Source organism: Mytilus californianus, unplaced genomic scaffold, assembly GCF_021869535.1.
Source record: "Mytilus californianus isolate M0D057914Y unplaced genomic scaffold, xbMytCali1.0.p SCAF_1, whole genome shotgun sequence".
In the NCBI taxonomy this organism is placed as follows: domain Eukaryota; kingdom Metazoa; phylum Mollusca; class Bivalvia; order Mytilida; family Mytilidae; genus Mytilus; species Mytilus californianus.
Window position 1 is genome coordinate 25717246 of NW_026262581.1, and position 144179 is coordinate 25861424.

Genomic DNA, 144179 nt, shown 5'->3' on the forward strand with positions numbered 1-144179 from the left:
TTGTTTTTTCTCTCAAAAGCAGAAGTGGGTCAGTTGTTTTCTATAACAATTAATCGCGGTGGTTTAGCACTGTTGATAGGTATAAAGATGAAATTAACTCGAAATCGATGATAGTGACTTTTGTTCATTCGATGGATGAAATTTTGGAAATTGTTCGTTATAAAAGTTGATACATATGATGTATAAGTCAACATACCATGACGGTGTTTACAGTTCTTATTGCAATTGGAAATACAGAACCTTCTCAAAGATTAAAAGAAAACCATGTTGCCCTATTCTATAGTTTGAAGTTTAGATATATCAAGATGTCCTGTCATTCTATAACCTAAATTTCAGTTAGGGCTTACATGTTTTATATCCCAGTGAGCTAGGGATAAGGAATACTACCAAATCAAGAATGACTGCTTCTTATCTTGACCTTTTCTATAATATTGACAACTTCAAACAAACATCTGACAACCGTCACATGATTTTAGATGGCCAATGTCAATGTCCCAATGGTATCAATAGTAGTATACCCTCTGCTCTATCGTATGGCTTTTAATTATCTAGATAACTACCCTACGCTCATGCATGTTGGCACAATACCGACTTCATGAACAGAGTTGTGCTCAACACACAAAAGTCCTTAAAAAAGCGACGGTAGATACCAAATGAATACTCACACTTAATAGTTGAAGATGACTTCACAACGCCATGGCGAAAATCGAAGAACGACGTAAAGACAAATAAATTCTACAAAACACTAAATAGAAAATTAAAGACTGATCAATACATGTTCGAATCTAACTAAAAATCAGAGGTTATCTCATTTGTCCCCCAACTATTAGCAGATCCTGCTCCATATGTTGCACCTGTGTGTTTCGCGCGTGTAATTACGAATTCTGATATATGTGCACAGTTATGAGAAAGAATTGTTATTGATATTTTTCCCTGGTTTCCCCTGTTTTATCTTCATACACAAGTACGCAGGATTGACATTTTCAAGTGATTAATTTAATCTTTTCTGCCCAGCAATACATATATACGCAGAATTTGGCATTTTCAATTGAGGTTAACACCTGGTAGAGACACGCATTGAGGTTGGTACATGAGGTGTTTATTCACATGGAAGTATTGTAAACAAATTGGTCGCCAAAAATTTAACCTGCTGTTCTCACCATTTTGTTTTCTTTAATTTATTTTTTAACGAATGAATATCATGTTATTCGAATTTATAAAGGTTTGCTAATCAAAAAGAAACATTATGAAATCGAAACTATTTGTATCACCATGGAAGATCATTATCTATGGTATTTTAATCGCATTTCAAATGTAAACGGGAACAATTACAAGGAAAATATTAATTTTAACAATGGATTGAAAGGTCCCATCAATTTTGAACACCTTTTTTCATATTTCATAGCATATTCGTTAATAGAGGTACATCGTCCACGTATGTATGTATATAGTGTTAATTATGCTATCTATTTAGTAATAACATACAGTATTTTTACCAATTTTCTTGCAACCTCTCAAGATTTAGGTAATTTTTTTTATGTATATGTATTTATCATGTTTATAAAAAGAGGTTAGATATTGAAAATGTGTTATTCGTTCGAGTTTTCACAGATATAGTCGTACCACAATTATGATGAAGAACTACTGAGATTTTATACTAATCGACTCTACATAGATTTAAAATAACGCTGATTGATACGATATGTTCGTGTCTCAACTCATTTGCGACATGATCTGGTGGTCTTAGTTCTTTAGATACCAGAATGGTCGTCTGACTTGTAAATTTATGTATTATGACCTATTCCTGATTGTGAATGTTGTCTGAGTGTGGCGGGTAACGCATACATAACAGAGACGCTTACTATATTAATCACGGACTCGCTTTGAGTTAATGCGATTCTCTCATTTTATATGTTTACTTTGAACTATATCTTTTAAATAGATTTTGGAGAATTAAATATCGGTTATCTACTGTTTCATCTAAATACTAACAAAAAATGAAGAATATTCCATTTGAACTCAGTAAAACTTAAGTGTCTTGGTACTACCTTATGCCTTCGGTATGACTGTTTCTTTGTAAATTAGCAACAACAAAAACATGACCCGTGCGAGTTAGAAAGGACGCTGAACACTTTTCAAATACTAAAATAAAAATATTAAATAATTTCTACATATATTATTTAGCCTCTTTAATTTTTTCTTACAGTGACGTCATGCTTTGGACTTCTTTAATGATTATTGGGTTGGTTATGTCGACCTTCTGCCTCCATCTTGAAGTATCTGGAGTCAGTAAATCAAAGAGGAATACTAGATGTAGCACTCATAAAAAGTACCGAGTTGACTGCTCGGGAAGGAATTTATCTCATATTCCGACGTTTCCTAAATCAACAAAAACACTCATCTTAGCGCAAAATAAGATAGAATATATACAAGAAGGAATCTTCTCTAGTCACAATGATCTTGAAGACTTGGATTTTTCATATAACATTCTTGCTAAACTGATGCCTAATTCTTTTAAAGGACTGAACAACTTATTGCGCTTGAATTTACAATACAACCAACTCGGGAAAGACAATCAAGAACTGCCAAAAGTATGCTTTAAACACCTTAAAAATCTACGACACCTGAACTTAAGGAATAATTCATTTACTATATTCCCAGACATATCTTTGGTTCACAGTCTTGAAATTTTAAATGCAACTTTTACAAACGGGATGACGTTCGGTCAGCAGTTAAAAGGACTACGATTTCTGACCGATTTGGATTTATCGTCTTCATCATGCCAGCTTAAAAAAATTGATAATAACACTTTCCAAGGAATCAAAACGTTACGTTATTTAGATGTGTCAAACAACAGCTTGTACAGCATATGGAAAGGGACATTCGCACATATGCAACATCTTCATTTTTTGGACATATCTTATAACACGCGGCTGGGATTTCGAGGACTAGGAAATGTAACCAATGATTTATCAAACACATCAATTGAAATTTTCAAATTTCAAAAGTTAGTTCCGACATTTTCCATGAATCAGATTTTGAGGATGGAGGATTTTGCACCCCTTAGGCATACCAAACTAAGAGAAATATATGTTGACAGCAATCGCATTCAATTAATACAAACAGGGGCAATAAGTCTGTTGCCAAAAACAATACAAAAAATTTCGATTGGTGACAATCAGCTTTCATACGGACTATATATGTTCGAGTTTCGACAGTTATCAGCAACGATTATCAATGTTTCAAATACAGGTATGTCTCACCCACCAGGTGATGAAGATTTCTGCATGTCTGATATGAAAGAAACGGATGTTGAACGAACTCTATATGAGTATAAAAATGTTGTAGGCGCACAACAGGTTTCAACATGGTCTAGGAAAATAAGGATATATAACGCTGGTTTAAAAATAAACTACTTTAGCACAATTAATCTACCTGAAAATCTAACTGTTTTGTATTACACGGCTAGTTCAACGAAGTTTGAGATTCCAAAGCTTAGATTCAGTTATAATGTACTGGAAAAGGTAGATTTTTCCTTCAACGTTTTCTATTCTTTGAAAGGTCCAATACTCGGTTTGTATAATTTACAAGAGTTTAATTTGTCAAACAATTTCTGTTCGAACATCTCTAACGTATTTTTTACAGGAACTCCAAATATCAAGAGTCTTCTGCTCCAGAATAATTTGTTAGGATTTGTTTTGCCAAATGATGAAAAAGGAGAGATTTTCAAACATTTGGAAAAACTAGAAATCATTGACTTGTCAGACAACAGAATACCAAAATTGCCATATTTGATTTTTGAGTCTATTCAATCTATAAAAGAAATACATTTAAAAAGAAATGTGCTAGAAAACATGCAATTTAAAATTGACCATATGAGAAAACTAACTCTGTTGGATATCTCAAACAATATGATACGATTTTTGGATGATGATGCAACAGCCAATCTTGAGACAGTTGCAAAATACAGTACAAATCTAACAGTAGACTTAAGCGAGAATCCAATTCAATGTGTATGTAGCAACATTAACTTTATAAGGTGGATGGCAGCAACAGAGATTCGTTTTAAAGGGTTAACATCTTATTCCTGTCAGCTGTCAAATCTTACTAAAATTTCTCTGGCACATCCGAAAGACCTTGAACAAATACTCGAAAAAGAATGTTCTTCGTATCTTAGTTTGATATTAGGTATTTGTTTGGCGTTGGTTCTTTCCGTTTTAACGGTAACCACTGGCATTGTATATAGATATCGATGGAAGCTTAGATATCTTTACTTCATGGCAAAATTAAAATATAAAAAAACTCCGAGCATATTCAAAAACGATCTTTCTTACGATTTTGATGTATTTGTTTCATATGCTGACGAAGACCAGTTGTTTGTACATAACAAATTTATTACACATGTTGAAAGAGATGGAGAGTTTCGGGTTTGCGCTCATAAACGCGATTTTCTTGTTGGAAAAGACATCGCTGCCAACATTACTGATGCCATACACAGGAGTCGTAAGACAGTTTGCATCATCAGTCACAATTTCCTAAACTCGTACTGGTGCATGTTTGAATTTAACATGGCGCGAATGGAGAGTATTTACTCACGAAATGGAGAAAACATTGTATATTTAATCTTTCTTGAACAAATTCCAACCAAGACTCTTCCTCTGATTTTATTGGAACTCGTACAATCAAAATCGTACATAGAGTTTCCGAATGACGAATATGGCGATACAGTGTTTTGGGAGAATTTGAAACAGGAATTGTCAACTTGAATATTTCTCAAAAAGAAAAATTGTTGGAAATAGTTTTTTCAGTGTTTCTTTAAATTTAATTTGAATTGGGGCTGTTTTGAAAATTTGCTCAAAAGTGCATTGAAGCACTATTGGCACCGTACATAAAACATTAAATAAAACATCGTTCTGAATTCGAATTTCACAATTAAATTAATTTTATGAAAGGAAATTTTATTTTTCAAAGTCAAATTGAATATGCGTGTCGCAATTGTTTTAGTCAAATAAGGAAATTGAATGAGAAATCAATTTGAAGATTAACCTTGTTCTATACAAAATGTTTAACAGGTCACTTGTGCATTTTTTTTTCCAACTGATTTACATAAGCTTCTATCGTTGACGCATGTCTGTATTGTTCAAAACAAAATGAAAGTTAAACCCAACAATTTTACGCAGATAAGGAAATTAAATGCTAAATAGCTTTGAAAATTAACATGTTCTTGTATGAAACTTTCATGAGATCAAGTGTTTACATATATATTATGTCTTTTGTATTTTTATGGCTTCCTGTTCATTGTTCAAAACAAAAGAAAGATAAAAAATCTGTGTATATAGCGAAATTAAATTCTATAAACGTTTTGTTGCACGAAACTTTCATTAGATAGCGTTTAAATATGTTCCTGTACTTTTATGTCAGTTTGTATGTTTTACGGCTTTCTGTATATTGTAAATTGTATATTGTTCAAAACAAGATGAAAGTTTAACCCAACAATTATATGTAGATAAGGAAATTGAATGCTAAATAAATTTGAAAATGAACCTGGTTCTATACGAAATATTCAACAGGTCATTTGTGTAAAGTGTATACATATTGTGTAATTTCTAAGGCTTGTTGTATATCGTTAATAACAAAATAAAAGTTAAACAAACTTTTCTATGTAAATATTAGATTATTTCAAACTGAACAAAAAGACGCTACCTAAACGGGTCATTTACAATTGTCCTATGCTTTGACTCGCATTGTATTTTTTTGTTGACTGACATTGTGTGCATCGATTTTAGACTTCGTAGTCAGCTTCCATTTTATATAATGTGTCTTTACTTTGAAAGATTCTTGACTAATGCCATGAATTGTATGGAAACCAAGTACATAGAGGCGGAAGATACGAAGGGGGCACAAAAAACTCATAATTCGAAGAGAAACTGGCGCCATCGCACAAAAAAAGAAAAGATTAACAAGTCGTCAAAACACAACATAGAAAAGTAAAGATTGAGCAACACGAACCCCATCAAAAATGGTGGCGTACTTTGGAAGTGTAAAAGGATCCTGCTCCACATTGTTATGATATTGTAATTATTATGTTTATTAAGCTTGTCCTAATTTGTTTTGTTTGGTCTTATAGTTGTTTACAAATATTGTTATAACTGTGAAGTTTAGAAATCACTGGAACAATCATAGATACTGGTGGAATGATTAGAACGTTCTATTTGACTTACATAATGATTCCAGAATGATCATAATCTATGATGTGTAATGTTAACTTCTACCGTATTCTAGAAGTTTCCGTTCTACAATTTTCTAGGAGTTTCCCTTCTACAGTGCTCTAGAGGTTTCCGTAACAGCTATATATACAGAAACTGAAATGGGAGAGATTAGACATTATCATTCTCAGAAGTTCTCTGGAGTTGTTACATTGACATTTTTATTTACGTACATCATACTAGATTGTGACTTATTGGACATAATATTCTGTTTGGATTCCCGTAACAGTGAAGAGATGAATTCCGGATAAAGAAAAGACAAAGGACCGGACATATATTTTAACAGTAAATTTGACATTTCAATTTATATAATATTTCTTGTAAAATTAAATAATAAATCTTGTTAAATTTTATTATTGATTTGTGTATTTTGTTGGCTAATTTTTGCTAGCATACATTACTGTCCAATTATTTCATGTGTAAAAGAGGGGCGAAAGATACCAGAGGGGTATTCAAACTCATAAATCGAAAATAAACTGACAACGCCATGGCTAAAAAAGAAAAAAGACAAACAGACACACAACAGCACACAAAACAACAATATAGAAAACTAAAGACTAAGCAACATGAACCCCTGGGGTGGTCTCAGGTTCTCCAGAAGGGTAAGCAGATCCTGTAAGTTGGTCGCACAATATAATTATGTATAATACAGCTCTCCTTGCGTACGGGTGTCCGCTTTGTTGTGTAGGATGAAACACTACACCGCGCGCGACGTCCTATTAGCTGTTCTGATACACAGCCACGCATCATTTTGAACAAGAATGATAATCATACAAATGGAACGTTAAGTGCTAAAAGACCGGTTCAACCCTGTAACTTCATACAAAAGTGCCTGTAACGAGTATCGCGCCTAGTGTTCCTGTTGGGGCAGTTCATACGAACAAATTTAGAATGGGTGTAACTTGTTATTTCCTGATCTACTGGCAAGCATTTAACTTGGTCCAATGATGCATGTAGGGTTATTTAGAAGTATCTAAAAAAAAAATTACCTCTCTAGCATATATTTTTATCTTTTCGTTAGTTTTACGTAAGAACTTAGAAATCTGGTACTACGCGACTAAGATCATACATTGACATACTTTTTGAAAAAACACAAAATAATGATATTCTGCGATTCAATTTACGCCTCTATGTCCTACATTAAATTTTTAATGAAAATAATTACGTAAGAACTTAGAAAATACAATAAATGACTTACGATTTTATTTTTTATTTCTTGACGTCAGGATAGATCTTGGTTAGTAGCAAACAATTGGGTACTCTGCTGCATTTTGTGCTTAATTTATGCTATGTTCTTAGTTTAACTCTCTTGTATTTATTAACCTATTATCATGTCGTTTGGTAATACAGGTTTATATGTTTATAGGATGTTTAAAAGAGTTCTGAAAAAAAGAAGTCAATATGACTACATATTTAGTTGATCTACACACTATTAATTACATAGTGTGCTAGTGACTTAATACGGTATATATGGGGTCAGTAAATTCCATATGGGGTGAGAGCGACCCCGACACTATGTAACGAATTTATCTTACCGACTATCTTAACGTGTGATATTTAGACTTAGTCTATTGACCTATCAAAATGAGCAATTCTTCAATACCGTTAGCATTAAGAAACTACTTCCATTGATCATACAAAAACAGATACCAACAATAACAACTTGTCATATATAGCTTTAAATGTGTTTTATGAATTTATTTCAATCTTCATCATCAATTTCTTTGTCTATTGAAACCATTAAGATTTTTTCTCAGTACTGTTTTGTTTCTATAAAGGGACGTAACACCACTACTAACCGTGTATTGAAAAAAGCCCCGCCTCCCTACTAACCTGATATGGAATATACACGGTCTCCACGCGGAAGCTTTTAACCAATCATATTCCTAGAAATGTATAGGAGGTTAGATAATAGTTATTACTTTTCGTATCTAAAAATCTGACCAAATTAAGAAAGGCACGGCTACGATTACCCGCAAAAAGCAACAATGAGAAATAATTATTGTTACTTCCGAGACTATAAATTGCCGAAGTGTATTTCCGGACAGGTACCCGATTTCATACGGAAATTGCAGGTGACAATAATATTATTTGTTATGGTTACCTGTAGATATAGTTACCCACGAAATATATTCAGGCAAGCACCGATAAAAAAGGGTTTGATTTGCGTGCAATCTGTGAAATAATACTAAACAATTAAATTATGATGTAAAAACATTAACATGAATAAGTTTCCAGATGTTTTAACCAATATGACGTTCACGGTTGCCATAAAGGTGGGATGGTGTGGGGTTCGATTATAACTCAATATTCCTAAGTATGGATTCGAATGAGCAAGACGTCCAATGTGTGGTAGGTGGATTTTATATCCTTTAAAGTTCTAATGATAAAGTCAACGGTTCTAAGATCATCTTGGAAAGATACACATTTTAGGCAGTTAAATAGAAGTTTTTTTTTAAATAGAGGCACTGTTCCAAACCGAAAACTAGAGGCACTAAAGAGCCTGTTTCGCTCACCTTGGTCTATGTGCATATCAAACAAAGGACACTCTCCAAAATTGTAGACGAGAATAGACTTCATGACAAAAATCTCTTTTTTTGTTGATCTTGTATTACTTATCTTTCAGTCTGTTTAGTTTCTCTCTATCTTCTTTAGTTTTTGCATAAAAAAACCCAAGAGGGTAAAAAAAAATCCTCATTTAAGGGCAATCACTCCTATGAAGAGTGACAGTCTTATAACTATATCGGCAAAATTTGACTTTTTAATAGATCTTGCCTTGCTGATCATTTTTTTTATTTAAAGTGTTTATTTATCTATCATAATTTAAATCGTATAAGGCATAACGGAGAAAAATATGTTTCTCTCTATTAAAATATCATAGTTTTCATGATAATAGGCAAAAATGAAAAAAAAATGATAAAATTTGTCATTAATGTGCAATAACTCCTATAAGAATTTGTCTAACAGTTTTGACAATAGGTAGAGCTCACTATTCTGAACAGTTTGCTCCTTTCAGATTTTCTATATTCATAACGGTTCAAATATAATAGACAAAACTTGCATTTTACCCCTATGTTCTATTTTTAGCCATGTCGGCCATGTTGGTTCGTAGGCAGGGTCATCGGACACATTTTTTAAACTAGATACACTAATGCTGATTGTGGCCAAGTTTGGTTAAATTTGTCTCTGTAGTTTCAGAAGAGAAGATTTTTGTAAAAGATTACTAAAAATTATCAAAAATTGTTAAAAATTGACTATAAAGGGCAGTAACTCCTTAAGGGGTCAATTGACCATTTTTGTCATGTTGACTTATTTGTATATCGTACTTTGCTGAACATTATTACTCTTTACAGTTTAACTCTTATCTATAATAATATTCAAGATAATAACCAAAATTTCCTTAAAATTACCAATTCAGGGGCAGCAACCCAACAACGGGTTGTCTGATTTGTCTGAAAATTTCAGGGCAGATAGATCTTGACCTGATGAACAATTTTACCCCGTCAGATTTGCTCTAAATGCCTTAGTTTCAGAGATATAAGCCAAAATCTACATTTAACCCCTATGTTCTATTTTTAGCCATGGCGGCCATCTTCATTGGCGGACGGGATCATCGGACACATTTTTAAACTAAATACCCCAATGATGATTGTGGCCAAGTCTGGTAAAATTTGGCCCAGTAGTTTCAGAGAAGATTTTTATAAAAGTTAACGACGACGGATGAAAGACGCCAAGTGATGAGAAAAGCTCACTTGGCCTTTTAGTCCAGGTGAGCTAAAAATAGATAGGAAATGAAGATATAACACATCTTAGTTATGCAAATATTCAACCAATGAACCATGACTGAGGGGGCGCGGCCAAATAATTTCTATAGAAATGAGATGTGCCTATGCTTATACTACTGCATACCAAATATCATTGAACTACCACTAGTGGTTCCCCATAAACTGACCTAATCACAAACTAATACACGAAACTAAGCAAAAGCTTCAAACACAATAGACCATGATTGAGGGGGCGAGGCTAAATTATCTCCATGAAAATGAGATGTGCCAATGCGTATAAAACTGCATACCAAATATCATTGATCTACCACTAGTGGTTCCCCATAGTCTGACCTAATCACAAACTAATACAAGTAAACCAAGCAAAAGTTTCAAAGTCAATAGACCATGATTGTGGGTGAGGGGCCAAATAATCTTACTGGATATGAGATGTGCCCATTGCTAAAACAAATTACATACCAAATATCATTGACCTATCAATAATGGTTCCTAATAAACTGACCTAATCACAAACTAATACATTGTTGACGCCGCTGCCAGAAACAGCATACCTGTTTCTCACTTTTTGACTCCGTCAAGACGAGACAATTAGGAGTTGTCTGATAATTGAAAGAAATAAGATCTCATCTTTCTAAGTATGTTTGTTGATTGCGCTCCAGATATCATTTTATTTTCTCTCCTGTTCTATTTGTAGCCATGGCCACCATGTTCAATAAATATAGACCTTATACTAGATACCTTAAGGGTCATAAAGAGTGCCTATGTGCCATTTTGTTTTTCTTTGTTGACACAATAGTTATTTTTTATAGTGATTAAGATTATAACACCATGCTGACTGCCTGCACCCAAATTTTTTACATTTTTACCTACTGTTTGTTTTGCTCACACATTGTTGTCAATATAATGGAATTCTATGCGACTGCCATACAAGTGAGAGGTTTAGCAAGTTATAAAACCCGGTTTAACCCACCATTTTCTACATAAGGAAATGTCTGTACCAAGTCAGGATTGTGACAGTTGTTTTCCATTCGTTTGATCTTTTGATTTTGCCATTTGAAAAGGGAATTTTCCATGGAGTTTGGTATTTTTGTTATTCAACTTTTTTCCAGCTCAAGTTTGGTTGAGATTAGTCAAGTTGTTCCTCAAAAGAGGTCAACAAAGACCGCCAATGGCTAAGAACCCCATGTGTCGGTAACATCTTACATGGGCCATAAGTCAAATGAGCTGAAAATGATACTAATGACAATTTCACTATCTTTCTTGCAGAAAAAATCGTTGGTAAAGATGACACTAAATGTAAGATATATACTTGGAAACAATGGGTTTTATATGAAATCATAACTATACAATTTCTTTTAAATTTAATTTATTTCAGTTTTTCAGATCATTACAAATAAACTAGGACAGTAACAATCAAAGTTTTAAGACAATGCATCAAAATCAAAATTACACCAAAAAGAAATTACAAAAATATGAAGAAGTAATTCATTTTTCCCTAAAATTAGCTATTTCTATATCTACAGAGCTTTCAGTTCTAACATCTAACAAAATCCCTATTAATGCCATAGTTCCGTAAGGTAAAGCATGAACATATAAATAAAAAAAATGTATTTAAATTGTAAAAATCTTCAACATTGAAAATATATGTAATCAATTTTCAAATCAATGATAATCAATTCAACCATATTCTAACCTAATTACACCCCAGTTATTGTCATGGTAGTTGGCTATTATTAATATTACCTTGGTTTTGAATTTACAGCTGTTATAGTTGAGTGTGTACTCATAACATTTAAGTATGCTTGTTTGATAGGTGAATTCTTTATTAGCTACCAAGTGTTTTAGCTAAAAAATGAAGGTTGTAGTTTAACAGTTACATGTTGGTTATGCAGGTTTTTCTTTCCTGTCCATCTTTTGTTACCTGTTCCATGATTCGATTAGCTAGTGATAATGAATTCAATCTTCCATAGGTAATATCGATTTGATGGTTCGCTTTACAAACATTCAAACTCAATCATTAACCTCTTTGTTATTCAAACATACTCAAATAAATTAGCTGTAAAAATTTGTAATCCTGAACTTCATTGTTCTTCATACATACTCAAATAAATCAGCTGTAAAACTGGTAATCTTGAATCTCATTGTTTTTCATATTGGGATGGGGTAGATATTAGGTTGCATGTAGTCAAATCTTAATGAAGCCAATAAATAACATTATCAATTTTAACAATCATAATAATATAAATATGAACAAAAGTTAACTTCATGTATATTAATAACAAACTAGCACTAAAAAAAATAAACCATTGAAGATATTTACGTTGTTGTTTAACTACCTTGATATCAATAAATTGTATAAACAGTAAATGAACTTCTTGATATATAAAGTAGCAAACAAAAATATCAAATATCTTATAATTACTAAGAGCTACCAAATAACATTTCCGGTCAGGTCTAGCCTCACTCTGAGGTTTACAAACATGTCCATCATTCAGGCATTACACAAATGCACAGTTATATTGTAGCCCTTATGACCTTAACTCCTGCTGTTGATCTCATTCCCAAATACTGCTTCTATAGACAATGGCTGATAATCTGGCAAAAAATTTTAAAACTTGAATGTAAAAATATCACCTACATCTTAATTTTCATTCAAAATTAGGGTCAAGTTGAATAAGTCCTTAAAATTTCCTAATATATGTATTTGTAACAGAACTGGCAGAAATAAATCAAATATTCAATAACTTTTTAAGGTTTTCGGTCTTGTTTTATTTCAAGAACCATTGATATGTGGTTTCTATCAAGTAATTTTCAAATGATCACATCCTTTTATAAGAAAGATATTCAGAAAAATGTTTACAAAAATCTACAGGTATCTTGCAAATTTCTGTAAAACTGAAAAATTAGAGCCATATTCAAAATCATTTAACAAATATTAAAAACACAAATTCCTGAATTACTTCAACTTGACCTATAAATATATCATGATAAATTTATACAGAAATCTCAAGGAAAAAATAGACTAAAACCTTGTTTAATGATAACTCATAAACAAAAAGCCCTGAAAACAAATCCACACACAATTGCTAAAAATTCTGCACACTAAAGATGGTGTTAGTATAACAGAGGTGTTGAGTCTCTTTTGTGTTACTTTGGAATGTACCACAGCTGACAACAGTCATGAAAGACATTGGTAAATATACATTTTAACACATACAATAATATATCTGTCTGCAGATTTTACACATGTCAGCAGGTCTTCAATATATGAACTTCTGATTTACACTGCTCAACACATGTGGTCTTTATCTTATTAAGAAATATCATAATGTCTTTGCACTTCTTTTAAAGTCTGGCAAGAGTTTTGTAAGATGGCCTTTCAGAGTTTTTTACCGCTATCATAGTTTCCTAAAACTCAAAGACATTGTTACATGTAAACAGATAGTGAGATTGTTTTCAATTTGGTTAGCACAGTTATTTCTAAACTCCATATATGTAATACATTCAACATGTCCAGTATTGTTAATGATATAAGTCCTATCAGCGCTTTGTCTTATAATTTAGCAGAAAGATTGGGATGAGATTTTATTCAACAGCAGGATCTAACCTCAGCAACCTGCAGTGTCTATACTACCACCACCTCTTTTTGTGACATCCAGTGTGGTAAAAGTCTGAAAATACAAGCATTGAGAAATTACACATGAAACAACTCTTTATGTTTATAGTAAAAATTCTTGCAGGTGGTCAGTTTGTCAAAAACTTTATCAAGAGCTACTTAAAAACTTGTTTTCGTGTGTTGAAAATGAAATGTCACCCTACCCGGACACATTATTTGGACTCTGGGATGACCAGTCTTTGCTCTTATTCCTAAATGTAGCATGCTTGGCGTAGAAGCAACAAATCCCAATTTTAAAGTCATTTTTTAGCCCAGCCAGGGATTGAACCCACAACTTCTTGCACTTTGGACAATCACTCTACCACAAGACGACCAAGGTGGTTTAAATAACTTGACTGTTAGTATAAACTAAACTATAGTTGTAACTCAAAAAATTGATCTCAGATATTTTAAGCTATTCTGTTTAGCCCATTTGATCCTCCATAACTTTTTAGCCATTTCACTACCAAATCTTTTGTTCTTATGTGGTATTACTTAACGAGGTTTTTGAGATACATTTGTAATGAACACTTATATTGTTATACAACATTTATATTCTTACCTCAGCACATGTTGGATGTATTCCAATGGTCCTATCAAAATCAGTTTTGGTGGCCCCTAATTTAATTGCAGTTCCAAAGCCTTGAGTAATTTCTCCAGCATTTGGGCCCACTACATGGAATCCTATCACTTTTTCCTGGAAAATCAATTAATCAGTGTACATAATGACCAAAAAGTTTTGATTGATGGCTGTTTATCATATATGCATCCAACAACAAATATAACATGCATATTCACTTCAAGTCAATAGTATATTAATGTTATATGATGATACCCTGCTTTGTACGTAACTGCCCACTAAAGCAGATTTTTATAGTGTTATCTCACAAGGTGTAAATAAGTCTGCAGGAAAACTTTTCACCGTTTGGACACATAATTTGCCAAAGAGCTGATTAGTTGAGGGTCTTGGTGGAGTAGTAGCATGAACCAATTCTAAATTCTTTGGCTTTACCCAGCATGGGATTTAACCCACACCCTGCCACAACCGAGGCAACATGCTACCATGAGTCCATTGAGATGGAACTTCTAGACAGGGCATTATGCCCCTCAACAACTGTACATGTATACATAAAAGTAAATGCAAAATAACTTCTAAAAATATATTTGGCTGGCAAAGGCAAGAAAATGTAATCTTAAGAACTGTTTGTGCTCATTTGAGACAATACAACAATCCAATCTGGAACCCCTGGTGTAATTGACGTGCCATTTATACAAAACATAAAAATATTACCTTTTCTGGGATTAGACAGATCAACTTTGCATAGCATACATCATTTTCTCTTTTTGCCACTGTCCATTCCAGAGGCCAAAAATTGGAGTGGTAAACCTGAAATTTAGCAAATAATTGTTCATTCAAATTCAGTTGGTTTTTTCTCTTAAATGATAACCAGTAATTTCACAGCAGCTACCTGCTGTTACTGATCAAATAATGTGGGATTGTCATTTAATTTTGGAGCTACAAAGTAGGAGATCTCCCTATTTCAAGCTCCACTAATGAGGGAAATTATGTGTAGAGACATTTTTTTTTTCCATTTAAAATCTTGTAATAAGATAAACCTCTGTACATGGTTATAATTACTTATAACAACATTCTTGAGATAGCATATTTTTTACTAAGCAATTAAGAATTGTTTTTGCAATAACAAATTCAATCGCAAAAAACTTAAATGAAGAAAGGGGTGAACATTGGGTGAGTTCTGTCAAAAAGGGTTAGCATAGGGTGATATTTGTCAAAGACAGTGATTTTGACCTCCCTTGCAGGTTGAAAGTGGGTATTGGTTAAGCTTAGATAAATAACATTCCCACTACATTGTATCTCATCAAGCTGATAGTGTACTAATCGAGAATCTGGTTACATTTAATTCATCTCAGATCTTAATTTCTATTTAGGGTCTAACTTTTTTGCTTCCATTTTATATTAGATTCTAAGTTTCACAGGTATAGCTGAATCCCAAGTTTAAGTTTCCAACAGAATACAAGTGTCTTTGGCTTGCAGCATAATTTTTTCCCAAAAAAGGTAATCAACTTCTGACAAAAATTTAATTTTTCCTTCAATACACGTAAGTTGCTTACCTTGGAAATAAATAGATCCACAGTAAGTGCAATTTTGTAATTAAAACATTTTGTGATTTTTGATAATTTCTTGAAATCCAAATGCCAGCAAATCCTTTGAAAACATCATAGGATTAAGGCTAGAAAAATGTTATTTAGTATCTCATGATCATGTCATTTCTTTATATTTTGAATGCAAGGTGGTGGTGATGGTGGTGTTCCACTATTTCAATACATTGCTTTGAAATGGCTTCAATGTCAAGTTTTTCCCAGATTTTTAAGCATGCCTACCTCTATTTTATCCTCTCCGAACTTCTGTACAGCATCCTCCTCTGAGTAACCACAGCAGCCATATTCTAGAGGGGTAAATACTGTGGTGCATACATTTATATAATCAGTCTACAATGACAAAACAATTTACTTTAAGGATGTTCGCTCCTCTTTTTTTTGAATTTTTGCCAGTTATTCGGAATCCTCTGGTTTTATCCATGTACTGCCATTAAAAAATTTCACCCGCTAACCCCTACTTTTCTTTTCATAATTTTATTACATATAGTTTAAAAAGCCATATTTGAAAATGCTATAAAATATTATTAATATTGTTATTTTTTCATAATTTTTTAAAGAAATAGGGTGCCAATGTTAAATGTATGAAAAGTCTAGAGAGAATTAGTTCCCGCTAAATTTTCAATGGCTTATATCTCGTAAACAAGCACACGGACCCTTCATTTTTTCTGCTTTTTTAGTTCCTTTATTTGTATACTATCAATTTATAACAGTCTTTTAAAAAACTTGTTATTTTGAAACAGAGTAGCGAACATCATTAAACCCAGTAGTTCAAATTAAATACTGAAATTTACATCATAAAATTTTATTCTTTGAAAAAAAAAAGAATCTTCCATTTTGTTTAACAGCCATGCTTATACAACAATGCCACAGAGATATCTCCATATATCCATTTCTTTTCTTTTTTTAAAGATAACCATTCTTAACTCCCTCGGATTTATAAAGATTCGCTTATCTCTTTTCCAGAAGATAATCAAAATGCCAACAAATGGCCAGTTAGTATTTCCAATGTAACCTACCAATAAAGTTTCATTATTATACAGTCGCCTTGCCAACAGGCGACCTGAATGTATAGCTACTGGTGTCAGTTCTGGTTTTCCTTCAAGTATATCTCCAATTGCATAAATATTTGAGATGTTTGTTTGGTCAGCATCATTTGATATCACAAATCCATTTCTGAAAAAATAATTGAGATATAAGAATCTGCAGGCTTTACAATGGAGTTTTGAATCCACAAGCCATATGTACCACTAAATAAATAAACTCTACAAGCCTACCACTTTTGAGAGTTGAACCGAAGACAATAATTTTAATTTGATTAATTTTTAATCTATTGAAAAAGGATAGAAGTCAACAATTCTTAATTATTTACTGTAAAAATCATCTATTATTAAAGTGCTAATTTTAGCACTGACACTAATTGTGTGATGAGGATGATTAAATGGCTATTTAATGTCCAGTGGCAACTATTACATGCCTTTTTCAGGATGTTAATGTGATATGAATATGAACCCTGCTTTGTACAAGAACCACACACTGTCAGATTTGTTTGGTGCTGGTTAAACAAGTTACAGTCCACAGGAAGACATGTCACCCTATCAGGACATATTTTTCTTACTCAAAGCCAACCGGTTTTTGTTCTTTAAACCGACTAAATGCTGAGTGAATCATTGAGAAGCAACACAAACCAATGTCAAGTTCGATCTGGTCCTACTGGAGATCAAACCTACAACCAACCCTACTAAAGGCCAGCACACTACCACAAGACCATGCAGGTAGATGAAATTTTATTTTGAATAAAAACATTCTGCAGCTTTGATAGTACTCTACTGTAAAAGTTTTTCTGTATAAAAATATTACATTTGCTAGCACTATATCTATGAACATTGCTATTTTTACAATTGTCCACATAAAATGGTTTTAAAATAAAGACAAATGTGCCTGAGGACATGAATGCCCCGGCTCAAGCTTACTTATAAAACATGAAAATACTTTTTGATAGCATTTGAGGTCACTGCTAGTTTTAAAGAATTCCATTGTTCTAGTTTTAGGTATTTTTGTGCTATGTGTTATTTTCATGTTTAAACTGTTTTGTTTTTATTTCTCGTGTAACAATTTTTCTGGTTTGCAATTTTCCAAGAAAAATTTGCAATTTCCAAGTTTTAAAGGGGCATAACTCTAGAACAGTAAGTGACTTTCTGCCCAAATTTGAACTCTGTCTGCGAGTTTTGGTTCTTAGCATTGTGTACGAGTTTCATAAAATTTACATAAGTCAAACTTAAAGAGTGCAAAAATGAAAAAAAAACTCCAATTTTCCCATTTATAAAGGGGCATAACTCTAGAATGGTAAGTGACTCCCTGGCCAAATTAGAACTTTGTCTGCAAGTTTTGGTTCTTGGCATTGTGTTTGAGTTTCATAAAATTTGCATGAGGAAAACTTGTTAAGAGTGTGAAAACGAAAAATGGGACGGACGGAACGACGGACAGTCAAGGGTAACACTTAATGCCCCCTTCGCCTAGCGTAGGGGGCATAAAAACCTGTCACAGTATCTAAACCTCATGTCAAAATGCAAGGTCTTAGAAAATTTCTATACAAAAAAAAATGCATATATACATTTAAATATAAACCTTACTTGTTCATCTGGACTCCTACTTTGTCTAATCCTATATTTTGTGTACAGGGATCTCTTCCAATGGCAAATATCACCTACAAATACAAAATTAATGAAATGAAAAAATAAATCTTTCGACTAAACTGGTAAAACTTGGACAGTCTAGATAAAGAACAACTTGAAGCAACAATACAAATATAGCCACTACATATTCTTTAGCCTGTGTGCTGTAACAATGACACATCAAACAAAACACAATACCATGAAATTCAACACACTTTAACTTACCAAAGTATTTTATGAGAACAAACTACAAATAGAGTGATGGTTGTATATATACTGTGTATTCATTATTTTAGTTAGTACCAATTTTTCATGGATTAAGGATAAATTCTATTTTCATGGATATTTGAATTTGTGGTTTTGCCAAAGACTGCATAAAAGCCGATTGAAGTTTTGCACTTAGTTGAACATTTAAATTTGTGGTTCACGTACATGACCTATATCAAGAAGCTCCAGGGAAATTGGTATTCCACAAATCATAATGAATCCCCAGTATGTTAATTTATTTACAACATGTATGGGTTTGGATTTCCATGGACTTTCTTTTACTTTTTTCAATATTACATATAACTTTGGAGTTCAAGTATTTATTGTTGCCTGGTTACGTTCTTTTATTTGTTGAAAGCTGAACTGTCTTCACAGTTTGCTCCAAAATCTTTTTACATTTTTCTAATGAGTCTAAACAAAGTTTGGCAAATACTTATTAGTCCAAATGAAATTTTTCTTGTCTGCGGCATGGGACTATAGTTGTTAACAGTGCAGATTGTCTTCAAAAGAAGCTACATTTGTGATATTTCAATACAAAATAAAACATCTGGCTAAACAAGATATCTGGTTACCCTGCCCAATATTGTGTATGATTTCAATAGACAATGTCAACCATCAATTCCCTTCAAATCAATAAGGGAAGCCATTTTAATTTTTTTAACGAAAATATTATGTAACAATTTCTATCTAAATTGAAAGTAGATTCTATAATGAAATGAATGTGTAAATAACATAAAGGGTAATAGAAATCAGTGTGAAAATACAATTCTCAAAGGAAAGTACCTGTACACAAGGGAAAATACCCATACACAAGGAAAAATATCTGTATACAAGGGGAAATACACATACACAAGGATGAATATCCATACAAAAGGGAAAATACCCATACGCAAGTGAAAAATACCTGTATATAAGGGGAAATACCCATGTACAAGGAGAAATACCTGAACAAAAAGGGAAATAACCATACACAAGGAGAAACATCCATACACAAATGCAAGTACAAGATATGACAATAATTCTATTTTACTTACAGTATTGAATTCATCAACATATTCAGTACCATCATTATATTTCCCATATACTTTGTACAATCCTGGTTTTCCATCTTGCCGATCTTGTAATTTTTCTATCTACAAGTAAAGAACAATAAATGATTTATTAAAATAATGACTAATTTTTAAAAATTTGAAATACTTTAAAAGGTAAAAAAAAAACCAATCAAACTAAGAATGGCCATTTTACCTTGCAATTATTTATCAGGATGGCAATCTCATTCATACTTCTACAAAAATATGAAATAGGTCTTAAATATTTCTGACAGCATGCATGGCAACCTGATACACTTTTAATAGAATGAAAGTAAACTAAATGATATTTTTTTATTACCTCCCTTTATATATAGATTTAGTGTGAATATCTCATGATAACAAATAAGAAAATTAACTGGAATAGTTTTGTTCATTTCAACATAATTTTAATTCAATTAAACTTGAAGATGTTCAAATGTTTTTGTTTTATTCATTGATCACTTTGGTAAATTGAACTTTTAACACAATAAATTGTAGTTCTTTTAACTTTTACTTCTACAATCAAACTCATATTTCATGTCAGATTAAGTGTGTTAAAAATTGCAAGCATTTTTCTTGTTTTTGTTCTACTTTAATTCAAAATCCTGCAAATTCAGTGAATAAAATTTAAATAATCTTTTTTTTCTATTTTTCAAAAAGGTAAATAATTTCTTTCATTTTCATTTGTAAAATGTACAATATAAAAGAAATTAAACCCACACATTTCCCAATAACTTTCTATAGTTGTTTTTTTTTTTTTTTGTGATTTATTAATTGATTTTAATTCGGGAATGTACTAAAGTAATATTGTACAAATTAAGTGTTGAAAATAATTGCTTTTTTATCTTTTAAAAGACAAAATGCACCTCATTAAAGTTCAAAATATGTCAGCTGCATTTTGCTTTATAACTAGATATCTACATGTATGTATAGTAATCAAGAATACTTGCATAGCTGTTCCAATGTTGTTTTAAGATATTTAGTTTTCATTTCCTTTTTTTAAAATTACTCCATAAACAATAAAATTTTTGCTAATTAATTAAACAAAGTGATTCATTTTCTGATCTTCCACTTACCTTTGTAGGAACACATGGTCGTACAAAGTCGATGCCATGTAACCCCATATAGTCGCCAATCTTATCGGCCATCTGCTGATCAAAACCTCTCAGAAGAATGGATCTAACCATCACCGTCACATCCATACCAATGGCCTTTAGGAAACCTCCACATTCCAATGAGACATAGGAGGCTCCTACCATCAATGTTTTACCAGGACAGTAAGGCAAGGAAAATAAATCATCACTGTAATAGATATATATTTTTTTACAGGTACCATTGTGACACAGACCCTTTCATGTGAAAATTCTAAGCATGCTCAAGAACTATTTCCTTCAAAAAGTAAGTTGCTATATTTTGCATGAAATTTAGGCTTCACAATTACTAAATATTTTTTTTTTACTTTCATATCAAAACTGAAAATAATTTTCTGATAACTAAAAAATTCGAGCTTTCATGTTCACACGTTAACCTACAGATTGCAATTGAAGTTAATTTCTATGAACATACATGTGACAGAGTTGTCAAGTCACAACTGGAGATTTGAAAATTTTCAGCTGGAGTTTGGGCCTCATACCTGGAGATTTTTTATCGACATCTTTATCAATGTTTTCAGTGTTCATTTTGATGATAATGCTACATATTTCTCCTTTTTTTACTATTAATGTATTCTCTCTGTTTTGTTACCGTGTGAAATATGTGTCACCACTAAGCTATTCTATTTGTTTGTGATTTTTCTTCACGTCTTTAGCATACTTAATGTGTTCCTCGGTTCAAATTTCAATAAAGGTTTATGTGGATATTGTCGGTGATTTAGAGACAGTTTAACTTACGCGTCAAACGTTAACGCTACTTTTAAAGCCGTTTTCATTTATCTATTGTTAACGTCACTATATCTTTTGTAAACGTTATTCTATTGTTATGTAATATGTTACTATATTGAGTTGTGATTACAAAGTCAAACAAATTAGACATTGTTTACTGCCTGTCCAGATATTGAGTTTACCCATCCGTCACAGATATTATCATAATACCATACTTCTAGCTACAGTTGTTTAAGCCAGATTTAGTTAGCATAAACAATCAATTAATTGTTACAGATAGTCCAGTGATTGGGAAGGTCGTGCGCCGTGTGCCAATTGCGCATTTTGACCAGAAATGGCGCATAGAGTGGCAAATGTCGGCGCCAGTGTGGCGCACGATATTTTTCGGTTCGTATCTAAACATTAATTAATTGTTACAGATAGTCAATACATTTATTAAGTCTATATTTAGAGATGTATAGATCTCTCAAATAATTTTCAAACTACTCATTTCTTACTTGTCCTAAGACAATTAAAATCATTAAATTACCATCCTTTTACAACTATTTGTTCAATTTGTATTTCATTTATATTCTTTTATCAATTTACGTTATTTAAAGGAGGGGATTTTAAAACATGAAAAAACAAGGGAAGTAACCAGAAATTTCTTTTAGTGTTTTTCGAATACACAAAGCTTTTATTACATAATATCAGTTAGCCTGAGATAAAGGACGTTAATTAATATTATGCTTGACACCCAAGCTGTCAAGTGAAGCAATATAATTATACAAGTTCTTTGATTTACAGGTAAAAATTACCTTCATCAGTGACACAAAAACATAATCAAGGTTGACACCGATGGTAATAAAAAATGGAGACTGACAAATTTTTTGGGGTTGAAATTTTGAAACAAATGGAAGATTTGAAGTATTAACGGGAGGGATAGCAGAGGGCCTAAAAATTGGGAGATTTTGACTCCCGCCGGAAGAATCATATGTCTGTACGAATAACCAAAACAAGATCAAGAGTTATCTCCTGCTACTGTGAATATGGCTGTGCATATCATTGGTGGCAGGAGTAGATAAACTTGATTATTTTGTCCACACTTTATGTTTTACCAATATCTTGTAGTGACCTTACCTTGTAATGCCATATTCCTTGGCTCCTGGAATATCTGGGTATCGTGGTCTTTCACCCATAGCCAAAATAAAATGCCTTGCTGTCTTTTCTATTTCTTTTCCTTTTTTGTTCACTGCCTACAATTAGATTTATATATGTAACATTTTCAATAAAGATGGACAGCACAAAAACTGCATCATGAAAACAAATTGACACACTTAAAAAAATAACTGAAAGACAGGAAACATAATACAACCAATTAAAGCTAAAACAGCTAAGGGAGTACAAAAGTCACTTTCCCATCTTAAGTTAACTTTTACATTGTTTCTTTAACAGCAATATCAAGTATTAATATTTTTCTGACAACATCAATTTCCCTTCATTCTTCATTAGTTCATTTTTTAAGTAAACCAAATTCCTAATTGCTGGCAATTGACGCCATTCATGAATATAAAATTAAATTCTTTCTATCTACATATTTTTTTTACCTTATGTTCAATTAACAGGATTATGGGAAGACCAAAATTACAGGTCTACTTCATATATAATAAATTCATTGTTGTGAAAATGACCTAAAGAGGACTATCAAATTGTTAGTTGGGTAGCGGTTTTACTGATTCTACATCCTTCAACCACTTAAAACCCCCTCTTTTATATATATATATATTTCTTAAACATAATAAATCAACCCAATAGAATTTTGCAAGACATACAAATGATTTCTAACAATAAAAACAGATATCACCTTTTATAGACTCAGAAAGATCGAGAGCTTGACATATTGTATTGGCACTTCAGGTTGATCTCTAAATGTCTTTTGGTTATATTTATCTTTGGGTTGCTTTCTCATTGACATATACCCCACATCTACTTTTATTCATATAACTTACCTTTATTTTGTGTTTATCAACAAATTGAGCATATGCATTGTGATAATCTACTTTCTTTTCCCGTAGCTGCACTCTGTATCCCCAATTTAGAGATCCTATATGGTCCTACAAAAAATAGAAAGTTCAAATATATTTATCTATATCAATAATGCTTATGTAATTACTAAGTATAAATTTACATACCTTTTATTATCTATTAAACATCATCATGTCCATATATTGGGCAGGGAAAGTTGGTTTGATTATCATTTTGTTTTGTGCAGTCATGAATGTAAGCTTAGGACTTAAATATCATTTCTTGTTTATAAACTTTAAAGGGAAATAAGCTAAGAGATATATAACAAGTAAAACTGCGAGCTACTACTCACTGATGATACCCCTGCCCAAATATGCATTTGTTGTTGTGATGAATCTGAAAACACATCACACGGTAAAGCTGACTTATATAAACCCTGAGACCAAATTTCAGAAATCCTTAAGATGTAGTTCCTGAGAAAGATGTGACGAAAAATATTCATGGGATGGATGGATGGACGGACGGACAGACAGAGGTAAAACAGTGGGGGTATAAAAAATTAAATGTTATTTTTTTTTGTTCAATCAATAATGAAAGTGAAATAGTGAAATAATAATTTGGGTTTAGCAGCCAGTTTGGTTCAATTTTGTTAAATTTATCTAAAAAACATCCCTGATGAATTGATTGATGCAAGTGAATAATTTGACCTCATTGAATCTGTATTCATGTGACCTGTAATTTAAACCTTGGCTGGAGATGAGTTACTCAAGTATTCAGCTATTAAAAGGAAAAGAATGTCAACATTGAAAGTGAAACAAAGGATGAACTATTTGGTTGACTGATTAGATCCACAAAATAATCATTCTTATACAGGTAAAAAACGATACCTTTAACCTTCAATAAGAAATCAAACAGACCAAGAAAAAAAGAGAACTTCAGAGTGGAGCAAGACAAAAATTTTTTAGACAAATTTATGATATAAAATCATAATAATCTTTGGAAAGATCAATTTTTTTTTACAATCCAAGAGGGGATACACCTACACCCCTTCTTTGATCAGCCACTGCATTATAAGAGTTCTTTCCATGTGTTCAAGGACAATATTGTAATTAAATTTTTTAAGTTTTTTTTTTACATTTAAATAAAACATCGAAACACAAAAATGAACTACAGGATATAGTTAGGATTGGATCATGGTAGAAATAAATGTGATTTCCCCAGTTTTGTAAGACCTATTTGGGCAAGAAAGGCTTAATTTGAAGAACAGAGGTACTTATAATAAGAAAAAAGAATTCTACATACCAAGTTTGAATGTCAAAATTTGTGGTCGTCATTTGTCAGTTTTACTTACTTATTAAAAAATAGTTTAAACTGTTCTTACCTGAATGGCGTTCTTCATTTTATCCCAACTATGCTTCACTGCAATTAAATAAATAGTTATTAAATTAACTTATTAGCATTGTCAAGGAAGAGCTCTAATAAGAAACATTATTTGCAATAGAAACTGCATAATTTATAGAGCCTTTCAAAACAAGTGAAACTGTGAGCTACTGCTCACTGATGATACCCCCGCCCAAATATTTCGGTAAACAGGAAGTTGTTGAGTGATGAATCTGAAAACCCATCACACGGTATAGCTGACTCATATAAACCCTGAAACCAAATTTCAAAAATACTTGTAAGTTATGTAGTTCCTGAGATAAATGTGACGAAAATTTTCAACTACTTGGATGTCATATGTAAAATGATGTAAGTGTTCGGTAAACAGGAAGTTGTTGAGTGATGAATCTGAAAACACATCACATGGTATAGCTGACTCATTTAAACCCTGAAACCAAATTTCAGAAATCCTTGTAATGTAGTTCCTGAGAAAAATGCGAAGAAAAATATTCATGGGACGGAAGGACGGACTGATGGATGGACAGACAGACAGAGGTAAAACAGTATACCCCGCAATTTTTTAAAGCAGGGGTATAATTATGGAAATTTTATAAAACAATGAATACTATGATCAAATCTGGTCCATCAAGTCTAGAAACATGAGGAATTTTTGTTGTTCTGTCACATTTCAGAATAGACCTTCAGAACCAAAATTTTGATTTCATGCATAATCATGATAATATTGACTGTTTACAGCACAACTAGCAAACAATCTATTCATTTCTTTTTCAATGATAGGACAAGAATATATGAGTTTGATTTTATATTCACTTTAATTCCTACCCATAATTTACAATACTATGCATGCTTTATTTTCCAAGGGGTTAAAACTCAGGCAAAAACAGATGCACTGTTTTATTTTTCTTCATTAACTTACCATTTTCTGGAATTTCCCAACCAAAATGTCTAGCATCTTCTAAACCATGACCTGCAAATGCAATTAAAATCTAAAAAGATGTGAATTTTGAAATTGTAAAAAAAAAGCAACTACCAAAAAACAATCAATCAATTCCTTTAAATCTGACCATACCTACCAAAACCTAGTTTTGACAATCTATTTGAATGCCCATAATACTAAGCTGTATTAACTTGAACCTAAAACGTTGGCAAACAATTATTTATTTAAATTTTGCTACAAGGTTCTAAGTCTAAGATAACTTAAGTCCTAAGTCAGGAACCTGATGTTCAGTGGTTGTCGTTTGTTGATGTGGTTCATAAGTGTTTCTCTTTTCTTATATAGATTAGACCGTTGGTTTTCCTGTTTGAATGGTTTTACACTAGTCATTTTTGGGGCTCTTATAGCTTGCTGTTTGGTGTGAGCCAAGGCTCCGTGTTGAAGGCCATACTTTGACCTATAATGGTTTACTTTTACAAATTGTGACTTGGATGGAGAGTTGCCTCATTGGCACTCATACCACATCTTCTTATATCTATTAACAATAGCATGTAAGTTTGCAATTTAAGCTTGTGGTGATTTTTCTGCTAACATGAAATGCTGTCAATTGGGAATGTAATGAATTTATTTTCAATGTATTAAAGCAAATCTTTGTCAACACCAATAATAAGAATTTATTAACCTGTCTTATTGGTAATGTTAATGTTACGATTATAACAATAAAATATTGTTAACACTAATGAGAATTTGATTGATGCAATTCCTTTTTATGTTACAGTAGCATAATACATGCAAACTTTAAATGGAAGTATTAATAATTGTGAACTTAATCCTGTCATAATTTCCTCTTTAATTTCCAACAGAATTTAAAGTATATAATTTGTTAACTTCATTTTTTAAATCATTTAAAAAAAAAAAACACTTCTAAACATGCAGAATGTAAGGGTATTGATTAAAAAAATATAGTGTTTTTTTAAAACAAATTTGTTGTCTTGATATGCAACATCACAATCAATTTCTTCAAAAATATCTTGAATAAAAGACTTTGGGTACTGTAAATTCAGAAATTATTTCGTGCATTTATTATTGTGATTTTGGGAGAATGGACAAAAATGTGAGTTTAATTATTGCGATTTCATAATTATTGCGATTTCAGGAAAATTTGCATACAGATATATGTATCAGATATCAAAATGAGAGTTCTTATTATTACGACACTCACACAGTCGCATTATTCGCATTAATAAAAACCTGGCAATAAATTATAATCTCTGAATTTACAGTATTGTAATGTTTACTTGAGTATACATATTGCTTACAGGTTCTGCCAAGCAGGACAAAATTCATATACACTTTTGTATACTAACAATGATTGCAATAAAGCGACCCTTTTTGAATAAAAAACGTTGGTTAGGGAATATACATATTTTTAAGGGTGGCCTGAAACAGTTACTGAATACAATATTCATTTACCTAATAAAGCAGCTTGGTGCATTAGTTTCTTTGGTATACAGCCAACATTCACACATGTCCCTCCTAAACCTGAAATAGAAACATAAATATTTACTGATTTCATTTTCTTTATTGACAAGGCATTACATGTACTATGTAACAGAGAAACAATTAACCATGGTTTCATAGTATCATGATATTTTCACTCATTTAAATTAATTTGATCATTTTTTTACCCAAATTTTTATTCCTTTTTTAATCTATATTTGGTTGGTATTGTATGGTGTTGTTTATTGTTGAAGGCTTTGTTGCCCTTGAGAAATCATTAAGCTATTTTTGTCATTGGGTTGCTGTCTCATTTTTGGTTTATCCCACATCTCCTTTAATACATACTACACTTCCATTAGACAACCAATCAAATTTGCATTTAAGATAGCAGTAACTTTTTCTAAGCTTGACAAAAATAATCAAATTCTGCTACTTCTGTCCATAATGAAGTTATTATCAATATCATCAAGGTGGCTAATTGCTGTCCTCATAATAAAGAGTCATCAAATAAAAACAAGAGTGTCTTACATACAAGTTGTCTATCCATTTTATGAACCAAGGTAGATGTGGGCTAAACATCAACAAGACGGCAATGCAAAGACACAATAAAGCCAGTAAAAACATATGAACAAAAATCATTTGAAAATAAAAGAAGAATGTGTCTGAGGACACGAATGCCCCTGCTCAAGCTTTGCAGTTTTAAAAAGTTAAAAAGGGGTATTACTCTAGAACAGTAAGTGACTCACTGACCAAATTCTGACTCTGTCTGTTAGTATTGGTTGTAAGCCATGTAAGCATTGTGTATGAGTTTCATAAAACTTGGATGAGGAAAACAAAGTTAGAGTAACAGACGGACGACAAACAGAACGATGGGCAAGAGTTACACTTAATGCCCTGTTACTTACAACGGACCATAAAATAGGATAGTTCTAGATATTTTCTTAAATATTATAACCTTACCCCATGTTGAACCTGGTGGAGACGGTTGTACAGAATCAATCACACTATATTATAACCTTACCCCATGTTGAACCTGGTGGAGACGGTTGTACAGAATCAATCACACTATATTATAACCTTACCCCATGTTGAACCTGGTGGAGATGGTTGAACAGAATCAATCACACTATATTATAACCTTACCCCATGTTGTGCCTGGTGGAGACGGTTGTACAGAATCAATCACACTATATTATAACCTTACCCCATGTTGTGCCTGGTGGAGACAATTGTACAAAATTAATCACACTATATTATAACCTTACCCCATGTTGTGCCTGGTGGAGACGGCTGTACAGAATCAATCACACTATATTATAACCTTACCTCATGTTGTGCCTGGTGGAGACGGTTGTACAGAATCAATCACACTATATTATAACCTTAACCCATGTTGTGCCTGGTGGAGACGGTTGTACAGAATCAATCACACTATATTATAACCTTAACCGGTGTTGAACCTGGTGGAGACGGTTGTACAGAATCAATCACACTATATTATAACCTTACCCCATGTTGAACCTGGTGGAGACGGTTGTACAGAATCAATCACACTATATTATAACCTTACCCCATGTTGTGCCTTGTGGAGACAGTTGTACAGAATCAATCACACTATATTATAACCTTACCCCATGTTGAACCTGGTGGAGACGGTTGTATAGAATCAATCACATTATATTATAACCTTACCCCATGTTGTGCCTGGTGGAGATGGTTGTACAGAATCAATCACACTATATTATAACCTTACCCCATGTTGTGCCTGGTGGAGACGGTTGTACAGAATCAATCACACTATATTATAACCTTACCCCATGTTGTGCCTGGTGGAGACGGTTGTACAGAATCAATCACACTATATTATAACCTTACCCCATGTTGAACCTGGTGGAGACGGTTGTATAGAATCAATCACACTATATCATAACCTTACCCCATGTTGAACCTGGTGGAGACGGTTGTACAGAATCAATCACACTATATTATAACCTTACCCCATATTGAACCTGGTGGAGACGGTTGTACAGAATCAATCACATTATATTATAACCTTACCCCATGTTGAACCTGTTGGAGACGGTTGTACAGAATCAATCACATTATATTATAACCTTACCCCATGTTGTGCCTGGTGGAGATGGTTGAACAAAATCAAACACAGCAACTTTTCTACCTAAACTAGCAGCTTCCTACAAGGATTAACATATATGTCTATATTTTATATTTTCTACCAAAAACTAGCCACTTTCAAATGTAAATAAAATGCTCCGCAGGGCGCAGCTTGATAGGACCGCAGAGGTTGAACCCTAAACAGTTGGGGCAAGTATGGACACAACATTCAAGCTTGATACAGCTCTGAATTTGGATTGTGATTAAATATTTGACACAGCATAGGTTTCTGACACAGAATGAATGTGGTCTAAGAACTTAAAAATTTTAAATTGGACATTCACCTATTATGGTCCAATATCCAAAATCTAAATACATGGTTAGATTCGGCATATCAAAGAACCCCAAGAATTCAATTTTTGATGAAATCAAACAAAGTTTAATTCTGGACCCTTTTGACCTCAATGTGGACAAAGTTGATAACAGGGCCCAAAAATCAAAAATTTAAATACATGGTTAGATTCAGCATATCAAAGAACCCCATATATTCAATTTTTGTTGAAATCAAACAAAGTTTAATTTTAGACCCGATTTGGACCAACTTGAAAACTGGGCCCATAATCAAAAATCTAAATACACGGTTAGATTCGGCATATCAAAGAACCCCAATAATTCAATTTATGATGAAATCAAACAAAGTTAAATTTGGACCCTTTGGACCTCAATGTGGACCAAAATCCAAAAACTTAATACATGGTTAGATTCAGCATATTAAAGAACCCCAAGAATTCAAGAATAAAACCCCATTGAAATTGGTCAAGAAATAAGCAATTTATACGAAGTATCTTCTTTTGCACAATACTGTGCAATTGAATATTTCTTGCTATTGCGCAATACTGTACAATTGACAATTTCTTGCTATTTCGCAATATTGTGCTATTGGATATTTCTTGCTATTGCGCAATACTGTGCAATTGAAGATTTCTTGCTATTGCGCAATACTGTGCAATTGAAGATTTCTTGCTATTGTGCAATACTGTACGATTGAAAATTTCTTGCTATTGCACAATACTTATTATATAATAATTTACACATCCTGTTTGGTGTGTAGCTCCTACCATATCATTATTATTTGCTTTTAAATATAAATCAGATATAACCAACTTAAATTGGAAAATTTTAAAAGAAAAAAAAATGAAAAAAAAGAAAAAAAAGGGAAAAAAAAAATCCCCCCCCCAATTTTTTTATCCCCCTTATCATTCATCACCCCCAAACTCAATCCCAGCCTTCCCTTTGTGGTATGGTGCCTTGCAGTACAATTTCAGAGAGATCCATACACTTGAACACAAGTTATTGTCTGGAAACTAGAAAAATGTGTTTTTTTACCCCTTTTTGGCCCCAAATTCCTAAACCTTTAGGGCAATTACCCCCAAACTCAAACCCAGCTTTCCCTTTGTGATATGGAACCTTGTAGTACAATTTCAGAAAGATCCATATACTTACACACAAGTTATTGTCCTGAAACTAGAAAAATGCTTGTTTTTTGCCCCTTTTTTGCCCCTAATTCCTAAAATATTGAGGCAATTACCCCCATCATCAATCCCAGCCTTCCCTTTGTGGTATGGTACCTTGCAGTACAATTTCAGAGAGATCCATACACTTGAACACAAGTTATTGTCTGGAAACTAGAAAAATGCTTATTTTTTGCCCCTTTTTGGCCCCCAATTCCTAAACGTTTCGGGCAATTACCCCCAAAATCAATTCCAGCTTTCCCTTTGTGATATGGAACCTTGTAGTACAATTTCAGAAATATCCAAACACTTACACACAAGTTATTGTCATGAAACTAGAAAAATGCTTGTTTTTGCCCCTTTTTTGGCCCCTAATTCCTAAAATTTTGAGGCAATTACCCCCAAAATCAATTCCAGCCTTCCCTTTGTGATATGGAACCTTGTGGTACAATGTCAGAGAGATCCATACACTTACACACAAGTTATCGCTGGAAGTTACAAAAATGCTTATTTTTGGCCCCTTTTTGGCCCCTAATTCCTTAACTGTTGATACCATAACCCCCAAAATCAATCCCAACCTTCCTTTTGTGGTATTGAACCTTATGGTAAAATTTCATAGAGATCCATTCACTTAAACTAAAGTTATAGTGCGAAAACTAATGTGTCTTCGGACGATGACGACGATGACAACGACGACAACGACGACGCCAACGTCATACCAATATACAACTGCAAAAATTTTTGTGGTCGTATAAAAAATAATTTAAGAAAAATTCAGCAATTTAATTCTTTATAGTGTAGTTGCTTCATTAACTAAAGAGCCTACACAGGATTAGCCTCTTTCAAACGTAAAAGGAATAATTCAAGCAAAATTCAGCAAATATAGTATGTCTGGTGTGGCTGCTTCATTAACTGAAGAGCCTTCACAGGACAAGGATGTTTCCCAAGTCTATATGATCTATAATTACAACTAATTAATCTGAAGAGCTACATATACAAGATATCCATATTCTTACTTCAATAACTCTATCTTGTTGGATGAAACATTTTCTGTCCAAGATTGCTCAAATTTCAAAAAGTGAATTAGCAAACTCCAAATCTATACTACTAAAGGAAGAGATCGATTTCATTGGGGTGCAACTCCTCTAAAACCATACAAAGTCGGAAATATTTGTGATATGAAGTATAAATGTAGTGTTTTGTACTTCCTAAATTTGTCTTTGAAGCAATCTTTTTTCCACAGAAAACGCCAATTTTTGAGAAAATATCCAAATTCAGAGACTGTTATTGATCCTTGTCTTATATGCTTTCGTGCATGCTCAGTCGACGTAGTGCCCACAAAATCTAAGTGAAAGTAAGAAGAAAGGATCGAAAATAGGACAGTTAGGCCTATAAGGATCCGGTATTGTATTGTAAGTGCATCATTTTGCTAAATTAAACGACATCCACCCTTTTTACTCAGGTTCAGAACTGTCCAAAAATGAAATGGGCGTTGAACATGTCAAAGTGATCCTCCCCCTCCCCCTTTTTATCTGTAAACACAGGCACCCTTGACACTCTTCGTTTCAACACTTGCCCAATTATACCGTGATTTCGCGGGCATCTTCTAGTATTTAAAAATTGATTGTTGGTGTAAAATGTCACTTTCAGCACACCAGTTTTTGTAGGTGATGAAGCAGGAGTAGGGAGAGATTAACCAACCTTCTGCAGGAAAACTGGCAATCTTAATTATTAAGATCATAGACAAACAAACTTTGACGCACGTTCACATGATATGGATAAAAAAGAGGTGAAGCATACCAAAGGGACATTCAAACTCATAAGTCGAAAAATAAACTGACAACGCCATGGCTAAAAAAGAAAAAAGACAAACAACAGTACACAAGACTGAGCAACACAAACCCTACCAAGAACTGGGGGTGATCTCAGGTGTTAGCAACTATAGTTAACATCACAGCTAAGAAATCTACTTCTATTTCTTTCTAAATTTTAATAGCTCTTCTGTTATTCCTATGATATGTTGTATATCAATTCCATAATAACAAAACATGACAGACTGATCACAAAAAGGCCAGTATTTTACTGCTTTTGTAAATTCCTGTTAAAAACCATGATGACTTTATGCATATTCAATTTAAGAATTTTTCTTCTTAAGTAATCTAAAAAAACTCATAAAAGGTAAAATTTATAAATAAAAAAAAAAAGTTCCAGCAAATTTTATTCCATCAACATGATAAATTAGCCAATTTTAAAAATCTTTCCTACACATTCAAAAAGTTCTATGAACTAACATTGATTTATCTCAGCAGAATCAAGTCTAATTATCTAGTTTTTTATTATTTCTCTCTTTCAAGGTAAAATTCACAGGTAAATTACAATTCAACAACGGAACTTTCATGTTTGAAAAAATCAATCATTGCCGCTATCAAACGAAGATGTTACAGTGTTTCAATAGCATTTAGTTTTAACGAGGAAAGTCCTAATATCTCCATAATATTGACAAGTCACGAATCCGTAACATGACTATACAAGAAAATTATAGTGATTAAATACTTAAGAAACGTAGTGTTCTAGTAACGGAACCTGAATTAGTAATTACATTCCTTATTAGAATAACCCTGTTTCATAACCAACAGTTCTTAAAAAATCAATTTCCTGTTAATGACACAAAAAACTTAAGAAATATAGTGTTATTCATCTAGAGCTGAAAAGGTTACATGTAATTAATTTTTGAGATTATATGGTGTTTTTGTATAACCAGTCAAGGGAAAAAAACAAATTGAAGTAATTCTATCAAGTTTTGTATAAACCAATAAAAACTAAAAGATAGACAAAATGTAGAAATATTAGATAGAAAATGAAAGGATATGGAGTAAATATATATACATCATGTACATGGGACAAAATCGCACACAATAATATTAGAGTCTATGTTTTCCAAAAGGGCACACCAAAAATCTATCATGTCTATCTGATCAAAAAAAGTTCACATGATAAAAAAAAATTCTGAAGTTTCAATGTTTAGCACTTAATAACATTTAGATTTTATAGAAATTTGTAAAATTGTTAAAACAATCTTTTAAATATACAATTATGACTCATTAATATCTCATTCCAGTAGGGCAAAATTCATTCTACTCTTAAACTGAACCTGCTGTAGGAGATTTTGTATAAATAAAATGCCCAATACACAGAAACAAATAATCAACTTTTATAGCTGACTATGCAATCTGGGTTTTACTCATTGTTGAAGGCTGTATGGTGACCTATAGTTGTTAATTTCTGTGTCATTTGGTCTCTTGTGGAGAGTTGTCTCATTGGCATTCATACCACATCTTCTTATTCCTTATATTTATACTTCAAGTAAAGACAGGTAAAACAATTACAGGTAGTATTATCTGACAGGAGGACAAGGAGAAAGTCTGGTAAATTATTTATTTCCCAGTAGAACGGGGAAAAAAATATGTCATTTTAACCACTTGTGACAGTCATTACTGTGAAAGTACTTTTATTCTTGGGTATAAATTTTCGTGGTTTGAGCAAAAGTTACATGTTCGTGGGTTCTTAAATTCATGGATTTTAGTTTTCAGAGAAAAAAATCGAGTGAAGAATTAGAAGCAATCGGAAATGAAGATTCCTGAAAAGAATCATATCTTGTTTTATAATGATTTTATATAAATCATTGCAAAATACGGTGTTTATTTTCACTGACTTGTTCGTCTATCATCATTTACAACACTCATCAAATTTCTAATAAAAATAATTGTGTTCGGAAATAAGCTGATTCGTCTATGCTTACAAATTATCTCAATTGAAAGAAATTGCAAAGTAAACATTTTAATTGTTGCACACGTTTACTCAGAAGTGATGACACTAAATAACCCGAGATTGAATGATCTGCAGATTAACGATCTTCAAATGTGTTGATTGGGACAGAAAACAGTTACATAAAAATGTTACAAATGTACTTTGAATTGTAGAATAATTCTTATGAAATATAAAAAAAGCCCAATATGATTTTTTTTTTTCGTATGAGAATTATAAAGAGATACGATGAACAAAACCATTTTTTCTTGAAAATTATAAGGGTAAAAGTTGTACAGTTTGGGTTTTTTAAAGATTAAATGGAAATAATCCTGTCTGTAGTTGTACACATACAGTAAATTCAGAAATTATTGCGTGCATGTATTATTGTGATTTTTGAAGAATGGACATAAATGCGAGATTAATTATTGCGATTTCAGGAAAAGCTGCATACAGATATATGCATCAGATTTCAGAATGCGAATTCTTAATATTGTGATACACACACAGTCGCATTATTCGCATTAATAAAAACCTCGCAATAATTTCTGAATTTACAGTAGTTCATTGTAGTTCAAAGTGAGTTTGCAGATATTCAATGTATAGCGATTATAGGCTCGTATCCATGCAGTCATCTTTCCATGTCTTGGTTTGCACAACAGTTGTTATATTTCGTTGGACACTTAAATTCGTAGATAAATCATTCCACGAAAAACACTAAAATTGGTACCCCATGAATAAAAGTATTTCCACAGTAAATCTAAATTTATATAATGCCATCACTTACATAAATAAATGGGGAATGTGTCCATTGGACACAGATGATGCCCCTGCTTGCATATAATGTTATAAAGGGCCATAATGCAAGAACTGTAAAAGTGACACTTCCCAAATTGGAACTTGATCTGAGTTTTGTGGTAATAAGCATTGTTTATAAGTTTCATAACATTTAGTTAACGTAAACTTAAATTAGAGAACAGAAACGAAAAATTCAGCAATTTTTCCATTTTTAAAAGGGCATAACTCTAGAACAGTAGAAGTGACGCCACCAAAATTCAATCTTTATCTGTGTTTTGTGGTAATTAGCATTGTGCATAAGTTTCATAACATTTGGTTGAGGCTAACTAAAGTAAGAGAACAGAAACAAATATTTCAGCAATTTTGAGATTTGTAAAGGGGCATAACTCTAGAACGGTAAGAGTGACGCCAACAAAATTCAAACTTGATCTGTGTATTGTGGTAATTAGCATTGTGCATAAGTTTCATAACATTTGGTTGAGGCAAACTAAAGTTAGAGAACACAAGAGTGCACACGCTGAAATGTCTCGCCTTCTTTACTAACCATTGATATTATGTTGATAGTCCTAAATATAAAGCTTTACTACAACTATCAACGTTACAATCATTCAATACACTAAATATAGTTGACCTATAGCTTATAGTTTCTAAGAAACAGACTTAACCAAGAAAACTAAACATTGACCAATGAACAATGAAAATGAGGTCAAAGTCAGAAGAACCATTCCAGGCAGTCATGTACACCTTACTATTAACTTATGCATTAAATATAGTTGACCTGTTGCTTATAGTATCTAAGAAACAAACTTAACCATGAAAACTTAACATTAACCAATGAACCAACAAAATGAGGTCAAGGTCAGATGATACCTGCCAGACAGACATATACAGCTTACAATCCTTCTATACAAAAAATATAGTTGACCTATTGCTTATAGTTTAAGAAAAACAGACCAAAACACAAAAACTTAACACTGAGCAATGAACTGTGAAAATGAGGTCAAGGTCAAATAAAGCCTGAGAGACTGACGTGTGCATCATAAAATATTTCCATACACCAAATATAGTTGACCTATTGCATATAGTATTAGAAAAAAAGACCAAAACTCCAAAACTTAACTTTGACCAATGAACCATGAAAATGAGGTCAAGGTCAGATGACACCTGCCAGTTGGACACGTTCACCTTACAATCATTCCATACACCAAATATAGTAGACCTATTGCAAACAGTATAAAAAAAAAAAAAACCAAAACACAAAACTTAAAGGGGCACTAGATGTCAAATTCGTGTTCACCGATTTGACTCAAATTCTCATATTTGATTTATAACAATGTAAAACATTTATCCAAGTTAAAAAAAGTCTAAAATAAACAATTTACAGGACATGGGCTCAATTATATGTAGCTTCGTTTCTTGTGTATTTTAGTCTAGACGCCATCTAATTAACTTTCGAGTTGACACCTCTGACGACCTCCAATGACCATATAAGCGATATAAACATAAATATAAATATAAATAGATATCCAAATCATGCAATTGGATTTTTCTATGTCTGTTTTATTTCATTTTAAAGATTAAAAATATATGTTAATCATCGCTTTTACCTGTATATGAATGATTTTTTGTGGATCGAATCAGTCAATCAAATGATTTACGCTTGTTTCACTTTCAATGTTTACATTCTTTTCCTTTAAATAACTTAACACGCACCTTTGTTTCACTTTCAATGTTTACATTCTTTTTCTTTAAATAACTTAACACGCACCTTTGTTTCACTTTCAATGTTTACATTCTTTTCCTTTAAATAACTTAACACGCACGATTCATGCTTTATCCATTTCTAGCTAAGGGGTTAAATTGAAGTTTACATATATACGGATTCAATGGGGTCAAATTATTCACTTGCAAGTGAAAAATTCATCATCAATGTTTCTTAGCTATTTTGACAAAATTGAAGCAGATTGGCTGAAAAAAGCGATGTATTATTTCTCTATTTCACTTTCATTAATGACTGAATAAAAAAAAATCATATTTTAGATTTTTTATATATCTGGTAGCTAGTGCCCCTTTAACTATAACCACTGAACCATGAAAATGAGGTCAAGGTCAAATGACACCTGCCAGTTAGACATGTACACCTTACAAACCTTCCATACACCAAATATACTAGACCTATTGATTATAGTATCTGAGATATGGACTTGACCACGAAAAACTTAACCTTGTTCACTGATCCATGAAATGAGGTCGAGTCAAGTGAAAACTGTCTGACGGGCATGAGGACCTTGCAAGGGATGCACATACCAAATATAGTTATCCTGTTACTCATAATAAGAGAGAAATTAACATTACAAAAAATCTTAACTTTTTTTTCAAGAAGTCACTGAACCATGAAAATGAGGTCAAGGACAATGGATATGTGACAGATGGAAACTTTGTAACACAAGGCATCTATTTGCAAAGTATGAAGCATCCAGGTCTTCCACCATCTAAAATATAAAGCTTTTAAGAAGTTTGTTAACACTGCTGTCGCCGTATCACTATCCCTATGTCGAGCTTTCTGTGACAAAAGTCACAGGCTCAACAAAAAACTAATATTTCAGCAATTTTTCCATTTGTAAACGGGCATAACTTTAGAACGGTGAAAGTGACACCACCAAAATTCAAATTTGATCTGTGTTTTGTTGCAATAAACATTGTGGATAAGTTTCATAACATTTGGTTGAAGCAAACTCAAGTTAGAGAACGGAATAAAGAAAAACAACCCTTTTTTCATTTGTAAAGGGGCATAAATCTAGAACAATAAAAGTGACACCACCAAAATTCAAACTTGATCTGTGTTTTGTGGTAATAAACATTACGTATAAGTTTCATAACATTTGGTTGAGGCAAACTTAAGTTAAAGAACAGAAACCAATTTTGGGATGTACGCACGAGGGACAGACGTTCATACAGACGTACAGACGGACAAGGGTAAAACTTAATGCCCCCTCCGCCACAGCGGGGGCATAAAATTTCTGAATTTACAGTAATCAGTAAATATGAATGATGTTTTTTCCATGTATGCCAATGAGACAGCAACCAGACAACACAAAACTTAAACTTACTTTGGATGCAGCAAGTCCGCCTGATCCTCCTCCGATTACAATCAGATCATAATCATAATTTTCTCCTTCATCGTTAATCATCGACAGGAGTCTATTTTCAGCTTGAGCTTTTAATGTGTCGTCACATCCACCTGTCAATAAAGAGCCATTGTTCACCGTGAAACACTTATATTTATGTTGCTTGTGAGTTTCCATAGTTTTTTTAGATCTAGTACTAACACTAACAGTTTTCTTCTGAATGCGTTTTTTATTTCGAAATGGCATATTTTCCTCAGTCAAAGAAGAGCATATCCCCATATAGGTGCCATGCAAATACTGCTTACAATTAAGTTATTTAATATGGCAATATTCCAGTGCTAAAATAATTCTTACATTGAATTTATTCAATATGACACTATTCCAGTGTTAAAATACTGTCTCATTATGTGCCACAATATTTTCCAATGATAACATTAAAATCTAGTTAGCATAAAATTCTTTTTAATAAGAATATCAGTCAATGACAAATCTGAAATTTTTTCTGGCTTATAATACAAATCTTATCTACAAAACCACGAAGATCCAAGTATGGATAATCATTTCCGTTCAAGTCATTTGAATGATAGCGTCTGATATTTGTAATCAGTAAAATAATTATAACATCCACGAAGCAGTTAAGATGCCTAGGTCATGTAACATATTGATTGCATTTTTTTCCAATATTTTAACAGAAATAAAGCAGCTTGTATATATCAATGTGTCAATAATCATGAAATTGAAGATCAACCAACAGGTATATGTATAGACAAAACTTTAAATCAGAGTACATGCACTAACTTGGCTTTATAAGTGATTCTTTGAATTCAGAAGTTAATACCTGCCCAAAATTCAAAATCAGTTAATCTTCATGGATTTTAAGCACACAGGATCTAATGTAATGTCTATCTAGTTTTATGCATGTTATATGAGTTTTTAATCAAATATGCTATGAGTATCTTTGTGCTCAAAGGCCATTTTAACTGTTTCAAATGACTGTTTTGAGATATTCAGTTCATATAATGGAGGATTTCAAGAGTCAGGTCAAAACTACTCACAAGGGAAATCCCTGTTATGCATAAATCATAAAGTTCTGAAGAATTTAAATCTATTCTGTAGGAAATCAGGTTATACTGGAAACACTTCTAACTGATCCACATTTTATTCAAGCTTTAACAAGAGCTATTAAAAAAACCTGTTTCATATGTGTTATCAACATTGCCCAGCTTAAAACAAGTTGCTATATATTTAATAAAATTTTATTTTTTTAAATATTTCTTGGTAGAATTTAAACTGAATTGACCAGTGACAAGAAATTATAGAGCGATAGAAAAATATTGCAGAAACATTTTTCTTATCTTTTGAGTTTTACTTTTATTCTTTCATAAAATATAAGTAAATTATTTTAAATAAGTCTTCTGTGTTGTTTTTATTATCTTTAAAAAAAAATTTAATCATTGTAAAGGTCAATAAGATTTCCATTTAACAATTTTTGTTAAGGATGTTCGCTCCTCTTGTTTTTAACTTTTTGTAAGGTATTCAGAATTCTCTAGTTTTATCCATGTAGTGCCAATAAAGTTTTGCCCTCTAACCTCTACTTTTCTTTTCATAATTTTAAAACGCATAGTTTAAAAAACCATATTTGAAAATCTTATAAAACCCTTGTTATTTTATCATGGGTTTTGAAAGAAAAAGGTGCTAATGTTAAATGTATAAAGAATCTAGAGAAAATCATTCCCCGCCTAATTTTCAATTGATTATATCTCAAACACAAGGACATGGACCTATAATTTTTTTCTGCTTTTTAAGTTCCAATTTTATATACTATTAATTTATAAAAGTCTTTTAAAAAGCTTGTTATTTTGAAACAGAGTAGCGAACATCCTTAAATGCTTTTCATCAGATTTTAAAGGTCCTGTATCTTGGCCTACACATTCCCTCTCCTCCTGGCTCGAGTTCGTTGAATATTAAACATGTCACCTTATCATCTTGTTAATTACTGCATATTTATTCCATCAAGGTCAATAATGTTTGCTCCTCTAATTGCACAAGATAATAAGGCCAAATATTCCAAGGATCTTATTAAAGGTCACTGGTATTTAGTAATTTAATGAACAGTTAATAATCAGTGAGAGTTCTATCAGTCATTAAAAGCAATTTGATGTTCAATCTAATGGCATGAAAGGTTGATGATTAACATGATTAAAGACCTATCTACGGGGAAAAAAAATTAATCAAGTAAAATCAGAATGAGGCTGATATAACCATATTAATCAGCATGATCAAAATTAAATGAAAAATGATCAATAGTATGTACTAACATTTTCTAAAGGTCAGTTTTGGAAGTAAATCCAAATTTTTTTTTGATAAGCCTATTCCTAAATCAAGTCTATGTGGATGCTAGAAATGATAAAAATCGATTTAAAAATTTCAAATGGTTAAATGTCAGAATTTTAATTAACAGGGTAAGATGGTCTATAATTTAGATTTATTTAAATAAAAAAAGTGGAAATGTAATTTGTACAAAATAGACATCAACTTTAAACCTGCACTAAAAACTAAAGGTTAGCAAAGTTTTCCTTAAATATCAAACTAAGAAGCAGGCAGTTTATAAAAGCTGTGTGCACATCGTTTGTAGTTAAAAAAAAAATACTGATCACTTTTCAAAATTGAAATTGAGATCCAAATCTGTAATAAGAATATCAAGAGTACAATCTATATTATGTAAAAACATTTGGTGAGATGTCAAGATTCTGGGATGAAAACATAAAGAACACCTATAAAAGCGCTTTTCCTTTGCTATGAGTCGTGCATGAAAAATAAAATGCTCCGCTGGGTCGCAGATAATGACGTAGAAGTTAACAATTATAGGTCACCTTACAAGCCTGTTTGACATAAAATTCATACTCTCTCTTCAGAAGTCTATTACAGTACTTCTGTCCACTGACCTCTATTAACCTCACTGAACACTGTGTATTTAATGAAATTATATATCTTAAAACTGCCTGTTTAACAGAAGATACATACTTTCCCTTAAGGTGGTACATAACACTACAGGGAGATAACTCTGTAAAAATCAGCTGAATGTTTTAATCACGTTCTATTGTTAAGGAAATATTAAGCTTCTCAATAATCAAGGTTAGTGTTTGTCAAACTGCTATATATCCAATGAAATTTTTCCGATAAAGTGTGTGGTTCAAGTTTTTTGAAATTTTTATATTTTTGTCAAAGGGTCAAATTAATATTTTGTCAAAATATTATGAAAATTAAATGAGCCAAATTAATTTTAGTCAAGGTGTTTGGTACTTACTACCTTAAGAAGTCTATAATGGTACTTCTATCCTCTGACCTTTATTTACCTGAACACTGTGTTTACAATTAATTATATATCTTACAATTGTTTCGGTTATTTAACACTTGGCAATCACTTCAAATTGGTTCAGCTGAACTTTAATCAATTGCACTTAGATGAGTGTATTGATTTATATCTTTAAGTGAAAACTAAAATATAATTCTGACGATTGGATATTCAATATTAAAGGCAAAGTTTCTTTTCATTTGGTATTGCAGCCCTATTGCATGTACAGCAGGGATTTCATTAAAAGCAGGCTACCTGTGAAATTTCACCACTTCTTTTTGGTTATAATATGCAGTCTTAACGCTGAAACACAGGACCTGACTAGTCCAGACAATAGGGATATAAAGATCTCCAGATTACATAAATTTTTAACTTAGCTCCCTCCCAGATGCAATGTGTAAGTCCTATTTTGCTGTTGCTAATCATAACAATACTTTCTGGTGGGGTTGGTTTTGCTCAGTCATTAGTTTTCTAGGTCATGTAAGTTGTGTTTTGTATACTGTTGTTTGTCTGTTTGTCTGTTGGTCTTTTCTTTTTTAACCATGGTGTTGTCAAGTTTATTAGTTCGACTTTCCCTTTGGTATCTTTCAGCAGAGTGAATTTATAAATTCTGTTATAAAATGAAAATGAATCAACATTTCAATACAGCGGTTTTTCTGTGTATTTTGGAAAAAGGACCCTGGGCAGTTTTGGGAATTTTTCACAGGATTTTCATTAAAATTGGGAACCTAACAAATATACCAGATGTGAGTTTTGATGTGTATAGTTCATTAGAAATTATCTCTTTTATGAAAACAGAGACATATACACATATCTCTGGTGAAAATAAAGTAAGAAACTACATGATTGCCATTTGTAATTTTATTTTCCTTTCCTTTCCTTATTCTTCTTTCTTTTTTATATATCTTTTGGTTTTCAATTCAAGAGTTTATATTTAATAGCTATATTTTGTCACCTGCAGCAAATTTTTAAAAAATTTATTACATGTATTTGATGGGCAAACCTGTAATTATCCTTATGCGCATCCAGAATCTACATTTCCAGTTTACAGTGGCCATTTGTTGAAGTTGCATTATGTCAGTCGGATATGTTTTTACTCGGTTTTACACATTACTTATTTGTGATTTGGCATAAAGCTAGCGGTTGAATAAAAAGAACATCCCTGTCATGAATAATATAGGTGAAAACATAATTTTAACGATTTTCAATCCGGCGGACTGATGTCTGTAAAACTCTTGTTTGGGAATTTTTCCTCCTGAAATTGGGAAAAATGTAAGGGTTTTGCCATTGGGACTGGGTCTGAATATCAGACCCTGTGAAATGCTTGAAAAATCCATGCATCATATAAAAATGATTAACAATATAATGAATATCAAGTAGTAGCACTTTTTTACACTCAAGGTAAATTTGTTTTTAGGCAGTTGATTTCTTAAAACTTAAGTTTTTACTTTTGTGTCTATTTATTTGTAGCCTCAATCAAATGCAAAACTATCTATTTGATACTATATATCTTCCAAATGTATAAGTTGCATTCTAATCAAGCAATGGAAGTTCAAGCTACCATCCTAAAAACATTTTTCCATTTTTTTTTAATTTTTAGTAGTGACCTTGACCATTGACCTATTGACCTTAAAATCTATAAGCTTCTTCTCCATTCCTATATAGCAGGGGTTCAAATTAACATTTGGTACTGGAAGGTCCAGGACCTTTGACGCTCCAAACTGAAAGGTCCACAACCTAAATTCCAGGTCCTACTTTTACTTGAAATATTTCCTAACATAGTAAGATACAAGTAACAAAAGTAATGTGCTGTTGGTGTTAGGTCAACTTGTTTCATTGTCAAAGTCACTGTTGTATAAAATATTTAATAACAATTGTAATTGTCTTGTATGTTATAAATTCAGAAAAATTTTTGTTTGTTATTGAAGAGGGTGTCACCATGGATGGGTGTGTTGTCTCAACTATTGGTAATTTATTACTAATTATACCATTTTATAAAACAGTTCAAATTCAAAGCTGTTTAAGCAGAGACGTATATACATGTGTATATATGTCTCTGGTTTAAGTGTATCATATCTAGTTGCACTATTATAATGCATTATTTCCTTGGTGAAAATAAGATAAGAAACTTCCAGATTTGTACTGGTCCTTTAAAGTTGAGAAGACATTAACTCTTGGAATTGTAGTAATACGTTTACACTATACAAAAATCTACATGTTATATCAATATTTATTAATGATAAAGAAAATTACTGTCACATTTTTTTGGATTTTGAGATGAAAATTTATGAACTAAAAGTAATTTTGAGTTTCTGTAAAAAAATATTTCCTACTTTTTCTTTCTTTTCAATATATCTTTTGGTTTTCAATTCTAGTGTTTATATTTTATCATCATAGATGTATTTTGTCAACTGCCTGGAATTATTATTTTTTCATTGAATTTGATCGGCAAGCCCGGAATTACCCTTATCCCCTCCGGAATCGGATCCGTTTTTTGTTATTTTCTTCATTTCCGGTTTATGACATCCAATGTTTTTTAATGTTGTTTTGTCAGGCAGATACGATTTAACTTGGATTTACACATTACTAGTTGGAAATTTTCGGTATAGAGCTAGCGGTTGAACAAAATGAACATCGCTGTTATGAATAATAATGATGAAAATAAATTTTGAGATTGTTTGGAAATTTTTGTTTAAAAAGGTCGGCAAAGTTTATTTTTATTTTCTTTCAAACCGAAGGTCTGTCGGGCGTAGCTTGTAACCAAAACGAGAGTCCGACTGCAAAAATGGAAGGTCGCGGACCTCGGACCACCGCTAATTTGAACCCCTGTATAGTTTCATTCTAATCAAGCAAAGGAAATTCAAGTTACTATAAGGAAAGTATTTCCCCCCAAAAAAATCTATAAAAGTAGCAGTGTCCTTGACCTTTGACCCCAACATAAATAGGCTTCCACCCTTACCATATATCTTCCAACTGTAGTGTATAAGTTTCATTCCAATCAAGTAAAGGATAATCAAGTTATCACCCAGAAACCAATTGTTTCGGACACATGGAGACATGAGAAGGTAACAACTGATTAAAAGTTGTTTGTTTATTGATTTTCAGACTAAAATACACTGCTTTTGATTACCTTGACTACTCAAATCCTGCTTTTCTAATATTATGATAATAAAAATTAGGAAAAAGGACAATTATAATAATCATGATAATTGATGAACAAAATATCATTAACCCTGGTTTGGTTGAGTTCTTTCAACAGAAGTGTTGTTCATTCCAGTCACCTAAAGGTGCACATTGTAGTTTTAATTCTTATAAGTTTAAATAGGTAAGACAGCTACAAATAAGACTTAGATTTGTGATTTTCAAAGGTAGCTCAATTAAAAGGTCATAAAATTCTTTCTTGGACAAGTAGAAAAATTTATCAAAGAGAAGGAGAGATAACTCATGTAAACTTCATTCCTATTTCAACAAGAGAGTTTGAGTCTGACTCGCACAAGTAGACTCCCTGCTGACTGATAAAGCCATTGAGATTACAAAGTGTAACAATTTGTGAATATCTGGTTTAAACAGTCAAAAATTGTTTCTAAAAATAATAAAATGCTCCGCAGGGCGCAGCTTGATACGACCGCAGAGGTCGAACCCTGAACAGTTGGGGCAAGTATGGACACAACATTCAAGCTTGATACAGCTCTGAATTTGGATTGTGATTAAATATTTGACACAGCATAGGTTTCTGACACAGAATGAATGTGGTCTAAGAACTTAAAAATTTTAAATTGGACATTCACCTATTATGGTCCAATATCCAAAATCTAAATACATGGTTAGATTCAGCATATCAAAGAACCCCAAGAATTCAATTTTTGATGAAATCAAACAAAGTTTAATTTTGGACCCTTTTGACCTCAATGTGGACAAAGTTGATAACGGGGCCCAAAAATCAAAAATCTAAATACATGGTTAGATTCAGCATATCAAAGAACCCCAAGAATTCAATTTTTGATGAAATCAAACAAAGTTTAATTTTGGACCCTTTTGACCTCAATGTAGACAAAGTTGATAACGGGGCCCAAAAATCAAAAATCTAAATACATGGTTAGATTCAGCATATCAAAGAACCCCATATATTCAATTTTTGTTGAAATCAAACAAAGTTTAATTTTGGACCAGATTTGGACCAACTTGAAAACTGGGCCCATAATCAAAAATCTAAATACATGTTTAGATTCAGCATATCAAAGAACCCTAAAAATTCAATTTTTGTTAAAATCAAACTAAGTTTAATTTTGGACTCTTTGGACCTTAATGTAGACCAATTTGAAAACGGGACCAAAAATTAAGAATCTAAATACACGGTTAGATTCGGCATATCAAAGAACCCCAATAATTCAATTTTTGATGAAATCAAACAAATTTAAATTTTAGACCCTTTGGACCTCAATGTGGACCAATTTAAAAACGGGGCCCAAAATCCAAAAACTTAATACACGGTTAGATTCAGCATATTAAAGAACCCCAAGAATTCAAGAATAAAACCCCATTGAAATTGATCAAGAAATAAGCAATTTATACGAAGTATCTTCTTTTGCACAATACTGTGCAATTGAATATTTCTTGCTGTTGCGCAATACTGTACAATTGACAATTTCTTGCTATTGCGCAATATTGTGCTATTTGGATATTTCTTGCTATTGCGCAATACTGTGCAATTGAAGATTTCTTGCTATTGCGCAATACTGTGCAATTGAAGATTTCTTGCTATTGAGCAATACTATGCAATTGAAAATTTCTTGCTATTGCACAATACTTATTATATAATAATTTACACATCCTGTTTGGTGTGTATCTCCTACCATATCATTATTATATGCTTTTAAATATAAATCAGAAATAACCAACTTAAAATGGAAAATTTTAAAAGAAAAAAAAAAAGGAAAAAAAGAAAAAAAAAGAAAAAAAAAAAAATCCCCCCCCCAAATTTTTTGAACCCCCTTATGTATGATTCATCACCCCCAAACTCAATCCCAGCCTTCCCTTTGTGGTATGGTACCTTGCAGTACAATTTCAGAGAGATCCATACACTTGAACACAAGTTATTGTCTGGAAACTAGAAAAATGCTTATTTTTGGCCCCTTTTTGGCCCCCAATTCCTAAACGTTTCGGGCAATTACCCCCAAACTCAATTCCAGCTTTCCCTTTGTGGTATGGAACCTTGTAGTACAATTTCAGAAATATCCAAACACTTACACACAAGTTATTGTCATGAAACTAGAAAAATGCTTGTTTTTGGCCCCTAATTCCTAAAATTTTGAGGCAATTACCCCCAAAATCAATTACAGCCATCTCTTTGTGATATGGAACCTTGTGGTACAATGTCAGAGAGATCCATACACTTACACACAAGTTATTGTCTGGAAGTTACAAAAATGCTTATTTTTGGCCCCTTTTTGGCCCCTTATTCCTTAACTGTTGGTACCATAACCCCCAAAATCAATCCCAACCTTCCTTTCGTGGTATTGAACCTTATGGTAAAATTTCATGGAGATCCATTCACTTAAACTAAAGTTAGAGTGCGAAAACCAATGTGTCTTCGGACGACGCCGGACGACGCCAGACGACGACGACGACGACGACGACGCCAACGTCATACCAATATACGACCAAAAAATTTTTAATTTTTGCGGTCGTATAAAAATCACAACACATGCATAGATATTTTATAATAGTAACATGGTTTGTTGTCAATACACTGAACGCAATTCATCAGAATAACAATACCGAATTCAGGCTTGTATATTCCACGGTTTTATTCTCCAAAATTGAAGCTGCCAGGCAGGGGTGTGGACTATAGGGTACGATAAGCAAGAAATAAGAGAAAAACTTGATACCGCAAGGTTTGCTTACGTTCCGCCATGTTTGTTATTGAAATTGTAGAGGGCGCCCTTATCATTTTCAAAACTTGTATTTTACATAATCCATATCAATGTGCAATTTTAATTCAAAATTCACAGTATTGAGTAATTCTAAAATCAATTTCAATACAAATTTCTTGTTTCTTTTCACAGCATTGCATAACTTAAACTGGAAACTGCTTGTATTTAAAGGAATAAAAAAAGTGTATAAGTTAGGCGGGAACCAGCTTATGCATAATGATGTGTAAACTACAAAACGAAAACGGTTATTCGTTCCATTTTGATGATTCGTACTGACACATGTGTTTTGTTTTAGCTCAAGATCATCCTTCACACATTAATATGATGGATATGTTTAACAGTATTTAACTTAAGGATGGAACTGTTTTAATTTCAAAGTCGTATTCTAGTAATATCTATAAAATAAGGATTTTCCACACACTCTCACCATTTACAAAAAACATTTTCAACTTCTACTTGGGTGTGAAACGGGGTTTTCCATGAAAATATCGCAAATGATCACATATGATTTGATATTACCGGAGTTTAAAGGAACGTTTTCGACCAGTTTCAAAAAGTTTTTTTTACCTGAATTTTCGTGGCGAGAAGGGGGTGCGGAATATGTACCCCTGCGAACTATACAAGACTGATTACGGTAAGAGTGTTCTTAATCTTGGACAAGTTATTTATCAGCACAAAACCTGTTCAATCAACTTCTATTGTGTGAATGGGATAAACTGACTTTTAAAATAGTAAGCTAGATATATGTTGCTATTTTCTACTGTACCTATCATGATGGCAATATTTATCAAATTGCAAAAATACCAAAATACCTTCACAGTATTCGAAGACCCATTGTTTCTAAATACCAAGATTCTGCCTCTGCGTTTATTACATTATACATACCTAGATGTTTGGAGTTAATGTATATATTTGGTACAGTTTTTTGCCCAGAAACTTCCTGCAATGCATTCTGTAATTCTGCTCCATTTGCTGAAATGAAGGCAATATCATACAATATACAAATAACAAAGTGGTGAAATAATGTGCCTAAACAGTCGTCTGGTTTATTGTTGTTCATCAGCAATCTAATTATAAGTAAAATACAGATCATGTGGACACACTTGACTTAACGAGGATCTGACATGAAAATCAGGTCATAGACACTTCTTCATTGTACATGTTGTATGACCATAAAAATAACAGACAAATGTCAGACAGACAAATTCCTTACAAGATATTCAGATAAATAATATTGCTATTCTGTCATGCATCTTAGCTACTGAGCAATGGATTAAATCTGAGATTATATTTTTTGCAGAGATGTTACCAGATCTAGAAAAATATATTTCTTATTTTTTATTTTATATTTATAATATAAAGACAATTAATTGTAAACTAGATATTCAAAAGACAGAAAAATATCTGTTTAAATTTTGTACTGTAAAACCTGTCAAAAGCAAACACTATCAGGGCTGAAGATTTTAATTCTTGGTGGCCTCAGGGAATCTTTGTTTGTTAAAGGTCATACTAATGTTTGTACAAAGTATTTTAAAAGTATACACAAATGTATATAGTACTTACAGATCTGATCCAGCTCTAATACTTTAAATTCTACATTGAGATTTTTAAATAGGTCTTTTACCTGTTCAAAAAAGAAATTAGAAATAAAATCATTTAATTTTTTGTAGAAAATGAAGAAACTTAGAAACTGCATCATGTTCATAGCGTCATGAGCATTGGCATATACAGTGAAACTTCTCAAAACTGACCGCCCGTCAGACCACGGAAAACGGCTGGTTTGCGGGGGTGGCCGGTTTGTTAAAAAAATTGAAATCATCAAGAGTTACTTCCCTTCAATATGTGTCTTTGAGTATATTTGAAAATGTATTTTTTTATTTCATGTATTTTAATCAAAATTTATGTTTTCCTCTGTGAATTTTAGTTTTGTATATTTTATGTATCATAAAATACATCTACAACTTCTATTTCATTTTATCTTATTTTATTTTTTATTTTGCAGGAATAATAAGTAAAATACACCATACATTCATGACATTAATGGCATTTCTTTTAATACTTGTGCAAAGTGATATACCATACATTCAGGATATTTCTTTAATAGTTTATCAAAATGTTCTACCAAACATTCAAAATTGTGCATCAAAATAGTAATTGTAACCCTGCAATAGCATGTGTAATTATCTCAACCTGTCATAACATAATTAGCTTGGGTATTGAAAAACTTCACAGAACCATAGTCAGTCGGCATGCAGGTGACCTGATTGACTGGATTATCTTCTATGTTTGCATAACAATTATATGTAGGGATCGGAGATTTCAGATGACAAGGCCAGTTTTACGAGGTTTAGTTTTATTGATTTCGATTAACCAAATACAAAAATACCGGCCGGTATCCAGTTTAAAGGGGTGGCTGGTATTATAAGGTTACATGATCATTTAATTGAACACAAATTGGCCGGGCCTTATGATCTGCACGGTATGAGGGGGAAAACTGGTATTCAGAGGGACCGGTATAGAGAAGTTTCACTGTATATCTAAAGTAACGTAACTGATTTCACTGTATGTTCTGCTAACATGGCTAAGAACCTTTTGCTTTCCAACTGACCGAAATAAAAAGGGGGAGGGTTGAGAACACATAAAAACTACTGTGGTTTATTTTTAACATGTTTATGTTAAACCATATCACATGTCTGCAGAGTCCAAAATCTAGTAATTTAAGTCATAAAAGTGATGGTTTTAACTAATATTTCAGTGTTTTTGTGCTGAAAATATTTGATTCACAATTTATCAATACTCCAGGCTAATCAAAGATTGACAAATGGTATAAATTGAAAACTTGAAAAAAAAATTCTGTAAAAAAATAATATTTCATAATTTCACGTAAATTTTTTAATTTTTATCCATTTATATCATGATTATGGATTATTGAAAGTTCTAGTCAAATTTAATCAGAATTGTCAATAATATGTTGATTTTTCTCTATTATAATCAAGACATCAATACACTAAAGCTACCAAATATGTGAGGCCATAATGAATTAGCGAACATTCTCAGCCCAGGCCTCTACATTATCATTTTTTCTAACTTGTCCCTTCGGACAAGTTGCAAGAAAATCAACTTGTCCGAACTCTTAATTCACTTGTCCGAATTCATAATTGAAAATCTTACATATTGATGATATGCACCAATAACACTTGATGAGCTTTAATTGTATTTAATAAAGGGAGCATTTTGTTATGTTATATGAATTTGTTTGTAAGTACAATTAAAGAATACCACATCAAAATTCATTTATATATTTCAGACTGAAAGATTATTTGCAATATTTACTCAATGTCACTATGATGTGTTGATCATTAAACCATTATCACTTCCCAAATCACTAGGTTCTACTATGGACCTATTCGTTCTGTAGTAGTGGTATGGGTTAAACCAAGGATGTAAATACACCTGGCCACCTTGTATATAATTAAACCTTTTTAATTTTTTGATGATGGCAAAACAAGCTTTTATAATTTTATTTTGATTTTTATATACATTGATAAATGATAATGAAGTACATAAAACATTTCACTGAGAAAATCTGTCTTTTTAGATTTTAGTTAATTTTTACATCTTTTTAAACTTATTATTTTTAACCATAGATCTTGTCAAATAAAAACTTTTTTTTTTAATGTATTGTTTTGCATCAAAGCAAAATCAAATGAAACATACTTTAATTTAAAAATTTTAAGTTAAGGTAAAACTCCATATGACATGTATGAAGGTGCTCCTAATTCCAGGAGGCTTATACTAAGAAGAAGCATTACCATTGGTGTCTTTCCCCCTTACTTATATTCCCTTGGTCATCCGCTACCAGCATGTTCAAAATTAAACTTCAATCAGAGACATATTATATGTCTCTGGTTCAATCAAAGAATATTTCTTTCATTTTGAATGATCAATAAAACAATCATTCAATTTTTTGGGAATGTATAAGTCAATAATAATTTTTTTGATCTTTTTTACATCTGACATCGATTTTTCACTTGTCCCATCGGACAAGTAGTATGATGAATCTACTTGCCCGACGCCTGTGTCCACTTGTCCCGGACAATCGGACAAACGGTAATGTCGAGCCCTGCATTCTGTGTCAGAAACCTATGCTGTGTCAAATATTTAATTACAATCCAAATTCAGTGCTGTATCAAGCGTGAATGTTGTGTCCATACTTGCCCCAACTGTTCAGGGTTTGACCTCTGCGGTCGTATCAAGCTGCGCCCCAGCAGAGCATTTTATTGGTTATTATCTTGAATATTATTAATGATAAAGATAAACTGTGAACAGCAAAAATGTTCAGCAAAATAAGATCTACAAATAAGTTTATATGATCACAATTGTCAATTGACCCCTTAAGGAGTTATTGCCCTTTAAGGACAATTTTACACAATTTGTTTATGATGTTTTCTTACTTTAAAAAATCTTCTTCTTTGAAACTACTAAACCAATTCCAACCAAACTTAAGCTGAATGATACTAACGAAGGGTGTCTAGAAGAAAGTTTGTGTTTTATTTTCTGGTTCATAAAAAAACATGGCCGCCATGGCTAAAAATAGAACGTAGGGTAACATCCAATTTTTGGCTTATATCTCAAAAACCAAAGCATTTAGAGCTAATCTGACGGAGGTAAAAATGTTTATTAGGCCAAGCTCTGTCAGCCCTGAAATTTTCAGATGAATCTAACAACCCTTTGTTGGATTGCTGCCATTAAATTGGTAATTTTAAGGAAATTTTGCAGATTTTGGTTATTTTCTTGAATATTATTAATGATAAAGATAAACTGTAAACAGCAAAAATATTCAGCAAAGTAAGATCTATAAATAAGTTCATATGTCCAAAATTGTCAATTGTCCCCTTAAGGAGTTATTGCCCTTTAAAATCAATTTTTCACAATTTCTTTAGTTTAAAATTGGGAATGGAAATGGGGAATGTGTCAAAGAGACAACAACCCGACCATAGAGCAGACAACAGCTGAAGGCCACCAATAGGTCTTCAATGCAGCGAGAAACTCCCGCACCTGGAGGCGTGCTTCAGCTGGCCCCTAAACAAATTTATAGCAACGAGGGTAAATTATCACGTTGTGATTGGTTTAACGCCGTCTCGTGGTGACCCCCTATGGATCCGTAGGGGGTTATTAAATTTCATAGGGGTTCATGAGGTCACGTCTACTGTTAATGGTGACGTCATCTATTAATGTTGTTGTGTTTCATTGTTTATTTTTCTACGAAACAGCAGAAAAAGTCCTTTGTGCGATAAATTCGTTATACGGTTCACTACTGACCCCCTACGGACCATAGAGGGTGAATAAAATCCATAGGAGATTCGGCCTTCGGCCTCACCCCCTATGGATTTTACTAACCCTCTATGGATCCATAGGGGGTCAGTAGCGAACCATATAACTTATAATGTATACTAGTTCAGTGATAATGTTTGCTTACTTTAAAAAGTCTCCTTTGAAACCAAACTTGGGATGAATGAGTTTCAGAGTATCTAGTATTAATTTTGTATTTTATTTTCTTGTACATCAAGAAACATTGCCACTGTGGCTAAAATGAAACATCTGTGTAAAATGTATTTCTTTGATTTTGAAGAAAATATGACAGATACTTAGAACATTTCAATGGAAGTTTTAAGCCATTCATTAATATATACATGTATTGAAAAGCAAAAATAATCATTGATGAAAGATTTAAGCAAAAAATTACAGATGAGCGATTTAGGCTCTTGAGAGCCTCTTGTTTTGATTTTTATACTTGCGGTCGTATATTGGTATGACGTGGGCGTCGTTGTCCGAAGACACATTGGTTTTCGCACTCTAACTTTAGTTTAAGTGAATGGATCTTTATGAAATTTTACCATAAGGTTCAATACCACAAAAGGAAGGTGGGGATTGATTTTGGGGGTTATGGTACCAACTGTTAAGGAAAAAGGGGCCAAAAATAAGCATTTTTGTAACTTCCAGACATAACTTGTGTGTTAGTGTATGGATCTCTCTGACATTGTACCACAAGGTTCCATATCACATAGGGAATGCTGGGATTGATTTTGGGGATAATTGCCTCCAAATTTTAGGAATTAGGGGCCAAAAAAGGGCAAAAAACAAGCATTTTTCTAGTTTCATGACAATAACTTGTGTGTACGTGTATGGATCTCTCTGACATTGTACTACAAGGTTCCATATCACAAAGGGAATGCTGGGATTGATTTTGGGTGTAATTGCCTCCAAATTTTAGGAATTAGGGGCCAAAAAGGGGCAAAAAACAAGCATTTTTCTGGTTTCATGACAATAACTTGTGTGTAAGTGTATGGATCTTTTTGAAATTGTACTACAAGGTTCCATATCACAAATGGAAAGCTGGAATTGAGTTTGGGGTAATTGCCTAAAACGTTTAGGAATAAGGGGCCAAAAATAAGCATTTTTCTAGTTTCCAGACAATAACTTGTGTTCAAGTGTATGGATCTCTCTGACATTGTACCACAAGGTTCCATATCACATAGGGAATGCTGGGATTGATTTTGGGGATAATTGCCTCCAAATTTTAGGAATTAGGGGCCAAAAAGGGGCAAAAAACAAGCATTTTTCTAGTTTCATGACAATAACTTGTGTGTACGTGTATGGATCTCTCTGACATTGTACTACAAGGTTCCATATCACAAAGGGAATGCTGGGATTGATTTTGGGTGTAATTGCCTCCAAATTTTAGGAATTAGGGGCCAAAAAGGGGCAAAAAACAAGCATTTTTCTGGTTTCATGACAATAACTTGTGTGTAAGTGTATGGATCTTTTTGAAATTGTACTACAAGGTTCCATATCACAAATGGAAAGCTGGAATTGAGTTTGGGGTAATTGCCTAAAACGTTTAGGAATAAGGGGCCAAAAATAAGCATTTTTCTAGTTTCCAGACAATAACTTGTGTTCAAGTGTATGGATCTCTCTGAAATTGTACTGCAAGGTACCATCCCACAAAGGGAAGGCTGGGATTGATTTTGGGGGTAATTGCCTCAACATTTTAGGAATGAGGGGCCATAAATGGGCAAAAAAACAAGCATTTTTCTAGTTTCAGGACAATTACTTGTGTGTAAGTGTATGGATCTTTTTGAAATTGTACTACAAGGCTTCATATCACAAAGGGAAAGCTAGGTTTGAGTTTGGGGGTAATTGCCCTAAACGTTTAGGAAAAAGGGGCCAAAAAACAAGCATTTTTCTAGTTTCCAGACAATAACTTGTGTTCAAGTGTATGGATCTCTCTGAAATTGTACTGCAAGGTACCATACCACAAAGGGAAGGCTGGGATTGAGTTTTGGGGTGATGAATCATAAGGGGGTTCAAAAAATTTGGGGGGATTTTTTTTTCCTTTTTTTTCTTTCAAATTTTCCATTTTAAATTGGTTATTTCTGATTTATATATAAAAGCAAATAATAATGATATGGTTTGAATAGGTAAATTAAAAATTTTAAGTTCTTAGACCACATTCATTCTGTGTCAGAAACCTATGCTGTGTCAAATATTTAATTACAATCCAAATTCAGTGCTGTATCAAGCTTGAATGTTGTGTCCATACTTGCCCCAACTGTTCAGGGTTCGACCTCTGTGGTCGTATCAAGCTGCGCCCCAGCGGAGCATTTTATTTTCATATTTGCCTATTATATTGAAAACTATATAGACAGAGAGAAACTTTCAACTGCAAAAATGATCAGAAGGGTAGTATGAAATAGTCATTTGACTTCTGATTAGAGTTAACGCCCTTTCATGACGATTTGTACAATTTTTTTGCAGTTTTGTTTTATATCATAACTTATAATATATAAAAAGAAACTTATATAAACAAAAAATGATCAGCAACAGGCCTCTACAATAACTTTTTTTTCAACTTGTCCAATAGGACAAGTACATACCAAAACTTACTTGTCCGAATGGAATTGTAACTTGTCCGAAAAAAATCCTAATATCAACCTTTTTTGCATTTTAATTTGATTCACCAAACAAAATGAATTAAAACAAAAGAACATAATTTGATTTATATATCTTGAAATCCTTTTCAAAAATATGAGTCAGGAACAACTGAATCTAGTCATGTCACGGGACTTAAGTTCTAGTTTTCATCAATGCCAAAGTCTCATCAGACTCAGCACATGAGGCACCGTCAGGTAGGCCTGTCAGTCTACACGTCATTGTTTTGTCTACATATGATCAAATATGATTCTAAGAATTTTATGGTCAATAATTTAATAATTTCTTCATTTTTATTTCAAAAATAATTTTGTGAAAAAAAAATTATGGTGCTTTAATATTATAAAGCAACAGAATAAGGTAGGGAAACCAGGTACTGGTTTGTCTTGGTCCCGAAATGTCTCCTATGGTGCCAAACTGTCTATTAAACATGTCTATTAAAAATGTCTCCTACGGTGCCAAACTATCTATTAAACATGGAGCAGAATCGTTTCCCTGCTGGTGCCGAACTGTCTTGTAACGTTACCTTATCTACAAAGTGCATCGCTGATTCCAATCAGTAAGACTGGTTTCCGAGAATAGTATGCGTTTTATCTGTTAAGAACTATCTAACAAAGAACCAGTTTTAAATTATCGACTGCAAGTAAACATGTAAAATTAATATTTGTTTTTATCTTCTTTTCTTGTTTTTTTGTTTATAATTACTTTGATCATCAAAGTTGGATTTAATTTATTTTCTGAAGAATAATTTTACTTGTCCCGTCGGACAAGCTTACTATGGTTTTTACTTGTCCGACCTTTTTTTCCTCTGGTACCGGACAATCGGACAAGCGTTATTGTCGAGCCCTGTCAGCCACTTATTTCTAAAGCTATTTTAAAAGCTGACTGAGCATCCATCATATTACAGGGCCTGCCAACATGACCAATATAAAAGGTAAACAAATATAAAAAGGAATTTAAATTTTACCTTCTTACAAAATGGACATGTAGTTTTACTAAACACCATCACTTTATTCTTCGATATGTAATCTTCAACTTGAGCCTTCAGACTGCCATTTTGTGTAACCGGCGGCATCTTTGCCAAAACCTGGGACAACGGAGAACCTTGTCGCTTTATCTTGATTTTTCAGTAAATCTGAAATGTAATTTTTTTATTGTTAAAGTTGACACATACAAAATAAGCTAAGGCTTTTAATTACTTGCATGACAATTTTGTTTGTTATGGTAAGATATTAATATTGAATTCCTTCTGGTACTACATGTAATTGCAGGTCTATTTCTTTACTGTCATGAACATTATGAATATTCTCATGGAAAAAACTTCAGAACTTGTTTATGGAATATAAAAGATCTAACAAATTAATTGACATTGTTAGCAATAAAACCATGAATACCTGAGACCTTAATGGTCAATGATGATGTACTTATATCTGATAATTGAGTTTTATGAGCATGCGAAATTTATATTTCAAAACCAACTTCAGCTTAATGAGGCTATACAATAACAGTCAATAAAGTCCATTTTTATACAAAACAAGCATTCTGAGAGTATTGCATGGCAATACATAGTCCCCTACCAGTTAAAAATTCATTGTACTGGAATAAAATGCTACCATGATCTATAACTTGTCATGGTGTAAACTATAAAACAAATATTTTAAAAGTCAATATCTTTAAGCATGTCGAAAACTAATTATTTGAGTGAATTTTTCAAGTCCAAGCCTTGAAGGACCATACATTTATAAACTCTGCACAAAATCATCAGACCAGAACAAAATTCGAACTTGGTCTGTAACTTGTCATGATAAAACCATATACCAATTATCAAATCAATATCTTCAAGCATGACAAAAAAAGAACAGAAAACTGATTATTAGGGTGATTTTTTTAAATCCAAGGACCATAACTCTGCACAAAATCATCAGACCATAACAAAATCCGAAATTGATCTGTAACTTGTCAGGATAAAACTATATACCAATTATTAGATCAATATCTTCAAGCACAAAGAAAAAAGTGTGGAAAACTGATTTGCTTGACTGATGGATGGACAGACAGACAGAGTGCAAACCTAAAGTTCCATTCGACATCGTTGGTAGGGGACTAATAAACAGCAATAGAGATATTTAAACTTGGCTATCACAAACCACCTTTTTTTTAGATAGCAATTTTCTTCATGTACATTTCACAACTTGTATGGTTTTAGAGACTTATGATTAAGAAGCTTAATTTAACAAGTACAACCATGCATGAACACATTTTAGTCTTTATCTGCATTTTATCAATATTTTAAAAATTATTTATAGACTGTATTTTTCAACCTTCCTTCGGGTGTGTCTATTGCAATGTTGTAAACTGAACCAAAACATTGATACATTTAAACTGTGGGAAAATTCATACATTTTTAAAACATACATGTTTAAACAGCAAGGGCTACAGGCAAAAATGACAGGCATGATATATTCTAACAAATTCATATAAAATTGTTCCTTCATCTATCATGCCTATGGTCTGATAATTTAATATACAGGGTACTTATTGGCCTCTCACAAATAATGCTGATTTCAAACAATTTTTAAGATGAATACAAATAATTTATGTGTCGCTTTTTATTTAATTTCCTTGTAAAAGTTAGTGGTCATCCATTAATTAACATGCAGGCTATAAGTTTTTTTTTACTATGACATTTCAGATTTACTTAACAATGTTTCTTCTATGCATCTAAAAGTCATGTATTTTCCTATTGTAAACATGTGCAACAACTGACAATAAAACATACCTACATGTACTAATGTTAAGGTTCATGTGGACTCTTTGGCTTAAATGGCTGTGTTTACACCACTAAATTTACTCTGAGTGCAGATAAACCTGTGCATTTGGAAAAATTTTAAGGCATAGCTTGCTATAGATATATAAAATTCAAAAATTAAAAACTTAATTGGATTTTGCAGTGCCCTTTTTTCATTCCTACAGAAGGTGCCAAAATATACAAGTTGAGAAAGAGGTTTGAGAACTTCTCCATAGGTAATAATTGAAGTGAACTGTATTGATTGACAGGGACAATAGATATACCTGACAATAATTGGTGATTTAAACTGTGTACATGGTGTACATGAGTGGACCCTATCAAGTAAAACTCAACTGTTAATTTTATCATCTTCTGCAGGGATGAAAAAAAGTGCACATCAAAATCCAGTTAAGTTTTTAATTTTCTAAAACAAAAATTTGCATTTGATTTATATTTATCTAGGGCATGCTATGCCTTAAATCTTTTCCAGATACACAGGTTCGTCTGTACTCAGAGTAAATTTTGCGGTGAAAACCCAACCATTTTAGCCATAGGGTCCACATGAATCTTAAAAATTTGACAGTTTTCAAGGGTACCCTAAAACTAGTTATATTCAATAATAAGACAATATACATACTACGAGAAGTAAGACTAATCAGTAAGATGAAGACCCAGAAACTGTTACAATTGTACTTCTGTCTAATAAGATCTGTTGTGGAATATAGCTGCCCAGCATGGCAGGTTGCTGAACAAAAAGACCTCCAAAGACTTGACAGGTTACAGAGGAAGGCGCTCACTCTGTGCCTTGATATGCCGTCAACATCAGACAGAGAAGCTTTAGAAATTGAGGCTGGAGTTCTACCAATAGACCTGAGAATCGAAGAGATTGCTATAAGGGAAATTGCAAAAATCCAATCAAAGTCTGTAAAAGAACCAATTAAACAACAACTGATAAATTATCAAGAAGAAATAGGTCATGACATCCATATAACACCAATGGGCAAAGCGCTATGCCAATCAGTTGAAATGGAAAAAGAAACTGGCATTAATATCAATTTAATAGAACCTGAATTCACTTACAGATTGGGAGAAACATCAAGGACAAAGACAACACCATCATACTGGAACAGACTCGGCAGCTCAAAATCAAGAACATCAGAACAAAAGCAACTATGCATAGCAGTCATGACAGAACTAATAAGTAATACAGCAAATGACCAAGCAACTGCATTCACTGATGGATCATGCAGGGGAAACCTGGGACCATGTGGAGCTGGTGCAATCATTTACACAGAGGACTCAAGACCAGCCATACGACTACATAGACCTGTCGCTCAAAGAGGATCCATCTTGCTGGCAGAGCTGGTAGCAATTGTAATTGTACTGGAATTTTGTATACTGGAAAGACTATATAACACTATCACCACACTTAAGATCTTTTCTGACAGTCAAAGTGCAGTAGGACTCCTAACACTAAATTGGGCACCAAAATCATATATTGATGTGATTCGAGACATCAGAGAACACATCGAGGACCTAAGAACCAAAGGGATGGAAATTTGCATCCTATGGACACCCGGACACGCAAATATACAAGGAAACGACGAAGCGGACTTATTGGCAAAGCAAGCAGCAGAAGAAGCAACACAACTCCTGTCAAAAAACAACATAATTACCCTTCAAGACATTAAACAAGGTGCACACAAGAGTGTCATGCTGAAGTGGCAAAGACGATGGGAATTAAGCAACACTGGAAGAGACCTTTTTGATATAACACCATACGTTAAAAACATCCCAATCTGTGACTACCCAACAAAAAAATTCTACAGCATCTTCATACAACTAAGAACTGGCTATACCACTCTTAATTACTATAAACAACACACAGGGCAAAACACCACCGAATTATGCAGCTGTGGAACTAGGGAAACACTGCAACACTACCTCACAGAGTGCTCCAACTATGAATGTTACAGAGAAGAAATGTACCACCAAATTACAAAGGAAATAGGAATCCGTAAAATAAATACAGGCACCCTGCTAGGAAGATTAGAACAAGAAAACACAGAAGAATATAAACGGAAGTTAGAAATCATACGGTCTTTATTGCAAAAACAGGACGTTTTGACTTACCAGAACATCCGAAACCTCAATCGTAGCAGCAAAAACAAAATTAAAGTACATGGAGGAAAATACATGGAGGAAGTTTCACATAGGGCGTAATATGCACCAATGGGAACAGTTGTGCCATAAGGCCATAAGATTGAGGATTGAGGAATATACTCTACACATGAAATGCAACTGTGAATTTCAACAAGACTTTGGCAATGGTGTAAATGTAAGAAAAATTAAGCACAATGAAAATTTTTGGGTTACCAAGGCTTAACCCTTTATGGTTTCTTTTTACGATTAGCACACACCTTGCTGAAAGCAGTCAGTTTATATTATCCTATCTTTTCTACAAAATATTTTCCAGCAAAAAAAAATTGGGTTAAGATTTTATTTATATAAGTGGCAAAAACAGTGCACATTTTTGAAGTTTTGTCAGTGAATGCAAATAAGTATTGTCCTTGGTCATCCGGTCTTTAGTGAAATCATTCGGATTATCTTTGGCGTTGTCGATCAACATAATGGTCGACCAAAATTTCCTTTTTGAAGTTTCTTATCTGTAATTTCATGTAAATAATGTGATAATCTTTTAATTTTATATATTTTCTCATTCGGTATTGCCATGAATATTTTCGGACAGTAAATATTTCACATTGAAATAACTTTTAAAGTGAACCTCCCCCTTTTCCCGCTTTGATGGGTATTTTCACATTCAGACTCAAATTTCAACTTGACATTCCAATGTAATAACCTTCAAAAATATCTAATTGATCAAAAAGATCTATAATATAACGTTCCTACCTTTAAAACTATTGAAAGGGTATGTATAATAACTATTAGTCCTTCACATGTGTCTGATGTGATCCGATATTTTACCCTCTCTTTTCATGACGTCACAAATTAATCTGCAAGTCACTTGAGGGAGAGGCTACAGACGGGGCCGGATTTTCAACAAAGGCACTTGTCTCTGAAAAAAACTACCTATCTATACTTTAATATAGATAAATATTTTTCTCAGAGACAAGTGCGCGCAGTGCTTTTTTAATGTGAAATCATACATGTATAAATACGACATTTGTGTTTTTTTCTGTTGATGTTTTTTTTTCTCAAAGTTTTTATTCGGTTAAGTTTGATTTATACTCTGCCGGTGCTGGGACTTTATATATATCTTCAAAGTCACAGGCAAGTGATAATGAGAGGGGCGCAATGGAATCAGTATACCATGTATACTTAAACATGTAACCTATGAACTTTTGAAGTAGCATGCACAACTTGAAATATAGTCCTATAATAAAAGACTTCGTAGGTTCATAACGGGGTTCAGCATTGATAGTAAAAAAAATATCTGATAAAAAACGTTGAATGCAAACAATATGAACCTACGAAGTCTTATATTATAGGACTACATGTAGCACAAAATATAACTTTAATATAGCTGAGACTCGCTTATAATCGTATTATTAAATCGTATCATATGTCTCTGCTTATACCATATGTTACATAAGAAAAATATACGAAAAGCAATATCTACAAAATGCCAATATGAGTCGAAACTATTTTGATTGTCTCCTTAACGGAGTTATTGTCCTTAAATGACTATTTTTATTTTGTCATTTCGTGATTTCGAAAACTTTGATACATAGTCATGATAGGTAGAAACTGTAACTAGAGTAAAGGATCACTCTCGGGGGGGGGGGGGGGGGGGGGCGGGGGGGGGGGGGGGCACTTCAATACTTAATTGATAGGGCGTGTCGCTGGGGTTCTGTTACCCCACCCTTTTCATATAATTTAGATCTTTAAAATGTATACCTTTTCATATATTGCGTAGGTAAACTGTAATCTTTTCCCATATTGTTTGGGTTTCGTGTGGTGTGTTGAAAAAATGGAATATTTAAGGCTAAGATTCTGTATATGTAATGTTTACTTACGGCGAGACTTTCGGCTGTGAAAAAATGACAAGGCTTTTCAAAGTAATTGGAACTGTATTGACCTTGTCATATATTTCTGATAGTTTCCCCCACCTATTCACATATTTTCAAGCTGGAAAATGTGACCTAATCCACCGACACGTCCTATCACCTTGTATATTTTTCTTCATCTCAACGAGAAGTCTTGCAATGACTTGCATTTCAGTTTTGAAAAATTGCTTACATACTTTTAATATATTAGTGCATTTTCGATCTAGGATTGCGACCACGATTGATAAAATGAATTTAAAAATGTCGGTATTTTTCAAACTGTTTTTTTTTTAACTAAACTGTCGCCGCGTCTACACACCAGTAGTCGTTCAAATCCTACTTTTGTACACATTATTCTACGTATCTTTTTGTCCGTTCATGATAATTGTTAACTTAATTTTGGTTTAGATATTTAAATCTAATACATACATAAACTCAAGAAACTTGTTTCCTTGCGTATACTAACAAGTGTCTCATCATAAAATAAGATTTTTATATTGGATAAAGATATGAATTAAATGACACTGACATTGTTTCTATGTATAATTGAACCCGGAAATGTTGGTACATATGTATTTTATATCTAGACTAAAATTCGATTTTGTTATCGAATCCGGGTTCGTAACTTATTAAATGTTTATACAGTATGCATGTAGACGGGTGTATTCACTGTTATTTTGTTTTTCAAGTTGTCACAGTGAGTTGAAAATACCATGTCACCATTACCTGTTGCTATAAATTGTTTCATAAAAAAAATTTAACCACTCCTTCTCCTTGTTCCAGTAGAAGGATTGTGTGTTTTTCAATGAAACGCGTCGAAGTGGAAGCATCTTTGGTCCAAGTTAGAAAGCATTTCTTTTAGGATTCAGTCAAAATTGCTATTCCTGTGTATGCAAAGGGAAAAAGTAAAGCTGTGTTTGATTAAGAAAACTTGAATCTACAGTAGCAGTAATAAAAATGCCTGCCGTACTTAAATTCTTACATTACAAGACCGGTACACAGGTGTTTCATAACTGAGTCTCCGCATATACAAAGATTATGTGGTATTCTAAACTGATGTTTTATTTCCAAATCAAGTACAACATAGTGTTGACCGTGTGCACATTTTACTATAATTACATTACATGTATGTTTCATTATGATACGTTATTTTGATTGGCTAACAGCAATCTCGAGTCATTCTGAAACTAACCTTGATTTCAAAATTTCAAAATGAAATGTTACATTCATGATGACACGTGCACGAGCTTCCACAATAAGGTGCACAGGTAAATAAAAGAAAATTTGATAGAAATCGTGTTTTTTATGATCCTAGCAAAAAAATGTAATTATAAGTATTGAAAGATTCTTTTAGCAATTTTATAGGGTTGTAAAAGCGTTGACCGTACGCACATTTTTAGAATGAAGAGCTTCTGTGCTTCATACAACATGTACTTCGGTGAACTTTAACACCCCATTAGATTTACAAAAAGAAGCATTCAATTCTTAAATGAAGAGTTCTGCATAACAAGCCGCTGAATGATTTAATTCTTTAGAAAAAAGTAAATTTGCTATAAAACGTGTAAACGTAATAATGATGAATAAAGATGATCGTTGGTTACTTTATGTCCAGTGGCAAATATGTCATTCATGTTTAGGACAAGAGGGCTAAAGATAAATATCCAAACAGGCTTTTGTAATAGACCTACTATAGACTACTATATAATAGAAAAACAAAGAATATGGTGTATCCATCCATGACATAAAATCAGTACAAGCACAACAAAAAAACACACAAAAAGCAAAGGAACTGCGTTGCATGGCTTTTAATACACTCACTTAACATGTTTAACCCCGCCGCATTTTTGCGCCTGTCCCAAGTCAGGAGCCTCTGGCCTTTTTTAGTCCTGTAAGTTTTTTTTTTAATTTTAGTTCATTTATATGTTTCGGAGTTTAGTGTGACGTCCATTTTCACTGAACTAGTACACATTTGTGTTTAGGGGCCAGCTGAAGCCCGCCTCCGGGTGCGGGATTTTCTCGCTGTGTTAAACACCAATTGGTGGCCTTGTGCTGTTTTCTGCTCTTTGGTCGGGTTGTTGTCTCTTTGACATATTCCCCATTTCCATTCTCAATTTTATACATATCATAGTACAAATACTAAAAAGGAGCTGTTAATAATTTTAGTAGAATATGTCTTACAATGTTTTAATATGTAAATAGGGTATGAATAATTTTCCCGGTATTTATAATAATTATTCAAAAGTCTGTAATCAGTCTGGTAATCTGTGCTAGGATACATATCGACATGTATGAGTGTTTGTGATTTATATATTTAGTTACAACATTATGTCATACCTAACATTAATTCATGAATATTTAAAAATGGCGTGATTCTGCCGTCTTGATAGAATTTGGTAATCAGTTTATACATAGGCACTTGTCTCTAAACTTTTTTTTTATCTATATACTTTAATCTATATACTCTAATATATTAAAGTATATAGATAAAAAAAAATCACAGACAAGTGCCTATGATTTTTAAAGGCAGTATTGCAGGAAAGACTTTTTCAAACTTTTCAAAGCCACAATTTTACGGAAACTGTATTAAATCAATGCACTGTCTTGGATACAGAAACCATCTATTTTTATTTCTCTTTCGGCTATCTTTCATTCAAAAAAAATCAGAAATGTGTTAAATGTGAAACTTTCAATCAAAACTATACATCGAAGTCTAGTCTAACAACCATTTGAAAATGTAGATACGACAATAGCGTATTTCAGCTTTTTTCGTTCCCTTTTTTTAATTGCAAACAAAATATTTTAAAGGGGTTTGTTGTGTGAAACTCAGTCGACTTAATCACCTACAACTGAATAATGCCGAATTTACAAGAAAGGCCTTCATGTTTAACTTATAAAACTAGAGGCTCTGAAGAGCCTGTGTCGCTCACCTGATTCTACTTTGGTTTTGGAAATCATGTAAAAATAGATTATTTGATTTCATTCCATTCAGTCGTTTATATAAGAAAACATTTTTATGTAATTCCTATAACTAGGTTTCCCGTTGGTGGCCATCTTGGATGACGAATCAGTAACAAAGTTATAAAACTTGGTAAGTATCGGGTAAGCACCTCATAAGGAACATTAATACCATGTTTGGTTTCAATCCATTCAGAGGTTCTTTAGAAGAAGACATTGATTACATATTTCCCCATAGTGTTCTATGTTGAACTAAGGTCCTCCTGGTGGCAATCTTGAACAGTAAATCGGCAACAAAGTAGCAACACTTCATCAACACCTCATAAGGAACATTTATGCCATGTTTGGTTTCATTCCATTCAATGCTCCTCTAGAAGAAGCATGTGTATGTATTTCCCATAGGGTCTTATTAAACTAAGTCCCTGCTGGCGGCCATCTTGGATGATGGTTCGACTAAAAAGTAACAACACTTGGTCGGCACCTCTTTAGGAACATTCATGCCATGTTTGATTATATTCTATTCAGTGGTTCTCTAGAAGAAAACATTTGTATGTATTTCCCATAGGGTCCTTTGTTAAACTAAGTCCCCCGTTGACAGCCATCTTGGTTGATGGATTTGCTACAAAGTAACAACACTTGATCAGCACCTCATAAGGAACATTCATGCCATGTTTGGTTTCATTCCATTCAGTGGTTCTTCAAAAGAAGACTTTTGTGTGTTTTTCACATAGGGTCCTTTGTTAAACTAAGTTTCCCGCTAGCAGCCATCATGGATGACAAATCAGGTACAAAGTAACAATTCTTGGTCAGAACCTCAAAAGAAACATTCATGCCACGTTTGGTTTCATTCCATTCAGTGGTTCTTCAAAAGAAAACTTATGTATGTATTTCCCTTAGGGTCCTATGTCAAACTAAGTTCCACTAACGGCCATCTTGGATAATTGATCGCCTACAAAGTTACAACACTTGGTCAAAACCTCATAAGGAACATTCATGCCATGTTTTATTTCATTCCATTTAGTGGTTCTCTAAAAGAAGACATTTGAATTTATTTCCCATAGGGTCCTATGTTAAACCAAGTCCCTCTCTGACGGCCATCTTGGATGATGGATCGGCTTCAAAGTAACAACACTTAGTCAGCACCTCATAAGAAACATTCATGCCATGTTTGGTTTCATTCCATTCAGTGGTTCTCTAAATGAAGACATTTGTATGCATTGTCCATAGGGTCCTATGTAAAACGAAGTCCCCCACTGGCGGCCATCTTGGATGCTGGATCAGCTACAAAGTAACAATACTTGGTCAGCACCTCATAAGGAATATTCATGTATTGTTTGGTTTCACTCCATTCAGTGGTTCTCTAGAAGAAGTTCAAAATGTAAAAACTTAACGACGACGACGGACGACGGACGCCAAGTGATGAGAAAAGCTCACTTGGGTTTTTAGGCTAGGTGAGCTCAAAAGGGCCAAGTTTACATATCAATAAACTATATCCGTTTTATTCCAATAAAATGCACTTAATCTTTGTAGATTTCTTTGACCATGTTGACAGCAACTTACGATCGACAACCACTGATTTTAGCTTCTTTTCTTAATTGTAACAGGTAAACAAAGATTCACGTGGTAGAATTAAACGTGTTAGCACTCAATCATTATCCATTACCTGGCACAATGGTGTATGTTCTGTGACAACACAATATAAACCCAAACTGTAAAAACCAGTTGGAGAAGACTTGACTTATCAGAGTTGGTAAAAATCACCTAGCAGAAAAGATAAATGCCAGGATGTTCAGAATTATGTACAGTTTCATTCTGAAGAACGTCCGTTATATCCATGACTAGTATTATCTTGTCGGCCTGTACGAACACATAACCCTTTGCGAGTGTTTGAAATTGATTTTTAGGCAGTGGCTATTTTGCCGGCGCCAGCAAAATAGAAAATATGCTATTTTGCGGCTCTGATTAGAATATCTATAAGAAATCCGGCAAAATAGCATATTTCTATAGCAATGGCTATTTTACCGGCACAGGCAATATATATAGTGAATTTGTTATTTTGCCGTTTCTTTGTAAAGAAAGAATTTTAATATTTACGTTTGAAAAGTACTACAAAAATGTGCATTGTCAACATGAACAATCAAATCATTACTAATATAGTTAAATAAGATAACAGTAAAAATCTCATTGCATATAAATTTGATAAAATAATATACAATCTAACAAAATCTATCACATAGCTTCAAAATCAAAAATGTTTAAATAAAATTTGCTTTTGAAATAATAGTTAGTTCTTTGAATTGCATATCTGAAAACGGCATCGGCAAAATAGCCACTGTCTTTTTTTAAACCTTGAAATTGGTGTAGTGTTTACAATTCGAAAATGTGATGTCAATATCGATCTTCCATATTCATACATTATTTGTCATCTATTTCAGTTGTTGTTTTGTTTGGAGGTTGATATTTTATTTTATTTTTATATAAATTTCAAAGTTCAAAGTTCTTTATTTTCCAATCTAGGGCTCATAATGGGACATAATGACAACAATACATTTTTATTCATAACACATAAAGTGACATACAAATACAAAATTAAAATTCACAAAAAGTGGACGAAATTCTCATAGAATATAATTATATTAACATGTAATCATATAAAATATCACAACATGATAAAACTTGTTATTATAATTATTATTATTTTTTTATTAATCAGTTAAGTTCTTTCAAAGTTTCATATCTTTGATTTTATTACCTTGCCAGAGTGCCAATACAAATAATATAATCATTTTATCATATAGTCTGCTAATAGAGGTCCACCTTGTCTCTTATCCAGAAAAGCAAGCCACACAGTGAAGGAATGAATAATTCAAGTCACTAGTATAATGGAAAAATACCGAGTGCAAATGCACTTAGACATGTTAGCAAGTGTGTTTTTATACACCTGTGACTAGTGCATAAAAGTAATTTTTATTTTGTTCTATCACTTTAATGCAAAAGTCACCAAGGGATGATACTAAAAGGGTTAGGCATCTCTTTGTCTAAATATAATGATTACTTAAAATTTTAATATATAATTATATATATTTGAGGTGGGTGTGGTCTTTTCATATTTTGATATTTACCAATGATTTGTATAGTAAGACTGTCAACGTATATTTGTTCCGTCTAACAGAAGTTCCACTGGAAACTTTGTTATAAACAATGTCATAATATCTGTTCCTGTACTATACCATTTATTCCGTTAGGAATATTTACTGTAATATTTATTCCATTTGGAACTTATATTATGAAGGAACTTCTATTCCGTGACAAGACTATACAAATCCGTTTATTTACTAATTTATCAAATTAGGTAAACTTTAAGCCGTAGATTTGCTTCCTATTCTTATTTAAGATTTTAACTGGTAATTAGTGAAACTTTTTTACTGGTTTCCAGTTATATAATTAGGACGCTCTTCCTACACAAGAGTAAGATGGTTACCAGAAAAAAGAGGTTTCCGAAGTTAGCGGCTTGAAGAATGGCAACAAATGTTGACAATGCTATTTTAGAGCAGTTCTGTGCAATTACAGGTTATTTCGACTTCTATTTTTCCGATCTAGACATTTAATTATTTATTATTTTGAATATCATCATCACAAAAAGCTCACAACGAATTATATGTCTGTAATTAAATCCTTGTTACTCCATCAATCATTTTGATTTTGTCGCTTTAATTTTTAAATGAAACGAATCAAACCCCAGAATGGGCAGATGACTGAACGTGATTTTTAAACAGTAAACTAAGATTCTGTTATGAGAAAGTCCTACCTGATGAGCTCCTGAAGATTATTGATATTGAACATTGTTCGTGGTATTAACATGTATCCTTGTTTCATGGGTTTTCGTGCTACATGTATTAAGAATGCATTGTGACGTCATAATTTCCATTGAAAAAGCATGCATAGAACGAATTCATATAACGTACAAAAACATATGACCTGACAATACATGTAAATTTTACTTGCATGTAGTAATCACTTAAACCAGTATTCAGATATACACATTTGCAGGAAATTGTGTTCTCCTTTAGGATGTTTTATGAATAATTTTGAAAATAATGAAATTGTAAAAAAGTTGAAACCTTGATTGTGTTGTTAGAGTTTTTTAGGGCCATTGTCATTGTACAGTGAAACCTGTCAGTCCTGAACACCTCAGGACTTTGTATTTTGTTGGGTTTTCACAGGTGTTCGGATCATAGAACTAAATGTCAGTGGACAGTTTAAAGTAATTTTGACACTAACTGAGAGAAACACCAAGTGAAACAACAGACCACAAGTGTGTCATGTTGATTTCAATGCAAACAAAAAATAAAATGAAATATGTCAAAAAGATGTTTTTAGGATGCATAAAACAGTAATCAAATGCATCCACCAAAGTCCTCTGTTAATAAATATAAAATGCTGTTATGGTTTAGGTCTAGACTGTGTTAGACCTCTGTCTATTAGCGTGATAGTCCCAACAGTCAGGGGAAACAAGTGATTTTAGTCATGTTAGTATCACACTGTCTATGTTAGTGATTTAAAAATTTCATTAATCACCTATTTAAAGGGGCATTACATGTAGCTACGAAATATATAAAAAAATATGATTTTTTTTTGTTCAATCATTAATCATGTTAATGAAAGTGAAATAGTGAAATAATAATTTGCTTTTAGCAGCCAGTTTGGTTCAATTTTGTCAAAATAAGCTAAGAAAAACTGCTGATGAATTATTTGCTTGCAAGTGAATAATTTGACCTCATTGAATCCGTATTCATGTGACCTTCAATTTAACCCCTTATCTAGAGAGGGGTTACACATAAACTAGGCGTGTTCAGCTATTAAAAGGAAAAGAATGTAAATGAAACAAGGGTGAACCATTCAGGTGATTGATTTGATCCACAAAAAATCATTCTTATGCAGTTAAAATCAATGATTTAACAGACCTAGAAAAATCCAAATGCATTTGCTCAATATCTATTTATATTTATATTTGGTTAAACGACCATCGGCAGTCTGGTTAATTAGTTTGCATCTAGACTAAAATACACAGTAAATGCTGATACATAATATCGAGGCCACATGGTCCATGCATTGATAATTGTTTATTTTAGACTCTTTGTAATTTGGATGTATAAGTTTTAGTATGTTATAAATCAAATACACAAAAAATTGTATGAGAATTTGAGTAAAATTGGTGACGATGAATTTAACAGCTATTGCCTCTTTAAGTGTTTAAATTTTTGCCCCTCAAATTACTTGTTTCAGTGATTTTAAAAAGCCTTCTCTAATTTTTCAATGCCAAAATCACTTATATAAGTAGTACCCCTGACAAATTGACAATGCATGACTATCCCAGTCTACATCATTGTCTGATTCAATTAAGTTTTCTCCCATAAGCTCACTGTTTAAATCAGATTCATAATCCCTGTCAAATTTCTGATTCTGTGGTTAAATTTTTAACAAAATTGTTACTGTTGAATAAAATCAGCTTATGAATGTCATCAACCAGCGGGTCTTCAGACTCATCTGCATTTGATGGGTTTATTGAAGGAATCCCACATTACATAAATATTTAGCATGGTGTATATCTTTACGTTTGAGAATGTCACACACACTAGCTTTTACTGATCCCACGTTTCAACTAAGATCATTTCAAGAATGATTTGAAACTGCCTTTGAATCTTTAATTAATTCCAATTTGTATTAAAGAGAAAGTGCCGAATCCATTCTTGCCCTTTTTGGGGATGAAAAGGTTCCTCATTTTGATCAAATTTACAAATTCTTTTACAAGCTAATTAGTTTAAATTTATACAAACAACTCATCTTTAATTAAATCAAACTTCAAATACCCTCAGGGATCCTATGTCAGCTTGTGTTTGTTTAATCACCCATGCCTATAATCATGATAATTGAAAATACCTACATTGTTTTGATTGGTATTGATAAATTTTTATTACAAATTAACTAATAAGCTGTTAAGAATCGTTTAGAAATTGGTATCAATAGGGTTCAGTTTGTCCAGGTTGAATTAACAAATTGTTGGTTTAAAGTGAAATTTTGTTTTATCAGATTCAGTTTTCGCAGGTGTGACTGTACATGTTTCATGTGTAGATAGAAACTTAAAAATACAAAAATGTTCAGCAAGACAACATCTGCAAATAGGTCAGCATAGATGAAATTGTCAGTTGTTTTCTTATATATATACATGTAGTACGGTAGATCTTGTCCTTTTAAAATGACATATATTTATTTACCCTTTTTTGTGTTTTTGGCAAAAGCTAAAGACATGAAAGAAGGTACTTGAGAGAAACTGTAAACAGAAAAATTATCAGCATTAAACGATAAATAAAAACGCAATTTTAATCATGAATTATCTAGTCTACAATGTTGCCAAGTGTCCATTGTTGAAGATGCACATAGAGTCTTAGTCATAGACCTACATGTAGGTTAGAGACACAGCAGGCTCTTTAGAGCTTCTAGTTTCATTTATTTATAACCATGATATTATGATATAATTACATTAAATGTATGTTTCATGAGAATCTGTTAGTTTGATAAGCTAACATCAATCGTACGACATTAAAAAATTAACCTTCATATCAAAATGAAGTGTTACATTCATAATGACATGTACTTCCACAAAAAAGTGCACAGGTAAATATAAGAAAAACTGGATAAAAATTTTTTTCATGGTCTTAGCATAAAAATGTAATTATAAGAAATGAATGCTTCTTTTAGTAATTTGATAGAGTTGTAAAAGTGTTGATTGTGCACACATTTTCAGAATGAAGCGCTTCATACAGAATGTGCTTTGGTCAACACTTTTACAACCCAATTGAATTACAGAAAGAAGCATTCATTTCTTAAAATACATTTACATTTTCTTTTGAAATATTTAGGAGCTACAAATGAAGTTGGTGTTCGTTTGTTAGAAGCATGCAACTGTAACCTTGACATGGCCATAGGAATGCACATGGATAGTAATGCGGATGGTGTTGTAACAGAGAATGATCAGCCGTCAACATCAGATTATGGGAATGATGGGTAATATATTGATAAACTATCGGATGGTGATATTTTGACATTAAATAATTATAATTATTAAAACCACAATGAAGCATATAATCTGCCTTCAATCCCTAAATATTGATCATGATGGAAATAATTTTAAAGGGCATGGATACTTTTTCTAAGTACATATAGATACATGTAGGTGTCAACTCTCTCAATATCATCCTAGTATATTTTGAAAAGTTTTAAAAATCTCACTCTGAATACCAGTCTCCTGACAGGGAGGTAAAATCTCACTCTGAATACCAGTCTTCTGACAGGGAGGTAAAATCTCACTCTGAATACCAGTCTCCTGACAGGGAGGTAAAATCTCACTCTGAACACTAGTCTCCTGACAGGGAGGTCAAATCTCACTCTGAACACCAGTCTCCTGACAGGTAGGTAAAATATCACTCTGAATACCAGTCTTCTGACAGGGAGGTAAAATTTCACTCTAACACCAGTCTCATGAGCGGGAGGTCAAATCTGCCACAAAAAAAGTTCAAATTTTTTCAATTTTCGTCGTATTTTGATTTTATTGTCTCGCCTTGACTGGGTCAAAAAGTGAGACATAGGTATGCTGCTTCCGGCGTCAGCAGCGGCGGCGTCAACAATGTATTAGTTTGTGATAAGGTCTAGTTCATGTTATCCACTAGGGTACATTGTAGGTCAATGATATTTGGTATGCAGTTGTATTAGCATTGGCACATCTCATTACCATGGAGATTATTTGGCCCCGCCCCCTCAGTCAAGGTCTATTGACTGAAACTTTTCATAGTTTACATGTATTAGTTTGTGATTAGGTCAATTTATGGGGAACCACTAGTGGTAGGTCAATGATATTTGGTATTCAGTTGTATAAGCATTGGCATATCTCATTTCCATGGAGATTATTTGGCTCCGCCCCCTAAGTCTTGGTCTATGGACTTTGAAAATTATGCTAAGTTTACATGTATTAGTTTGTGATTAGGTCAGTTCTAGGGGAACCATTAGTGGTAGGCCAATGTTAATTGGTGTTCAGTTGTATAAGCATTAGCACATCTCATTTCCATGGAGAATATTTGGCCCCGCCCCCTCAGTCATGGTCTATGTAATAGTTATACACCAAGGGATAGGTGTGTCTGGATAAGAAACCCCATCGGCCGGAGGGGTTTCTTATCCAGACACGCCGTATCCTAAGGTGTATAACTAACTTACACCCCATTCTAAACCCTATATTTGTTAACATTGATTATTAAATGAAAACAAAAAACAAAACAAAAAACGATAGCATATTTATTGAAAATATCAAACCATGATTTATAAGAATATTTTTATATTACATGAAACCCCACTAGAAACCTTTCTTTGGTTATCTTTGTTCCAACTTTGACAAGTGAGTATATTTTACAAATGTCAAAGTTGTTGTTTTGCATATTCCCGTTAAACCATGTGCTAATATGGATCAGCAGGTCAAGGTTGACTGTTTCGTGTATTCTTATTACAAACAAAAAATACATCATGCTCCTTGTATACAGTTGTCAATATGGACAGGTATAAGACGGACGACATTTTGTGGCAAGCGTTGGATTTGATAGAAGAGACTAAAGATAAAGGCAATATTACAACCCAAAGTACTTACCTGTATCAGTTTAATAACGGTAATCATAGCTGTATTTTATATCTTACAATTTTATCAAAAACAAAAGCCCCCCCCCCCCTCCTTCTCGAAAATAAACAAACATTCATATTCAAACATACTAAGGGATAGGTGTGTCTGCATTAGAAACCGGACTACCAGACAAGCTCAACATACAATATTTAATATAGAGGAACTCCCTTTTTGGGGGGCAATTAGGTACTGATCCAACCGGGGGTTCCCAACTCAAGAGAAAGCGGGGGGGGGTTCCAACCATTCAAATGCATTCATATTTAATAACCGCAGAACCCCCAACCCCGGGGGGGGGGGGGGGGGGGGGGGGGGGGGGGGTCCGGGAGTTAGAATCCCCATTTTTTTTAAAGATCAATGCTTTAGAATATAGACATATGACTGGGATAAATAAAATTACCTTCAAGCAAAGGAGTATTTAAAGGGTTATTTTTTGTATTCAAAATAGATGCTTATTGGAATTTCCTAAAATGTGTTTTTTTAATATCTTGAAACAATTTGTAGTGAACACTATTAAGACTATATAGTTTTTTCTTATGTTCATGCTATTTAAAAAATAATCAATTTCTATTGTTATGAATAACAATGGACTCTGTTTGCGGGATGTAGAAGCAGGGGTTTCCAGAAACCCCGCTCGTCACACCCTGTGGTCATAATCCATTGTTATTCGTAACAATAGATCTATTCAATTTACACTTGTTTCAGAAATAGAAACGATGAAGTATAACAATAGAACTGGGGTGTAATTACTTTGAAACTTTTGCTTAGTTTACATGTATTAGTTTGTGATTAGTTCAGTTTAAGATGAACTGCTAATGTTAAGTCAATGATATTTGGTATGCAAATTTATTGGCATTTGCAAGTATCGTTTCCATGGAGATTATATAGCCCCCACCCCTGATCATGGTTCATTGACTTTGAAACTTTTACATAGTTTACAAGTTAATGTTTGTGTTTAGGTTTGTTTAAAGGGAATAAGTCAATGGTATTTGGCATGCAGTTGTATTAGCATTGGCACATCTCATTTTCATGGAGATTTTTAAGCCATGTACCTTTAGTCATGGTTCATCGACTTTGAATATTTGCATAACATACATGTTAAAAGTATTGCTATTTTAATTTCAACATTTGCATTATCAAAATTACAAAAAGGCGAGACATATCTCTGTGATAACAGTTTTATTAAAAAAGTTGTTTGTCTTCTGATATCAAGGATATGTTGTTTCAGCTTTTTATATTTATTATCATAAATGATATAATTTTTTTCAGTACAGTTTGCAAGAATTTGTTAATCATAAAATTTAATGAGATCACAACCGGTTTTTGTTGGGGTTCTTGCTGTTACTCAGTCTTTAATTTTCTACTTAGTGTTTTGTAGACTGTTTTTGTCTTTTCATTTTTTTCATGTTACCCAGTATGCCATTGTTTTGTCTGTCTCTCTTCAAATTATGAGTTTTAATTGTACCTTTGGTATCTTCTGTCAAAGTATATTTGTTCCGCCTAACAGAAGTTCCACTGGAAACTTTGTTATAAACAATGTCATAATATCTGTTCCTGTTGGATGTTCCTGTTGGAACAAATATTCTATACCATTTATTCCGTTAGGAACATTTACTGTAATATTTATTCCAGTGGAAATAATATTCCAGAATATTTTTTCCATTTGGATTTTATATTATGAAGGAATTTCTATTCCGTGACACATCTGCCTATTTTTCTCTCTCCTGCAAAATGAAGGAAAAATTATTACAGAAAACACTACAAATACCACTGAATACAGTAAAAGAGTGGTGGAAGATACCAAAGAGATATTCAAACTCATAAATCAATGACAAACTGAGAAAGTAAAGGAAAAGGACAAAAAGACGAACAACAGTCTACAAAACACAACATAGAAAACTAAAGACAAAGACATTCGAACCCCGTCAAAACCCGGCAGCCATCTCAGGTGCTCTGGGAGTAATATAATATGAAATTAAGGATAGCTGAGAACTAGATCCCCTACTTTGGAGATTTAAAAAGTTGGCAGTTATACATGTTCCATTTGTCATTCAATTGGTCAAGAGTAAAAGAGGGAGGTTTAAATTGAGTGCCCAGAAAACTTTTCTAGCTCCACCATAATTTGCAACCTTGTGAGTGTTTTTTTTTTCAATACTTGAGTAGTCTCTGTTCCATTTAGAGCTTGACATTCATGTATTTTAAAGACACTCGTTGAAGACTTTACATCACCCTGAGGATGTCTTATATCTTAATTTTTGTATCATAGGGTTACCATGGTTACTGTCTCGCTGGCATATACCCCATAACTCCTTTTATTCATTAAAAGTAGCTGCTTGATTGACACTTAGTTATATATAGATGAATGAAGGCTTCCAAAATTGAAGAAATAAGTGAGTAAATGTTCATCTTGTTTAATTAGAAAAATATTTAAGTATTTGCCATTAGGTAAACACATGAACATAATGCTTACTTTGTCTCATTATTATTTGAAGTTGATTATCAAAGAAGTCAGATAATTTTGCATAGTCTTATTTAATTGTAGGGATGAAGTTAGAGCTCCAATACCACAGAGAAGTGAGACATTGATAGAAGAAATGCCAATTTATGGTAAAACTCAAATATTACCCGCTACTGCTCATACTGTTGGCACATCAAAAATATACATTGTAAAAATATTCTTTAACTGTTTTTATCACTGGACTTTATAACTGTCAATTTAAAATTTACCCAATTTAATGTGTGCATTTATTGTTGTGAGTCTTAAACAACAGACAGCTTTGGGAAAATTAATTAACATGATTCCTGAAATATATATCAGAACATAAAAAGCAAAAATTAAAATGCTATTTTGAATTAATGCAATGATGTTTGAAATATATATGTAACTAAAACAGTAATCAGGTCTATTGGAAATTTCAAAACTGTTTTGTAGAGTTCAATTGAAAGTCTGAATAATCATTTGTAACCATAATCATTGATAATTGGAATAGAAAATACACGGTTAGTACATGTACAAATGTTACCTTATGTAAATAGTATACATTTCCTCTATAAAATGTGCTATCATGTTTCTAGCAGATATTGAACTTTGACTCCACAGGTGGATTGAATTTCCTCTTGCACAGTGAGCTTCTATGTTCATATCTAAACATTGAAAAAAGACAAATCAATGAGAACAAATCCAAAAGCACATTTATTAGAGGACACTATAACATTGATTAAAATTAAAGTATTGAGATTTAGTGAGATTGCCAATGAAACAACTATCCACCCACAAAATAATAAAGGTGTGAACACTATAGGTAACAAAACGCCTTCAACACTGAGCAAAACTCATACAGTATAAAAAGTTTTAAAAGGCCCCTGCCTGACAAAATGTGAAATAATTCAAAAGCGACACCACCAGCCTCATATATGCACATGTCTGAGAATGTTGATTGCAGTGTAAATGAGGCACTTGTTTTGACAGAATATTCTCAGCTTATGTTTTCCATAGGTTTTAGAGGCAGAAGAAGAAAAGCAAGATCGGTATTTGATGGATTTCGGGATTTTCAGGCTGAAGCAAGTAAGATATACAGTACACATAAGACGATTCCGTTAAAAATCTTTTTGTTGCTGTTTAGTGAAACTCAGTAAAACATAGATATTGCTCATTATTGAGGGTGATAACTCATTGATTTAGAATCTTGTCAGTAATGGATATGTGTAATACTTATTCAATTTACAGACAGATACTTCAGTATATTTATGGGGGTCTGGGTGGCTGAGTGGTCTTAATAGTTCTTCATTGATCACTAACCTGTTAACATTGTCTTTATTAGTTCCAACCACAGTCATGGCAAGGTGCAAATGACTCCAACCTTAATTGACCAGGATTGAAAGTTTCCTGCTAAAAATAATGGTTCTAGCCAGGTACTCTGGCTTCCGCCACCAATAAAAAAATTGGCCCCCATATATAATATAACCAAGTGTGCTAAAAGTGGTGTTAGACACAAACAATCAAACAGTCAAAATATTTATCAACAGTCAAAAGCATTTACTTAAAAAACTGGCCCCATCAATATAACCAAGTGTGTTGAAAGTGGTGTTAGACACAAACAATCAATCAATCAAAATATTTATCAATAATCACAAACATTCACTATCATCAGAAAAGGTGGTTTTAACTAGTTTGCCATGTGTTGGCTCTTCTGTATTATGTTGATGTCTAATATACATTTATGTTTGTGGTACATGTATTTTCTGAACTTGATTTTTCTTTGTGTATTCTTTCATACATGTATTTAATGTCATTCAACTGACGGAGATTAAAAAGGGGGAGGATTTCATACTAAAAAGGATTGTTTAAACCTGGCATGTATCCATGTGAATGTTCAAAGTCTGGAACGTTGATAATATTTGTGTATTAATTTTCAGAACAACAAGAAGAAATGTTAACATCTGGCAGTGTCCCCAGTGTTCCCAACAAGAAGAGAACATTAGAAGATTTATTTCGTCCTCCTATAGATATCACTTTCAAGGGAACATTTGCAAGTGTAGGTGATTATAAGGGAGTATTTTATAAGATACTTAAGAAATGTCTCTCCTATAGATATCACTTTCAAGGGAACATTTGCAAGTGTAGGTGATTATAAGGGAGTATTTTATAAGATACTTAAGAAATGTCTACCCAAACTTAAAAAAAACATTTGATAAAATCAAATTGGATGCTATCACCCTTGATAGAAGTTCAAATCTTAAAAAAAACCCAAACAAACTGTTACATATAAAAAATAAGATGTGGTATGATTGCCAATGAGACAAATCTCCACAAGAGACCAAATGACACAGAAATTAACAACTGTAGGTCACCATACGGCCTTCAACAATGAGCAAAGCCGCATACAGCACAGTCAGCTATAAAAGGCCCCGAAATGACAATGTAAAACAATTCAAACGAGAAAACTGACGGCCTAATTTATGTACAAAAAATGTTACATGTATTTTAACATTTATTTATGGTTGTGTAGATATTAAGTAGCAGAAATATATAAATCATTTGAAAGTTTTAACATGATAGCTTCTTTGTGTTCATACCACATGAACAATTCTTGTTTAACCATTTTTATGATTAAAAAATTATGCTTAGAAAGTTCAAGAGGTTATTTGCTAACAGAAGAAATTAAGTCAATGAAGTAAATAAGAATCAAGATTTTCTCTTTCTTCCTCAGATAACAATTTAAGAAAAGACTTCTATAACAATCCAAAAAGAATTGTTTACTAACAAGAAAATTGGAAATGAAATATGAATGTTTATGCTGGAAGCTTTAATTAACATGCAAAGTAGTGACTATGGTACATGTAATTGGGATTTAAAACAAATCTGATCTGTATATTTCAAACAAGAGTTGTGTTTCAGTTACGAGATGAAGGTAAAACCAAGAATAAATGGCTATTGGTTAATGTCCAGAATGTACAAGAATTTGTTTGCCAGGCGTTAAACAGAGATGTATGGAGCAACAGAAATGCCAAGGCTGTCATCAAGGACAATTTTATTTTCTGGCAGGTATAGTAAAACCTTTATTAATAGCTATGAGCTCCTGTAAATAGAATATGTATAAATATATAAAAAATCTGATATCTAACACTGATAAAAATGTCAGTATGAAGGGCTTGTTCTGTCCTGAAATAATGATATTCAGGGTTAGAAAAAAGTAAGATAACAAAAGTACCGAACTCCAAGGGAAATTCAAAAGGGAAAGTCCCTAATAAAATGGCAAAATGAAAAGCTCAAACACGTCTAATGAATTGAAAACAACTACCATATTCCTGACTTGGTACAGGCATTTCCTAATGGAGAAAATGGTGGGTTAAATCTGGTTTTATAGCTAGCTAAACCTCTCACTTGTATGACAGTTGCATAGAATTCCATTATATTGAAAACAATGTGTGAGCAAAGCAAACAGACATTATAGGTTAAAACGTCAAAAATTGGGGTTCAGCAGCCAACATTGTAATATAATCTTAATCACTGTAAAAACAAATAACTATTTCAACAAAGAAAACACTTCAAATAAGATTAAATTAAGTTTTTTTTCTTCTATGGAATATCATTTAACAAATAAAGGATATGTTCAGGTCTTTTTCTACAAAAAAAAGGTAGTGGTATGGAAGGAATGTTATATTGTAAAACATGGATGATAGGGTTCAGAAGAGTTTTCACAATATAAATATGTTGGATGTTTTTGTATGATTGACAGGTCTTAAAAGAGAGATATTCCACATGCCTTTACATTTTTCATTTAAAATCTTTAAATCATCCCCATGGCTTTCATTTAGAGAGGGGATGACATGCTTTTGTGATATGGAATATAAGGGGTAAAAGAAGTTGGGATGTGAGTTAAAGGGGGTGATAAAAAGGGGATGTGGAATATAGGGGGTCAAAAGGTGCAGATTTGGGACATAGGGGATATAAAATTGGGATCTGGGAAAAATTACGAAGAAAAGCAGGATTTGGGAAATAAGCAACCTTGTGTCGCCCCTATTTAAGGGGAGGTACCTGCTGCTTTTGTACATCTTAATTATTGATTAGTACCCCTGAATTAAGAATGTTATACAGTATATTTAATGTGCTCATAGAATATAGAGAAAAAAGTCAAATTGGAAAAGTACCAGTCAACATAAAAGATATTCAAACCCATGTAAATTGTATTAATTAAAAGGTGCATTGACCCCTTACATTTATTTTAGAATAGATCCTAATTTTAACCTTAATCTTTTTTTTTTAAAGCAAACAATTCTGTTAATGCTAAGGATATTTTCATAATTGATGATAGAAGGATGAACATTTGCAAGGAATATATGACTCAATTTTGGGAGATTGAAAATTCAAAAGGAGTAATAGTATATTTAAACTTTTATTATTATTTTCTCTTGAAATTCACTGTAAGATTTTAATTCACATACAAACAAAGAAATATTATTTAAGCTTTTATTATAATTTTCTCTTCAAATATTCTTTAAGATTTTCATTCATATACAAAAGAAGTAATAGTATTTAAGCTTTTATTATTATTTTGTCTTAAAATTCACTGCTAAAATCACAATAATTAAACTCACATTTTTCATGTTTTTGTTCATTCTTAAAAATGCACAAAATAATTTCTGAATTTACAGTATTATATTATTTGATGCATAACTTGAACTAAAGTGGTTATTGAATATGGTCTTCAAGGTCCAAATAGTAATGTACCACTGGTAACTTTATTTTGTATTTTAATTATTTTTTGCAGGTGTATCATGATAGTGAAGAAGGAAAGAAGTTTTGTCAGTTTTACAAAGTCCACCAGTGGCCATTTGTTGCAGTGGTGGATCCACGAACAGGTAGCATAGCCTTTCATACTGTAAAATACACTGAAGCCATTAGCCCTCCCAACAGATAAAAGTTTGTTCTCAGTTTTGTTACATACAGAGAGCATGACGTTTTTACCATATACTATAGTGACTTCATGTTTCCATTCAGATGAGACCAGACTGTCTTTTAAGGTGTAATACCACCATTGATTTTCCCCTATTAGTCTTTGTTAAATTTGCACTTTTCAAAAAATTGTGCAGAATTTATCTTTGTTTCAAATAAAGAAATACTTGGCATGAGTAAAGTTTGATCCTGTCCAGTACTATAGAAAAAATTTCACATAACATTTCATTGCATATAAGAAAATAACCATCACTGGAAGTTAACCAATCAAATTTTCCCCCTTTTTTAACCTGTATACAAGCTTTAGTAACCATGTAACCTCAAGTTTCCAAAATATTCTATAGAAACCCCAAATAAAAAAATAATGGTGCTTTGAAATACCCAAGATATATGTTTATGACCCAGAAATGTTTTACTGCAATGAAATGTAGGATCAATTACCTACAACTGTCAAATTCAAGGGAATATTTTTTTTCGACCTATTTTCGTATGCAACCGGATGTGACGTACTATGATTTGGTGGTATTACACCTAAAGAAGACTTTTTTGTTAAATAAACTGAATGTGACTTTTTTCCTTTGTTATACTGGTTATTTCAAGCATTCCTGTCAAGTTTTGTCATAATCAGTTCAATAGTTTGAGAAAAATCTAGTATAATGTAAGACGACATCTGCAGCGATTCGAGCTAAATTTCTTCGAAAAATCCAAACCAAGCCGCATCATGATAGAATATAGTGTGGACCAATAAATGATCAAATATTTATCTCATCTGCCTACAAACAGTTGAATATGATACAAAAGATGACTTTAGGATGATAAATACTACCAATGGACCTCTTTGTCTTCCTTATAAGGTCTCTTCTGGTCCATTTATACCTCTCATTTCCTCAAAATTTCTACTTTATAGGCCAATAAATAAAAATTTTGGGGTAACTTTCACTCATTTATGATAGAAATGTTATAATAAATGATTAATTGAAGTATTCAAGCTGAATGAACTATCCGTATAAAAGTTTACTGTCTCCAAGGAGGTTTCAATAAGTCCTTACGTAAAACTTAAATTTACGCCGCGTTCCAGAGAGGGACATAAAAAGCTTCTCTTTTGGTGAATAATTTGTTGTTACTGCTTTAAAAATAATTTCATTTACTTAAAACTATATATTTATTAAAGTATTTCTTAGGAAAATTTTTTCTAGTATAGCAGAATATAAGAAAAAAGGAGAAAAAGCTCCCCAAAACTCTAAGTATGGCTTATTCTGTCAACTAATATTCATGGTAAAGTCCTATTTCAAGGAAATTTTCTCATAAAATGTGTTTTGGAGACTCAATCCACTCAGAATATTTCATTATTAGTAATATTTCACTTAAATAGCAAGAAATTTTAACACATGAGAGTACTCACAAGGTCAAAGGTGCATGTACAGCTTCCTATATTAGGTGTAATACCACCATTGATTTTCCCCTATTAGTCTTTGTTAAATTTGCACTTTTCAAAAAATTGTGCAGAATTTATCTTTGTTTCAAATAAAGAAATACTTGACATGAGTAAAGTTTGATCCTGTCCAGTACTATAGAAAAAATTTCACATAACATTTCATTGCATATAAGAAAATAACCATCACTGGAAGTTAACCAATCAAATTTTCCCCCTTTTTTAACCTGTATACAAGCTTTAGTAACCATGTAACCTCAAGTTTCCAAAATATTCTATAGAAACCCCAAATAAAAAAATAATGGTGCTTTGAAATACCCAAGATATATGTTTATGACCCAGAAATGTTTTACTGCAATGAAATGTAGGATCAATTACCTACAACTGTCAAATTCAAGGGAATATTTTTTTCGACCTATTTTCGTATGCAACCGGATGTGACGTACTATGATTTGGTGGTATTACACCTTAAAACTTTCACACAGATATATTGTGGATTCCTTATTCAGCACTGATCTAAAACAGCAGTTTTTGTACTTACTTAGTTTAAACATAATTTATTGTTCAAAATGACAAAGGGATCAGACACAAGTTTAACAACTTAGTAACATGTCCTTTTTGATGAGGGGCGTAAAGGAGGGTTATCTGCACAGAAAAATGCGAAATAAAATTGCCATTTCACGATGAACGAACAATCAAAAATTTCTTGCACGTTGATCTTTTTACCGATTTTACGAAACATGGTGAATAACTAACCTTTTTCTCGGCTGCACGTGAAATAAAAATGGCAAAACACGTTGCACGAAAATAACCCTTTACCACCCTCTTTGATTGGTACTTTGTGTCTTTTGTCTCTCTGTTATATTTAAAAATAAGAAGATATGGTATAATTGCCAATGAGACAACTCTCCAAAAGAGACCAAAATGACACAGAAGTTAACAACTATAGGTCACCGTACGGCCTTCAACATTGAAAAAACCCATACAGTATAGTCAGCTATGAAAGGCCCGGAAATAACAAATGTAAAAAAATTCAAACGAGAAAATTAACCACCTGATTTAAATACAAAATAATGAAGAAAAAACAAATATGATATACAGCAACAAACAACAACCACTGAATTACAGGCTCCTAATTTGGGACAGGCACATACATAATGTGGCGGTGTTAAACAAATTTGAAGGCGCCAACCCTTCCTTTAATCTAGGACAGTGGTGTAATAGTATAACATAAGAACAGACTATAAAAATCAGTTAAAAAGGCTTAACTCATCAGATGGATACAAAGCAGAAATACATCTAACAAAAGCACAGAGTGGACGTGGCAGGGTACTTATACATCCCCACAACAAAAAGACAACTAAGTACAGATCTGAGAGTACTCGCAGTTACTAGTTCTAGTTCAAAGTCAGTAACAACTAATTTAAAAATCATGCATCTACGACTAAAATATCAATCAGTTCACATCCAAAATCCAATGGATTTAGTGTAAAGACGTCATTAACAGTCAGAGAAAAAAATGACTTGTTTTTTGTGCTACCTACTTATACTGTTCTGATGAGTCAAGCCATTTTAAACTGATTTTTACAGTTCTTTTTTATGTTGTGATGTTACACCACTTTCCCGTTAGGGATGGGGTGAGCATTGACAAATTTGTTTAACCCAAGAACATTTTATATATATATGCCTGTACCAAGTCAGGACCCTGTACGTCAATGATGTAGTCATTGGTTGCTGTCTGTCATATTTTTTCTGTTACTTAGTAATTGTTGTATAATAAATCAGGCTGTTTGATTTCTTGTTTTATATTGTGTCATGATGGAGCCTTTAATAACTTACTGTATGTTATGAGTTTTGCTCATTGTTGAAACTTGTTAAACCAGAGAAAACAAACAAAAAATTATGCACACAACAGATATAAAACCATGTTAAGTGAAAATTGATTTACCAGTTTAATATTCATATTTCAGTTTCACATGTGAAAATCTTAACAAAAGAAAAATATTTTTGTTCCCTATTGTTATATGGAGTGTCTTTTATGAAAAATTAATTTTTCCATTCCAGCATTCCCTTTGTCCCTAAGTAGTTAGTCATCATTTTAGTCTATTTATACCAAAAAAGAAATATCCAGGCTAAATGCTGCAAAATTTATTGAGATTTAATAGGTTTAAGGTGGTACATAACACTACAGGGAGATAACTCTGTAAAAATCAGCTGAACGTTTTAATCACATGCTATTGTTAAGGAAATATTAAGCCTCTCAATTATCAAAATTAGTGTTTGTCAAACTGCTATATATCCAATGAAATTTTTCCGATAAAGTGTGTGGTTCAAGTTTGTTGAAATTTTTATATTTTTGTCAAAGGGTCAAAGTAAATATTTTGTCAAAATTTTATGAAAATTAAACGAGCCAAATTAAGTTTAGTCAAAGTGTTTGGTACCACCTTTATATGGTCTGAAACTGGCCATTGTTGACATTTGGCATTGATCAATATATGAGCAATACAGGTTATTAAGAGCCTCTAGTTCTCTTATCCAGTATTATTTAAGAACCAGAAATTTTAATTATCACCATTGCACTTGGTCTTAAATTGATTTAATTCTTTCATTTTCTTTTTAAGGTGAAAACATGTCAACATGGAACAGATTAGATGCCACAGTTTTCTGTGAACTAGGTAAGCAATATATTTTAATCTAAAATAATATGTTTTTATGGAGCATTTAATACAGTATTGAAATTAAATTTTGTTGTTTTGCATGTAATTTATATACAAACATAAATCAATTCTATAGTTTTCTTGTTTGAATTGTTTACATTTTATCATGTTTTGGCATTGTATTACTTACTATACCTTATAGGTGTTGGTCATTGTTGAAGGCTTAATGGTGACCTATACTTGCTTTGATCATTTGGTCTCTGGTTTATAGTTGTGTCATTGGCAATCACCTAAGAAAGACCCAATTTATTTAGTATGTTGGGATAGATGTTTGACAGGGTCATCCTGACCATGTTCTAATTTTTATGGATAATTGCTATTGGTGTTTTTGATACCTATACTAAAACCTTGATTTAAAGTCTTTCAATATTAAATTCAGTCATAAGCAGTAAAGCATGCAAGGATCTTGTTTGTTACATGATCTACTGAAACCTTTCTTTACAGTTACAGATTTCTTGATGGAGCATCCTTACAATGATCCATCTGAGGAACCCAGTCCAGCAGCAAAACGTGCACGTCGAGAACCAAGCATCGTGGATGCTACCGAAGATGAACAATTACAGGCAGCCATGCAAGCTTCTATTAACCAAAACAAAGTGCCTCAAACTGTTATTATAGATTCAGATTCCGACAGCAATGATATTGAAACATTCTCAGGTTCCGAAGACGAAGTGTCACAATCCCCTCTTAAGTCATCGCCAGATGTAAAAAGTATAAAATCAGCCAAAGAGAAGTTAAACGATAATAAGACAAACACTGATAGTGCTAGCAATGACCAAGATTTGAAAAACGATTCCGTAAACAATATTTCCAATTTAAGTGAAAGTGAAAGCAGCATGTTGAATAATACAGGAAGTTCAGATAATTATTGTTTAAGTGAAGACAGAAATTATAAACATTTCCTTGGTAAAGATACAGGTAAGTTTGAATCCTTGCTATCCCTATACACTACAACAGAATTACCTAACAGGGATCCAGTAGAAGTATACATAACACTGCAGCAATGTGGGATACTACCAGTATACGGAAAAAGATTGTTGCATTAAGTTTCCTGCCCATCTAGATCTTTTATAGGGTGAAATCACTTGGTATTTGCCTAAGAAAAAAAGCATGATACATTTTAAATTGTAAGATATATAAGTTTGACACAAAAAGAAACTAGAATTAACATATAAACATGGTCATAATGACACCCCCCCCCCCCCCAAAAAAAAAAAAAAAACACAAAAAAACTATTAAACTATAAACTATCATATGATTAATCACAAAGACCAGGCACATTTGAAATAAAAAGACTACATCTAAGATGTCACTACTGTGGATTCATTATTGGTGGAATATCAATTTTTAAGGATTTAGTGAATAAATGTTCAAAGAAGTACACATTTTCTGTAGGCTTGATTGTAGACATACCATTACCATTACCATAAAATCAAATATCCAGGAAAATACAATTTTTTTGAAATCTTGGAACATTGTTTCCTACAAAAAGAAAAGAATTCACAGTATATGTTTTATGTAAAAATAATACAAATATACAGCTCTCTTCTACATTTCAGATCCTCAGACATCACTGATGATCAGATTTCCTGATGGAAACAGACAGCAGTTTTCGGTATCCTGTAAATCTAAACTTATGGTAAGTAGACTTTGGATGTTATCTTTATACCACAAAAATAATGCATTAATGATTAGGTTAAATGATGATTGAATTGCGATTTTTGGTTACAACCTTGGCTTTCCGTCATAAAACTTTTCTCAGTACTAGGAGAACAAAATTTGTGATGGAAACACCGAATCCTGTATTTTGATTGGTTGATATCTGAGTCTTAGTACGATGATTGTGCTCAAAATTTTTATGACCTCAAGGCCAGGTTAAACTGCAGGTTCTGAAGATTTTCAAATTAATGGTATAAGAGTTTTGGGACTTTAGTCTTGAAAAATTCAGCAGTGATAGGCACTTCTCATGTATTTTAGATTGCTTAACTAAATCTTTAGGAAGTTTAATTTGTCCTCAAAGTATGAGTGCTTTAAATATAAAAATAAGGAGATGTGGTTTGATTGCCAATGAGACAACTCCACCAGAAACCAAATGACGTAGAAGTAAGACTAGTTTTGCTTGCTTGCTTTTGATTTTATAAATTTTCTGATTTCTTGTACTTTCGTTATTGGACTTTTATTTCTCAAAATCTGATAATCTCAAGCTCATCTTAGGACAAGTTTTCTTGAATAAATTTTCTGTAAATATTTTAAACAATGGAAAAAGGGATCATTAATATTAGCCTTATTTTCATTTCAAAGATTTCGTAATTGTCATTCCAATATTTCATCAGATGAAAAATAAAACAGCCTTGGTGGTCATGTGCATATGCTTCCCCTGACTGTTTGACTGTCATAAAAAGTGTTTTACTTAAAAGAAACCCATTCACAATCATTTCATTTTGCTTTCTGGTATTTTAAGCCTCTTCTTTTAGGTACATAAAATAATTTGAGGACTTTTAAACTTGGGAGAATTTTATTAAAGTTTCAATCTTTTACCAAGAGCATGTAAAAAATATCATTTTATGTTCACTTGGAGGAAATGTAGAGAGGCAAACAATGTTATTACTTAATTATTGACCCATAAAATACATGACGCATTATTAATAATGATATCAGCTAATAGGTATTACGTTATATAGATACAATGGATAAGCGTGGATTCTTGAAAAAGAAACCATGAGCCCGGAGGGCGAATGGTTTGTTTTTCATGAATCTACGCTTATCCATTGTATCTATAACTTAAACTATTGTGTTAATTTTTCAAAATTAAAGCCTTTTCTTAATTAGAAGGTATTGTAAGTGAGTTTAAATAACCATGTTATCATGTCCAACGATGCATTGATAAATCTCAGATCACAATTAATTGGTTAACAAAATACAAATATAACTACCTTTAAAAGATCTTTATATTACCAGGCATATGAATATTATCTGTTTATACAAAATGAGACATATTCGAAATTATTTCTAATAAAATTGAAAATGGAAATGGGGGACGTGTCAAAGAGACAACAACCTGACCAAAAAGCATATATAAAGTATATATAATAAGTATGTTATCGAAATTTTTCTAGCACTCTAGGCACATCACGATTTTCTCGCATAAGAATTTGCAAACAAACCTTTGTAAGATTATGTAGTAAAACAGATGAAATCATACTATATTTATGAAACGAAAATTGACAAATAGAATGTAATCATTTTTGTTTCAAACATGTGAAATAGCCAATAATAATTAAAAAAAAACACGGTAAAACTCGCAATTATTACAAAAATATCCACTATAACATGCAAAATTAGAAAAAAAACAGGATAACGTAAGAATTGGAACAACAGAGATAATACAGGGATTCGAACCTAAACCGACAAATCCCTATCTTGAACTCATTGATTTTAACCATGCTAACCTCGCGGCTACCAACTCATACTATACCACTGCCTATTGTGTCTATATAAAGGTACAAGCCATGTGTGTTGATGAACCGATGTATATCAGATGTTCATTTAAATACATAAAATAGACATCTATAGTATAACCCATTGGTAGCCGAGAGGTTTCGTCGATGTGTTGATGTCAGTCACACATAACAGATTTCAAGGAAGGGTTCGATTCCCAGTGAAGGCATATAAAAATTACAAAAATTAAAGGTAAGTTTTTAAATTAATTCCATTAGTGAACAGAAATCAGTAAATTAGCCACTTCAAACTTAATGAAATTAGGCACACAAAGGAAACAATTGAATATAATTTGGTGAGTCAATTTCAGCGGCAGATTTAGGAAGCGTTGATTCTAGAAAAAGAATCCACGGTAAATGAATAGGCTGACGTCACCACAATGGTTTAATTTAATTTATCTTATGCAAAATAGTGCATTGGTTTAGGTACCATTTACATGTAACCTTTTTTTACACCCTATAAACCTTATAGTAAAGTAGAGCAAAAGTAAAGTACCATTCTTTCTAAAACTTGGTATGATGTTGTTGATTGAACGCCCTTAAATCCTGTTAAGTAGAGCAAAAGTAATGCACTAATAGTAATACTCATTAAACTTTGTATGAATTTTTTTATTGTACACCTTTTAATCCTGTTAAGCAGAGCAGAAGTAATGCACTAGTCTTCAATAAACTTGGTATGATGTTTGTAATTGAACACCCTTTAATAATGTTAAGCAGAGCAAAAGTAATGCCCAAGTCATCATTAAACTTGGTATGATGATTTTTGTCTCTCCTTGACGAAGTCAAAAAGCGAGACATAGGTATGCTGTTTCCGGCGGCGGCGGCATCAACAATGTATTAGTTTGTGATTAGGTCAGTTCAAGGGGAACCATTAGTGGTAGGCCAATGTTAATTGGTATGCAATTGTATAAGCATTAGCACATCTCATTTCCATGAAGAATATTTGGTCCCGCCCTCTCAGTCATGGTCTATTGACTTTGAAACTTTTGCTTAGTTTACATGAATTAGTTTGTGATTAGATCAGTTTCAGATGAACCGCTAATGTTAAGTCAATGATATTTGGTATGCAAATTTATTGACATTTGCAAGTCTAGTTTCCATGGAGATTATATAGCCCCACCCCCTCATCATGGTTCATTGACTTTGAAACTTTTACATAGTTTACAAGTCAATGTTTGTGTTTAGGTTTGTTGAAAGGGAACGACTTATGATAAGTCTATGGTATTTGGTATGCAGTTGTATTAGCATTGGCACATCTCATTTCCATGGAGATTGTTTAGCCATGTACCTTCAGTCATGGTTCATTGACTTTGAATAATTGCATAACTTACATGTTAAAGTATTGCTATTTTAATTTCGACATTTGCATTATCAAAAGTACAAAAAGGTGAGACATATCTCTGTGTTAACAGTTTATTATTGTACACCCTTTAATCATGTTAAGCAGAGCAAAAGTAACACACTAGTCTTCATTAAACTTGGTATGATGATTTTTACTGTACACCCTTTAATCATGTTAAGCAGAGCAAAAGTAATGCACTAGTCCTCATTAAACTTGGTATGGTGATTTTCATTGTACACCTTTTAATTATATTAAGCAGAGCAGAAGTAGCGCCCTAGTCCTCATTAAACTTGGTATGATGTTTGTTTTATGGTAATGCACCAGTTCTCCTTACACTTTGTATGGTATTTGTTTCATCATATTAAACTTACGATTTCTTTCTTTTTTGCTATAGGCATTAGTGCTATATGTTGCAGAAAATGGATTTAGCAATGAACAATATGAACTTGTCACAAATTTCCCAAGACGCAAATTATCATACATGGACTTTGAACTTACATTGGAGGACGTGGGACTTTATCCCCAGGAATCAGTGTTTGTGCAGGCAAGGTGAAGAATATCATGAAGAGTCAATCTTTATAGACAATCTAAGCCAAATGTACAGTGAATATCATTGATGATATAACTAGATCTCAATTTTAAGCTCAAATTCAAATCGTGCCTCAATTACAATAGGTAAACGCCACCTACCTCGAGATTTTTTTTATTGTTTTACCTGAAATACATTCCTATTTATGGAGTGGTAAGGCTAAAGAAATTATTTGATATGCAAACATTCAAACTGGAAGGCAGGGATTAATGGAAGTGATACTCGCTTTTGAATGAGTCAGTTGACAATTTTATGTCAGAAATGCCAGTGCCATCTCAGGAGTTTTTCAGCTCAGCCAGAACAGGAATTATATTGGTGCATAATTTATGTAAATTTTTAATAAATATTTTTACCAGCAAGGTTAATTTGAATATGTTTTAAGCCTTACTTGCCTATCAAGTACACAAATCAGTATTTCTTTGTGAGACATTTGGGTTGTGTCTTAAAGTACTCTTAAGGGAACGACCATTTAACTTCAAAGGGGGGTATGGTTTTTTCCTAGAAAAATATTCTGATCCCTAATTTGATGAACAAAAAAATTGTGGTCAAGCAGATGACAAAAAAAATATTCTGAATCCAGATTTTCCCCATACCTTATAGTGTTGAATTTAAAAAAAAAATTTGATTGATAGCCATGATAGCGTCAAAAAATATAACCCCCCCCCCCCCCCCTTGAAGATAAATGGTTGCTCCCTGACCTTTTAACAAAACAAAATCCTCCACAGGTACCCAGAAGTTTTTTGAAAAGCTGGAACTTTCAAGCCATTGATGATATATATATTAAAATCACACCACACCTATTGCATTCTTACATTTACTATTGCAATAATTATACTCCTGTTCCTAAGGAGGAGCTGTATACTGTTTTAACCTTTCATCTGTCCCATTAAATTCCATAGCATTTTTCATAGCTTCCTGAAATTCAATATCAGACTTCATGTAACCATGTGATGCTTCTTCAGATTCATAACCCAAACCTTATATATTGTTACACATGATAGCAATGTATGAAGTTTCTGTCATTTTATCTTTAGAATTAATTAAGAATTTTCAGAATTTCGTAATCAGGCTTCATATGAATATGTTTTACTGTGTAATGAGTTTTCAGATGCATTGTTTATGAACTTCCTGTTAACCCAAAACCTGTTTTCTAACACATAATAACCATTTATGAAACTGAGGTACCTGTAATCTGAGAAACTACAAATAAGTGCTTACTGAAATTTGTGATCTAGCTTCAGATGCACATGTTATACTGTGTAATGTGTTTTCAGATTCATCAATTATTGACTTCCTGTTTACGGAATACTTATACATTCAAACATGTAATTTTTTATTTTGATTTTGTTTTACATCTCACTCCCCCTTTTTTATTAATTTTGTATTTACATTGTGTCATAGATCAAATTTATTCATTCAGTGTATGTTTACTTGTTTTTGTTAATATGTCTTTTGATTGAGTTAAGCCGTTTCAATTGATATTTTATAGTGTGTCTTTCTATGTTGTGATGTTACACTATTATTTCAGGTTAGGGTGAAGGTTGGCGCCTGTTAAAAGGTTTATACCCGGTATTTGTTTGCACCTGTCCTAAGTCAGGAACCTGTTGTTCAGTGGTTGTCGTTTGTTGATGAGGTTCATAAGTGTTTCTCGTTTCTCGTTTTTTATATAGATTAGACCGTTGGTTTTCCTGTTTGAATGGTTTTACACTAGTCATTTTTGGGGCCCTGTATACCTTGCTGTTCGGTTTGAGCCACTGCTCCGTGTTGAAGGCTGTACTTTGACCTATAATGGTTTACTTTTTACAAATTGTGACTTTGATGGAAAGTTGTCTCATTGGCACTCATACTACATCTTCTTATATCTATGTAATGGCTGATTGAAATTTCCATCGCATTTTTCTATGGAAAAAGCTTCCTAAAATTTGATATCAGGCTTAGTTTGAATACGCTACACTGTGTGACGCAGTTTCAGATTCATCATTCCTCATCTTCCTGCTATTACCAATTACTTAAAGCTAGGGTATCATTAGTGAACAATAGTTCATAGCTCAATCTACTGGTCTATATTATTTAACATGCAAAATCAATTGAGATTTCATATTTCTGTAATCAAGAAAGGAGAAAATACTGTTTCAGATTCATCAATCGTCGACTTCCTGTTTATGGAATATTTATACATTCAAACATGTACAGGCAATCCAAAGCCACAAGTCAGAACAAGACTGACAACACCATTAAAAAAAAACGAGGCTGCAAAACACTTCACCTAAAAAAAAAATACACAACATGAACCCTGCCAAAAACTGGTGGTGACATCAGTTTAAAAACAAAAATATCTGCCATGTTATTGGACATGTTATTTTCAATAATTGACTGAGCTTAACCATGTTAACTTTCATTGTAGGCACTGGCTACAGTTACATGGAAATGTAACAATAATATAAAAATTATTGTTACATTGGAGACTAATTGCCAGAATGCAGGGTTGGGTAAGGAACCGATTAATTACGAATGTAACAATAATATTTGGGTCTACGGTTACATTGCGTTATTGTTACATTAACGCACTGCAATGTACGATTGGAATAGTAATAAATATGTATTAAAATAAAACTTGAAAACTTTTATTTGATATATACAATATTGCATACAATATTTTGATTTTTTATTTACAATGACAGTTTCTACAAATCCAGTATGTTGTTTTTGGAGCATGTTTTAGTCCGACGCATTTTTGGTGAAACCACTCTAATCAGCCATCACACACCAGTGATATGGCAATGTGCACTCTCTATATTGCATACCGTACAATTCCATTCTGCATTTTCCCTTTCTGAAGTTTAAGAAACTTTCAATGTCTGAATGCCATGCTTCAGGTGAAAAATATTTTGTTACTCTTGCGATGTTTACATTTTCCTCCAATATTTTTTTTGGAAGCATATTAGGTTGTTTAAATACAAGTCAATTGTGAAAGCAATTAATGTTGACATTTGCCGACAGCATAGCCAGAAATTAGTAGTACTTTATCTAATTAATATTCATAATATGTAAATGAGAATTGTACCACGTGATAATAGTTTGAACTGGACTGGCTTGATATCATTAAAATCTTTAAAACACGGATATTATAAGTTGCCCGTCACAGAGTCCTTGTTTATAATCACTCTGATATTTCCGTAAAGTTGTCAGGCGGTCAAAATCAAAACAATGAACGCGAATTTAGTGAATTTTTCACGTTTTCATGAGTTTATTCTTCTTGAAATAGGGTCATTTTAACTTTATTGAATGTTAAGGGTAGTTAAAGCAGTTGATTCAGAACCATGGGCAATAAAATTTGTAGCAGATATATCTACTGGTACAAATACTCAAATACTAATACTAGACAAGCACTCCTACGGTAAGAGAGCCGTACAGGTGCTATCTAAACAAGCTTGTAATCTAGTAAGCGTAAGAGAAAGTCCACAGACTGAATACCTAAATATCAATTTAGGAAGTGGGGGTTGCAGAAATGCCATCTGAAGAAGAAATAAACAATACCAATGCTGATGATACAAAATTCACTAAAATATACTATTGAGTCTTGGAAAGAGAGAGCTGGAAGAAAACATAGAAGAAAGTAAAGAGTTTGTTAAAATGCTGAGACAGTACGGTTCCCTTAAGAAAAAAACATCAGAAGATTTAAAACTTTCTTTGATTACAATCACAGTGTACCATCAATGGCATCATCAGTTAAACATACAATCATTCCATATAAAATTGTCATGTCATATGTTAATATCATTATGCATATATATGTGACACCTTTAATAAAAGATTAATTACCTATATGTATTGTTTATTTAAAAAAAACCACAATACTGGTACAATACTGGAATACAATACTGGTACAAAATTTTTATACCAGTATTGTGGACAATACTAGTATACCAGTATTGCGATCACCAACTACAGGAGATCCATTAAAGTTAAAACAGACATTTTTTTTCAAAATTCCCTATCATTTCAATATAATTTCCGTGACCCGTATCCGATTTCTTTAGTATAATATTCAAATAAGCAAAGTGGCGATGATTTCTGGATATGGATTGAAATTGGTGGAATCAGTGTTTTCATTTTCAGAGTCCAGATATTTTGTGATCTTATCAGTCGTGACAGTACATGCTCTATTGAACTGTTCATTAAGTATTCATTTAGAGTGATATTGAACTAAACTGTAGTAGTCATGATTTTTAACAACACCAAAACAATCAATACTTATTCGCTGAATAATATTATTGTTATTAATATTATCAAGTACATATCGAAGAATTAAGCAACATAACTATAGAAGGTTTAAGTTTAATAAATCTATCATACATTGCAGTCTTTAATGTAACAATAACGCAATGTAACCGTAGACCCAAATATTATTGTTACATTCGTAATTAATCGGTTTCTTACCCAACCCTGCATTCCGGCAATTAGTCTCCAATGTAACAATAATTTTTATATGACCGCAAAAATTTTTGCGGTCGTATATTGGTATGACGTTGGCGTTGTCGTCGTCGTCCGAAGACACATTGGTTTTCGCACTATAACTTTAGTTTAAGTGAATGGATCTCTATGAAATTTTACCATAAGGTTAAATACCACAAAAGGAAGGTTGGGATTGATTTTGGGGGTTATGGTACCAACAGTTAAGGAATTAGGGGCCAAAAATAAGCATTTTCTAGTTTCCCAACAATAACTTGTGGAACGGTGTATGGATCTCTCTGAAATTATACCACAAGTTTCCATACCACAAAGGGATTGTTAGGATTTGCTTCGTATAACAAGCTGTGATAAACAATTTAAGCAACACTGCCACAGTTTTCATCAAGTTTTTGATTAACTGCCTATAGCGCTTACAGTGCTTTGATTAATTATACGTCAGTTACATCAGACGACAATATAAAAAATAATGCTCCTTCCATTTGAGACTGTGAAACATCTAGTTTTAGATATGTTCCCTATGGTCATGTCATTACAGGAGACCTCAACATCTTCAAAGACCGTGAGGTCAAAACTTTTCTAAAGAAAGGACCTAAATATCGTTCTCCATCTATAATAGATTGGAAACAGTGTCGTCAGTTCATTAAAGACGCTTTGTCTGCCTACTGTAAAATTTGGTGTAAACGTTAAACTCTGATAAAAAATCTCTAGACAGTTATTTGAATAAAATTATGAATACTGTTGATGTTCGCATATCTCATTTTGAAAACAATTCTGAAATTGATAATAGGGTCCATGATATACCCATTTCTAGAATAAAAAATAAACTCCAAGTACTCGCAAAGCGGTTTGTGTTCGTACCGGAAGACAAAGCATCCAATAATGTAGTGGTGGTGTGACGCATATACTACACAGAAGTTCTCCATAACGAAATTATCAATTCAGGTCCGTACGCTCCACAGAGAGTCAAATTGTAAACAAGCATATCACTGCCACTACCCAGCTTAAAGCCTCTTCCGAACATTTGAAAGTCCCGACTATGTACTGGTTATCTAAATTACACAAACAACCGTTTAAATTCCGTTTCATCTCCGCATCTAGTAAGTGTTCTACTACTAATCTGTCAGTGCTTCTTACTACCTCCCTTTCTACTATCAAAGAACTTGTTATTAACTTTTTTAATAAAGCTTTTGAAAATAATGGTATTAATTATTTTTGGAGTGTTAAAAATTCCTTAGAGGTTTTAGAAGAAAATTCTCATTGCAAATTTATTTGCTGTAACTCGTTTAAAGTCTTTTGCTGTAACGACAAAGGAAAGTGTGCTAGATACACTTACTGGAAATGTGAAGATATGATTGAAGCTTTAAATTTTCTCCTGGACAACATATATGTACGTTTCGGCGATAAAGTGTATCGACAGGTAATAGGTATTCCTATGGGCAATAACTGCGCCCTTTAATAGCAGATTTATTCCTGTATTGCTATGAATCTCAGTTTATGACCAAACTCAGTAAAGACACGTCATTGTTACATTTTGTTGATACATTCAACAATACCTACCGTTATCTTGATGATATTTTTTCGTTAAATAATCCAGAGTTCTCTAAATATACCACCGAAATATACCCAAAGGAACTTACTGTAAATAAATCTAACATAAACAGCAGTAGTTGTCCTTTATTCTAGATTTAGACATTTCAATTTCTAAAGGGAAACTCCGTACTAAGATTTACGACAAAAGAGACAATTTTTCATTCCCTATTGTTAATTTTCCTTTTTTAGACAGCTTATGTGGCCCAAATATTACTGCACATTTAAAAGTAATCATACATATTCTTAAATTTGTCCAAACTAGACTAAGGTACAAGGTATTAAGAAAATAAAAACAATTTTCACATTGAACGAGTTACCATGGCAACAAACCATGACAAAATTTGCATATTTTGTAAAATTTCTTGATTTTCCTTGTTTTTCATCAAATTTTAGGTAAGAAAAGTATGTGCGCAACCAAGAAACAACTTTATATTTGGTGAGATTACGTCAATAGTTATAAGAAAGCATCTCTTAAATTAAACTGCATGAATTCTGTATTTTTCATCGTTTTGGTGAAAACGATACATGTTATGACGCAAGTGTGATGTCATCAGATAAAAATCGTTAAGTTTATCATTTGTATTTCTTGACCCTATGCATTTCCAAAGATTTTTTGACAATTTGAAATAGTTGTCAAACGTTTTATTTTCTTGGGCCAAAACCGGGCCTTAATGCCCCTACTCCTTTGGCTGTACCTGTAGAAAACTTATTAAAAACGATATTTCACATCCTAAATTTTACGGTAACATTGTATTTAAAGCGCGGAAATCACTATATATGTGATCCGTGTAAACTCATCGAACCTTTAAACAAACTTATTAGTAAAGGTTATCTTACCAATGTTTGTAATTAGATCTTTGAATATAGTTTACATTGGCACAAATATCGATTTTGTCATCAGTAAATTAAAACATAACATTTTTGGGATGTTTAAATACACATCCACGTTCATTTTCTATATAGAGATTACTCTATCTTTATATAACATTATACTTATTTACGAAAAGGTTAACTCCTAACTATCCTACTGCCTGTCGATACTTTTGTTTTGGCATTGCACAAGTCATGTCTTCTTTGACTGTCCATGACGTTAAAACACTAATCCATAGGATGTGTTTTAGTTGATTTTAGTCTCTGATGCCTGATTTTTCATTATTAATTGTTTTTGGCTTTTAACTAGCTTTCAGTAACTGCGAGTACTCTCAAATCGTACTTTCGTGTTAATTTGACCTGTTGATACAATTTGTAATGCATTTTTGTTATTTACTGTTTACTAGCTTGGTGTCAGAATGTAAAGTCTGTGCTTGATAATTGTGGCCTATCAAATATATGGAACACTAATATTTTACAAGTAATGACTTGTTGTATGATACTGTTGAATTATGATTAACTGACCAGTTCAGACAGACATGGTATGCTTCTCTACAGAACTCTCCAAAAAAAAAGCTGTAAATTATAAATTATTCAAAAAAAGTATAAATTTCGAAACCTACTTTGATATTTTAGATGACAAAAATATTGCTTGTATTTGTAGATTTAGAACTTTGAACACAAAACTTCCTATCGAAATTGGTAGATTGCAAAATATTCAGAAAGAAAATCGTATTTGTACTTTGTGTAATTCCAGTGATATTTGCGATGAGTTCCATTATGTTTTAGAATGTTCGACAATAGACGAAAGTAGACAAACGCTGCTAAAGCATCATTTTGTAAATAGACCAAATATTTTAAAATTTCAAGGTCTAATGAATAGCAACAACCCGTCTGAACTAAACAAACTGTGCAAGTTTATAAGAATAATTATTAAATGCCTAGAATCTATGCCTCTACTTTACATTTGTACTTAAATTTTATACTATGTATGTAAATTTATTTGTATATGTCTCTATACCATTGTATTTTGGTTTACGAGAATAAAGATATATATAGCTGTAGCATTTCTCTTTGAAAAATGACTTGTTTAATATTGAATAAAACGTCTGGTTTGTAAACTTTCTCTGTTTTTCCCCGGGCTATTAAAAACAATTTAACTTCTATATATGTGGAAAAAATTGTGAAAATATAAGAAATGGCAATTCTTACCTTTCATACCTTTAGTTTCATTGATAAAAAATAATATGGACTCGTCTAGTGTCCAGTTTGAAGGTCATTTAAGTTACTGTACACAATCATCCACGTTCTGATTTAATCAATATACATGGATTGTATGAAAAAAATAGAGTTTGAAGGTAAACTAAGTATAACCGCTTAATCCAATCAAATTGCGTTAGATTCAATAACAATGGCCGGTCCACATCATAATAAATAATAGTGGTAAACTGGGTAGGGAGAAAATGACAAGATATTCTAAGTTCATTTTTTGCTATAACAAATAAAAATTTGTCAACCAAAAGTTTTGCTGTCATTTCAAAAACATGTCGTCCTGTATTGGTATAGTTTTCGGATCTTTCATTTGCGTATATTTAAGGTAACAGAAAGTTTGGGCTTCAAAAGTCTACATAATTATTGACTTTATACAGAAAATTCGCCCTTTTAAAACATTTATTGTTTCACAAATAATACATGGTTACAAAGTAAAATCATTTCTCAAAACACTGCAAAAACTTTCATTCTGATTGGTTTTGTGGTATTGTTATAAAGTGCGTTCAAAAGAATCATGGTATAGCAAACATCGAATGCCCTCACAAAATGTTATTGATCACACACTATACATGTCATACATCATAGCCTTATCTATGATCTAATTTTAGAACATAATTTTCCCCATAGGATTTATCTATAAAAGCCATTTCTGGGACAGTCGTGTACTTCCGGTACAAAAGTGTCCGCGGGTACACTGGTGGAATTATAGTTATCTCGTACCATTGTAAACTCGTACCAATGTCAACTCGTACCACTAAAAAAATGGGTATTTTTCTATTGTTTCTAAAAGGAATTTTATTTAATGAAAGAATTTATTTATTGTGTTTTAAAGGTTTAAAATTGTTTATGACCAACAGTTAGAAAGTATGAAATTTAATTTCATACAATATTCAGCACATTTTAGCAGAATACCGACCGTGCAAGGGCTGTATAGCCAGTCAAGGTCGTTAAAAACTTCCATTTGTTGTTAGCAGAATATGACCATGCTAATATGATTAAACAAGTTGATTAGTTAATAATCAACCAATAATCACACAATCAAAGGAATTAAGTAATTACATTCGTATTTTTGTCTAAGTTTTCATTAAAATCTGGTATAAAATTTAGATATTTTAATTTTTTGTATAAAGCTTAAACAAAAATAATCATAAAACACTGATTCGTATTTTTGTCTAAGTTTTCATTAAAATCTAGTATAAAATTCAAGTAATTCAACTTTTTTTATTTAGTTTACCAAAAAAAAAATCATAAAACATTCGTATTTTTGAATATATTTTTAATGGTACGAGTTTGCAGTGGTACGAGTTCTGATTGGTACGACTTCCCAGTGGTACGAGTTTACGTTGGTACGAGTTAACTTTTTTGGTACGAGTTTACGTGGTACGAGTTTACAATGGTACGAGTTAACTTGCTTCCCACTGGTGTATGTGAGCTGACTGATACTGGTGAAATCGAAAGAGGAAATACTCCGTTCTATCAAATTGGTTTGAAGCTTTGTACAGTGACGTTAGTTACATTTAAAACTTTTCAAATAGTGAAACTTATTTATTAGTTTGTTAAAAATCACACAAAAAGTCGCTGACTCCCCTTACACACGTTTTCAGGTACCCCTTACTTCGTACCCCCTTTTAAAGTTTTATACGACCGATAATCAGGGGCGGATCCAGAATCTCGATGTCTGGGGGGGGGGGGGGGGGGGGGGCACCATGAAACCAAAGTTAAATATTTTTTTAGAGATGTATATATGCGAATGTGGGCGGGGGTCAGATCATCGTTTATATCTTTTAATTTAAGGTTTTTTTGAAACAAATTGTTGGTTTCCTTTGAAAATAATCAGGAAAAGAAATACGACATTTAAAAAAAAATAGTTTGTTGTTGAATAAAGTCACAAAAAAAGTCAGTTTCGAACAAAAAAATACATTCACAAGAAATGGTAATGTGAATATTTTGATGTGAAGACATATCCCATATCGATATATCGATACCAAAATTCTTGATACTTAATGTTCTTTTAAAAAAAAACAGATTTAAGTTGGTAATTTCTCTGATCAGAAGATTTCACCTGGTAATCGTAATATTGTATCAAAAACAAAATCTGTTTTTAGCCGTGCAGACTAACAGAGCCCGCGGCGTTTAATGTATATTTTATATTATAAATACATATATGAAATACAAGTACATTCCAAATTGAGGTACACAGAAAGAATAAACGTCTAAAGAATGTCTACTATGAAGCAATAATAGCCCATATCTCTATGTATGTATGTAAATATATCCGTCTTTAACGTAACCTCGCCGCCCAGGAAAAACCACAAAAACTTTACTAAAGAAAATTGATATGGAAACCTGTGTTACGGAGCAAGTGCAAGACACGACTCAGGACATTGATGCCGAACTTCATAAAAAAAACAAATTAACATATAATATCAAATATTATGAAATATTGAAGTTTAGTGTTGAACGTCTGCGGCTAGAATGATTTTCAAACACAAGAAAATAAAAAAACCCGCTTTCACCTCATTAACATAAGAATACTTATTGACAATCCAAATGATTGGTCCACGTAACCACGTGTACAACTACACATAACAAAAAACCACCAAAAACATACCGTTCTTAAAAAACGTTCCTTTAAGACAACATTTTCCCGCTATACTCCAAAACGCGGGAAAATACATGTCTTAACTACACTACAATAATAACAAACACAAAGCAATGCATTTAGCCGTGCAGACTAGAAAACACAAAGAAAGGGCGGAAAAGTGTTAATAATATACATTAAATTGAAATGCTAAAGACCTAGCTTCTTAGTAACTTCTAAACGATGTGCAAGTGAGTCTGCCACGTACCCATCTTTTGCAGTATCAGTTTTCCATTGGCCGTGCCGTTTCCAGCAGCGTTCGTTAACATCAGCGTTAGCTGCGACAGTGGCTCCACCCTCCCTTAAAGAATGTAAACCTATGTTTATATCACCACAAACTTCTTGGAGTCTAGCTACTATAAACTCTCTAGCTCTGGTATAACTCAGTTTTTTGTTCTTGTAAATTAGCGAACACCGTTTGCCTGATCTAAAAATAGGTTTAAATAAATACTGCTCAGAACTGGACTCAATTTTACAAATACTGAAATATTTGGACAATAAATTGTAAGGACAAGCAGCAGACTCACCATTTGAAATAACTAATTTTTCCCCTAATCTATACTGATCAGTTTTGCTTTTGTCAATATCAATCTCTAAATAGTTAGTTTTGAAATGAACGTCTTTATATCGAAGAGAACTAAGCTCATTATATCTAAGAAATCCAGCGAAACTAAGAACAATCATACATGAATCCCTTAAAATAGCTATATCATCACTGTCTTTATATTTAAAACAAAGTTCAATAATAGATTCAGAATCAATATGTTCCTTTTTAACTTTCGGTTTATGTGGTTGACGTTTAGACGACTCCAGTAAATTTGTCACAAATGCATTTTCTGTGGGATCTAAAAAACCTTGTACTGTATGTGCCCATTTTATACCGTAAAATGCTGACTGAACTACACTATAAGATGAACCTGTGTCTATCAGTTTGGTTAAATATAAGGCTACATGTATAGGCTTTGCTGGCAAAGATTGTCCCCCTTGTTTTAATATAAATCTCTCCCACCGTTTATAAGCATAAAAATATTTATTGTTAGTATTGTCACTCCTGGACTGCAGTAAATACGATGACATCTTACGTCCTAATTCGTCAAAATCAGCCGAAAGAATTCCTCCATCTTGTATCTGCTCCAACACCCTGCTTTTCAGACCGATACCTGTAGAAAAGAATGAAATACATTAAAACCTTATTTTCATAGCCAACATCCTGAAATCTGTGGATTTTCCGAACATACCATTTCTACCTCGGCCCCCCTTGACAACTGTTGATGGTAATATTTTACTATCTTTAATGAACGATTCGAATTCTACAACATTACCATAGACTTTGTGTAAAAGAGGCCAATATGGTGCTGAAACCCATAAAGGAACAAATAAAGTGCTATCTGCTTTATCTTGTATAATTTTGTGTATACATCGGGATAAGTCTGAAGGTGGTGGCACAATCCCGTTATTTTCTTTACCCCAATGTCTATTGAAAGCATCACTACCCAGTGTACCTGGACACCAGTGTTTAGAATTGAATATGCTACATTTTGCATTGTAATCAGTGGCAAACCTATCTACGGTATGTGGACCCCAATTCTGAATTAGATATTCAAATGTAATATCGTCTATCTTCCAATCATCGCAATCAACAGTTTTGCTGATTTTATCTGCTTTAACGTTCTCTTGTCTAGGTACCCCTCTGGTACGATCTTAATGCTATTTGATTCACACACATTTGCTATTTTAATTGTGATATTTTGTAAATCAGATTTCTTGCTGCCCTTTTTTATTATGTTTAATACGTTCTGATTATCTGTGCCACTTAACCGTTTGACCTTGTAATGCCATAGATATAGACTGCAGTACTCTATAAACTGCTTCAAGCTCTCTCCAAGTAGAACTTTTCAATTTTTCTCCATCGTTCCAACTACCCATAATCTCTTCGTCTGTGGCTTTTACCAAATAGCCACCGTAACCTGTGCCCGAGGCATCTGTGTATACTACACTTGAGTATTGCTCAACAATATGCAATTCTCTGCCATTCATTTTCTCTATATTTTCCTTCCAGAAAACTATCTCATCAAGAGATCTACTGTTCAACAGAACATTAGCATTCCAGCTAGCTTTATACAAAATGCATTCGTACATACTTCTTGTACGTAGTCTGACTACAGGACCAACTGCCCCTTGCATAGATATGATCTGACCAATTATTGAAGCAAGAAACCTTGCCGAAACGTGTATTTCTCCTTTACCTATTTTGTGTATAATTTTATTTAATGTATCTAACAATTTGGAAAGTCGCCTTTCCGTGACTGAAACCATGCCTTTGTCAAATTGCCATACCAAACCAAACCATACCACATTTTGGCTAGGTGTCCAATTGCATTTATCTTCTGCTATTAAAAACCCAGAAGCTTTCAATACTTTCTGAACAACTATGCTAGTGTCCTGGGCCTTACTTATCTCGCCAGCCCCGCCTAAGCCATCGTCTAAATACATGATAATTTCCAAACCTGAATTTCGTAAATATTTAACAATACACCTTACAACTTTGTTGAATATATAACCAGCAGTAGATATACCAAATGGTAAAACATTAAAAACGTAATATTTTGTTTCACAGTTTTTGACCCAAGCAAAACCTAAGTATGTCTTGTGTGGATCGAATATTTCTACATGATGGTAGGCCGATCTCAAATCGTAAGTAAAGCAATAATCTCCCTTCTTAAACATCTGACTGGCTACGCTAGCATCTTCATATTTAAATCTGAATTTATGAAGATGTGGATTAATGTGTCTACAATCTAAAACTAATCTTAATTTGTTTTTATTGTTAGCTACCGTCAACGGATTTACCACTTTAGGTCTACGTGAAAATACTTTAATGCATCCTAATTCTATCAACTTTAAAATCTCTTTTTCTACGAATTCTGAATTTTCTAACGAAGATTTGTTGTTATTCAAAATTATCTCACTTGGCTCTATGTGAAAAGGTATTTTATATCCATGTTCTATGATTTCAATAACTGTCTCATTAGCGCAAATAATATTTCGCCAATAATCAATTGAACTTCTTAATTTACCTACAGGTGAATTACATGAAACTATTGCGTTTTCTCTACAAAAGTTAACAGATAAATCATTACTAAATAATCTAGTACTTATCTTATCAGACTTTTCTTTCTGAGTTTGCCAACCCTGTTTATAATGGTCTGACCTCCAATGTCCTGATAAACCACACTCATAACATTTTCCGGGTCGATTCACCACAGGAATGTTAACTGTACTCTGTTGATTAACTGAGCTGAATCGGGTTGACTGTGGGGCACTGTAAGGAGTTGTACGTGTCTTAAACTTTCTGTCGCTCTTCATTTTCCTCGACGCTTTGTTTTCTGCTCGTATCATGCGTTTTTCGTCTTCTGAATCATCTGCTAGACTGTGCGTTTCATACTCAGTAACTGTTCTCCATCCGTTCTCGGACTGATCCGCGAGCTTAATCAATTTTTGTCGATGATTAAGAATGTCCAAACCTTCACAAATGTTCCTCATTGCGCCCTCTGTGCTTTCGTTGTTGTCCTGTGTTTCTGTTAGCAGACTTCTGGCCTCTTTTATCTTGTTGGCGATTTTCGTGTTGACCTTGAACTGCTCTTCGTTTCCCTTTCTTTTGAAAACGTAATTTTCGGTGTTCATCTGTTAGATTTTTGACATCTGAGTTTCTGATAGCTGCCTCTGCGTTTCATGTACGGATCTCTGGAACGTGTCTAAACGACTAGACATTAATCTGTCAATGCTCTGCAGTATTTCGGTTTGGTTCTGGCTCATAGCGTCTTTAATTTTCCGGTCGATGAGCATGTTTAATTCTGCCGGCTCCGACATGTTTAGTGTTGAACGTCTGCGGCTAGAATGATTTTCAAACACAAGAAAATAAAAAACCCGCTTTCACCTCATTAACATAAGAATACTTATTGGCAATCCAAATGATTGGTCCACGTAACCACGTGTACAACTACACATAACAAAAAACCGCCAAAAACATACCATTCTTAAAAAACGTTCCTTTTAGACAACATTTTCCCGCTATACTCCGAATCGCGGGAAAATACAGGTACATGTAGTTTACATAAAATGCATTTGCAAAGAGACATTACACACAGGTGTCAATATTTACACACCCACCGATAAGTTGTCATAAATCATGCATGTTGAAGCTGGGGTTAATTAACGGCCGGTTTGTGAAGTCAAATCAAGCTATGATTAATTTCCGCTCTAGATAAGCAGATTCAGTAGCAATAAAGTTATGTTAGAAATTTTTTTCTGGTGACCTGGACTGGGGGGCACGTGCCCCTTCTGCCCCCGGTAAATCCGCCACTGAAAATTGTTTTGCGTCCGTATTATGTTATGGCGATGTCTGCGTCTGAAGACATTTTGGTTCACAGACAATAATTTGAGTATAAATGTAAGGATCTCTATGCAATTTTAGCACAAAGTTTCATACAACTAAAGACAGTAACGTCTAAACAGGTTGGCAACAACCCTTCAAATGAGGGATAACTCCTCAATGTAGTAACTATCCCTTTTATGATGGGTTATTTTCAAGTGTTAAAAATATTTTTTTTGTAAAAACCACTTCTTAGTACAAAAGGGCACATATTTATATTATTTGCAGAAACTTTTCCCAAAGAACTATACATCTATCTGGTATTATATTGTCAAAACATGTCAATGAATTTTGGAATACTCATGAACTTCAATGTTCTTTATTATTGAAAATAACAACAGCGCATGCCCGATGCGAGAACAACATTTTCGGATAGCTTCACATTTTTTTCTAAAATATTAATGTTTTGCAATCATTGGACTAGAGAAGCTTGGTTGAGATAATATATCCAGAATAACACAATCCTACGGTTTGATAACACAAAATTCATATCTTCCACATACAGTTCAAATTCTTCCCGGCCATCTTGAATCCAATGTAAACAAACATGAACCTTGTTAACATTCGAGTAGTTTTGCTGTCGGGTATGCTGATAGCAATTATCTACAATAAACAATTACAAACCACAACCATTAGTACAACGCAGCAAGTAAATATTATACAACATAACGAAAAAACAACATAGGTTGCACGATCGTAGTATTCAGCTAACATCAAAAACTAGGAAGCTACGGTCCCTGATCAACGTAAATAAAAAACTCCAACACACCCTGATATTCTTGAGTTTTATTTTATTGATAACATCAGCAGATATCGAACAAAATCCTGGTCCACGTACTCCTAAATATCCTTGTCAAATATGCTCCAAAGTGGTAACATGGAAACAGAGAGAAGTGGTATGTGACGACTGCAGTAAATGGTACCATCCAGACTGCATGTTAATATCTACACCTGTATATAACGCCAAATTCCAACATTTCATGGCACTTTGTAAATTTTGGAATGCCGAATTTTTCTTCATCATTATTTGAGTCCTTCATCATCGACTCAACTTATAACTCGTTCCAATCTTTATCCAATGAAACATCAATATCAAGCCCAGGACCATCCGAATACTCATCATCACCTAAGCAGAAAAGCAAAAAAAAGACAACAGAAGCAAAATAAGAAAGGTAATAACACAAAAATTGTGGTGGTGAACTTTCAAAGCATAAAAAATAAAAAAGAAGAATTATTGAACATGATAGACACTTCAAATCCCGAAATAAATTTAGGGACTGAAACATGGTTAATACCTGACATTTTAAGCTCTGAGATATTTCCACCACAATACTCAGTATATATGAAAGATCGTATAGATGGACACGGGGGTGTATTGATAGCTGTAAGAGATATCATCATCAGCGAAGAACTACCATACAATGTGACACAGAATCATTATATGTAAGAGTAACAACACCTGATATCAAATCTATTATAGTAGGATGTCTCTATAGACCACCCAGTAGTGATATCACCTACATGGATAAAATGTGAAACACAACAGAAGAAATATTCAAAGAGAATAAATCACCAATAGCATGGCTAGGAGGAGACCTAAACCTTCCTGATATTGACTGGAATTCAATTCAGTATGTGGCAACCAATATTCTAAACAACTCAATAATAGGTTTGTAGATATGGTAAATAACTGCTGTCTGGATCAAGTGGTAACATTCCTCACAAGAGGATCTGCAACACTCGATATTTTCCTCACAAACAGACCATCCTTAGTAAATAGATGTGAGCCGCCAATTCCTGGAAAAGGTGACCACGATATCGTCTTTATTGATAGTAATGCCATATCAGTGCACCCAAGAGAGCAGACATCTTTAAAATGAAATCAGATGAAGTATCCAAAATATTCCATGGCCTATACAACGCACAGAGCTCAGTATCAGAGATGTGGGAGTTCATAAAATCAGGACTCAAGAATATCCAAGACAAAAACGTACCATCAAAAATGTCTTCAACAAGATTCCAACAACTTTGGATCAATGGTGCAATAAAACGTATCACAAGAAGGAAAAAAGAAAGCTTTTACAAAAGGACAAAAAAACAAAAACAACAAAAGACTTCAAGATATACAAAACTATCAAAAAGAGTTCACAAAAAAAATGTAAGAAAGCTTATTCTACATACATCCACGACATCATAAGCCCAGAGCAGAAATCTAATCCTAAGAAGTTCTGGAGCTTCATAAAGAATAACAGATGCGAAAATGGAGGAGTTGTGCCACTTAGAAACACAGATGGGTTCACATACTCGGACAATAAAATGAAGGCAAATATACTTAACAATCAGTTCTCCTCAGTATTTAACAGCAATGAAGACAAGACTACCATAAAGAAAATGAAAACAAACCCATACCCACATATGGAAAACATCAATATTTGGGAAAATGGAATACTACTGTCAAATCTTAACATACATAAAGCATCAGGGCCAGATGAAATCTCTACAAGATTGTTGAAATCAATAGCTCCTCAAATATAATCCATACTTACTACCTTTTTTCAAGCTTCCGTCGACCAAGGAACATTACCACCTGATTGGAAAAATGCAAATGTAGTCCCAATATTCAAGAAAGGGGATCTTACCCAAGTATCAAACTACCAACCTGTCTCGCTAACTGCAATATTATGTAAAATATTGGAGCATATCATCTGTACCAATATCATGAAACACCTAGAAAGTCACTCCATCTTGACTGATGCTCAACATGGTTTTAGAAAAAAACGGTCCTGTGAATCCCAACTGATTCTCACAATTCAGGACCTAGCAAAAACATCGACAATAAAGAACAAATAGATCTTATTCTCGTAGACTTTTCAAAGGTCTTTGACAAAGTCCCACATGCGCTACTATTGTACAAGATAGACCATTATGGCATTAGAGGGACAACAATAAAATGGCTGAGAAACTTTCTTGATGACAGACAGCAATGTGTACTCCTAAAAGGAGAATCGTCAGAAACCTCGCCATTGCAGTCTAGAGTCCCACAAGGTAGCATGCTTGGTCCGCTAGTGTTTCTTCTTTTTATAAATGACCTCCCAGAGTATCTGTCATCATCAAACGTTAGACTTTTCGCAGAAGACTGCGTTCTCTACCGCCAAATAAGAAACGAAAGAGATGCGAACACCCTTCAAAACGACCTGAATGGACTACAACATTGGGAGGCAGATTGGCACATTGAATTCCACCCATAAAAATGCCAACTCATGAGAGTAATTACAAAGCGAAACACTGTTAAGGTAAACTACAACATACACGGCCATGTCCTAGAATAGGTTGATTCGGCAAAATATCTTGGCGTCTCCATACACAAAACATTGAGTTGGAACAAACACATTGACAACATCGCAAAGAAAGCTAATTCCACCCGAGCTTTTCTTCAAAGAAAGATAAAAAACTGTCCTAGTAAAACAAAAGCCTTATGTTATCAACGCTTGTAAGATCACTCATGGAATACTCTAGCACCATCTGGGATCCGGCTACTAAGGACAACATAAACAAATTAGAAGCTATACAACGCCGATGCGCACGATTTGTACTTAATGATTATAGAAGAACTAGCAGCGAAACATCAATGCTACAAGCATTAAATTGGGAGACACTACATGAAAGCAGAGCTCAATGTAAAGTCATCATGTTTTTAGAGTAGTACACGAACTGATTGCCATACCATCTACAAATTTACAGCCAGTAACATCAACAGTACGAGGACACAAAGAACGATTCCTCATTCCTTATGCCAGGACTCAAGTATATCGATACTCGTTTTCCCCAGACACCATCAGAATCTGGAATGAACTGCCACAACAACAAGTTAGCTGCACAACCCTTGAATCATTTAAAAGGGTTGTGCAAGTGGTCCAGCTTCGATAGATGTTCAACCTTGTTTCTAACGTTATTTTAAAGAAACGCTGTTTTACAGTAGATAATTCGCACATACCTGCACATTTGTTGTTCTCACATCGAACATGTACATAAAACAGTACGATTATACTCACATGGAAGGCCTGTATTATAAAAGTAGAAGAAGAGGACCCCTCTTTTAGAAAAGTTGTTCCAAATATGAAGAATTTCCCCCTTTTTAAGTTAAAAAAGATCAGTTTTTCTTTTTTCTTTTCTACAACAGCAATATGACTGCTTGTCTGAGGAACAGTCCCTCATTTAAGATTTAAGGGATATCCCTAACTTGAGGGGGGGGGGGGGGTGTGTTATTCCCAACCTGCTAAAGGATGGTTGGGCTTATTTTTTTTTTTTGGGGGGGGGGGGGGGGAATGTCTAAGCAGTTATGTAATTAGGGGCCAGAAAGGGGTATTTAGATTTTGGGCCTTGTTCTTGTATTGATCCATATTAAGGTCCAAAGGTTCAAAATTAATTTCATCAAAAATTGAATTATTGGTGTTCTTTGATATGCTAAATCTAACCGTGTATTTAGATTTTAATTGTAGGGCCTGTCTTCAAATTGGTCCACAAGAAGGTCCAAAGGACCCAAAATTAAACTTTGATTGATTAAAATAAATTAAATTGTAAAAGTTGGGGTTCTTCGATATGCTGAATCTAAGCATATACTTATTAGATTTTTAATTTTGGTATTCAAGTTGGTCCAAATTGTGTTCCAACATTAAACTTTGTTTGATTACATCAAAAATTGAATTATTGATGTTCTTTAATATGTCCAATCCACCAGGGATTTAGATATTTGATTTTGGGCCTGGTTTTCAAAGTTGGTCCAAATTGGGGTCCAAAATTAAACTTAGTTTGTTTGATTTCATCAAAAATTGAATTATTGGTGTTTTTTTGTGCCAAATCTAACAATGTTTTAGATTGTTGATTGTGGGCCCTTTTTCAAACTGGTCCACATTAAGGTCCAAAGTATCCAAAATTAAACTTAGTTTGATTTTAACGAAAATTGAATTCTTGGGTTCTTTGATATGCTGAGTCTAAGCATATACTGAAATTTTGGATTTTGGTAACAGTTTACACGTTGGTTCAAATTGGGGTCCAAAATTAAACTTTGTTTGATTTTAACAAAAACTGAATATTTGAGTTCTTTGATATGCTAAATTTAAGTGTAAAATTGAGAATGGAAATGGGGAATGTGTTAAAGAGACAACAACCCAACCAAAGAGCAGAAAACAGCCCAATGCCACCAATGGGTCTTCAACACAGCAAGATAATCCTGCACCGGAGGCGGGCTTCAGCTAGCCCCTAAACACAAAAGTGTACTAGTTCAGTGAAAATGGACTTCATACTAAACTATGAAACATATAAATGAACTAAAAATTATAAAAAAAAATACAAAACTAGCAAAGGCTAGAGGCTCCAGACTTGGGACAGGCGCAAACATGCTGCGGGGTTAAACATGTTTATTGAGATCTCAACCTTCCCCCTATACATCAAGCCAATGTAGAATAAACTAACACACAGCAATACACATAGTAAAACTCAGTTTAAAAGAAGTCTCGAGTCCAATGTCAAAATAGGTAACAGAAGAAACTAAGCAAAATGACAATGATACATAAATTAACAAAGGACTACTAACAGTTACTGACATGCCAGCTCCAGACATCAATTAAACTGATTAACCCTAATCATGCCAACAACTGGTTTTAGAATGAATATGTTTATTTCCGATGCAAAGACCCTATGAGTGAATCAATATTAATTCCATCTTTAATGGCCTGACAACTGAACAGTATCGTAACAATATCCCTTCTGAATAAGTCTGTTTAAAGGTTTGGTTAGCTTTTGAGGTGAATGACGACATTTTTGTGCTTTGTAAAGAATATTACCAAAAAAAAAATGGATGTGAAATACCTGAACGTATAAGATGTATGCACGTTGATTTATATTTACGAATGATGTCCTTGTATCGATGATAAAATTAAGTAAATGTTTTGACTTGTTTGTGATATCAAAAACCAAGGTTTTATAATTTTTCAGTAATACATAGATTTCTTTCGTTAAAATAAAAAACTTTGTTACATACACGAGGGAATCGAACAAGTTGAAATATATAAACACCATAAGATGGTGACAAGGGACCGTCACCATCTAAAAATGGATAATTAACAATAGGAAATGAAAAATCATCTCTTTTATCATAAATTTTGGTATTAAGCTTCCCGTAAAAGATATAGATATCAAGATCCAGGAAAGGGTAGTGTCCACTGTTAGTATTAGCTTCATTTAAAGTCAGTTCAGCAGGATAAATCTCTTTGGTGTACAAACTGAAGTCGTCATTATTGAGAGCCAATATATCATCCAAATATCGAAAAGTGATATTAAATTTTTGTACTAGATGTTGTTTTGATAGGTCTTTGCTGATTTTAGTCATAAATTGTAACTCATAACAATACAGAAACAGGTCCACAATAAGTGGTGTACAGTAAGTCTCCATTGGAATTCCGATAACTTGACGATAAACGGAATCTCCATAGCGAACAAAAATGTTTTCTAGTAAAAAGTGCAGTTATCGTATCAAAGCAGGTCCGATTGACATACTTCTTTTCTTCACATTCATTCTGTGTCAGAAACTATGTACATCAAGTATTTAGATTTTGGATTTTGGGTGCTGTTATCAAATTGGTCCACATTGAGGTCCAAAGAGTCCAACATTAAAGTTTGTTGGATTTCTTCAAATAATTAATTCTTGTTGTTCTTTGATATGCTGATTCCAACCATGTATTAAGAATTTGGATATTGGACCATAATTGGTAGATATCTAATTTTAAATTATTTAAGTACTTAAACCACATTCATTCTGTGTTAGAAACTATGCTACATCAAGTGTGTCATCAGAATCTAAATTAAGAGCTGTATTGTTCAATAGTTATAGTTAAAAATAGATATAGCATCATATTCTAATTTTAGAAATTATGTATAAATATAATTTGAAATTTACTGTTTATTATTAGATATTTTGAGTAGATGTCAGTTTTATAGAAGTATTAAAGACACTGTATTATTGATGAATGATATTTTGGAAATTTTTTTTTTCCGTTTTTTTTTTGTAAATCTTTTGAACTTCGTGGTAGGTTTGTTTGTTATTCTGTATATATTAATTTTCAGATATATTATATATTTTTTATGAAGCAAACCCCTTTAAAATTAAAAAAATAGCTAATATTTTCCATTAACAAATAAGTAAAAATAATTCTTGGTGTACGAAGATATTTTGGTCCATTAATAAATAGATAATAACATTCTTGGTGTACGAAGATATGCTGAATCTAATCGTGTATTTAGATTTTGGATATTGGACCATAACAGATAAAATCCAATTTCATTTTTTCAGTTCTTTGACCACATTTGTACTGTGACAGAAACCTATGATGTGTCAAATATTTAATCACAATAATCCGAATTCAGAGCTGTATCAAGCTTGAATGTAGTGTCCATACTTGCCCCAACTGTTCAGGGTTCGACCTCTGCGGTCGTATCCAGCTGCGCCTAGCGGAGCATTTTTTCTACAGTCGTCGTAGCAGTCATGCTTATGGCATGTATGGTATTTATAAACACTGTCAGTCTGTTCAGTGTACATGAATACATTTTGAAAATAAGATATATTGTTACAGTATAATAGAATTTTAAAAAGGGAGAAACTATGGTCACAAAGAGAGGGAATCAAATCCTGTTGCTGAAGAAAAGGCATTTTTAAATGCAGTGCCTTCTTCTTTAAGTTTCTAGCGATCCTTCATTTATTGAAGATTATTCGTCGGGCGTCGACTATAAAATTTGATTTATAATTTACAAGGTAACCAGAAACGAAAGAAACAAAATCAAAAATCAAACTAATATATGTACATTTGAAAAATATCATTTAGATAACATTTTATACATTTGATAACAATAATAGTTAAAAGTAGAAAATAAGGATGCAGATTCTAAGATCATAGACATACTCTTGAATCCCTGTTCTGTACTGCATGAAACTATTTGTTGTGGCAAATGATTCCAATCTATAACTGTACGTGGATAAAATGAATATTTATAGCTGTCTTTAGATGTTTGTATTTGCCTAAATGAGTGTGGATTGCTATGTATGGTTTATTGTCTAGTGGGATCAAAAGGTTAAATGTAGGGACTGCATCAAATTCGTGTATAATTTTGTAGAAGAAAACAATTCGGTATCTTAAACGCCTAATTTCAAGTTGGTACCAATTTGAGTCTATCATCATTTCAGTAGCTTATCTGGTGTTATGGAAGCGGTTGCATGTGAAACGGGCTGCTCTTCTCTGAACTTTTTCAATTTGTGAAATTGGCTGTTTTTGATGTGGATCCCAAATAGTTGAGCAGTACTCTTATTTTGGTCAGACAAGAGTTTTAATGCATGAGCTTTAACTTTAAGTGAGGCTATTTTAAGGTTTCTGCGAATAAATCCAAGAGACTGGTTTGTTTCCGATGTCATGTTATCAATATGTTTGATTGAATAGTTAGGCTTAAATATTTCATAGAGTCAACTTTTTCGAGAGAGTGATTGGTGTAGTTTGCAAGTGAAGTCTAAAGGTTTTCGTTTTTGTGGTACACTCAGAATGTTGCATTTATCAGGGTGAAAATGCATGAGCCAGTCCGGCTCCCATCTGCCGGCCGCTTCCAAATCAGACTGTAATTTATGTGTTTCATCTGACTTTAATGGTATCAGGCAATATTTATTTAACCACTTCCGGGTGTGTGTGTGGGGGGGGGGGGGGGGGGGGGGGGGGGGGGGGGTAAAATACGTCATTACAAAAATCCTGATAAGTGGAATTCTTTTTTTTGTTAGTTTCCAAAACTGTTGATAAAGTTGCATTTTGCATTATGAGCAGTCAACCGTTTCACATACCGTAATTACTTAAAAATTCGTGTGAAAGAGTTCGGGTTTATTTCGATTGGTATTTTTATTTTAAGTTGTTTCTAAGATCATTTCAGTCGTTGATATAATAATATTGAAAAGTCGACTCGACTATGCCTAGTCGCCACATGTCAATAATAACTCAGCTTTATCGGGAATCCGATTATTTTTTTAGCTCACCTGGCCCGAAGGGCCAAGTGAGCTTTTCTCATCACTTGGCGTCCGTCGTCCGTCGTCCGGCGTCGTCCGTCGTCGGCGTAAACTTTTTACATTTTGAACTTCTTCTAGAGAACCACTGAATGGAATGAAACCAAACATGGCATGAATGTTCCTTATGAGGTGCTGACCAAGTGTTGTTACTTTGTAGCCGATCCATCATCCAAGATGGCCGCCAGCGGTGGACTTAGTTTAACATAGGACCCTATGGGAAATACATACAAATGTCTTCTTTTAGAGAACCACTGAATGGAATGAAACCAAACATGGCATGAATGTTCCTTATGAGGTGCTGACCAAGTGTTGTTACTTTGTAGCGGATCCATCATCCAAGATGGCCGCCAGCGGTGGACTTGGTTTAACATAGGACCCTATGGGAAATACATACAAATGTCTTCTTTTAGAGAACCACTGAATGGAATGAAACCAAACATGGCATGAATGTTTCTTATGAGGTGCTGACCGAGTGTTGTTACTTTGAAGCCGATCCATAATCCAAGATGGACGCCAGCGGTGGACTTAGTTTAACATAGGACCATATGGGAAATACATACAAATGTCTTCTTTTAGAGAACCACTGAATGGAATGAAACCAAACATGGTATGAATGTTCCTTATGAGGTGCTGACCAAGTGTTGTTACTTTGTAGCGGATCCATCATCCAAGATGGCCGCCAGCGGTGGACTTAGTTTAACATAGGACCCTATGGGAAATACATACAAATGTCTTCTTTTAGAGAACCACTGAATGGAATGAAACCAAACATGGCATGAATGTTCCTTATGAGGTGCTGACCAAGTGTTGTTACTTTGTAGCGGATCCATCATCCAAGATGGCCGCCAGCGGTGGACTTAGTTTAACATAGGACCCTATGGGAAATACATACAAATGTCTTCTTTTAGAGAACCACTGAATGGAATGAAACCAAACATGGCATGAATGTTTCTTATGAGGTGCTGACCGAGTGTTGTTACTTTGAAGCCGATCCATAATCCAAGATGGACGCCAGCGGTGGACTTAGTTTAACATAGGACCCTATGGGAAATACATACAAATGTCTTCTTTTAAAGAACCACTGAATGGAATGAAACCAAACATGGCATGCATGTTCCTTTTGAGGTGCTGACCAAGTCTTGTTACTTTGAAGCTGATCCTTCATCCATGATGGCCGCCAATGGGGGGACTTCCTTTAACATAAGACCCTATGGGAAATACATACAAATGCTTCTTCTAGAGGTGCACTGAATGGAATGAAACCAAAACATGGCATAAATGTTTCTTATGAGGTGCTGATTAAGTGTTGCTACTTTGTTGCCGATTTACTGTTCAAGATGGCCACCAGGATTTTTTATTAAATTACAGGACCAATATTAAACCAAATTTGGCCTCACTCATTATTAGGGTATCTGTTATGATTTTAATCTATTTTTACATGATTTCCAAAACCAAAGTAGAATCAGGTGAGCGACACAGGCTCTTGAGAGCCTCTAGTTTTCTCATCAGATCATTTGGTACGCTGAATTTCCGAAATCCGCCTAAACTATCAATATCCATCTTGGATTTTTTCGAAAACCAGAGCTGTTGAAAATCGTCTGACCGTCCAACATAGCTATCATGTCAGACCCTTTGTCAGGTAAGCAATTTCGATCTGATAGGTCTGATATAAGTTTTTTTTTTAAATCTGAAACGAACAGTGACAAAGTTGACATCCGGGAATCATTGAAAAGTTCGAAACATTCAGGTTACCTCTATAAATCTTTGTTGTAAAAAATACGATTGGAAGATTTTGATCCCGAAATTATTTTTAATAAACTTTCGACTCGGCAAAGAAACACTCACTCTTTCACACCTCAGTGCGGACATTAAAGGACCTTCGGCATGCTAAAGAAGATCCGAACTGACATCAGGGTCAACAATGACAAAGACAATTCACAGCCTTCTCAGTGTTTAGATTAACAACAACTCAAACTGTAACAAGGATCAGGATTACTTTAGCACAGAGTCAAGTGTATTGAAGGCAGCCAAGTTGGCTTGTACTTCTTACAAGACCCAATGCTCCAAGACCAGTGCTTTAGTTATTACATAACATTGGTCACAGACAGTGCTATTGTAGCTAATATATTCTAAAGTTGTTGAAACACAACCATAATTTACCTATACAATTCATTTACCCTATTCTCATCCTTTAGAATGACATGCTAGACAATGTTCCTCATACACAAACACAGATTTGTATACCCATCTCTGTCATGAAATTATATTTTTGTCTTGACTATCTTGCTATCCAGGCATAATTCGGAGCGCTCTTAATCATGATCTTTCAAATAATGTAAACATTTCTGAAGACATGCTCAAGCCTCGTATATGATTTGACTGAAATTGTGTAATTTTACTTTATCCACCAAAATTACATCACCGTAGTTTGGCTTGAACATTGAAATTGGTATTTATATAGAACTAAGTAAACCTAAGTACATGTAAATGGCAAAATCCATAGTAATACATCCCCTTATACAAAAAGGACTTTTCATACTTTGAATCACTATCTGAAGCAACTTTACATCCTTCTATAGTTACCAGTCTTACATACATAACAAAAATATGGAAGTATCATGTTTCTTTCTCTGAGTTGGACATTGGCAATCACAAACAATAGTTGGTGACCTGGCATGGCAATTTCTTAAGAGTCTTACTTGGAATATTAAGTTTTTTGCTCGAAGTAATTTTTTGAAGAATAATGATTTTCTTGGAAAGAGTGGACTCCTCGAAATGATTTTTTTTACTCAATGTTTTTGAGATAAATTCGCAACAAGCCATCATGATGAACTGGAATGTTTTGGTTTTTTTTAAATTCGAGATGTGAATAACCACAAATAGCGAAAACCGAAATTGACCCTAAAAAGTCAATTGCACGTTTTTGAGTATAAATTAAAAAAAAAAATTCTTCCTCGAAAAAGTCAATTCTAACTTGCTCTATAATCATGATTTCAAAGATATTAATGCATTAACATACTCGTGCAATAGTATGTTCTTAATTTGAAATGCAATGAAGCATTTCCATTTCCATGCCATAATAATTGAAAAATGTCTAAATATCTGATATTGTTAGCCTTTCCTGAAAAGTAATATGTTTAATTATAATCAATCTGGACTATAAAATCACAAAATCGGTAGTACCAGACTTTACAGCGCATTTCGCGCTTTGATTTTTCTCCTGTATCATGTTGACCATTTGGGTAATGTTTTAGGGGTAAAAAGTATTTTTTAGAGAACTTACTACAGACGAACAATTTTTATTAAAGAAAATGTTGATTTCATCTTTTCTATTAAAAAGGATAATTTGTATTATTAAGGTTGTCGTGAATATGCGTTAAATAGTTGCAACTTGACATCAAGCAACAATCAATCAATCATGAATTCCTGATAATTTTCAGACATTCATTATATATCTGCTTTCAGAAATACAGATGTGAAACCAAGGTGAAGTGGAATGATTGTACTTTGGAAGCTATATTCTGAATGCAGGTTTGCACTAGAAACAAACAGTTCTAGGCTGTTCAATAAATATGATCATGTTGATAGGGTGTCTAGATAACAGGGAAAAAGAACACATGGCATTATATAAAACGGTCTGCCATCAATATTAAATTCTTTTAAGATTGATAGACAACACATTTCTCATTATTGTTCTGCATCATCAAAATCGTGGAGGTGAGCCTAAAGCGTTTTTCCAAACCTAGGAACCTGTAATCCATAAGTTATCGTTGTTTGCTCTATTTTTGGTTCATTGTATGAATTGAGGGGACAGTAGTTTACCGATGTTCAAATCTCGTAATTGTCCTCCGCGCAACGCGTTGCGGATGACAGAGAAACACCGGGTGTCCGTCTGTTTGTGCGTCCGTCCGTCCGATCTTGTTAGCGCTCTCAAGTGTACAATTCTTGCAGGATAGTTTTATTATTGTTATAAAACTTATATCATAGGTTTATATCAACATTGTCTTGGACAAGTTCGAAAATCAGTGTCGATCAATTATTTTTAAAAGAGTTATGTCCCTTTGAAACATTAATCATATGGAAAATTGTATCGTTAGGGCTCTCATGTGTTCAGTTCTTGCCAGATTTTTTATTTAACTTAAATCATTGGTTTATATCAGCAAAGGTCTTTGACAAGTTCGAAAATCAGTCCCGATCAATAATTTCTTTAAAAGTTATGCCCCTTGGAAATGTTTATTATAATGGCAATTGCGTTGCATTTGCTCTGAAGCCTTCATTTCTCTAAAATATTAATAAAAACAAAGTGCTTTTTAAAGATTTAGTTATTTACCTTGGATAGATAAAATATGTGCAACGCGGGGGACATTGGAACTCTGTTATTTTATTTGATTAAAAAGATACCAATTAAGGTAATCAAACAAAAACTGAGGGAATCACTTGAGCTCCAAAAGGAGCGAGACCTGATCTGTCAACAGGGTAAACATCTCCTGCTATGCGTTCTTCACCCGCCATACCATTAATCACAATTGGGAATGTGGCACAATTATGTCAATTACAGATCAGACCACCATACTAGTACTGTAAACTCAGAAATTGATGCGTACTTTTATTATTTCAAATCCTTGTTCTCTAGCAAAAATGTGAAAAGAAAAAAATGCGATTACAAAATTTTCTGAAGGAACATCAGTACTGAAATTATGAATGCGAGTTTTTATCATTGCAAACCTGATACTGTCACATTTTTTTTACATTAATAAAAACGTCGCAATAATTTTTGAGGTTACAGTATCTAGAAAATGACGTGCACAATAAGATCTTCTAGTATAAAAATAAGGAGACGTGGTATGATTGCCAATGAGACAACTATCCATACCATATAGTCGGCTATAACAATTCAATTGAGAAAACTAGCTGCCTAATTTTAAACAAAACACTTTACTAAAAATAAATATGACCGACATGAACGACTATCACTGAACTACAGGTTTCTGACTTGGGACAATCACATAAAGAATCTGGCGGGGTTAAACATGTTTGTGATCGCCCAACCCTCCCCTAACCTGGGACAGTGGTGTAACAGCACAACATAAGAACAAACTATAAAAACCAGTTGAAAAATGCTTAACTCATCAGATCGAAACAAAGCAGAAAAACATCAAACAAAAACACAGACCGGATGTGGCAGGTTATTTATACATCACTCATCCCTAACAATAAGATGAAAAGTACTGCCTTGCTTCCTAACAAATAAGGTTTATTGTGCATATGTATGGAAACAGCATCTTCCATAGATTTGATTTACAATAGTAGGTAAAATGGTGAAATATAATCTCTTTTAAATGTTATCAAGGAAATAATTTGCATTTATTTGATACACAATATTGCAAAAAGGGGGATGGAAATGTCACAAATGTCCCCAAAATATGGTCCAAAGTAGAATTTCTATATCAATCCATTTGAGTGATATTTTTATTCTGAAACCATTGACATTTATCTATCTAGATGTCACATACTCAAAACCATATGCATTTAACCTTATTTTTCGATGAAATTGAATTGGGAAATTTGAGCGTATAAAAGATGTTAAAAACACACTTCAATAATTTCTCAGTAGATCTTATGTCGGTACGTATGTGATACAAGGACTGTCAAACAGAAAATTGCATATAAAACATGCGAAAATCTATGGTCATATAAAACCCTTTTGAAAGTTATATTGTTCTTCAGCTATTTAAAACTAAATTTTATTGCACACCTGCTTTCTTGTTTCACAAATTAACTGGGGCCGAACTGCGAAACCAAACTCCTGTGTATTGCTACCTAATACCTACAGCGCTCGACTTTACATCTAGAGTGCTAGACTTTATTCTCCAGTGCTTACTTAACAGCTCTCCAGGCTAGATTTTACATCTCGTTTTCAAGGCTTAAAAAACAATACTCTTTAGTATCTGTATTAATTGACCAGCAGGACTCTCGATCATACAAAACTAATGTCAAAACAAGAAACAAGTTAAAATGACAACCGCTATACAAAGGGTTCACGAATTTTGACGGTCGTATCGCTAGTTGGATTTGACAGAAGATCTCAACATTGTTCCAGAATATCACAACCGATACCAGACAAACTCAACCTGACATACTTTACAACATATTCAGCTTAATAAAACTATATTCGTTAAAAATAGAAACAAAACTGTTATCATACGTTGATAGTCACGAAGAAGAACACTTATATACTGATATTTACGCTACATATTGATAAACTCACCGTCATTTTGTCAAAAACTCACTGAGCTGGCCGTACTAACCTGCTGGAGATAGGTCATTCCGATGTCATTTTAAATTATATTGGTCCGAGTAATTAACGAGAAAAGCTCTCATTTAGTTATCTATGGCATGACATTCTATTTAACAAAATATTTACAGATTGACAATAAGTTGAAGAAAAGTCGACCTTCCCTATCTATATTTTTGATCTTTTGTACCAGAAAAGCTCAACAGGAAGTGCCAGTAAATTTCTTGCTCGCTTAACCATTTGGTTGAGATTTAATGGTGGAAATGCTACCATTTTGTGAAAATATGTGTCATTTTGTGTTTTTGAATATGACCATAATTGAATTGCCATTTGTGTCCACCCCCCGCGCAAATTGAAATACCGTCTGTCTGTCTGTCTGTCCGTCCGGTCTTGTTAGCCCTCTCACGTGTACAATACTTGCCAGATTTTTATGAAACTTATATCATTAGTTTATATAAGCAATGTATCTGACGAGTTCGAAAATCAGTGCCGATCAATTATTATTAAAAGAGTTATGCCCATTGGAAACATTAATTATATAGAAAATTGCATCGTAAGCGCTCTCATGTGTATGATGCCTGTCAGATTTTTATGAAACTTATATCATAGGTTTATATCACAAATATCTTGGACCAGTTCGAAAATCGGTGCTGATCAATTATCTTTAAAAGAGTTATACCCTCTTGAAAACATTTATTATAAAGAAAATTGCATCGTTAGCGCTCTCATGTGTTCAATTCTTGCCAGATTTTTATGAAACTTATGCCACAGGTTTATATCAGCAATGTCTTGGACGAGTTCGAATATTAATGCCGATCATTTTTTTTTAAAACAGTTATGCCCCTTGGAAACAATGATTTAATGGAAAATTGCATTGTTAGCGCTCTCATTTGTACAATTCTTGACAGAATTTCATGAAACTTTAGTCATAGGTATGTATCAGCAATGTTTTTGACGTTCAAAAATCAGTGCCGATCTATTATTTTTAAAAGAGTTATGCCCCTTGGAAATATTGATAATATGGAAAATTGCATTGTTAGCGCTCTTAAGTGTACACTTCTGCCAGAATTTCATGAAACTTAAATCATAGGTTTGTATCAGTAATGTCTTTGACGAGTTCAAAAATCAGTGCCGCTCCAATATTTTGAAAAGCGTTATAACCCTTGGGAATATTGATAAGATGGAAAATTGCAATGTAAGCGCTCTCGTGTGTACAATTCTGGCCAGAATTTTATGAAACTTATATCATAGGTTTATAGGGTCAAAACAATGAGGTCCCTGATAAAACGTCGCATTCATAAGTTAAAAAACTGTGTGAATGATCGACCGAAGTCCGTTTTCAGAGACTAAGAGGCTGTGAAATGTCTATCGTCTCTTCACGATAAGTATGTTGTTCCTGCGGACAAAGCTTCAATTAATATTGTCTTTGTATGTAAATCGTACTACTACGAGTGTGTTGTAAAAGAATTAGGAATAAATGAGCACTCAGGTAATCCCACATACAAAAACATCATTTGACAAGGATGTGATTTTAACGAATCATAAGTCCTTCATGGCTTCAACTCACATTACATTGAACAGCAAATGGGAGGACTTACCTTGTTTGTGTTGGATACATAAGCTGCATAACACTCCGTACAAACAACGGTGCATTGCCGGCATGTTCGAGGAAAGCATTGTCCATTAGATTGACAAAAGTTCTGTCCGCAGTGAAAGAGGGTCTTCAGAAATACTGTGAAACTGTTTACTCGCGTAGTGGTATTAACCATATGTGGATTCTAAAAAACTCTAAAGAACTTCTGGATAATTATAAATCTCGATCTTTCTCAAAACTTTTGATTGTTCAACCCTGTATACCACCATTCCCCATGTGAAATTGAAAAATCGTCTAAAAGAAATTATTCACAATGCTTTTCAACATAAAAATATAAGCATACGCTATAAATGTATTACTTTGGGATATCATACGGCATATTTTGTTAATAGTGAACAAAAAGGTAAAACATGCTACACAGAGGAACAAGTGAGCAGTATGCTGGAGTTTCTCATTGACAACATATTTGTTGAATTTGGAGGTAGAATTTTTCAACAAATTCTTGTCATTCCTATGGGAACGAACTATGCGCCTCCCCTTGCCGAACTTTTCTTATTTTCCTATGAGTCGGAGTTCCTTCAGACACTTGTCAAAACAAGAAGATCAAAGAAGCCAGATCATTTAATTTCACATTCAGATATATTGATGATTTTCTTTCCATTAACAATCCATACTTTTCTGATTGGGTTCCATTAATATATCCTCCAGAACTAGAAATTAAAGAAACAACAGACACGGCTTCCTCTGATTCATTTTTAGACTTATACCTCGAATTTGACATACGCGTTCATCTCAGTACCAGAATCTATGACAAACGAGACGATTTCAATTTTGAAATTATCAATTTCCCCCACCTTAGTAGCAATATACCACTTCACCTGCATATGGGATATACCTTTCCCAACTTATTCCTAATTCAAGAGCATGCAGCTGCTACTCAGACTTGTGTCTGAGCAGAAAGTTGATGAACCAGGAGTATGTCAAAGAACGTCTCATCCTTTTTTCTAAAAAAAGTTCATCGATACCAAGACCTTGTTGCTAAATATTCCCTATCAACTTCACAAATAGTGTACGATGGTCTTGAAGTAAAGATTCTAGGTACTGACGCTGTTTATCATCTTAATAACGTGTTATAGTATTTTTTTATTTGTGTGTCTTTGTGAATATGGCTTTTAACATTTAGTCTTTTTTTGGTGATATCCATTTGACGCGGCTCGGTACTTATACATCCCGTCTTTGTGTTAAGGTGCTACGGTAAAATTTTTGTATTCTTGTCTTTCATTTTTGCTAAATTTGTGCTTTGTCTATATGTCTTTTTGTGTTTCTTTGTTTACATACTTGTTTGGTTTTATAGTGATTAAAATTATAACGCAATGTTGACTGCTGCACCCCTATTTTTGACATTTTTACCTATTATGTCTGTTTGTTTTGTTCACACATCGTTGTCAATATAATGGATTTTTACTCGACTGTCATATAAGTGAGAGGTTTAGCTAGTTATAAAACCAGGTTTAATCCACCATTTTCTACAAAAGAAAAGGCTTGTGCCAAGTCAAGAATATGACAGTTGATATCCATTCGTTTGATGATTTTAATAAATAATAAAATATTTTTAACGAGTTATGACCCCTGGAAATATAAATTTTACCCCATGGAACAAAGTTCCGTAGGGTATAATTTGTTTGACTCCGTCTTTCAGTCCGGCCGTCAGTCCTGTTCTTGTCGTCGCAACTCCTTTGAAACCACATCACAGAATTTCCTGAAACTTTGTAGATAACAAGGACATACTATGTAAATGTGCATATCGACTTATGATTTAAGATTTTTCTAGGAATTATGCCCTTTTAACCTTGAATTTTGGTCTTAATATACTTCTGCAACAGTTTTCATCGCAACTCCTCTAAATACACACAACATAATTTGATGAAACTTTGTAGATAATAAGGACATAATATGTTTATGTGCATATCGCTCAGAAATATTTATCAGTTGACTTTTGACAATGTGAGGCGTAGGGTATGTGAACGCGGGGTATGTGAGCGCGCTCACAAAGGTTCTTTAATTATAATGCAAATCATATTGCATTTACATTGAAGCTCTCATTTCTCTCAACAGTAGTATACCGCTGTTCAAAAGTCATAAATGTATTGAGAGAAAAAAATCTAAGATATTTATGAAAAGTTTTAAAGTACACAAACAAGTGCCTTTTTTAGTTATTGCCCTTGCATCTTGGATAAATAAAAAATATGCAAGGCGGGGGATATTGAAACTCTGTTCTTCTATGAATTTAAAAATATATGCATGATATATGAGACTTTCACTTAGTTTGCGCTACAGGTAAAAGAGAGGCAGAATATACCAAAGGGATACTTAATCTTAAAGTCAAGGATACCTGACAGCGCCATGGCAAAAATAAAAAACGACGAAAAGACAATTAACTGAATACAAAACAACATAGAAAAATAAAAACTGAGTAGCACAAACCCAATCAAACATTGGGGAGATCTCAGATGCTCCGGAAGTGTAAGCAGATCCTGCATTACTTGTCTCACCCTTGTAGTTGCTCATCTGAGTACACACTCTGTTGGGGTAAGTCTTGTTCTGTGATGTCACATTATTACATGCTTATTCCTGAATTGTTTGAGAATTTGGTCACAATAGTCAGTGTTAGAATCTTTTGTTCACATTTATTATATAGTTTAACCCAAACGTTTTTACAACAGTCCTTCACTTTTCATAATGACTGCATATTTATATAAATGACAGCAATAATTGATTGAATAATAACAAAATATTGGATGATAACATTATCTTGAATATATGTGTATTTGCCAATTTTCATTATGGTTTTCTCTTTAAAAAATATTCTCAGATCTGGAAAAGGTTATATAGGCTAATGAACAGACCACAGGAAAATATTGAGAAGTGAATTCATGAGATAAGATCTAAATATGTGTATGAATAGTGAAGATGAACACTGAATAAAGAAAAAAACATGTATATGTTGGAAATCTGTACAAAAGAAAATTTCAAACTTATGATTATTACAATCTAAGACAATGGCGTCTAGACTTTGGCAAGAGGAGGAAAACTATGTCAGGATGAGCTTATTGCTGACAGGAATATCACCACGTGCAGCACGAGCTTTGCTTGATCATGAATTTGCTCCGTCATGCTTGGATTCCTCACTGAAGAAAGATTATAATAAACTGAGAGACCTTCAAAAGAAGCGAATAATAAACCAGTCCCAATGGAATCTCCTGTTCCCAAGATTTCCTGGTAAGTTCAGAGAGACATTTTATATGTCTTTCACTGTGGGATTTCCTATTCCGGAGATCACCTGGTAAGTTTAGAGAGATATGTTATACGTCAGTTACAGTGAAGACACATCTTCCTAAGTTTTTATGGTAAATTATTTCAATAAAATTAGAAATTCCTGTTTCCTAATTATCTGGTTAGTTTAAAGAGATACTATATGTCAGTCATAGTGAAAACTCCTGTTCCCAAGATTTCCTGGTATTTTTTGAGAACCATGTGATATGTTAGTCAAAGTGGAACCTCCTATTCCAAGGATTTCCAGGTATGTTGTGAGAGACATCTTATATTTTAGTCACTGAAAGACATACATTGTCAGCAGACTTTACAGTCTTCATGCATCATTAACCAATTGCAAATACTGTGTATAAAAACGGTAACACATAAAAAGTTTTTTTCAACTGCTAATCCATAATATGGCAACTTACATTATGAACCTATGGTGTTTTTGTAACTTTAGATAAAAGTTCTAGTGTAGTATTTTTCAAACCATTAGCATGATCCACATATCCTTACAATCTTTTACTAGCAGGACAATAAGTGAGTATTTTACAAGATTGAATAGGTACAAACATACTTTAAAGTATCATACAAATTTCATTCTTTCTGAAAAAAGTTTATTATTATGCATCATTTAGAAATGATCAAGTTTATGTGATCTTCCATTTTAGTTTTCTGATATATAAAGTTTATTTATTCGTCTTCATTCCTCAACAATTTGTTGATCTAATATATAAGCAAAGGCAACAGTAGTATACCGCTGTTCAATAGTCATTAATCGATTAAGCGAAAACAAATCTGGGTCACAACCCAAAACCGAGGGAAACACATCAACTATAAGAGGAAAACAAAGGAACAACAAAAACACTGAACTGCAACAGAAACAAACGCCAACATACATAGAAACGGACTATTCTATATTTTTATTCAATTTTAGATGAACCTGATTCTAAAACGTTTGATGTCACTCTAATAATACTGTTGCTTAGACACCTGACCGACCTGACCCCTCCTCATGGTGGATATGACAGGTTGCCAGCTGCAAATGAAACAACACCTACCTCAGATTTAGCCAGGATAAAATATTATAGAAACTTCCTAGCTCACCTTGATGAGGGGAAAATAGAGGATACTGAGTTCATCACAGCATGGGACATTGTCACTGATGTAAGTTCATTTTAAATAATATATTGTGTATCACATCAATGGACTATACTACTGGTTCAACTAGTTATTTAATATCTTGTCTTTTGGAGGAGTAAGTTCGGTAAATGCCATATTGGGCCATATTTTAAGACTAGTTTTTGTCGAGCCTGCGACTTTTGTCGCAGAAAGCTCGACATAGGGATAGTGATCCGGCGGCGGCTACGGCGGCGGCGGCGTTAGCTAACTTCTTAAAAGCTTTATATTTTAGAAGGTGGAAGGTCTGGATGCTTCATACTTTGTATATGGATGCCTCATGTTACGAAGTTTCCGTCAGTCACATGTCCAATGTCCTTGACCTCATTTTCATGGTTCAGTGACTACTTGAAAAAAAAGTTAAGATTTTTTGTAATGTTAGATTCTCTCTTATAATAAGTAATAGGATAACTATATTTGGTATGTGCGTACCTTGCAAGGTCCTCATGCCCGTCAGACAGTTTTCACTTGACCTCAACCTCATTTCATGGATCAGTGAACATGGTTAAGTTTTGGTGGTCAAGTCCATATCTCAGATACTATAAGCAATAGGTCTAGTATATTGGGTGTATGGAAGGACTGTAAGGTGTACATGTCCAACTGGTAGGTGTCATCTGACCTTGACCTCATTTTCATGGTTCAGTGGCTATAGTTAAGTTTTTGTGTTTTGGTCTGTTTTTCTTATACTGTATGCCATAGGTCTACTATATTTGGTGTATGGAATGATTGTAAGGTGTACATGTCTAGCGGGCAGGTGTCATCTGACCATGACCTCATTTTCATGGTTCAGTGGTCAAAGTTAAGTTTTTGCGTTTTGGCCTTTTTTTCTAATACTATATGTAATAGTTCAACTATATTTGGTATGTGCGTACCTTGCAAGGTCCTCATGCCCGTCAGACAGTTTTCACTTGACCTCAACCTCATTTCATGGATCAATGAACAAGGTTAAGTTTTGGTGGTCAAGTCCATATCTCAGATACTATAAGCAATAGGTCTAGTATATTCGGTGTATGGAAGGACTGTAAGGTGTACATGTCCAACTGGCAGGTGTCATCTGACCTTGACCTCATTTTCATGGTTCAGTGGTTATAGTTAAGTTTTTGTGTTTTGGTCTGTTTTTCTTATACTGTATGCCATAGGTCTACTATATTTGGTGTATGGAATGATTGTAAGGTGTACATGTCTTACGGGCAGGTGTCATCTGACCTTGACCTCATTTTCATGGTTCAGTGGTCAAAGTTAAGTTTTTTGAGTTTTGGTCTTTTTTTCTAATACTATATGCAATAGTTCAACTATATTTGGTGTATGGAAATATTTTATGATCTATTTGGCAGTCACACAAGTTTTGTTTGACCTTGACCTCATTTTCAAGGTTCATTGCTCAGTGTTAAGTTTTTGTGTTTTGGTCTGTTTTTCTTAAACTATAAGCAATAGGTCAACTATATTTGTTGTATGGAAGAATTGTTAGCTGTACATGCCTGCCTAGCATGGTTCATCTGACCTTGACCTCATTTTCATGGTTCATTGGTCAATGTTTAGTTTACTTGGTTAATGTTAAGTTCATGTGACAGTTGTAATAAAGCTTTATATTTAGGACTATCAACATAATATCAATGATTAGTAAAGAAGGCGAGACATTTCAGCGTGTGCACTCTTGTTCAAAATAAAAAAAGGTTTCACGTTGATTAAGAGATATGTAAGAAAGTGAAATAAAACTATTTGTGTTGAGCTTTTTGGAAAGATTGAAACTTGCTTGAAGACTTTTTTAAGGCACCGGCCTCCCAAACAAAAAGTAGCACAGGTTAGCTACTAAATCTAGAAAATGTATAGACACTGAATATATAGTTCCCCATAATTCTCATGTCTGTGTAAATATTCATAGATAAACTGTGAAAAATGTGGGTTATATCTTTATAGCATTTCATTGCTATATTTATGTCTTTAAGTTTGGGCAATTTGCAGGCTATTTGTGTTATATTAGTGGAGTGACAAATCAAGAAAAAGTGCTTATTTTACGACTTTAATGGGCCGACATAACTACAGGCTAAAAATGATTTTTTTGCAAAGCTAATACATTAATCTTACTTTTTCACCCGGTCGTAGCCATTTCCTACGGTGCAGTTTTTCATAAAATGGAAAGAAAAAGGACATGTTAAGTTTTTCATTCAAAATGCAACTCGACAAACTATTTTACTTTTGTTCTTTTTTATAGTTCTCAAACCCTTGATTTGGCATTTTAGGAAGAAATTAAGTGCTAATTCATATTGTCAAACTATAATTTCTTCGATATTACCTTATTATTGTTCGTTTTCACTCAGTTGAAAAATATTCACTCTTTTTTATTTCCACGGAGTGGTTACATTTGTAAATTTATATTTCATCGATATCTTTCAAATTTTTCGCGATAAAAAGTAATAAATCTGCATCTAGTAAAGTTATGATACCACTCCGGTTCAGTTTTTCAACTAGATTCACGTTTTTCGACATATGTTTAATAAACATTAAAATTCAGTGAATTTCCGGATTTCTTTTTTCTTTCCGATACGAAGTAAATTTACTTTTTATTAACGAATTGTCTCAGAACTGCGCCATACCATTGTTCGTGTTTGTGTCAATTAAATGTGATACTAATGATATTTTTGTATCACAGGTTGATTGAACAATCTATACTACTAAAGTAACAAGGTCCAATTTGTTAGCCGGCATGACGCTGAAACGACAATTCAAAGAATTTTACTTTATATATAATATATATAACTAATATAGGACAATGGTGTTGATTAAAAATTACACCATTCCAAGCCCTTTTGTTTTCCACATAATTAATATTACAAAAATTTAACAAGTTACGGGTCGAAACCAATACCGATACCAATAGTACCTGTTATCTTATCTGTAAGTCCCGCCTTTGTCAGGCGTACCACCAAACGGTGTATTTGGGATTTGCTATATACACGGGTCATAATCGCACATGAACTTCGTCATTTTATAGGGATTAATACTACTAAATTGAATCATTGACCAAAAAAAATATATCTACAAGTAGTTTCCGGTTGTAATAAGAAAACCAGGACGGATTCAAACCGAAAGATTTTGAAAGCAGGGAAAACTTTGCACCTTATAATTAGCCTGACTTTATCAAATGACTATACGAATACTAAAATTCCGGGCTGAAAATAAGGCGTAGGTACTTTTTTCAGTCAAGAACCCGCGATTTCGCGGGTGTATTCTAGTGTTTATGAAAATTTTTGACTGATAAATATTTGCCTAAAAGATATTTTATCGTGTTTTTCCAAAAGTTAAAAAATAGATTTTTTTTAACAGTAAAAGTCAAATTGAAGCGGATAAGTGTCATTCCCGGAATATATGTACGTATAGTAGTCCACTAATGCTGACATCTTCGTAAGCTAGAAGAAGCCATGCTTCAAACAACTGGAAATTGTTAATGATATATCCTAGTCTGTTCTGACCAGCTCAATGCATGCCCACGCCTTTTGCTGGGACTGCTAGTATTTTCTGCAAACACAAATTGTAGAAACGCGACAAACATTTACGTTATACTGAAACTGACGAAGGGATCGACAAAATAATAGATTTATCTAAACGACATTAAGAAACAAAATCACCCCTTTTGGACAAGAATTTAAAACCAAGGCCTTTAATTACAGGGCTTGCTCGGTTATTTTTTTTGACTCAGCAATCCGAAGAAATCAGGATTAAACGATGAGTTGAATGTTTTAAGAGAAGGCTTCTTATTGCCTGATTAGTGGCATCCTTGAAGACTTGCGTGTTCACAAAAAGCCTTTGTCTTGTCTTTTCTTTTGGAAAATCTGCTGCTTCCTACTTTATAAATTGAAAAACAATGTACGCTTCAGACGAACTGCAGTATAGGTTGGGAAAAATTATTATGGAAAATCAATCGTTATGAGGAACAGAAAAAGCAGGGAGAATCAAATGTAGCGTTCAGTATCCTAATTTCGGAATCCATTCGAGCAGCTAACAATTTAAAATCTGGATAAATACTGTCAGAATTGAGACTACTATTAATGAAGAACAAACATTACATACAGCCGCTTCAACAGTTCCTAGTTAAAGGCAGTCCTTAGGTATATCCAACACCATCTGAAATATCTATGTCCTATTTTATACAACACACTCTTGCTTACTTAGGAAGTTTTTGTTGTGGAAAGTTGATATTTAAGCTTACACTGGTGGGGTAATACTTTTGAACTTCCTGACGACAAGATGTCAAAAGTTTTAGCAATAGCAGAATGTATAGTAACATTCAGCAACTATTTTGTGGACCCCGTTTCATTTTTAGTTGACATTACAACACCACCATCAGTTTATTTTGGAAATAGGCAAACTCCAAACATGTCATAATTTCCTATTGGTATTGCTGCATTTGAAGAAGGTGGTCATATAATCCTTTACGGTTAAACTTGAACTAGAAAGATCTTTGACGTTTGATGATTCTAATACCAAACTTACTAGGACACGCTTACCAATCGACAAGGTAAAAACACTATATTGACTGTGTTTTCATATGCTTACGGGGAGATTCAGTTTTGTTTTAAGAAAATAGATACATCTGACATGTCTTGGATATTTATCCGACTTATTGCAAGCCAAATACCCATTTCTGCTGAAAACACTGACAAAATTTTCCAAATTCGGACCAGCTTTTACAAAAAGCCATCAGAATTCAAATTTGTTTATACGTTTCTAGTCTATTGGCTAGAGGTATAGGGGGAGGGTTGAGATCTCAAAAAACATGTTTAATCCAGCCGCATTTTTGCGCCTGTCCCAAGTCAGGAACCTCTGGCCTCTGTTAGTCTTATATGTTTTTTAATTTTAATTCATTTATATCTTTTTGAGTTTAGTATGACGTCCATTCACTGAACTAGTACACATTTTTATTTAGGGGCCAACTGAAGCCTGCCTCTGGGTGCGGGATTTTCTCGCTGCGTTGAAGACCCATTGGCGGCTATCGGCTGTTTTCTGCTCTTTTGTCGTGTTGTTGTCTCTTTGACATATTCCCCATTTCCATTCTCAATTTTATGCTCCGGTCATATACATCTAAACATACCACTATGTTTGAATATGTTCAGCAATATGCTGTGCAAACGTTTGACCTGCAATTGTATGATTAGGCCCAATAATAAATATTGTCTATTGCAGACGTTTTATACTCCCACATTACCAGAATATGAGGATGCCATGGGCTTTTATCTTTTTTTTCAAAGCAAAAGTTGGTAAGAAATTAAAATTGAATTCAGCTGGGCTAAATGAAATATGTCTTGACTCTGGGGTTTATTCTTGAAATATACTAAACAAATTCTTATTTGTGAATAGTTTAATCGTGGTGTTCCAGAATTAACACTGCCCTATGAGACATTTATGGTTCCTTTATTTAACGCATTTGTCAATTGATGCAGAGACGTAAACAGTATAAAAAAGTATTGAACCAAAAGTATGGAAGGCGTTCCTTGAATGTCATTGTTTATGTTTTGTCTCATCCAAAAACACTTTCTTTACGGTTCTTAAAGGTAACATTTTTGTTTGAAAAATTGAGAACACATACCGGTTTTCCTCGAGGGACCTATGTCATCAGATTCCCTTCAAGGCCTTATTTTTGCATGCAAGTGTAAATGGCTTAAATAAATATTGTCTATACAATCTCGATGATCACAACAGAAAGATATGCTAACCTATCAGTACTTCATTTGAACCATTTTATTCAACTTAGTGGAATATTTGCCGCTGGCAACCGGAATATAATTAAACAGAGACAAAATTAACTTTGAATCTTTTTTTAAGAAACCACGTAAAAATAAGAAATATATCTTTAAATGTACATGTTATGTAAAATCATCAATTGAAACTCATTTCCTGTTTCGTATTTGCCTCTGTCTTGTTGCAAACCAGAATTTCCCTAAAAAGGGGCATTTGGTGATCATATTTTTTTTTTCAAATTGACTCGAAAATGAACTGCTATTGTTTATTGTTTCGTTAAAGGAGTAAATCCTTGCCTTTTTCACAATTCAGGTATTATTTCCTGACTTTTTATAACCCCTTGTGAAAATTTTTAACGCTTATGAAAAACTCAACTACCGTACTTTGACAATTTTTAAAAGTTGATAATTTCTCTGAACGATTAATCATCATTTAGCCTGTAGGTAGGTTGAAAATTTGTTGTCTTGGTCACTCCACTATATTAATTAGGTTGGAGTAATGATACAATACCAGTATGATTGACAACAGCCATGGTACCAAACAATCAGAGAGAGGTGGGGCCTGAATTACAATGTCCCACCTCTTTAAATGTCAGATTTCCAATATTTCAACCTTGGCAATAAGATTTTTAAAAAGTTCATTTCCCATCAAATGTCTTTTAACAATATAAGTTATTTGAGTGCAAGTGTATGTTTGCAATTAAGAATGAATCTCCATTTCAATAAAATAAGTTTTTTAATTTATTTATTTTGAAAAAAAATAATTTTCTATGCTGTTTTCTGGAAATATTAAATAATAAATTGAATTAAAATACACTCTTCAACTTTTAATTTTCAGTGTCATATAATCATGATAATTGTTTTAAAACCCAATAAGCAATTCTTAGAGGAGAAAAATAGTATACCTATGTTTCAACTTACATGCGCCTAAAACAATTTTTTTAGATAGATTTTTTTGAGACAATATAATTGTTAGTTTGCTGGTAGTCCCATGTCCTATAAGATAATTTATAAACTTTATCAGAAGAATCTTTTTTGGTATTTTCTTCTGTTTCTAAAGATAAAATGTAAAAGGTGAAACATTTACCAGGAAATATTATTTTGTTAGGATATGAAATTGCAATTTAAACAAATTGTGGTGCAAATTAAGGGACCCACTATCATTGATTCAAATTTAGCCCATTTTATCTACTGAAAAAGTGCTTATCCTTTAAAAATCTGCATTTAATGCAATTGTCAGCAATAGTGCTATATTATTGTTCTTTTTTTGTCAATTTATTCAAACTACTCTTCCAATATTTTCATGAGTGATTTCCATCACTTTGAATTTTATAAAGAGTTAAAATTTCCACCTCAAATTTACCCAAAAAAACATTTTTTGTAAAGTTTACAAATCATCTGCATTTAGGCCAAGGAAAGATAGATCACAGGGATGGCCAAATTAAATATTGAAGTCCCCATAAGTGCATCCTCTAATATGTTTGTTATAGCTGCTTGATTTAAGTGTTTGTTATAGCTGCTTGATTAAACTTTATTTGTTTTTTTTGTATACATAATATGAACTCTTGATTTCTATGTATAATTGTATATATGTGCATGTGTTAGTATCCGTGTATTGTTTGATGTACTCAGTTTATTTTGTCGATTTGAAAAGCTCTCCAAAATTAATGTTGGCAAATGTCATTTACATGTATATACCGACTTTAAAGGGGCAATAGCTGTCAAATTTATGTTCACGGATTTGACTCAAATTCTCATATTTGATTTATAACATACTAAAACGTATATCCAAATTATAGAAAGTCTTGAATAAACAATTTACAATGCATAGCCTCGACAATATGTATCAACATTTCGTGTATTTAAGTCTAGACGTCATCTAATTAACCATCGTGGTGACCTCCGAAGACTGCCGACGGTCATATAACCCGATATAAACATAAATATAGATATCAATAGATAGCGAACGCGTGCAATTGGATTTTTCTAGGTCTGTTTGATTTCATATGATAGGTTAAAAATATATGTTAATCATCGTTTTTACCTGTATAAGAATGAGTTTTTGTGGATCGAATCAGTTAATCAAATGGTTTACCCTTGTTTCACTTTCAATGTTGACATTCTTTTCCTTTTAATAACTGAACACGCCTACTTCATGCGTAACCAATCTCTAGCTAAAGGGTTAAACTGAAGTTCACATGAATACGGATTTAATGAGGTCGAATTATTCACTTGCAAGTGAATAATTCATCAGCGATGTTTCTTAGCTTATTTTGATAAAATGGAACCAAACTGGCTTCTAAAAACGAATTATTATTTCACTTTTTTCACTTTCATTAATGATTGAACAAAACAAAATCATATTTTATTTTTTTTATATGTCGTAGCTAATGCCCCTTTAAATAATCTTTATGTCTTATGTATTATGTCAAGTGAGATATGTCAATTATTATTACAAACAATAAAGTCAAAATATCCTTTTTTGTTGACATAGGAGCTGGAGGTTTTCCTATCATAAAAAACCAATGAAAAATTATTTGTTTTCCATGAATTTGGAGGAAAATAAAAATCTGTGTAATTTCTAAGGTCATGACTAGCACTGATTAGTAAATTATCAAAAATATAACCATTTCTATAGTAGTCATTGTTATAGCTATGATGCATAATGATATAAATGGCCAATAACTCTTTATTCGAAATTTTAGCAAGAAATAGGGGCCATAATGGGTCCTTATCTAACCTACTCCTTTCAATGAAATATCAAATATTAGATAGACTACTTAGCTGTTGATCGTATTTGAATATTTTCAGAATATAAATTGAAATTTAATATTTCTTTATTTCAAGCTGTGTTTTCATTTTCTCTAAAGGGCAATCAAATAATAATTAGACTATAAAAACAAACAAGATAGATTTGTAGTATTTGAAGCGTTTCACTCTAAAATAGTGAAATAAAAAATAGCCCAGCAAAACATTTTTTTACTATGTGATTTGTTACTAAATAAATTTGTAAAGAATGAAGAAAAAAACAAGTCAATTATCACGATGAATCAGTCCAGTATTTGCAGTTATTTTGGTAAACTACTAGTAAGGGTATTACATTATCTATGAAACTAGTATCAATCTCTTTGCTAGAATAAGTGATACACAATTCAACCAAGTCCCATGCATATCCAATTTTATTCTCCGTGCAAAAAAAAGCTTTTAAAGAGATGATTGAATGTTATAATAGAAAAGCAAAGGATACGGGATATGCACCAATGACCCCAAATCAGTACAGCACAGCAATAAACACAAACAAAGCAAAGGAACTTTGTTTTTCATCTGAAAGTCACAATGAGGCCTTCAACACGGAGCAAAAAAAAACTCACTGCGGGATTAAGACTGGCCCTAGCACCGACATGAGCGAAATTCTTTGTAAAAATAATTTGGATAGACTTTGTATAGATTACATTGTGGATATTGAAGTTTGATTGGCTGGATCATATCACTGACAGTGCTGCGTCGAGTAGTATACATTTAAAACTAATATATTTGTCGATGTTAAATGAGGACGACCTAAAGAAAAGCCTTGGTTTTTAAGAAGTATAGACCTTAAACATATCTTTCGATATAAAAGTTTAGATAGACTAATGAGATAATTGAACGCAGTGTTTGTGAATATCAAGAATATCTTCTTCAAAGAATATACATGGTCCAACGCATGTGAGTGATATTTTGCAGTAATAGATAAATTTGAAATATTTTCGTTTTATCCGTCAAATTTATTGTTTGTTGAAGGTACATGTAGAAAAGGAATACTTATAAAATAACTTATGAAATAATCCAAGAATTAATATACCGAAAACAGTGATCTGGAAGGATTTTTTCTCTATGGGCCCAGGGCCCCCCAAAAATAAATTCAAAGGGCCATTTTTAGAATTAATGGGCCATGTTGTCAAATGAGTGGGCCATTCGTTTACAATAAAAAAAAAAATTAAAAAAGTGTATATTTCACTGTACTTACAAGTATGATTCTAAATAATATCATGGATATTGTTCCTGTGATTTTGTAATTTCAATTTCAATGAATATACAATAACTTCTTCCAAACCGGGCAATATTTACGATAACCTTTATTTACAATGTTAAAACTGGTACTGTTCCCTTGTTCATGTTCATGTTTTTTTTACATTAAATTTGGGTCTTCGTCGATACCATACTTATTCCAGGCGTTCCGTATTAGAGGACGTTTCTGGCATTTCCTCTGCACTTGTATTATTATTACTTCATCACGATGACAAGAATAACAGTAGAGAGCAACGTTAATTGATAAGACACAACAACAATTCGCTGAAGGCATGTTTACAAAATGTCAAAACGAGCCAAAGACCAAAAAAATTGACAAGGACAGTTAAGCCCCTTTTATGGAGACAAATACTATACTATTCATAAAAAGGCTTTTGGGTTTTTCAATCGAAATAATAGCAAGCTTACTTAAAAGATTATAATTAGAGAAGAATTCTCGCCTGTACTAGCCAATTTTCACAAATTTAAAGTTGTTTATAAAAAATTATATCATGAATGATGGTTAATTACGTTTTTGGGTAATCAGTCATACCGCATGTTGCTATTATTACCATAGGAAAACACCCGAGACGTCCCAAAAATATATAGGTGCTCCTATCATTGGAGTAAACACTACACAGTTGTGTACTCACACATGGCGGCACGAAATACGATCGGAAATCCATTTGCAATATCTCTAAGTTTCAAAACGAAGTGAAAAATATCATGCGCCACGCTGGCGCTTACATTTGTCACTCTATGCGCCATTTCTGGTCGATAAGCGCAATTGGCGCATGGCGCACGTCTTTCCCGATCACTGCGAAAAATATTCAACAATTGACTGAACATCAGATTATTTCATGAAAAAGTGTAGTGAATTAATTATCAGTGTTGTTAAGTTCGTGTGTTGAATATTTGTTTTCGATATTTTAATTTTTGGATTATTATTTTTTATTACATTTACCATTTTTTACGGATATTAATTAAAAAATACAAGGAACTGTATCTTTTTCTACACATTCTATAATCATTGATTTAATGTCATCAATTATATCTTGACAACATCCATTGTTTTATTAAGTCAGAAGATTTGTGAGTCCTAATAATAACTTTTGATGTGTATAACTCATGAAAACTGTTCTCTTTAAATTCCCAGGCTATCAGTAGATTAGGGGGACAACCAATGAAGCAAGAGTGTGATAACTTGAAAGTGAAGATACTGGACCAGAGTAATCAGGAAATAATCCTAGATATTAAACGTTCAAATGATGAAATAATGGAACTGAAGAAGTCAGTGGAGAGCTTGAAAAAAGCCAATAAAGATATGACAATAGAAGTGATAAAGTTAAAAACGTCTCATGAAGATACAGTACCTTGGAATATAAGGGGTGAATATTTGACAGCCAACAATTGTAAATGAAAGTTATCCTATATTTGCTAAAAATCTAATATATCGCATATGATATCACTTTAATTACGCCACGGTCATCAAGGACGCTAATATTCACATGTTCTGAAAGCCTATTTGTTTTGGCATAACATGCCTGGCCCAAGTTATGAGCCTGTAATTCAGTGGTTGTCGTTTGTTGCTGTATATTATATTTGTATTTCGTTTGTTCTTTTTTTTTACATAAATCAGGCCAATAGTTTTCTCATTTGTCATTTCGGGGCCTTTTATAGCTGACTATGCGGTATGGTTTTTATACGACTGCAAAACATTTGCGGTAGCATAATGTTATAATGTTGTCTGCGTCTGTGTCTGAAGACATTTTGGTTCGCAGACAATAACTTGAGTATAAATTCATGGATCTCTATGAAATTTTAGCACATGGTTCCATACCAATAAAGGATGGTTGGGATTGTTTTTGGGAGCTATTGTTTTTGCGGTTTTGTAGTTAGGGGCCAAAAAGTATTAGAGTTTGGATTTCTATGAAATTTTGCTACAAGGGTTCCATACTTTAAAAGGAAAGTTGGAATTGATTTTAGGTGTCATGGTTTAAACTTTTAATAATAAGGGGCTGAAATGAGGCCAAAAAACTAGGATTTTCTGATTTATGGACAATAACTTGTGTATAAGTCTATATATTGCTATTTAATTGTGCCACAAGGTGTTATACCACAAAATAAAGTTTGGGATTGATTTTAGAGGTTATGGCCCTTTTGGTTTAGGTAGCACTCCACAGTAAGCAAATTAAATTAAAATTGAACCACAAAATGTTTAATCATCTTCTATTCCTGGCTTTCTAATACATTAAGCCAACTGTTTGTGTCATACATGTACATAGATTTGATATGAAATTTTTCACTACTGCTTCAACATTTTGATACATTATCTGTGTTCTGCTAGCTGTCATGATTAAAATAGTACCTTAGTTTTTAAAATTGGATCAGTAATAAAGATTTTATGAAGGTTAGCAATTGGTGTTGAAACGCGACAAAAAGAGATGTAAAAAAAATGCTTGATCAAAGTGGAAAACCTCAAGTCTACCTCATTTGTTGGTTAAATTTCAAAAAAACTTTCCCTTTTCCTGTTTAAAATCATAAAATTAGAATTAAAGAGGAAAAATTGTACAATTTTTAGGTATTTGAAAGAACTTATAGGTCAATTTTGATGTAAATTGCCTACCAAACCTTGGTCTAGAAACTCTGAAATAGTGTATAAAATTTCTAACAGAACTGGCAACTTTAGATTTAGTTTATGCCAAATTATAATAAATCCTGTTAAAAATGTTTGTTTGACCTCTTGGCATGTAAAAATATAAAGCGATACATTCTGAGGCTTTCATATAAAGTGCAATCTTTTATTGAAAGGGTGAAGCTAATGGAGTACAAATCTATGACCGAACCATGTCTTAGTGTCAACATGTCTATATTGGGTTGCTAAGGACAGTAAACAATAAAATTAACATGTATTGCCATCCTAGCAGATTTCTCCCCTTCAGAACTAAAATAAGAACAGTCGAAAGATTTGTGGTAAAATGTATCCTAAAAAGTGCATTTCTGTGCTTTCTGATGTGCCATAAGGTAGCACTCCACATTTAGCAAATCAAATTAAAATTGAACCACAAAATGTTTAATCATCTTCTATTCCTGGCTTTCTAATACATTAAGCCAACTTTTGTGTCATACATGTGCATATGTATGCAATCAATACCTTCCATAGATTTGATTTTCAAAAGTAAAAATGGTGAAATATAATTTATTTTTTGTGTATCCATGGCAACATTCTGCATTTATTTACCATACAATATTACAAAACGTGGCATGAAAATGTTACATATACCCCCAAAATTTGGTACAAACCAGCATTTCAATGCCTTTGAGTGATATCTTTTCGGAAACTGTTGACATTAATCTACAAATGATCAAATAAAAAATGGGTGTCTTTCGCCTCATTTTTTCGTAAAATTTAATCACAAAGTTCGTGCGACAAAAAATGTCACACAGAAAACAGCCCATAATACATGCATAACACAATCTTGATGTTCCTATAAACCCACTATGCAGTCTATTTTAATCTTCAACTATCCAAAAATGAATTTAATTGCACACTAGCTCTCATATTTGAAAAATTCACTGGGGCCAAAATGTGAAACTACACACCTAACTATGGTGTGCTACCTTAGTTAAAAGGGGCCAAAACCAATACTTTGTAATAATTGCTTATTTTTCTAGCAATTTTACTGGGGTTTAATTAAAAAATCTTGAATTCTTTGGAGTCTTTAATATGCTGAATCTGAATGGGTATTTGTATATTTGGATTTTAAGATCTGTTTTTGAAATGATTCATATATGGTCAAAATGGTCCAAAATTAAACTTTGTTTGAATTCTTTAAAAATTCAATTATTGGTGTTCATTGATATGCTGAATCTAATTGTGTATTTAGATTTTTTTAATCTTGAGGTCTGTCTTCTAATTGCTCCACATTTAGGTCCAAAAGGTCCAAAAAAGATTTTTTTTTATTAAAAAAAATGAATTCTTGGGGTTCTTTGATATGCTGAATGCAAGCGTGTATTTAGATTTTTAATTTTGGGCATGGTTGGCCCACATTAAAGTCCAAAGGGACCAAAATTAAACTTTGTTTGATTTTAAAGAAAAAAAAGAATGGTTTGGGTTCCTTGATATGCTGAATCTAAGCGTGTATTTTGATATTTGATTTTGACACAGTAATCAAGATGGACTAAATTGGGGTCCAAAATTGAACATTGTTTGATTTCATCAAAAATTAGATAATTGGTGTTCTTTAAAATGGTTTATCCAACAGTGTTTTAGATTATTTCATGTTGTGTTTGGTTTTCAAAGTCGGTCCAAATTTGCGTACAACATTAAACTTTCTTTGATTTCTTCAAAAAATAAATCATTGGTGTTCTTCAATGTGTGCAATCTAACAGTGTTTTAACTTTTTGATTTTGGGCCCGTTTTTCAAACCGAACCCCAGAAAGGTCCAAAGTATCCAAAATAAAACTTAGTTTGTTTTTAACAACAAAAAAATTAAACAATTTGGTTATTTGATATGCTGAATCCAACCATGTATTTAGAATTGAAATATTTGACCATAATTGGTAAATGTATAATTTTAAAATTATTTAAGAATTAACTTTTACCACATTCATGCTATGTCAGAAACTATGCTATTATCACATAATTGCTCAGAATCTAGACTCAGAGATGTTATTGGACAATTAACAGACATTTTAATTTGGGTCATGGTCATATCTAATTTGAGAATACTATTTTTGCGGTTTACATCACTGGTATTAAATGTCTGATAAGCTAGTATTATCTAAGTACTTATATTTGCCACTGGACGTTAAGCAACCAACAATCAATCAATCAATCTAAGTACTTGTCATTTTCAATTAAATATTTTATTGTTTCAATTTTTATCTGTAAAAAAGTAAAATGTGTAATAATACTCCAAACAATGTAAACACTTCCTGACTAGAGGTTTTGTCATAGATGGAGATTTCACTTGATGAAAAATTAATTAAGAAAGAAAGTAAAAAGGTAATTATTTTCATGCCTATTAATTGTAATCTTTTACAAACAGGTTGTTTATATAACACTGACATCTTAATTATGGAATTTAGAATCTGGATGTTGTGATTCAAATAGGGTTAGAGGTGGTTAGTTCCCAAGTCCAGACGATATAAGATTGGTATTTGCTGCTTCTCCGCTACGCACAAAACATTAATGAGTAACTGCAAAGACTGGTCAGCACATAATTAGAATGTTGTTTCTAATTTGACTGAATAATAAAATAACAATTACATGTGTCCTTAAATATTAATAAGAGGTGTGTGATTGTGGAGGGGGAGAGGATTCTGATAAACCCTTATTGAAATTCATTAAAAGAATAAATTGTGAATCTTATATTTCATGTTTTGAACAAAAACAATGCCGGAATTTTTATTCATTTGTAAAATTTTAAATGGAAAATTTATTTTAATTTTTCGCCTTCCTTTTTTGTTCTTTATTTTAGTAACTTGAATTGTGTCATACATGTTAGTGCAAAATAACTGTAAAGATGACCTTCACACCTGTATGACATTTGACATTTTTAAATTATATCTTTCTTATAAAATGTTCTTATTTATTATAACTAGTTGAAATGTTTATACCAAACAGTTATTTTCTGTTGATTTTTTTTTCATCCAAAACAAAAGGTCATGACATTCTTTATTCTTGTATTCAAATTATTTGTATTAAATATACACCTGAAACTAAACTTCGTGTTTTGAACAAAACAATGCCATCTATTTTTATCACAAAGGATACAGAAATTATCACTGTAGCTAGTAAGATAACTGAAACAACCTGTGAAATGTTAA

At 33.0% G+C, this 144179-nt stretch overlaps 3 protein-coding genes across 3 annotated transcripts; 2 read left to right on the forward strand and 1 right to left on the reverse strand.

Annotated features, from left to right (window-relative positions):
* The first annotated feature begins 2212 nt into the window (after nucleotides 1–2212).
* LOC127717907 (toll-like receptor 4) lies at nucleotides 2213–6619 on the forward strand. The gene has a single exon (XM_052223774.1). It carries the CDS (start codon nucleotides 2214–2216, stop codon nucleotides 4764–4766), a length of 2553 nt encoding a protein of 850 aa, XP_052079734.1. The 5' UTR covers nucleotide 2213; the 3' UTR covers nucleotides 4767–6619.
* Nucleotides 6620–11400: 4781 nt separating this feature from the next.
* On the reverse strand, nucleotides 11401–62039 carry LOC127717950 (thioredoxin reductase 1, cytoplasmic-like). The gene is made up of 19 exons (XM_052223831.1): nucleotides 61947–62039; nucleotides 57216–57383; nucleotides 49820–49880; nucleotides 49142–49228; nucleotides 38951–39081; nucleotides 29735–29807; nucleotides 27589–27657; nucleotides 26098–26148; nucleotides 25162–25199; nucleotides 23765–23869; nucleotides 22896–23011; nucleotides 20973–21198; nucleotides 19861–19959; nucleotides 18518–18591; nucleotides 16904–17060; nucleotides 16110–16217; nucleotides 14998–15093; nucleotides 14269–14403; nucleotides 11401–13722 (listed from the first exon to the last, which is right to left on the reverse strand). Exons 2-19 carry the CDS (start codon nucleotides 57321–57323, stop codon nucleotides 13660–13662), a joined length of 1797 nt encoding a protein of 598 aa, XP_052079791.1. The 5' UTR covers nucleotides 57324–57383; nucleotides 61947–62039; the 3' UTR covers nucleotides 11401–13659.
* Nucleotides 62040–69521: 7482 nt separating this feature from the next.
* LOC127717996 (UBX domain-containing protein 7-like) lies at nucleotides 69522–92169 on the forward strand. The gene is made up of 11 exons (XM_052223881.1): nucleotides 69522–69628; nucleotides 72979–73123; nucleotides 77320–77384; nucleotides 78274–78342; nucleotides 79194–79312; nucleotides 80176–80322; nucleotides 82049–82139; nucleotides 86287–86340; nucleotides 86827–87300; nucleotides 87942–88021; nucleotides 91616–92169. The coding sequence occupies exons 1-11, from the start codon at nucleotides 69577–69579 to the stop codon at nucleotides 91772–91774; spliced, it is 1455 nt and encodes a 484-aa protein (XP_052079841.1). The 5' UTR covers nucleotides 69522–69576; the 3' UTR covers nucleotides 91775–92169.
* The last annotated feature ends 52010 nt before the right edge of the window (nucleotides 92170–144179 follow it).

Bases quoted from the DNA above. Each gene is read 5' to 3' on its own strand.
- LOC127717907 (XM_052223774.1), top strand. From the start codon at position 2,214: ATGCTTTGGACTTCTTTAATGATTATTGGGTTGGTTATGTCGACCTTC.
- LOC127717950 (XM_052223831.1), bottom strand. From the start codon at position 57,323: ATGCCGCCGGTTACACAAAATGGCAGTCTGAAGGCTCAAGTTGAAGAT. The intron at 23,870-25,161 runs GTAAGAACAGTT...TATTTTTTGTAG, and splicing joins AAATGAAGAACGCCATTCAG to GACCATATAGGATCTCTAAA. The intron at 16,218-16,903 runs GTAGGTTACATT...TTGTCATTGTAG, and splicing joins ATAATAATGAAACTTTATTG to ACTGATTATATAAATGTATG.
- LOC127717996 (XM_052223881.1), top strand. From the start codon at position 69,577: ATGGCAACAAATGTTGACAATGCTATTTTAGAGCAGTTCTGTGCAATT. The intron at 82,140-86,286 runs GTAGCATAGCCT...TTTCTTTTTAAG, and splicing joins AGTGGTGGATCCACGAACAG to GTGAAAACATGTCAACATGG. The intron at 88,022-91,615 runs GTAAGTAGACTT...TTTTTGCTATAG, and splicing joins CCTGTAAATCTAAACTTATG to GCATTAGTGCTATATGTTGC.